Source organism: Mesoplodon densirostris, chromosome 18 (assembly GCF_025265405.1).
Source record: "Mesoplodon densirostris isolate mMesDen1 chromosome 18, mMesDen1 primary haplotype, whole genome shotgun sequence".
Classification (NCBI taxonomy): domain Eukaryota; kingdom Metazoa; phylum Chordata; class Mammalia; order Artiodactyla; family Ziphiidae; genus Mesoplodon; species Mesoplodon densirostris.
Window position 1 is genome coordinate 44,256,340 of NC_082678.1, and position 134,942 is coordinate 44,391,281.

At 46.9% G+C, this 134,942-nt stretch overlaps 6 protein-coding genes, 1 long non-coding RNA gene and 2 other non-coding genes across 21 annotated transcripts; 2 read left to right on the forward strand and 7 right to left on the reverse strand.

The window, feature by feature from the left end:
* The first annotated feature begins 13,946 nt into the window (after positions 1 to 13,946).
* Positions 13,947 to 16,654, forward strand: SLC16A11 (solute carrier family 16 member 11). Of its 2 annotated transcripts, none has more exons than XM_060082219.1 (5): positions 13,947 to 14,035; positions 14,607 to 14,814; positions 15,159 to 15,302; positions 15,468 to 16,235; positions 16,323 to 16,654. In XM_060082219.1, exons 2-5 carry the CDS (start codon positions 14,613 to 14,615, stop codon positions 16,550 to 16,552), a joined length of 1,344 nt encoding a protein of 447 aa, XP_059938202.1. In that variant the 5' UTR covers positions 13,947 to 14,035; positions 14,607 to 14,612; the 3' UTR covers positions 16,553 to 16,654. The 2 variants fall into 2 exon arrangements, with proteins under 2 accessions (XP_059938202.1, XP_059938201.1); XM_060082218.1 differs by lacking the exon at positions 13,947 to 14,035 and adding an exon at positions 14,223 to 14,364.
* On the reverse strand, positions 16,274 to 20,949 carry SLC16A13 (solute carrier family 16 member 13). 2 transcript variants are annotated; one of them, XM_060082220.1, is made up of 4 exons: positions 20,524 to 20,949; positions 20,230 to 20,373; positions 18,500 to 19,237; positions 16,274 to 17,798 (listed from the first exon to the last, which is right to left on the reverse strand). In XM_060082220.1, the coding sequence occupies exons 1-4, from the start codon at positions 20,720 to 20,722 to the stop codon at positions 17,599 to 17,601; spliced, it is 1,281 nt and encodes a 426-aa protein (XP_059938203.1). In that variant the 5' UTR covers positions 20,723 to 20,949; the 3' UTR covers positions 16,274 to 17,598. The 2 variants fall into 2 exon arrangements, with proteins under 2 accessions (XP_059938203.1, XP_059938204.1); XM_060082221.1 differs by lacking the exon at positions 20,230 to 20,373.
* Positions 20,950 to 24,426: 3,477 nt separating this feature from the next.
* Positions 24,427 to 28,505, reverse strand: BCL6B (BCL6B transcription repressor). The gene is made up of 8 exons (XM_060081928.1): positions 28,321 to 28,505; positions 27,878 to 28,099; positions 27,412 to 27,768; positions 26,967 to 27,091; positions 26,242 to 26,406; positions 26,021 to 26,151; positions 25,766 to 25,903; positions 24,427 to 25,373 (listed from the first exon to the last, which is right to left on the reverse strand). Exons 1-8 carry the CDS (start codon positions 28,497 to 28,499, stop codon positions 25,257 to 25,259), a joined length of 1,434 nt encoding a protein of 477 aa, XP_059937911.1. The 5' UTR covers positions 28,500 to 28,505; the 3' UTR covers positions 24,427 to 25,256.
* Positions 28,506 to 34,710: 6,205 nt separating this feature from the next.
* C18H17orf49 (chromosome 18 C17orf49 homolog) lies at positions 34,711 to 37,525 on the reverse strand. 3 transcript variants are annotated; one of them, XM_060081788.1, is made up of 6 exons: positions 37,400 to 37,525; positions 37,117 to 37,211; positions 36,377 to 36,478; positions 35,505 to 35,695; positions 35,175 to 35,279; positions 34,711 to 34,972 (listed from the first exon to the last, which is right to left on the reverse strand). In XM_060081788.1, exons 1-6 carry the CDS (start codon positions 37,418 to 37,420, stop codon positions 34,968 to 34,970), a joined length of 519 nt encoding a protein of 172 aa, XP_059937771.1. In that variant the 5' UTR covers positions 37,421 to 37,525; the 3' UTR covers positions 34,711 to 34,967. The 3 variants fall into 3 exon arrangements, with proteins under 3 accessions (XP_059937771.1, XP_059937770.1, XP_059937772.1); XM_060081787.1 differs by having other exon boundaries at positions 34,711 to 34,976; XM_060081789.1 differs by lacking the exon at positions 36,377 to 36,478 and having other exon boundaries at positions 34,711 to 34,976.
* A 200-nt stretch (positions 37,526 to 37,725) lies between these two features.
* RNASEK (ribonuclease K) lies at positions 37,726 to 39,482 on the reverse strand. The gene is made up of 3 exons (XM_060080637.1): positions 39,264 to 39,482; positions 38,492 to 38,568; positions 37,726 to 38,114 (listed from the first exon to the last, which is right to left on the reverse strand). The coding sequence occupies exons 1-3, from the start codon at positions 39,339 to 39,341 to the stop codon at positions 37,973 to 37,975; spliced, it is 297 nt and encodes a 98-aa protein (XP_059936620.1). The 5' UTR covers positions 39,342 to 39,482; the 3' UTR covers positions 37,726 to 37,972.
* A 162-nt stretch (positions 39,483 to 39,644) lies between these two features.
* LOC132477986 (uncharacterized) lies at positions 39,645 to 111,348 on the forward strand. 2 transcript variants are annotated; one of them, XR_009530355.1, is made up of 7 exons: positions 39,645 to 39,905; positions 41,770 to 41,850; positions 59,258 to 59,339; positions 93,300 to 93,412; positions 106,454 to 107,047; positions 109,518 to 109,551; positions 110,632 to 111,348. It is a non-coding gene; the product is annotated as an uncharacterized LOC132477986 (long non-coding RNA). The 2 variants fall into 2 exon arrangements; XR_009530356.1 differs by lacking the exon at positions 109,518 to 109,551.
* LOC132477983 (polyunsaturated fatty acid lipoxygenase ALOX12) lies at positions 41,179 to 53,299 on the reverse strand. 8 transcript variants are annotated; one of them, XM_060080629.1, is made up of 15 exons: positions 53,105 to 53,299; positions 52,320 to 52,478; positions 52,006 to 52,207; positions 50,408 to 50,489; positions 50,199 to 50,321; positions 49,979 to 50,082; positions 49,568 to 49,728; positions 48,558 to 48,701; positions 47,574 to 47,783; positions 45,045 to 45,131; positions 44,654 to 44,823; positions 44,039 to 44,160; positions 42,076 to 42,176; positions 41,783 to 41,953; positions 41,179 to 41,667 (listed from the first exon to the last, which is right to left on the reverse strand). In XM_060080629.1, the coding sequence occupies exons 1-15, from the start codon at positions 53,204 to 53,206 to the stop codon at positions 41,488 to 41,490; spliced, it is 2,118 nt and encodes a 705-aa protein (XP_059936612.1). In that variant the 5' UTR covers positions 53,207 to 53,299; the 3' UTR covers positions 41,179 to 41,487. The 8 variants fall into 8 exon arrangements, with proteins under 8 accessions (XP_059936612.1, XP_059936611.1, XP_059936615.1 ...); XM_060080628.1 differs by having other exon boundaries at positions 53,099 to 53,299; XM_060080632.1 differs by lacking the exon at positions 53,105 to 53,299 and adding an exon at positions 52,803 to 53,089 and having other exon boundaries at positions 41,783 to 41,836.
* TRNAG-ACC (transfer RNA glycine (anticodon ACC)) lies at positions 81,232 to 81,304 on the reverse strand. Its single transcript has one exon. It is a non-coding gene; the product is annotated as a tRNA-Gly (tRNA).
* On the reverse strand, positions 109,701 to 109,773 carry TRNAE-UUC (transfer RNA glutamic acid (anticodon UUC)). The gene has a single exon. It is a non-coding gene; the product is annotated as a tRNA-Glu (tRNA).
* Positions 111,349 to 134,942: the final 23,594 nt, after the last annotated feature.

Consider the following 134,942-nt stretch of genomic DNA (forward strand, 5'->3'; position numbering starts at 1 on the left):
TATACTTCTCAACATAGGGGACTGGAATTAACTCCCTCTTGCCTTTGCTGTCCTCATTCCACCCCTGCTCTTCAGGCTTTTCTTGGATTTTCAGGATGTCTCTTTTCTTAAAGTCAAAGAGAGGTTGGGTAATACATCCTCTGGCTCTTCCTGCCTGAAAATCACTCCACTTCCCTGCCTGGCCTTGGGAACTGGTTTTATCGATGTTGTAGTGTCTAAATAGTACATTTTGTAGAATTCCAGTAAAGTAGGCAATGAATCAAACTTCTGATCTTCTGTTTGGAATCTGAGGTGACTCAGCTCAGTTACTCGGCTCCTCCAAGTGGAAGTCGCCTACCTTGGCCATCTCTGCACGCACGTGCTGAGACTCAGTAGCCATGTGCATCCCCACCAGCCCCAGCATCGACACCACAGTGGACCAGCTGGTGTCTCAGCCTCACTGCTGTGCCTGAAATGGCAGTAGCAGCTGTGAGCACTCGCCACTGGAAGTCTCTCTAGTCATTTGATCATTTTTTTTCATAATTTTTTTCATATTCATATTTTCAAACTCTCTTCTATGTATTTAAACATATTAGATATATTCATTTTGTATTTTTTCAATATTCCAACATCTAAACATAAAGTTCTATTCTGCTATTTGCTATTTCCACTGACTCTCATTCCTGATGCCCTATTTTTTCTTTTGTGTTTTGTTTTGTTTTGTTTTTTACACTGTAAGCTCTTAGTTTTTGAGACTTTGTCTCTCAAGATTCTTTCGGGTCTGGTCTGGTGGTATATTCCTCCAGAGAGGATTTGTGTTTGCTTCTGCCAGGTGCCTAAAGTCCTTCCAAGCTGAGACTACTTTAAATAAATCACTCAGCTGGATGTTTCTTGAAACTCAAATGCCGTGTGTATTTGTGCCCTGATCCTGCTTGAGGACAGGCTTGTGGTTATGAATTTTTATGAGAATCTTCTTTCATTCTCTGGAAGACCAGCTTTCTTCTTGTCTTTGTCAACTGGGAACAAAAAAAAAAAAAAAAAAAAAAAAGCACAACCTGGGGAATTCCCTGGTGGTCCAGTGGTTAGGACTCTGCACTTTCACTGCTGAGGGTGCTGGTTCAATCCCTGGTTGGGGAACTAAGATCTCACCAGCGGGGTGGTGTGTCCAAAAAAAAAAGAAAAATCAGCACAACCTAAAAGTTGATAATTATGTTTTATTTGGCAGGCTTTCTGAGGACTTCATGCCTGGGAGACAGCCTCTCAGCTAGCTCTGAGGGGCTACTCTGAAGAGGTAAGGGAGGAGCCAGGATATACAGAAGTTTCATAACAAAACCCAGGTAGTCAGAATATCAAAAGATTACTGTTAATGAAAGAAAACCAGACATCTCAAGTTAATGAATTTAGCGCTCTTCTATGTATGAGAAGATGGAAAAGTCTGGGCTCATTGAAATCATTCCTTTGATATGTACCTCAGCTGTCTGGAGCCAGTATCCTGTGTTTTCCCATCCTGAGACTCCTCAGGGTGCACTGTTGGAGGGGAGCTGCAGTGGCCGATGGCTTGATGGCGGGCATCCTGCTACCATCCTGAGTGCCCTCAGGGCTCACTGCAGGGGGCAACTGTAAAATGATGGCTTGAGGGCTGCAACATCCTTTGTTTACTGATATGGCAGGTGATATTTTTCACTCACATCTTTTTTGTGGTCCTTCCTGCGGCTGCTATTATGATCTGACTCCCCAGTTCATGTGGGCCCAAGTCTTCGACACTTGCCACTCACACGGGTGTTCAGTTTGAAACTCCACATTACATTCAGCTTTAGGGTTGTTATCTGCTTAACCCTTGCTTACATCTCTGGATTTATTATGCTCAGCTGTAAGAATATCTCTTATTTTCTTTCTAGCTGAAACACTAATTTAAAAGGAATTAAAAGATTTTTTTATCTAGCACTTTTTGGTATTCTGTAGTAGGAGTTTAGCTGCCCTATTGCTAAAAAAGAGAACTTAAAGCTACTGTTTTACATTTATACATTTTGTGTCCAGCCACCTTGCCAAATTTTCTTATTAATTCTGAAAATGTTTTATGCTAGAGCCTGTTGTGTCTTCTAGGTACTCAGTCTTATCAGTATTTCCTTTCTTTTTTGTGCCTGCTAAAACCTTTGTACACCGTTGGGTAATAATGGTGATAATGCTTTTTAATGAAATAGATTTAACGATTTTATCTTTAGAATAACTGCTTTTTTTGGAGAAGTGGCCTTTATTAAATTTAAGAAGTTTCCTTATATTTCTATTTTACTTAGAGTTTAAAAAGAAAAGAAAATGGCTGCTGAAGCACATCCAATGTCTTCTTAGAATTTATTGCTGTGATGCTACATCCAATTTGTAACCATGCTGTGCCTATTCATGCTTCACTCATTCACCCCTCTAGCAGGCTGAAGCTGAGGATACAAAGAGAGAAAGAGAGAGAGAGAGAGAGAGCTCTGAAGATATGGTTTTCAGGCTGGATTCAAATGATAATGGCCCTTGTGCTCTTGGCTAAGGAGTCTTGAGAGAGAGAGAGAGAGAGAGAGCTCTGAAGATAAGATTTTCAGGCTGGATTCAAATGATAATGGCCCTTGTGCTCTTGGCTAAGGAGTCTTGAGTTTGTCCTGAGGGCAGTAGGAGCCTTTGTGGGTAGATCAGATTTGAATTTTGAAAAAAATCGCTGCTGCAGTGAAGAGAATGAATTGCTGGTGGCTGGAAGACCAGTTAGGATGTGGGTTCCATCATTGAGACTGGGGGAGGCGAGACATGCTTTTATCTGTTGCTGCTTTATCGATGCCCACTTCATGACAGACATTATGTCAGATCCTTTACACGGAGTATAGGTGTTTCTTCCTGCTCCTTGTGTATATGTGTGGTGGAGGGAGGAGTTTGTGGTAATCATCAGCGGGAACAAATCACATTAATAATAACAAACAAAAAATCCCCATTAGAGTCCCAGGAATAGTAATAGGAATTACTCCTCCAGAGGAATAGCCCCTCCAGAGTAATCTTTGGCTTTCCAACCTCCCCAGGTTCCTTCAGGCACCAACAGGGAGTTCATAGATGGTTTAGCCAACACTCTTGGTTTCCTATGCAACAATGATTCTTTTTTCTCCTTCCTAACTGACCCTAAATGGTGTTTAGGAATCCACCCTACAGCGTACAGTCATGTGCTTCAGGTGAATCCAGCTCCAGGATGAGAATAAGTCAGTTGTGGTGGTCCTATCCCCCTTGCCAATGGCTGGTTTAATCATGGGCATGGGATACAAATCTGGGCACAGATGAGGAGCTATCTGCTGGGGGCTGTAGGGAAAGATTTCTTTACTACTAAGGGGGACACACTGGAAGAGTTGTGCTCATTTTTCTCCGCAACATGCTTATGGCTGGATGCCATATCTAAAACTGGTGAAGCCATGTTGCAGCCTTAAGAGGAAAAAACTAAAACCCTGAGGGTGACAGACTGAAAACATAGGAAGAATCTGATTCCTCAAGGATGATTAGCTAGCTTTGGGTATTCCTACCTCTAGTTTTATTGATACATGAGATAATATACTTTGTTATTATTCAAGGCAAGTTGAGTTGAACTCTTGCTACTTGTGGCCAGAAACATAACTAACAGAGATGGTTTGTGCTGCCACTGAGCACACTGCATATGCTCTCCAGAAGGGCTTATGACTCGCAGCCAGCAATGATCTTCCCTTCCCTCTGGGGCTGGTATTGTTACCAAGCCCAAGCTCACTCTGCTCGCCACATGACAGGCCAATGAATCAGAGAGGAGGTGTTGAGGCAAGGAAGACGACTTTATTCGGAAAGCCTGCAGACCGAGAAGACGGCAGACTAGTGTCTCTGAAAAACCGTCTTACCGGGGTCTGGATGCCAGTTTCTTTTATAGAATCAGAGAGGGAGAGGCGGTGAAGAAGTAAAGTAAAAGGGCCATCGATCTTGCAAAACATCTCCTAGAATGACCAGCCTCGGTGAGGGTATGTGTTAGTTTCTTTTTTCTTGCAGCCATTCACAGGTGGGCAGGGTTCCCTGAGGCAGGTGGTTATGTATGATTATAATAACAAAAGCAACGAAAAGCAAAGGTTAAAGTCAAAGAAACAGATCCAACATGGAATCTGAATTAGCTCTTCTCCGTTACAGTACTACCAGGAACTGCTATCCACTGAGCTTTCTTGGCACTGCCACTTCTCATCAGCATCCCCAATATCAAATGGCATTATGGGAAGTTGGACCCCTAACTGGAGACAAAGCCTAAGGTGAAAGTGACAGAGACCATCAGAGACTGGAGGGGTAACAGGTAGAGTGTCAAGGAGGTGTATGTACTGTGTAGGGTAGGGATGGTCAGCGGAGGCACAGGCTGCTCAAGGGTCCAGCAAGTCAGTGCCAACATGGATAATTAGCTTTGGGAGGGACTAGGAAGACAGCTTCCTTAATAAAACCAAGTTCGAAACTCCATGGATTAGCCCAGATAGGAGAAGCACTAAAACTGGGCAGTAATTCTCTGGTCCAACTTTTCCCTTCTCCTTGGGGCTCTTTTAGCTAGGCCTCCATCCTGAAAGCCCAGGTGTACATGGTTCCTCTCATTGTTGTGGCCTAAGGCTGCACACAACACTCTCCTTTGGTTCACCAGCCCAGATGAACTGGCATGGAACTTTCCTAAAGACTTAAGCAAACCCTCAGGGATCAAAAGCTCTCCTTCAGGGCTTCCCTGGTGGTGCAGTGGTTAAGAATCCACCTGCCAGTGCAGGAGACACGGGTTCGAGCCCTGGTCCATGAAGATCCCACATGCCACGGAGCAACAAGCCCGTGCGCCACAACTACTGAGCCTGCGCTCTAGAGCCCGCGAGCCACACCTGCTGAAGCCCACGTGCCTAGATCCCATGCTCCGCAACAAGAGAAGCCCCCGCAATGAGAAGCCCGCGCACCGCAACAAAGAGTAGCCCCCGCTCGCCGCAACTAGAGAAAGCCCGCGCGCAGCAACAAAGACCCAATGCAACCAAAAATAAACTAATAAATAAAATAAATTTTTAAAAAAGACGCTCCTCCAAGGCAGCTGGTCAACCAGCTGCCCTCACCTTTCTTTAGGCCTACTCAGATGTGACTTCCCTCCAGGCCAGACCCTGCCACCACACTCTTCAAACTACACAGTAGGCATCAGACTCACAGACTTGCTTTAAACCAGGATCAGTCCCACTGTGAGAGACTCCTGGTTGTGAATCAAGAAAGAGATATGATCAGAGTTTGAGACAAAGGTGGGTAAAGCTGGGTAAAGCTATTTGTCTGAATGAGATAGAGGAAAGGAACCCTTAGGAAGAAAGGTTACCTAGCATGTAGCCTTTAAGCATGATTTAAAATGCTTTGAAAGTAGGGGAGAAGGCTTTGCAGAGGAAATGACATTGAAGTACAGGCAGGGGCAAAGGAGATTCAAGCAGACAAGCAGAACTCTGTTCAAAAGCAAGGGAACTGAAAGGCAAAAGACCCACCCTGTGCACAGACAAGAAGAGGTCTGTGGTAAGAGGAGCCAGTCACAGCCTCCTTAGTTCACAAACCCTCGAAGGAACAAAGATCATACAACAGAGAAAGGACAGGACAATAAATGGCATTAGGAAAACTGGATAGCCACATGCAAAAGAATGAAACTAGACCACTATCTTACACCATGCACAAAAATTAACCCAAAATGGATTAAAGACTTGAATGTAAAACATGAAACCGTAAAATTCCTAGAAGAACACATAGGCAGTAACCTATTGACATCGGTCTTAGCAATGTTTTTGGGGATCTGCCTCCAAAGGCAAGGGAAACAAAAGCAAAAATAAATGGGACTACATCAAACTAAAAAGTTCCTGCACAGCAAAGGAAACCATCATCAAAATGAAAAGGCAACCTACTGAATGGGAAAAAGTATTTGCAAATCATATATCCAATAAAGGGTTAATACCCCAAATATATAAATAATTCATACACTCAACAACAAAAAAAACAACCCCATTAAAAAATGGGCAGAGGATCTGAATAGACATGCAGATGGCCAACAGTCACATGAAAAGATGTTCAACATCACTAATTATTAGGGAAGTGCAAATCAAAACCACAATGAGACATCATCTCATACTGTTAGAATGGCTGTTATCAAAAAGACAAGAAATAATAAGTGTTGGCGAGGAAATGGAGAAAAGGGAACCTCCATACATTATTGGTGGGACTGTAAATTGGTGCAACCACTATAGAAAATAGTATGGAGATTCCTCAAAAAATTAAGTATAGGGGCTTCCCTGGTGGTGCAGTGGTTGAGAGTCTGCCTGCCAGTGCAGGGGACACGGGTTCGAGCCCTGGTCTGGGAAGATCCCACATGCCGCGAAGCAACTGGGCCCGTGAGCCACAATTACTGAGCCTGTGCGTCTGGAGCCTGTGCTCCACGACAAGAGAGGCCGCGACAGTGAGAGTCCCGCGCACTGCGATGAAGAGTGGCCCCCACTTGCCACAACTAGAGAAAGCCCTCGCACAGAAACGAAGACCCAACACAGCCATAAATTAATTAATTAATAAAAAAAAATGAAGTATAGGACTACCATATGATCCAGCTGTTCCACTTCTGGTATTATCTGAAGAATATGAAAACACTAATTCAAAAAGATATATGCACCCCTATGTTCACTGTAGCGTTATTTACAATAGCCAAGATATGGAAACAACCTATGTGTCCATCGATGGATGAATGCATAAAGAACATGTGGTATACACACAATAGAATATCACTCAGCCATAAAAAAAGAATGAAATCTTGCCATTTGGGACAACATGGAAGTGAAATAAGTCAGACTGAGAAAGACAAATACCATATGATATCATATGTGTAATCTAAAAAAGCAAAGCATGACTTCCCTGGTGGCAGTGCTTAAGAATCTGCCTGCTAATGCAGGGGACACGGGTTCCATCCCTGGTCGGGGAAGATCCCACATGCTGCAGAGCAACTAAGCCCATGTGCCACAACTACTGAGGCTGCACTCCAGAGCCTGCAAGCCACAACTACTGAAGCCCGCATGCCTAGAGCCCATGCTCCGCAACAACAGAAGCCACTGCAATGAGAAGCCTGTGCACCATAATGAAGAGTAGCCCCTGCTCTCCACAAGTAGAGAATGCCCACGTGCAGCAAGGAAGACCCAACGCAGCCATAAGTAAAAATAAAAATAAAGCAAAGCAAATGAATAAATTAAATGAAAAAACAGAAACAAATTCATAGATACAGAGAACAAGATTAGCAGTTATCAGAGGAAAAGGGGGTTAGGGGGTGAGTGCAGGAGGTCAACTGTATGGTGATACAGTTGGTAATTAGATGGTAATTAGACTTGTGGTGGGGATCACTTTGTAGTGTGTACAGATGTTGAATCATAATGCTGTACACCGGAAACATTTATATATATATATAGTATACCTGTAAACCTGAAACACACACACACATATATGTGTACAGGTGTACAGGTATATATATATATATATATATATATATATATAGTACCACAGAGGGGAAAAGACAGATGTCATCACTGGCCCCTTCTGGTGTGACTCCCCCTCTCAGATCAAGACATGGGAGCACAGGGAACTAGAATAGAGATTGGATGAGAGTAGAGATGAAGGGGTGGCTGTCTGTGGCCAGAAAATGGGAGGAAATGAAATGGACGGGAGCCTGCATTTGTAGAGTACCTATCATGTGCCTGCCTGCCGTTGTGCTGGTCCTTTCCAAGCTTTATTTCTTTGAAGTCTCACCAACAATGCTTTGAAGTATTACCACCTTTTAATAGATACCTAGATAATGTTGGATTTGGGAATCAAGAACCATGTTTTGAACAATTCACCGTGTCCAAGTTGTCTTTGCAGGATGCACACACCCTGCTGCCTCCATTTGAATCCCATTCCCATCCTGATGACCAGTTTTTAGTGGACATTTTGGGCTGTCTTGCATCTGAAACCCTTCCTTTGTTCGAGAAATTCCTGTGACGATGATGATGATTCCACTTTACTGAGGTATGATTGACATGTCCCACCTTATTATTTTGGATGGGAAGCAGAAGCCATGTACCTGTCAACACTGAAAACACCAGGTACTCACTCTCCTGGTGTCCCTTCCAGCTATGATGAGAGCACATGACCAAGGCTCAGGTGGTCAGAAGCACGACCCTGGACTTGAGTTTGGAGCTAGAGGTGAATGAGGCAGAGAAGATATTTTCAACTGTTGACAAAGAATGTCACCTGCCATATCAGTAAGGCCATCAAGCCATCAGCACTACAGCTGCCTGGACTGTGCACCCTCAGGGGATACAGGATGGAAGAAAACAGGATACCAGTCCTAGAAAGTTAAGGTGCAGATCAAAGGAATGATTTCAGTGAGCCCAGACTCTTGCATCTTCCCATACACAGAAAAGTGCTAAGTTCAGTAACTTGAGATGTCTGTTTTTTCTTTAGTTAGCAGTAATTTTTGATGTCCTGACCACCTGGTTTTTGTTGCAAAAACTCCTGTGTATCCTGGTTCCTCCCTTACCTCTTTGGAACAGTCCCTCAGAGCTATCTGAGGGGCTGTCTCCTGGACTTAAGTCCTCAGTTTATCCACCAAATAAAAGATAATTCTCAAACAAACAAACAAACAAACAAACAAACAAACAGAATGTTTCTGAGCAGCAGCAGCAGTTTCTAGGTCCAGTGGCCGCAGAAGACCGGCAGCGACATCTAGTGTCCGATGGCGACAGCAGTGGCCTTGACCCCTCGTTTAGACTTGTGGCCGGTCTGTGTTCCTGCCAAACCTAGTTCTGTAGTCTTCTTGGTAATTCTGAGTGTTACCCACTATCCTGTAATCAATCGTTTCTCTCCTTAGGTAAGTCAGAGTTGGTGCCTGTGGCTTACAACTAAGGACTTTGACACACATGTTGGGCAAAGTCCCAGAAGCAGAAAATGCTGGAATAAGACATATTTGGATATTTAAACACACAGACCAGGCTCAAAGACTTTAGCTAGGTGCTCCTCCACCATCCTGATATACTGTCCTGGAGGCTGGGCTGTCCAGAGAGATCCAAAAGCCAGAGACTCCAGATCTTCAGCAGGTAGTGGGGCTGGGGAGGTGGGGGGTGGGAGGGTGACAGAAGGAAGGGATTGGGGACTGGACTGAAGAAGCACCAGAGACAAAGTTGGTAGAGGGGCTAAGAGAGGAGTATTGTGAGGTTGGGACTCCCGTCCCATCCTAGGTCTTGGCCCCAACCTAGCTCCAGCCTCAGCTCTGTCCCATCTGTGCCAACGTCAAGCCCACCACCAGCCTCCCCTGGCCTCAGACTCAGCAACCACTTACCCAGTCCCAGCCCCAGCACAAGGTTCAGGGGACCTGGTTCAGTTCCCCATTCAGGTGTGGTCATCCAAGCAAATTTGTTCCCTGCACATCATAAGCCCCACTGTCCTGAGTGGGCACCTTCATCTTCCTGTTTCGTGACTCACCCCCATTACAGAGTGTCTCAGCAGATGTGCTCCCCTGGCCTGAACCACAATCCCTGACCTTTGTGTCCTTGGCCCCTTCCTGGGTCATGGTCTTCTTCCACTTTGAGGTCTGTGCTGACTTCCCATGGCTTGGTCTCGGGTGAGCTGGGATAGGAGAAGATTCTGGGAGGTGAGGGGTGAGAGGCAGCTGTATTAGGCACTTAGAAGCCCAAGATCAGCTGGGCCAAGCACGGGAAAGCCTCATATTTTTGTGTACCTCAAATAGAGCCATGTTTCCTATGGGTGATGCCCTCCATCCTTGTCCGCCCCTTCCCTCCCATCCATCTTCTGCAGAGGGAGCTGCCAGTGGGTGTCCTCAGGCAATGGCTGGGCTCTGCTCAGGGATACCCAGAGGTTGCAGGCCCCAGAGGACCTAAGCACCTCTCACAGGAGCTCCCAGGAGAAAGCCCCAGAGCAGTTTTAGAGTTCACAGACACAGACGCACTCCCTGATCTTGTGGTCCCCAAAGCAGATTATGGACAGACCTTGCCCCTCTTGTCTGATCTCCCTAGACCCGATCTGGATCAGCATCTGCTTCTGGAGCTTTCTCTACGTGGGCGGACATTGCTAGTTTGGTCCATCAGCAACCACTTGTGATCTCGCCACCTCTGATGGAGCACGAGGCCCCGGGTCCACACATTCAGTGAGTCCCGTGTTCAGTGTTTCTCTCATGCAGTGAGTTGTATTCACCTTTGGCACCTTTGGGTGTCAAAGATCCAGAGATCAGTGATGCAAGGTCCCACCTCCTGGGCCTCAGGGTGTAGGGGCAATGTAGGGGTGAGGGGTGGAGGGCAAAAAGGATGATGTCACTGCAGGCTGAAAAGCAGTCAAATGGGCTGAGTAGGCAGAGGGGGAGGCACCTAACGCAGATCAGTGGTTGGGCTGACTTCCCAGAGGTGGCTTCTGCCCAGAGGAGGACTTGGGAAGAAAAACTTAAATAATTTATCTAGTCATTTAAAGCATAACTTTCCTATGAAGATACGCATCAATGATTATGAAGCAGGATGCAAAATTTTCAATGTAAAACAAGATAGTTCAAAGAAATGTCCCCTACACAAAAGGTCTACACCCCAGACTCTCCCAACACTTCTGATTCTGGTATGAGTTCTCTCCCCTCTGTGATCAGCTTCCAGTATTAGTGAATATTAGTGACTGCTGCATCAGGGGAAATTTTGAGAAGAATCAGTCCCCGGGAAAACATCTGAATTCCTTGGCCTGGCCTTCCATGATGGGACCCTCTGCCCCAGCAGCTTCGTCCTACATTATTCTCCTACACACTCCCTGTTCTCCACACAGTGGCTATTTACAGCTCCCCAAACAATAAACAATGTGCCAAGCTGGTTCATGCCTTTGTGATTTTCCACAGGCAGTTCCCTTTGCCTGGAATGCCCCTGCCCACACAGCCATCTGGCAAACTCCTACTCATCCTTCAAGACCCAGCTCAAAGAGCCCCTCTTCTGTGAAGCCTTCCCAGCAGGCCCAAGCAGAATGAGTCAATTCCTCCCATGCACCACTCTATGGTGTCTGCGTCCCTTTCGTTGTGTTGAGATGTCTTTATTTCACTTTTTCTCTAATTTGATTGTGGGGGCTTGGAGGGGAGAGACTGTAGCATTCATAGTTGTATCCCTAGCCCTAAGCAGAGCATCTGGCATGGTAGGTGTCTATAAATATTTTGTATGAGGAAGCAAATGAACAAAACTTATTTTGACTCCTTTTCTTCTCATTTGTTTTTAGAGTTAAGATAGGGAGACCAGCATTTTCTCCTAAACTTTGGAAAATGCTAAGAAAACCACTCACCACTAAGAGAAAAAATCCATTTAACCTCTCTTTGTAGCCATTCACGTCTTATAAAGCTGTGTAGTTCTACTGAGAACTCACCAGACCAATGTGGTTCTTTAACCTTGAGGCATCAGTAGGTGTAGCCAGTGGGGAAGGGGCAGGGGTGCAAGAGGGGCTGACATATATCATGTTCCAGGCACTGTTCTAAGTCCCTTATTCATACATGTATACACAGTGTCTCATTTTATTCCCATAGCAATCCTATCAGGTAGGTACTATTATTATCCCCATTTTAGAGATGAAGAAATCGAGGCACAGAGAGGTTGAATAACTTGCTTACAGTAACACAGCTAATAAGTGGCAAAGATGGGCTTCAAACCCAGGAAGTCTAGCTTGGGAATTCATTCTCCCAACCTCACCGCTATATTTGCTTGTTGACTGAGAAAAATGCACAACCTAAAAGTTGAGAGTTATGTTTTATTCAGCAGACGAAACTGAGGACTTAAGCCCGGGACACAGTATGGCAGATAACTCAGAGATTGCTCCGAAGAGGCAAGGGGCGGAGCCAGGATATCCAGGAGTTTTTGAAACAAAGAACAGGTGGTCGGAACATCAAAAGATTACTGTTGGGCTTCCCTGGTGGCGCAGTGGTTGAGGGTCCGCCTGCCGACGCAGGGGACACGGGTTCGTGCCCCGCCCCGGGAGGATCCCACATGCCGCGGAGCGGCTGGGACCGTGAGCCATGGCCGCTGGGCCTGCGCGTCCGGAGCCTGTGCTCTGCAACAGGAGAGGCCACAACAGTGAGAGGCCCGTGTGCCGCAAAAAAAAAAAAAAAAGATTACTGTTAATTAAAGAAAACCAGATATCTTAAGGAATTTAGCACTTTTCCATGTATTGGAAGATGCAAGAGTCTGGGCTCACGGAAATCATTCCTTTGATACGCACCTCAGCCATCTGGGGCCAGTATCCTGGGCTTTCTTATCCTGAGTCTCCTCAGGGTGCACTGTTGGGGGTGGAGGGCTGCAGTGTCTGATGGTTTGATAGGGGGCATCCTGTTTCCATCATGAGTTCCCTCAGGGCTGTTGGGGTGGCTGTAATGTGATGTAATGTGATGGCTTGATGGCTGCAATATCCTTTGTTTACTCTATGTCAGGCAATATTTTTCATTCACAGTTCCATGAGCAAAAGATGTGTATAGTGATAGTAAGTTTAGCTAAGAATACAGGGAACATGAGGTAGAAGATGAATGTACCCTTTCGCAACCAATCACCCTAGCCCCAGGCTCTGGGATGCCCTCTTGGTTCATAAGTATCCTGTAAAGGTGCTCAGTGTCACTCCCAGACCCCGAGGACCCAGTCTCCTCTTTGACTGACCTGCATTTCTACTTCACCATGGAGAGGGAGTGATTTGTTTCACTTGGGCTCATTCAGCTTGAAGCAGAGTCCTCACCAGCCATGTCAGGAGGTGGGCTCCCTGCCTTCCCCTTGGCTGAGGATATGCTGCCTCTGTCTCCCAGGTGCCTTTCACAACAGCACACCCAGCTAGGGAAACCAGTGAGACCACCTTCCTAGGGTGTGTGTGTCAGGGCTCCTGTACCCCATCCAGGCCATTTCAAGCAAAGGGCATGACATATTCATTTAGGAGTGAGAAAAAGCTAGGAATGTCCATAGAGGCGGCTGATGGAAGGGTGTAGGAGAGAGGAGAGGGAGATGGGATGGAAAGGTAGTCTACCTTTGATTGTGAAAGGCCTTATGCCCAAAGTAGAGAATTTTGTTGTCGTTTTTTTCCTCCTATAGGCAGTGGAGAGCCCTCGAAGATCATGTTGTTAGGTTTACAGTTTCACTGATTAAGAAGCTGTTTTTCTTTTATTTGTAGAAACATTCTCAACCATTAGGAAACACTGCCACCATGTGGCTTTCGGATGTTGCGTATGCCAAACTGTAAACTGCCAATTTCTCTGATACTGTTGGAAAATTAAACCAAAGAACACATCCCTTGATCAAACAGCTGAAGTAAATTAATGGTAAACTTAATCCTAATGTAAAAAGGAAGGTTTTTTCAAGAAATCAATACCTGGGTTCAATTATCGGATTTCTTAACTTTGTTTTTAAAATTCTAATCTAAATCTTCAGCGATTCTGACCTCAAGAATCCTTTGTATTCCCAGTAACCCCTATCTCAGAATCATAAACTCTCTGGCTCTGCAAAGGCTCTACCATTTCCAGGTCAGTTTGGCATCAAACTGTCTCCAGGCCATTTCCCTCCATGGTGGAAGATTCTATTTCAGTCCTAGGTCTGTTCTTGTATGGTTCCACAGTTGGACAGACCCAAATTCAAATATTACCACCATTTTTTTTTTAAGCTGAGTGATTTGGGCAAGTCACCTAACCTTCCTAAGTTTCAGTTACTTCATCTGTAAAATGGGGAGAACACCTTTTTCACAGGGTGATTGTGAAGATGAAAGATGACATGTGTACATGTCCCTGGCCCATCATAAGGAAGTCCTCTTCCTTCTCCGTCCTTGAGGGCATATTATTGTTAAGCACGCAACATAACTCCGTGGAGGTGATTTAACATCCGAGGTTTTACCAGGTTCTCCAGCAACGTTCCCTGAGAACGAAACTACTCATCCACTCAGGCTTTGGGAGGACCACCCCTATTTCCGTGCGTTGCCTACCGACGTTGCGCAGGCTGGAGATTGCAATCCACGCGTCTCCCGGGTGCACAGCCGGCGGCAGGTGCGTGGGCGTGGGCGTGGCGGCATTCATTCCTCGCCCCTCCCTTCCCCGGGGTTGGGGGTGTAAGTGGATAATTCAATCCCCGTGGGACTCGGCGTCTGGCCTCACCCGCGGCTCGGCGGATTGGCTGTCTCAGCTCGCCCCCGCCCTCCGTACCCCCCGCGTCCCAGGTGGTTCAGCCCCCCTGTGGAGCTCTCTGTTTACCTTGAGAGCCCGTCCAAGTTGGGCTCCATCTCTACATTTGCTCCCTCTGGGGCCCCGCCCGCCCCGGAAGCAGGGAGAAAAGCGGGCCGAGCCCTTTCTCTCCCCGCACCGCCCGGAGAGGTCGGGTAAGGGAGACGGGTGTGTGGGAGGGGGAGTCTCAGGCCTGGGGGATCCGGCTGTCATCCCGTCCCGGGATCGCGCGAACCCGGGAGTTCTGTCCCTAGGCTCCTCCGCCTCCGTCCTGTCGTGCTCAGGGTGACGTGCCCACCCTGGGCAAAGAGCCAGAAGCTGGATCTCAGGGATGCCCAGGTCCCCAAAAGAGGCACAGACCTGGAGACTTCTCTCACAGGTGTTCCCCCTCCTCCAGGCGGTGATGACCCCCAAGCCAGCCGGACCCCCGGACGGGGGCTGGGGCTGGGTGGTGGCGGCCGCAGCCTTCGCGGTGAATGGGCTTTCCTACGGACTGTTACGCTCCCTGGGCCTCGCCCTCCCTGACCTCGCGGAGCATTTTGACCGAAGCGCTCAGGACACTGCGTGGGTCAGCGCCCTGGCCCTGGCCGTGCAGCAGGCAGCCAGTGAGGGGGGCCCCCGAGGTGGGAGGCGGGAACCGGGATGGAGGGGCCATGAGTTCAGTGGTGGGGGGCAGGCAGCCAGTGAGGGGGGCCCCCGAGGTGGGAGGCCGGAACCGGGATGGAGGGGCCATGAGTGCAGTGGTGGGGGACACCTGCTTGATTACCAGACAACCTAAGAAAGGTCGACCAGTGTACCTAAGTTCTAGAATATAGTGGGTCTTGAGGTCAAGGTGGAGGGGCTATTAGGCAGGGGGAGAAGTTTAAGCCAGGCAAACAGCCAATGAGAAGTGTTGGAGCGAGTTTGGGGGTCCAGGAGCGTGCCTTCCGTTGACTCCGCCTCCTTCCAGGCCCAGTGGGCAGCGCCCTGAGCACCCGCTGGGGGGCGCGCCCCGTGGTGATGGTTGGGGGCGTCCTCACCTCGCTCGGCTTCGTCTTCTCGGCTTTCGCCCGCAGTCTGCTGCACCTCTACCTTGGCCTGGGCGTCCTTGCTGGTGAGGAGAAAGGGATTCCCGTGTTCTTCGGGGGTGATGGTGGAGATAGGAGCGCGTCGGGAGCTGGAGGCCGAGGGCGCGAGGGCCTCCTGCGAGCAGCCGAGCTGGGATGGTGGGGGCAGGCATCCCCGGCTCCTGTCCTCACCCGGTCCTATCCATTCGCAGGCTCCGGCTGGGCCCTGGTATTCGCCCCTGCCCTCGGGACCCTCTCCCGTTACTTCTCCCGCCGTCGAGTCTTGGCCGTGGGGCTGGCACTCACGGGCAACGGGGCCTCCTCGCTGCTTCTGGCGCCCGCCTTGCAGCTCCTCCTCGATAATTTCGGCTGGAGGGGCGCCCTGCTCCTCCTTGGCGCCATTACCCTCCACCTCACCCCCTGTGGCGCCCTGCTGCGACCCCTGGCGCTCCCTGGAGACCCCCTGGGCCCACCCCGAAGCCCGCTAGCTGCCCTCGGCCTAGGTCTCTTCACACACCGGGCCTTCTTAGTTTTTGCTCTAGGCACGGCCTTAGTGGGGGGTGGGTACTTCGTCCCCTACGTGCACCTGGCCCCTCACGCTTTAGATCGGGGCCTGGGGGGGTATGGGGCGGTGCTGGTGGTGGCGGTGGCTGCCGTGGGGGACGCGGGCGCCCGGCTGCTCTGCGGGTGGCTGGCGGACCAGGGTTGGGTGCCCCTCCCGCGGTTGCTGGCGATGTTTGGGGCCCTGACAGGGCTAGGGCTGCTGGCGGTGGGTCTGGTGCCAGTGGCGGGGAACGAGGAGAGCTGGGGGGGCCCCCTGCTGGCCGCGGCTGGGGCCTACGGGCTGAGCGCCGGAAGTTACGCCCCGTTGGTTTTCGGCGTGCTCCCGGGGCTGGTGGGCGTCGGAGGTGTGGTACAGGCCACCGGGCTGGTGATGATGCTGATGAGCCTCGGGGGGCTTCTGGGCCCTCCCCTGTCAGGTAAGGGCCTGAGCCAGCAGATCCGCTCGCAACCCTCCTCTGCACCTGGGCACGGAGGCCTCTGAGTTCCTTTCCCCCTCCTCTCAGGCTTCCTAAGGGATGAGACAGGAGACTTCACCGCCTCCTTCCTCGTGTGCAGCTCTTTCATCCTCTCTGGCAGCTTCATCTACATGGGGCTGCCCAGTGCGCTGCCCTCCTGCCGTCCAGCCTCACGTCCAGGCACCCCACCCCCTGAGAGGGGGGAGCTGCTTCCCGACCCTCAGGTTGCCCTGCTCCCCCCAGTAGGCCCTCACTCCACTCTGGACACCACTTGTTGACCATTTTCTTGTTTGAGCCTCGCCACCAATAAAGACTTTCTATCTGCTTTTCCTGCAAGCTCCAATTGTTAGGCAATCTAGGATGCTGCAAACATTCTACTTAAAATATCCAAAAAGGCTGGTTGATAGGAACAGGATCCCCCTAAGCCATGCGAGGCAGGAAGGGTGTTTGTCCAGTCAGTCCATTTCTCTTTGCCCAAGTTCTTGCCATTATAACAGGAAATCTTTGAGAAACTGTCTGCCTATCAGCTTCAGTCTGTTGGAGGAGGGGGGTGCTCATGGGTGCTAGCTGCCCCATCCTCATTTCCCAGATAACTCTTTCCTGCATTTCAGTCTCCTTCTACTGGCCTGATGAAAACATAAGAATCCCAGACTGAGACTAAAGCTCTCTTAGCTTTATCTCCCCCTCCCCAGCTAGCACCCCCCACATGTCCCTCACCATTTTCTTAATTTCTTTCCTGAGTTACAGGGGATAGTGGGAAAGAGGGAGGTCAGTGGGCAAGTAGGAGGAACTGTGGTCCAGAGAGCAGGGTCCAGGGTTAAACGCTCTGGGTCACCAGAGCTCCTGGATACCTCCCCTCCAGTCCCCAGCCTGACCCCATTCAGCCAACCCAGGCATATGGGCCCCAATTCTTTTTGAGGTTCTGATTATTATCCGGTTTTCTTATTCAGTTTTATCTCAGCGGGGCATCCCTCTTTCCCAAAGATCTGTCTTCAGGGAAGAAATGCAGGAGGCAACACTAGAGATCACGTGTAAAACATGATAAGTCTCTTGGCCTTTGAGTTTCCACAGTCGATTCACAGCTCAGTGGAGCAGGCTGAACTCCTGGATCCTTCAGAAAAGGCTGTGCGAGCAAAGAAGAGATAAGGCAAAATACAAAGGGTTGGCACACACATCGCAGGAGCCCCAGGCCTGCTCTGGGCGGTTGCGGGGGAGGCAGATAACGATGCTTAAGGCACTGTGGTTCTGTGGGTGCCAAGATGGGGCAGAAGACCTGGAGCCAACAACCCCTGGGTTTCTGGGTCTGACTGCCCCTTCTTGGAGTTCAATCCTCTCCCAGCCCCTCCCCGGGCAGGGGGACTTTGGTATCCAGTGCCTCTGTTACAGGGTCCTGGGGCTTGGAGGTAGGAGCTGAGAAGCAGAAGAAGTGGGGCAGGGTGATGAGAACTCCACTCCCTGCAAGAAGGCAGGCCCCAGCCACCACAAAAGAAGCTGTGTAGGTGCCTGTCAGATCCCGGAGGTAGCCTAGATTCAAGAGAGAAAAAGAATACACATGGGTGATCTGTTTCCTGGTACTCAGACACATTTTGGGGTGGAGGGGAGAAAATAATCCTTAACCCATCATCCTGGAAGAGTTAGAACTCTCAAGGTAGGACTGGATGAGCTTGAGAACTCAGGCTTCCCTAGGGGCCTCAAAAGGCCATTTCAACCACCTTCCTGCTTTCAGAAAGGATCTCTGAACCAGCCAGTGGGGATTTGGGGATCCAGATGGAGTCAGGCACACTTGTGCCTTTCTTTCCAGTAGCTGTGGCCTTCCCTTCCATGCCTTCAGTTAATAGTTAAGAGGAAAATGTTAAGGGTCTGAAGGTTCTGGCATCAGGAGCCTGGAGAACTTTGACCAGATGGCTCAGACCCCTGGCCTGGGGCCCAGTGGGCCAAGGGAAAAGGCAGACGCTGGCATGTTATGTCTGGCCGGGTCTGACCAGGTCCTCTGAAAACCCCAACTGTAGGTACCCTGCCAAGGGTGCCACATAGGTCCTCTTAATCTTTCCACAGCCCCAATTTCTTTGCACTTTGGACCCATTTCAGGGCTGCTGTGATTGACCATGCAGGCTGTGTGTGTACCATACCAGAGGGCAGTATTCACATACACTATAATGTCAATTCCCTCCCTGAATGGTATGACGTGGCAGACCGCACCCACCTGGAAATCCCAGTCCCCTTACCTGATAGAGGAGCCCCCAGCAGCCCCCCGATGCTTTCTACCATCTGCACCAGTCCCAGGCCACAGTATATCTTTCCAGTTCCCACCAGTTCAGGCAGCACGGAGAAGGCCACTGGGGTCAGGGCCCCTGATGTGAAGCCATAGGCCACAGTCAGAGCCACCAGGGCTGTGGAAGCCTGAGCCACAGGGTACAGGGCCAGTATCACCCCAGTCAGGGTGGTCCAGAGCATCAGGAGTCTTGCCACAGGCCCTGGGACTGCATCCCCTAGCCACCCAGAAGCCACACGCCCCACAGGGTCAGAAATAGCCGCCACTGAGAGTAGGAAGGCAGCAGGCAGTGGGTCCCAATCTAGGTCCCGAAGATGGGCCACCAGGTGCACGTAGGGAATGAAGTAGCCAGTGTTGATCAGGGTGAGGGCAACGGTGTAACGGAGGAAGGGGCCATGATGGAGAAGGTTGGCAAGTTGGGCCCCAGGACCACCCACGACAGGGTCCTCGGCCAGAGAGAGTGGGCGGAGAAGAGCACCGCAGGCCACCAAGTGGAGGGAGAGGGCAGACACCAGCAGCAGGGCCCCCCGCCAGGCGTACTGGCTGAGCAGCCATTGGAAGAGTGGAGCAAAAGCAAAGGAGGAGAGGCCCACGCCCGTCAGCGCCAGCCCGGTGGCCAGGGATCGCCGACGAGAGAAGTAACGGGACAGGCAGGCCAGGGTGGGAGTGAAGGTCAAGGCCCAGCCAGATCCTGTCAAAAAGGAAGAAATTGGGGTTGAGGGACCCATAAGGAGCTCAGGGCACACAATCATCCCAACACTGCCCAGCAGCAGAATGTAGCACAGGCGTAAATTACAATCCTAGCTTGATACTTTCTAGCTGTGTGACCTTGTCTGTTTACTTAATCTCCTAGCCTCAATCTCATCTGCAAAATGAGGGTAATATACTTTATGGGACTCTGGAATGTTTGCAAAGTAGCTACCATAGAACTCTGGAGTTAGACCTGGGCTCTACCATTTCTGGCTGTGTGAACTTCACTTGCCAAGTTGCATAAGCTTAAAGCCTTTCCTCATCTGTAAATAGGATAATGATATCTATTTCACAGCTTTCACATCTGACACAATTTTACAGTAATTCTTCCTTTTACACTCCAGTCCCACTAGCCCTGGGCTTGCATCTTTGAATTTCCTGATTTCCCGCTAACCTGTTTATCACTTTAGTCACCTCTCTTAAGAATTCCCTTCTGGGGGACTTCGCTGGTGGTGCAGTGGTTAAGAAGCCGCCTGCCAGTGCAGTGGACACGGGTTGGAGCCCTGGTCTGGGAAGGAGCAAGGGCCACGGAGCAACTGAGCCCGTGCGCCCCAACTACTGAACCTGCGCTCTAGAGCCCGCGAGTCACAACTACAGATCCCACATGCCACAAATACTGAAGCCCGCGCGCCTAGAGCGTGCTCTGCAACAAGAGAAGTCACCGCCAAGAGAAGCCCATTGCACCGCAACGAAGAATAGCCCCCACTCGATGCAACTAGAGAAAGCCCACGCGCAGCAATGAAGACCCAACGCAGCCATAAATAAATGAACCTATGTAATTAAAAAAAAAATTGCCTTCTGGGCACAGGTGCCAGCCAAAACTTTCTCTCAGCGTCTCCCTAAGCCTTTTGGAAGGAGCAGGAAGAGGGTAAAAGTCCAGAGGGCCAAAAAGACTCAGGCTTTTGACTTGCCCGCCCTTGCCCAGGGTCTCACCTGAGAGCAGCCCAATACTCAGGTACAGGTGGGTCAAGGAGGTAGCAAAGGCGGCGAGCAGCATCCCCAACGCAGCCAAGATGCCCCCAGCCATCACCACAGGCCTGGGCCCGAACTTGGTGCTCAGCGCACTGCCCACTGGGCCTGGAGAAGAGGAAGGGTTCTGAGAGAAGATCTCAGGCGTCCTTCTCCAGCACTGACCCCACCCCCGCCATCTCCTTTACCGTCCCCGCACCTCCTCTCCCTTCCGAGGGTCGAGGGTCACAAGACTCTGCACCCGGGCGCAGCACTCACTCCCGAACTGCTGCACCGCGATTCCTATGGAGGCGATCCAGGAGACTCGCGCTGCCGGCTCCTCAAACGCAGCCACAAACTCCACAAAGAAGACGCCGAAGGAGCGAAGCACTCCGAACACCAGCGCCGACTGGAAGAACGCTGAGAGCACCACCATCCACCCCCAGCCCCCGTCGGGGGGCTCAGCCCTAAGTGCCATCTGGGAGGTAACAGGGCTGCCGCCTTAAGCCCCTTCCGGAGCAGGGCTCAGGACGTTCCACCTCTGCCCACCCACCCAGCCGGACCACTCGCAGCCGAGCGGGGAGGAGAGGATGGTAGAGAGGAAAGTACCAACGAGGGCTTGAAAGCTGCAGAGAGGCTGCGTGAGGCGCCTGCGCCTTTCCCCTAGCGGGGGCGATATAGGTAGGAAGACCAGGCGGGCGCTTGCCCCTGCGCTCAGCGCCGGGGGGCGTGGCTCCGCCGGCCGTGAGTCGAGAGTCGAGGCCTGGGCGGGACAGATGGAGGAGAGGGCTGACTTTCGGTCTAGGAGCCAGAGGGCAGCACTGAGTTTGGGCCCCATCCCTGAGGTCTCCGGGTGGATTATCTATCTTATCACTGGAAGTGTCTGCACCTGGCCAGCCCAGCCAACATCCCTGTCTGTAGCTCACCAATGAGAACGCGGGACTCCGCAGAAGGGGGCGGAGCCAGAAGGGCAGGGCGGGGTTTAGAACCTGTTCTGGGGCAGTGAGTGGGACGCAGGCGTGAGGAGGGGACTTTAGCAGGCTAAATAGACGGGCCCTAGGTGACCCAGGAACCAACCAGGAGGCAGCTTCGGTCTCCTGTCCAACTAGCGGGCCAATTCGACCAGATTTCAGCACGGAGACGCGCACGTAAGGAGTCCGTGGGCGTTAATAGTGGGTAAACTGATTCAGGAGAGGAAAACACATACTTACTTGATGAGGGGCCCAGGAGCTGAAAAGCGGGGCGGGGGTGGGGTGGGGTGGGGGGTGCGGAGGGATTATGAGATAAGGTAAAATACCTGGCCAAGCGCCTGAGGCCACTAGAATCTAGATGCCTGGATTCCTGAGTGGGTTCAAAGGCCAAGGAAAGAGAGAGGGGACTGGGCTGTTGGACTCCTGGCGTTGGTTTCTGTGTTGGGAACTCGTTCCTGTCCCTTCTGTTCCCACTAACAGGAAACCTACGGGTCACAGAGACCAAAAATAACTGGGGAGAGGAAGTGCAGCTCTGAGCTCACTCAGAGCCCCACCAGCCCTCGTCTTCAGTGGGGCTGGAACATTTTCCTCTGCCCTCTAGTAACAACCACTTCCTAATCACAGCTTTTGATCTCATGATGGGATAGACTAGAGACAAGCCATGACCGCTGGCGCAATCAGCCCCTCCTACCCAACCAGTACCCAGTTCCTCCAGCCTTATAGAGCACTAATGACTTGGCTTCAAGATCCTTAGGACACTGACCTTGAAATTTGAACTCAAGGGGTCATACCCAGACAAGTGGGGCTGGGGTGGGGAGGGAGGCTGTGTAATTTAAAAAAGCATATTGAGCCGTATACTTTTATACGTGGGAAATAAAAGTAATCATACCCAAGAAGCTTTTTTTTTTTTTTTTTTTTTAAGTGGAGTCAGAACTTTGGCTGGTGGGGACTATACCAAAGATGTAGGAATTGGTGTGGCTGTATAACAGAGTGGTTAAGAGTGCAGTCTTTAGAATCAAATCATAGTTCCAATCCTGGCTTCATCACTTCTTAACTTGGCCAAGACATTGAACCTCTCAGCTGGTTTCCCTACTTGTAAACTGGGGCTAATAATAGTACCTACTTTTAGGGTTGTCAGGGGAGTTGAATTAGAAAATCTATACACTAAAATGTTTAGTTTAGGGCCTGACATGTAGTAGGAGTTAAGTAATATTAGCTGGTCTTATTTTATTTTATTTTAAGCTGGTCTTATTTTAAACAGGGGATAAGCTGCAGTGGGAGGGGAAGGAAGGTTTTAGTTTAGTTTCTTTGTTTTGTGCTTAAAAAAAAATCTAACCCAGGTCATGGGTTTTAAAAGATTAAGAAGCACAACCACAAACTGTAAATGTTGGAAGGAACTTATTCCTTCCACGCTAATGGACTTATTTCATGGATGAGGAATTTAAGTCCAAAAGGAATTTAAGTCCAAAATTTAAGTCCACTTATCAGAATTAGTGACCCCTTGACCTCTGGGCAGAACAAGGCTGTGCACCCATGACACACACAGGACAGGGGAAAGGGTGGGAGAGAAGTGTGTACTAGACACTGGATGGATTCCAAGACACCATTGCTGGGGGAGGGGTAGAGCTGGCACACTGGCTCTAACCACACAGCCTTCTCACTGCCACCTCCAGCTCCTGTTGTCCTTATGGCACCCAAGTCCTATCCATTTTCTGTGGTGGTGGTGGTGGTAGAGGGTGTCCAGGCATTCAGTTCCCCTGCACAGATGCATCCCCCAACACGTTGGTATTATTAGTGGCTTCCTGGTTTCTCCCTGCTGCCTCCACACCTCAGGCAGGAAGTGATTTCAGAGCAGTAGGATGCAGGTGGCTCCGGAGAAACTTCATGAAGTCACTGGTTCCTACACAATGAGCCGGAAGGCAAGGGCAGGGAAGGGGAGAACAAGGGCCACTTAAAATGTCTGGTGGGATGGGACAGTGGGATGGGCACAGAATCCAAGATGGTATCCAGGAAGGATAGGATACCCTCTTCCCCCAGCTTCAGAACCCTCAGTCCCCAGAGCCCCACAGGCAAGAACCCAGGACACAACAGGCAGCACAGAGAGGCTTCTTTATTCCATGATTCTGATCTTGCAAGATCTAACATCTCCACCCCTTGGCACTCTCCACCTGCCCATCCAATCTGGTAAAAAAAAAAAAAAATCATGGTTCCTTCTCAGCTCTCTCCTCTGCTTTCCCTACCTCCTTCAATTCTGCAGTGGGGAGTAAGAGGCAAAGAGAGAGAAGAGTAGCTCTCTCACCAGTCCCCAAGTGACAGTCACTAGTACTGACCTGTCTTGAGGAACCTCCACCCTGCAAATTCAAAGTGCTTTTTACCTTCCACCCCATGTCCCTAATCCCCCAGGGCAACAGGGGCAGGACTGTAAATCAAGGCTTCAGAGTATCATCTAACATTCCAGACATTAAGAAGCAACCCATTCCTAACCTTCTACCTACTTGGCCTACACCAGAGACTTTGCCCTTCAACCAACCTCTTAATCCTACCTGGATACTTGGTCAACTAGAGGGTCCATCAGTCAGTCTTTTAAATCTTCTAAATCTCTAATCCCAACAGTAATCCTGATCATAATCCCAAACTACAGAAAATCCATAGTGGAACTCAACCCCTTTTCTCTCCCTATGGAAGGTTCTAGTGCTTTCACTGGTTCCAGACAGGAATGCAGTGACAAGAAGACCAGGTCACAGACCCAGCTTTTCTAAGGTAAGAAAGTTACCAAGCAGCTGTGACTTCTAGAGGCAAAGAAATTTCTGGAATCTGGACACTTGCCAGAAGATGTCCGAAAACCTACTAAAGGAAGAAGACGTTCATCTCAGGTAGAACCCCAAGGAACATTCGAACCCAGACACCTCTACAGTAAAGGGTGAGTCATATTCTTCACTGTTTAGTCAAGATAAAGGGTTTCATAATTCTCCCCTAGGTCATAACATTCTTAGAGACTGGGCAGAATCAGAAAAGATTGCATCATCTCTGGTGAGGAATTTCAGATCTCTCCTGCATGGAGGGATCAACTCAGTGCTAAGAACGGGCCCTAGTGGGAGGATTGTGGGCCCATCTCAAGCTCCTGGGTGAGTTCTATCAAACGGACACAGTGGGGCCAAACCTAGGGGACCAGACAAACGCGACAGTTAGGAACATAAGAGAACGCCTCTGTAATCATCCCCCCAGTTCCAAGACTGACAAAGGCCCCACACCCACTGCCTCTAGGAGGTACTTATCACCTCCACTTCAGGCTCACCATAGGTTCCTGTAACCCTTGAAGAACAGAAAAAGTCTATATCCAGTGCTGGCCTGCTAGAAAACCTACAACATCCAGAGAGGGTTCCTGACCCAATTCCATAAACCCACATGTTCCCAGAGCTGCCCTAGAACAAATAAAGTTTCCCGACCTAGAATTGGAGGGGTAGGACACAGAGAACCCCTTTCTCCATTTGAAACACACCAACAAGCAAATAGGAAAAGAACAACTCTAACGATAAAAGTCATGACAATAATAATGTACAACGCTCACGCCAAAGGAGGCGGCCGAGTGCTAATCTCTGCCAGCAGAGCTATGACCTCACATTCTGTGTTTCAGGTCACTTTTGATCACACTTGTGGAAGAGGGACATGGGAAATGCAATAGAATGAAGGCCCTGGTGCCACCCAAAGGCCTCAATAAATTATATTTACAGATAAACCGAATGAGATGGGGGCTGCAGGTGGAAACCAGGCCTCCAGTCGCTCCCCTCCTCCAGCTCCTAGCTTGTTCTCTCCTCAGAAACAATTTTGATCGTGGGGAAGAGGTTTTGACCAGCAAAACAAAGGCAGATCAAGCTGGGATCTGCCACCCCTGCTCTCCCCAGTGAGAAATTAAGGTGGTGGCAAGTCGCTGACATCGAGGGGCCTTGCACACCCCTATGCCCAAGCCTGACAGCGAACCCAGGCGTGAGCCGCAGCTTTCCTGTCTTCCAGGAAGGGAGTGGGGCATGGGTGGGCGCTCAGCTAGGGGCCCCCCAGAATGTGGTAGTGCACTTTGGTGTTGGTAGCAGCTCCGTGTTTCTGGCGCAGATGCAGCCGAAGTTGACTCTTGTGCCGGAAATGCAGACTGCAGGGGTCGCACTGTCGGAGGACAGCTGAGTCAGGTCCCTCCCCAACCACGACCACCTTTTAGGTGTTGAGCAAGGGAGAACCGCCCAGCACTCTACCTTAGAGAAGCTCTTTAGTCCCTACATGCTCCCAAATCCTCAGGGGAAGGCCTAGGAGCTACGCCCCGCCCTCTTCAGCAAAGCTTTCTCCATCCGTCAGCTCCTCTCCAGGAGGGTAGCGCCGCCGTCCGGGAGCCTAACTTCTATACCAGCCACCCCTACCCTCGGCCCCCGCCCCTTACTCACAAGGACACCGCCCACCTCGAAGAGGTCTAGAACCGCCGGGCCGGCTCCTTTCAGAGCTCCGCCCCTCGGTAAACGGAAGGTAATTCCAAGGCTTTGGGCCAAGCCAGGTCGGGTACTCACGTGGTAAGGCTTCTCTCCCGTGTGGATGCGAACGTGGCTCTTGAGGGTCTGTAGGTGGCGGAAGCGAGTCCCGCAGGTGGGGCAAGGATAGGGCTTCTCCCCGGTGTGGATCAGCACGTGCGCGCGCAGATGCGCTACCTGGGAAAGGAGGGGACCTCAGACCGCGCCAGTGGGAGGGACAGAACCCTCCCCATTCGGCCCACCTCGCCCTCTTGGAAATTTGCCTGCGAGCCGTCTCTGAAACTGGCGCCGTACCTGTACAAAGCGCGAGCCGCACGTCTCACACTTATAGGGCTTCTCTCCTGAATGGATGCGGCTATGCGTTTTCAGGTTAGCCGGCCGGTTAAAGCGGGCTCCGCAGACGGAGCAGTGGTAGGGCTTTTCCCCTGGAGGCAGGGAGGAAGGGAGGTCAGGGACTGTACCAGAGGACGGCTGTGGGCACCAAGGCCAGGGCCCTCTCCCTGCTCCTCCCCTACCTGTGTGCACCGTGCGGTGACTGGCCAGGTTGCCCTTATAGCGGAAGGCAGACCGGCAGAGCTGACACTTGTAGGGCTTATCCTCATCCCCAGGAGCCAAGGGGTCCAGCCCCGATGAGCACCCAGCCACAGCCTCACAGCTCTGGCAGCTGAAAAATTCACTTCCTGGGAAGGGTGGTGGGTAATGACAATACCAGTGAATCCTCAAACCACACGGTAGCGGGTTTTCTTTTTCCCAATTTACTGTTAAGGCTTCTGGGGCTCATTTGACTTGCTTGGGGTCACATGGTTATTGAGAGGACAAGCCAAGATCTGACTCCATGTCTGTCTGATTCCAGAGTACTTTGCTAATCACTCCAATAGCGGTGGTGGTAGGTGGAGGCCCCTACTCGTGGGTGGAAGTTTCTGTTTCTCTCTCCTCTCTTGCACCACTCTGGATGACAGCTTGCCAGAGAGGCCTTGCCAAGCCCTGGGCTGACCACTCAGGCCTGGATGGAAATAGGCCAGAAGTTCCCAAACAGTGCTGCTCACTGGAAGCTTTAAAAAGTACTGATGCCAGGCTCCCACTTGCAGACTTTCTAATCTATGGGGTGTGACCTGGGCAATGGGATTTTTAAAAGCTCCCTAGGTGATTCTAATTAGCAGGAAATGGACTGAGCCTTTAAACTGGCCTTGAGCAGCCATGGGAGAAAATCCAAGAAGGGGGTAGAAGGAGGGGCTCTTACCTGGTGGTGGATGAGCCCGCCCAGAGTGTGACCCAGTGGTCTCTGGAGCCCGGGGTGTGAGGAGATGGGGGGTATTGACTGGAGCCCCACATTTGAACTGTACAGTGGCAGCAGTTGGAGAGAGCCTAGGCAGATGTCAAGGCCCAGAGAAAAGGGTTAGGAGAGATTATATGGTGGCAGTGGTGGTGGGGTTCTCCCCTGGAAGACTTGTTGCCATAGGCCTACCCTCTGGAGGTGAGCCACTATGGACCAAAGTGCCATATCCAATTTCACTGCCCAAGTCCCACCCTACAGAGTAAGCCTGACCTCTGGCCAACTCCCTGAGGTGAGCTGGTGTCTCTGAAGCCCACTCCTTCACTCCCTGTTCCTGACCACCCAGGCCCAATGTCTGTGCCTCTGAGCTGAGGCTACCTCTACAAATTCTGGGGGGTTCCAGTGTCTGTACCTGCTCTGTGGACCGGAAATGGGTCCTTCTTCACTGCTGCTGCTGCTGCTGCTGCTGGAAGCCTCATCTCCACTGGGGAGCCGGGCCTGGGAGCAAAGTTGACCAGAACTCCTCTCCCCTGCCAGGCTCCCTGCTTGGGAGGCCTGAGAGTTTAGCACGATGAACTTGTACTTTTTCCAGTTGCAGGCCTTGGGGTCTGGGCTGCCTGGACTGGGGGGCCCTTGACTGCAGCTGCGAGACTCAGTAGGTGGGTCTGGGTGCCCTTCGGAGCGCCTGGGACTGCCTGGCGGAGGGGCCGTTGGGGGCGTGGGGGGTTCTGCCTCCAGGGGCCGCAGGGAGATGCCCAGAGGTTCATAGCTGAGAAAAGTGCGATGGACATTAGTGCTATTTCCTGATCTTGGCCTTTGCCCTTGACACCTGGGATGCCACTTCACCCATGAGGAACACCGAGTTGGGGCTCCCTCACCTGGCCTGGATGAAGCGGTGGCATGCCTGGACCACGTGTTCCATCTGCAAGTAGGTGGCGGCCGCAAGGACGGCTGGTGCAGTGGCCGGCGAGAGGCGTAGGCGTGAAGTGTACATGAAGTCCAGAAGAGGAGCGAAGCCTCCGGCTTCGGGGCCCCCGGGCAGGGAGAGCACGTCTACCCCCACTCCTGCACGGCCTCGGAAAATTGAATAGAAGAAGCCACTGGAGAGAGGGAAGATAGGTCATGTTAAGGGCTGGGGAACCAAGGGAGACACGCGCCCCTGTACAAAGCCCCGCCTCCCCCACTCTCACCCCGCCCCCAATTCGCGGACGCCCCGCCTCCTGCTTCTGGAAGACTTGGCTTCGGGTTCCCTCCCAAAGACCTTCGGGCTCCGCCCCTTTTCCATTTGGTCCCACCCCACCCCCTGAGCCACCCCTCGAACCTGCAGGCGATAAGAACTGCCTTGTGAGCTCGAAGGGGTTGCCCGCCAACCAGCAGCGTGACGTCAGTGAGGATCCCGCGCAGGCGCAGCTCATTCAGGTTGCCGAGCACGTCGGAGGAGTGGCGAGTGAACTCGCGGACGTAGCCCAGCGTTCCCTCCGGGGCAGCGGTGGAGCCCATGGCGACGCAGGCCTGCGGGTGCCAAGGAGAGGGCTCAGGGATCCAGGCCGTCCTAAGACGCCTGCCCTTACGCAGTTTGCCTCTTCCTGCTGAGGTGCAGCTAGAGCCAAGCCCCCGGCCCCGGCTCACGCAGCCTCACTTAATTCATCTTGTTCTTTCTACCCTCAACCACAGCATCGCTCGCTTTCCTCCTCTAGATTCCACAGCGCTTGGAGCGAGTTGAAGGTTCCCACACCGCGGCGTCGATGGCAAGTGTGAGGAATCCGGCCCGCAGTGCCCTTACTTAGACTCCCAGTGCCCTTCCAGCACCCCCATTTCCCTTCTGCCCCTCCGCGCGCCTGGTCTCAGGAGTCCGATCCTGCCTGGAGACCCCAGATGACCCGTGGTCCACACCCCTCCAAATCCCAATCGAAGCTCCCTTCCCCGAATCACGAAATTCCATTCTCTAGTCCCGGATCCCTAGTTTAGCTCAATTTCTGGGCCTCGGTCTTCTTACCATCAACAAGCCCCAACCCTCTTAGGGGGACCCAGGAGTCTGGCTCCCTCAGTCTCTGGTTCTTACCCCCGTCCTGCAGGGGCTTCAGCTTTCTTCTCAAGGGGGGCGGGGTCTCTCTCGCCTCTTGGCCTCGGCTCCTTTATCTGGCCGGGATGTCGGGGGCGGGGGTGGAGGTGGGGTGAACGCCTGGGTCTGTATCCTTCCTTCCTCCCTCGCTCTCCAGATGGCGAACCCGGGGCGGGGTCTCCGGCTCCAGGGCGGGACCTCAGAAACACTAGGTGGTCGTAACGTAAGGGGTCTTGGGCCACTGAAAGTGGAACTGAGGATGGGACATTGGAATTGGGGAGGAGGTTGGGGATATTGAGATTGGAAATATGGGTGACCTGGGTCGTCGGGGGGCCTGGGACAGCGACAATTGGTGTGTTGGCTTTAGGAAGGAACCTGTTACAGGAGAGTGAATACAGCAAAACTCCCCCTTCCCGTGTACGGTATTAAGGGAGATAAAGGGGAGCCCAAAGAGGAACTAGGTTTGGTGAGGTGATAGTGGGCTCCCGTGGGGTCTCAGACAGCGGGAGGGCGTGGTCATTCAACAGGCTCCTCTAGCGGGGCCTGCAAAAGAGGGGCTCTGACCGGGCGCGGTAGGGAGGGGGCGGATATGATTTCTAGTTCGTTTCCTTCCATTGTCCTGCGACCGGACGGCTCCGCCAGCTGCTTCCCCTCGAGGAGGTGGGGAAAGCCCCTGGTGGGGGCCGAGAGACGACGCTCAGGAGACCTAGGGTCCGGTCTTTCGCTCCCGACTCTCTTTTGAATCCTTTTAGGGATCCAGCGAGACAGACTCCCGCCCAAAGCCCTTTCGCCCTCCCCCAGTCCCAGATCTTTAGGGCCTCGGGCATCCGCCCGTCGGCTACGCTTGGAGGCTGGCGGGACGCCGGGGTCCAGCGCGGCAAGTAGGCAAAGCTCGGCAATGTTTGGCTCCTTCCACGAGGGGGCGGACGAGCACTAGCCTCGCCTCGCCCGTCTTCACTCGGCTGGGGGTCCACTCAAACTGGGGCGCAGGATCGATTAGGTCTGAGCGGCTGAAACCTTCGTTCTCCCCCTCTTTGCTCTGGTTTATTTTGTCCAGGGGACTAGGGTTGGGCGGAGGGAGGGAGAGTTAGGCGACAGAGAGGACTTTCCTCCGAGGATGGGTTTCCTATCTGGGGTGAGAAATCCGCGGGCTTTGGGAACAAGGGAAATGAGTGGGACAAGGAGCGGGATCTGAGTCCTGGGAGCCCAGGGTTTCTTTTCTTTTAAGCTAGATACTATTATCCGTCTTTAGAGGTGAATTTTTAGTGAACATTAATATGAAAGTTGGGTGCAGTGAACAGACAGAGGGGAAACAGGGAGGGTCTCAGGGTAAAAGAAGGGAGAGAGGGCAGGAGGGGCTGATAACCCCAATTTAAGTCCCTGATCTGGAAGATAAGCACGGGTCACACCCTCGTATTTTGTGTGGGGAGACGTTGGTGGGGCAAGGTTAATTTGGAGAAGGGGGGCAAGAGCTGAGTACAGCTGCAAAGCAGGACTTGCATTTGGGCTCAGGAGAGTCTACCGTTGCCCAGTAATGAGTGACCATTATCCGTGGAGCTGCATATTGAGGCCTGGGGCCCTCCCCTTCAGATGTGAGGGTGTCTTTATTTGGGTGCAGGAAAGAACTGCTGAGAAACTGAGAATGGGGAACCACTGGGGATTCACGGTGGTGAGGTGGCTTTTGCAAATGAGGGTTACTTTGGTCTCTGCCCAGTTGGAGGTGGGAGTTAGACTGGGGGCTCCCTTTGGTATCAGGATGGAGTTACTTTTGTGTTGTCTGGTCAATTTGTCAATTGTGGGGTGCATGTTTACTATGGGGTGTGGAGTTAGTTTGATTGTCCTGGGCCCTGAAGGCTGCATTCAGGGTTGAGGGCCAGTAGTAAGTCTGAGGTATGGAGCTGATTTTGAAGCTACATTAGTTCTAGGGATTCTGACACCCACAGTTTGGAGTTTGTCATCTTGGAATATCAGGGGAAACTGCTAGGTGTTTTTCAGAGGTGGATGAGGATTTTGTTTTGAGGATTCATAGTCATCGGTGTATGTGGACAATCTGATTTCAAGTGGAGTAATCATGCTGGTTTTGGGGTGCAGTCTGTTTTGGGGTGCCAGATAAGTTTTGAGGTTCCGATTATATTTGGGGGACATGAAATTCAATTTGGGGTTTTTATTAGCTTGAGGTGGAACGTAATAGGAACTTGGGAGCAAGTTTGAAGGCCTTCTGTGGTTGTGGTCCTTGCCAGGGAGCAAAGCTTTATATTTGAATGTTGTGCAAACTTACTTTGAGGAGGGGGATATTTCTGTGTATGCACTGAGAACCAGGAGGCTTTTTCCAGGGGGAGAAACAAGGTGAGGGCCCAGGGTAGGAGACTAAAGTTTTGGGGTGTCCTTATTTTGGGGGTGTTTTGCCACTCTTTGGGTGCATTTGGTGTAACTGAGTGATGGATCATGAGGTGAGATTGATTTTAGGGTCCACTTAATTTGGAGCATGATGCTGCTTTGGGATGTCCTGTGCTTATAGCTCCCGCTCACCCCAGATTCTAAAAGTCTCTTTCTTTAGTGAACCTCCAAATATTCCCAGGATTTGAAGGACGAAATTTGGAAAGGGACTGTATCTCCCCTTATTTCTATGTGGCCTGGATAGATCTGAGGGAGAAAAGGTGGTTTCAGACTCTGACCCCCAATTTCTTAAGGGCACATACCTCGGCTTGGGGGCACATGGGGGGGAAATCGGGTGTGTTGTGGTAAAGTGGACACCCCTGACTAGGGCAGTCTGTTGGAACTGTGCAAGGAGAGGTGGTAGTGAGGTACAAGGAGGGGAATCTTGTACCCTGATTTTCTAGGATAAGAGCCCCAAACAGAAAGCAGACAGAGGACTGGGAGTGTGGGTGAGATGGGGGGGGTTCCCCACGGCAGCAGGGGCTGGGGGGTAATCCAGGCCAGCTCTGCACACCCCGGTCCCTGCTCTCTTTGGCTCTCCTCCCCTCTCTCCCTCCCACCGCCCACCCCCCCAACCCAAGGAAAAAAACTGCCTGTGCAACAGCAATGGCAGATTCCAATCCTCCAGGCTTTCCTAAACCACCACGGAGACCAGCCAGGGGGGAGGGGAAGGGAGGATCGGGCTTTCCTGCTTCCCTAAGACTGGGGCTATGAGCTTGACCTCCTGGCCCCTAGCCCTTCGAGGAGTGCCCCCCTCCCCCGGCCTGGAAGCCAGGTGTCCTGGACCCTAGCCCCCGAGCGGGGGGGTGGGGGGGGGCCTGGAGAGACGGGGAGGAGGAAGGAGGGAGTGACTTCCAAAATTGGCATCGGGACAGAGCAGGGCTGGCGGGAGGCAGGTGAAAGACGGAATTTTCCTGAAAAAACGGGGGGATCTGAGGACCCCAAATTTGGGGAGCTAGTCCAGAACCGTCCAGCCAACATCCTAGATTTTTTTGGGATTTTTTGGGGCCCCCGGGACCCCTCTAGATGGGGTGAGGAATGTAGTGTTGGGGGAATCTGACTGGGGCATTGCAGCTGCCTCTCCCGCCGAGTTGGAGACGGATGGGCTGGGACGGGTTTGGGGGGGGTGTCCCCAATTCTGACTGGGAGTGGAGGAGCCCCCTCATGTGCTCTCTTGTGGGGGTCCCCCCTCCCTAGGGCACTCCCCACTCCCTGAGCCAGCCGAGAGGAAGGAGGCCAGCGATGCGACTGGGGCGGCTCCTTTCTCCTGCACCCCAAATGTGAGGGATGCACCCCAAATTTTGTTCCCTTCAAAATAGGGGACCAGGATCTCAGGGGAGAGTAGCTGAGGTAAGTGGGGAGGAAAGTGTCCCCTGTTTTCAGGAGAGACGTGGCGGTTGGGGGGGAGGTTTGGAGGTGCGTGCTGGGGTGGGGTTGGGCTTTGTCAGCCTTGAAACTGGGGGGATGATTGGAGAGGCTTTCTCTTACACCCCGAAACTGGAGTCCCCCAGATGGAAACCAAAGACAGGCCAGAGGGCCCCCCAACATCCCCAGCCGTTAGTATAGTGTTTGATTTCTGTTTCATCCCCACAAAGGCTCTGCCGAGGATGGGAGTTGGGGGCAGCTCTTCGGTTTGGGGGGTACAGGGGGTGGCATGAGGAGCAGGAGGCCTTGGCAGGATTTGATGCTGGACAGATAGGGGTCTCGACCGAGGGGCTCCGGCATCCCCCGGGGCCTGAAAACTCTGCTTACACCACCATCTTAGATCTTTTTGATTGCTAAGAGTTTTGGGGGGTGTGTCGGAAGGTGGGGGTAGTAAAGGGTGGGATGGGAGGTGGGAGGATAACTTTTGGGGTTTAGGGGATATTATTTTGATTTGCGGAAGGGATCTTGGCCCTTGGATTTTGCTTTCTGGTGGGTGTTTTTTAAAAATCAAGTCCTGGACAGGAGAAAAAGGCTGAGGGAAGGCCTAGGGTGGGGGTGGGGAGAGGCATGTTTGTCTCAGCTTAAACGTGGCTTTCTGGGGTGGGCCTGCCTTCCTGGGCCTGGTGAAGGGGCTGTGGGGGGTTGTTGCGGGGGGTGGGACTTGGGTCCTGGGGGTCCACGGGGAGCGGGGACAGTGCTGGGGGTTGACTACCTGGCCCCCAGGTCCAGATGGCCCTCTTCCTGTGCCCTGCTGCTCCCCTTTCCCCCTGGCCTCCATTTCCTGCCTTTGGCCTCCATCTTGTGGCAGGCCCAGGGCCCAGGGCGACTTCCGGCCCCCCTCTCCCGACCATGTTCCGGCCCCACCACCTCTGGACTGCCAACTCCCAACCCTGCTGTCCTTGGCCTTCTGTCTCTCCTTGCTTTCTCTTGGGTTCTGACCCAGGGAGGGGAGGAACGGACACAGGAAGCCTTGGGTCCCTGCCCTTGCTGAGTCGAGAGGCAGTCTGTTGGTCCCCTCCAGTCATTCCCTGCTTCCTCTGCCTCTGCCCCCACCCTAGGGATCCCCTGAGCACAGTTCCTACAAGGAAGATGGTTCCAGTCTTATTACACTGCGAGCTCACCCCTTAGGCCCCTCTCCCTCCAGTTGCCTGCTCAGTGTCCAGCTCTGGTTTCTTGCTTTCCCCAACGCTTCTTGGGGCCATGTTTGCCTTTTAAGCCTTCCCACCCTTGGTGGTAGGGGTCTTCACAGCACTGCCTCGTGCTCCCTTCTTCTCAACCCACCCCAGTCCTGCTCCCGCCCCAGCAGCACACTGTGGTTTGTACGGCACTGTGGCCACGTCCAAACCACACTGTGGTGTTAGAGCGAGGGTGGGGGAGGCACCGCTGAGGCTTGGCCGGGGAGGCCACCCTGGACAAGCGACACGAAAAACATCTGGGGCCTTCTGGTGAGGTGGCGGGGGTTGGGGGTGAGGGTGGAAATGGAGGTGTGACCTCACTGGAAGCTGCCCTTCTGATATCCCCACGGTAGTCTCAGGAGCACCGCCTGCCAGAGACCCCGGAGTAAGTGCTGCCCCCGGAGAGCAAAGTGGAGCCTTTGTTGCCCACGCCCAGCTCCCCTGGCTCTAGCAGCACAGAAATATTGGCACTGGGAAGAAAGCCTGCCAATATTGGCTGTGCTGCTCCAGGCAGGGTGGTGAGAGCCGCTGAGGAGGGGGCTGAGCCCCGGGGTCCAAGGAGAGAGGGAGGTGTCCCTTGCACTCCAGTAATGTCAGGCTGAAGGCACCAAGCTGAGAGGGAGATCTTTACTGTTTTCGGTATAAAAATGTCCATCAGTTGGGGGTCAAAGGGGTTGGAGCAAGATGCTCATACAGCAACAGCAAGGTGGGCCACCCGGCAGCCTTTCCACCCTCTCTCATGCAGGCCTTGCTCAGAGTCCCAACCGGTCCACAGGTCCAGGGTGAACAGTGAGAGGGGTGAGAGGTGGAAGGCTCAGCAAGAGAGCAGAGGAGGATCAGCGGAGGTCAAGAGAAGGCCAGAATCCAGGGTCAGGCTGTCTGGAACAGGAAGTAAAATGGGCCGAGATGGGGCGAGCCCCAAGTATGACTCCCACCTCCCTAGAGCACCAGCTCTTTGCAGAACCAGTCCCCTGCATGCACAGGAGGGAACCTTCTCTTCCACAGCCCCTGGGAGGGGAATCCTGCTGAGACCCTCCCCCACCCCTTCAGCCGTTGTGGGAGGAGGAGGACTCCTACCCTGGTCGAAGTTGAGTTTCTTGGCTGGAGGAGTTTCTCCTAGCCCTTCGATATCCACCAGGTCACTGTTGGCGTCCGAGTCGTTCAGAGCACTGAGTGTCACATCTGGGAGGGGGGCACAACCTAGGTTCTAGGTTCCCTGATGGTCCCCACCCCCACCCCGCCCACTTCCCCAAGTTTCAAGCTCTCCCTCCCTCCCCTACCCCAGCCACTCTCTGGGAACCTTCACTGGGAGAGGAAAGGAGATCTGTCCTTTGATCCAAGCCCAACTCTCTCCCTGAACCTCAGATGGGACCTTTAATCCCCAGGCAGCAACTCCACAGCCCTTACCAGCCTTCTGTTTCTTTATGGGGGGACCGCCGGCCTCAGGGGCACTGGAGCTGCTTGGTGGAGGGGCAGCTGGAGGAGGCGACAAGACACCAGATGCCACCTTCTTGGGCCCTTTCTTGGGTGAATCAGCTGGAAGGGGGATGCCGGAGTCTTCATATACCTTGCGTTTCACGGTGGCCTTTATCTGAGCCCTGAAGAGAAGAGAGAGCAAGCTAGGAAGGGAGTCATCAGAGAGGCTAAGGGAAGAAGGGAGGGGAGGGCAGGGGCAATGGGCCACTCTGAAAGAACACTGGGGAGCCCCTTCATAAGAATCCAGGCGAGGGCCCCGACTCTTTGCTAGGGTTCTCGTTTTCCTGAAGCGTTGCAGCCACTTAGGGCAAATGGAGGCTGAAGAGTGGGGTCCACCTGAGAGTGGGAAAGGCCCGTCTTCTACTTCTCTTCTGGGAGAGATGTATGAATGTGGAAGGCTACGAGGTAAGCCTGGGTGACCTACTGGGAGATTGAGACTTATTAATAGATCCTGATCCACTAGCTCAGAATCATAATATCCCTGGAAACACCACAGTAGAGTCTCAAAAGATCTGTATAAATAACCAGGGACTTCCTGTTACCAAATTCAATTATTGGGTGTCTTTGGCAACCTAAAATCAAATTCTTGTAAGGTCCTGATTACCACAGCAGTTTAGTAACTTCTGACCAATTGTGACAATTCTTTTATTCTTTCAGTTCTCCAGGGACTTTGTTGCTAACAAAACTAGCAACAAAGTAGGAAAGATGTTGAGCTGGAAGGGAGTTTGAGGAAGATGGAACAATAGGTATGGAGGAAGAAAGCTGCCCACCCGCCCTTTCTCTGCCAGCCAACCCTCCCTCACACTGTCCGTTCCTTGATGACACAGCTGATGTGATTAAGATCGTCCCCAAATCGCTTCACAGCAGCCCTCAGCATCTCTATCTCCGTCTCCGTCCACTTGGCACTGTCAGAAGGGGAGAAGGGAATAGCGAAAGTGGGAGGAAGAGGGGTGTGGAGCCAGCCCACAGGCTACGCATTCCACAGCAACCAGCCTCTTCCCCGCAATGCCTGGGGCCCCTTCCATAAAGAGGTCCTCCTTAAAAAAACAAAAACAAAAGCAAAAAACAAAATTCTTAAGGCGCCGTGGGAACCCTGAGGACCCCCAACCACACAATATTGTAACAACCGCCACCTTAGAAGAAAACTTCTCCCCCATCAACGTGAAACAGCTGCTGTAAACAGCCCACTGAAACCCATACAACAAGTGGGGGTCTTACAGACAGAGCCTCTAAACACAGTCTGCTGCAGTCTGACAGAATTCCACATGATTTGGGGGGTGGGGTGGTGTGGGTAGTGGTGGCGGTCTATGGTCTACCAGTTCGCAGCAGGGTAGAGCTGTGAAATGAGTCCGGATTATGAGCCTCGGTCTGTGGTTTATCTGTCATTCATTCATTCAACAATCATTTATTAACACCTACTCTGCGCTGTGCCAGGCACAAAGGGAAACTAACATCTGTCCCTGCCCTAGAGAGTGTGTCGGTGTCTGTGATCGAGACCCAGCGTCCGCTCTCAGCGTCCATCTCCCAGCCCGGGCTCACGTACCCCGCGGGGGAAGAGTCGGCCACGGGATGCAGCTGCATGGTCAGCTCCCCGAGCTTCGTGAAGGCGGCGCCCGCCGCGGAGAAGATCTCTCCGACCTGGGGGGGCGGGGCAGCATTACGGGGGGCCGGCGCACAGTGCCGCGCCGGACCGCCCGGAGCCCCTAGCCCCACCCCAGGCTGGACTCCCGCCCGCCCCTCGCCCGGGATGGAAGAGCCGGGAACCAACTTGGGGGGCCCGCCCTCCCGTGGCCGCCAGGGAGCGCTGTCCGCGAGGGAGGTCGAACCTTTGTAGACGCTGACGTCATGGCCCCGCACGCCTCCTCACGGAGACGTTGCCGCCGCCGCTACCCCGGAGCCGGGACCACGGAGAGCAGGGTGATCGAACGGCTCCGGCCCCCGCGCAGGAAGTCCCGCCCCTTCCCTCAGCTGATTGGCTCCAGCTCGGCCGCTCACCGCCTCACCGCCTCGGCGCGCGGGAAGGAGAGTGGAAGACACCGCCTCGCTTCCGGCCCGGCTTCACTCCACTTCCGTCGAGGGGTCAGGACTCCCTGTTTGGAGTCCGAGCTCCAGCCCGGATGCCAGCCCCGCAACCCATGCACACACACGAGGCTTAAGAGAGCAGTTTCTCTTTATTGTGGAACGGTACAAGGCGAGGGGGCCGGAGGGACAGGGAACGGCCAGCCTCGACCTCCCTCCACTGGAGCCGGGCGCCAGAGGTTGAAGAACAAGGGATTCAGTCTCTCGCCATCGAAACCCATTCCGCAGAGGGCGCCAGACTGGGGGTGGGGTGGGTGTGACTGGGTGGGGAGAGTCTTTAAATAGAGGAGGGGGCTGGAGAGGGGGAACGCGACGGTGCTCTAGCGCACCATGTATTCCTTGCGCTTATTGAGCCGAACTTGGCAGAACGAGAAGCCTCCGAGGAGGAGGTAAAGGCCCGCGGCGATGAAACAGTTGTAGCTGACTTGCTCGTAAAGGTTGTATATGTTCTGGGGGCCATTCCTAGGGGTGGGGATTAGGCAGAGAAATATCGGAAACATTATTAACAGCAGCCAACATTTACAGAGCACTTACTATGTGCCGGGTACCGTTCTAAACGCTTTTACATGTATTATCTTAATCTTCATAACCCTATGGGGTGAGTTCTGTTATAGCATCCACTTTGCATAGGTGGAGGAGGCACAGAGAAATCAAGGGAAATACCTAAAGAAGCCACACCTAAAGCGGTGGGTTTAGGATGGCCGCTGAGGTCTGACTCCCAAGACTGCTCCTGTGTGCTAAACAGAGCAGCCAGTTCCCTAGCCTCTGGGCCCCAAGCATCCAGCCTCCTGCAATTCCCCGCTCATGATTCTGACCACTTCCCCCGCCTCTCCACTTACTCAAAATCTTTCTCCGTTAAGGGAACGTCTTCAATTAGCACAGCGGAATGGACATTGAAAAAGATTCCGAGCATTATCTGCAAAAAGGGAAAAGATAGGTTGTTGAACTCAGGCACCTGACCTGGTCACACTGCCTGAACTCCTCCCACTTCGAATGTTGCCACAACATCTGGGTATGGGAGTTACCAGAATGAGCTGGGATTAGGGATGACTGTTGCCGGATTTGGACTCCAGTCACCCGGAACAGGGCATGAATGGTGACATAGAGAAGACTTGGCTGGGGCAAGGGTTAGGAATAATGAGCAACCGGGCACCAGATTATCATCCTCTCTGGAGGCGTCATTGTCACGGGACAGGGAGGAGGGGGTCAGAGGGAATCGGCACTTCTCCATATTACTTCCTCCTGAAGTGGGTCGGGTAGAGTCCTCGGGAGACAAGGCCCAGCTATCCATTTCGGGAACAAGCTCTCCCTTTCCCCACTGCCCTCCATTCAGCTCAAGGATCTTTCAAGAACGTAGCTCTTCTTCCTCTTACCTTGAGGGTACTCCAAATTGACCAGCCCCGGGGCCCATTCCAAGCTTCAGCTCCCCCTCTCCCTTCCAATTCCCCATTTCTCAATTCAGTTCTGTCTCGTTCTCCAGCGGCTAATCAACCACCCCCTCCGGCCTGTCTGCTGCTTTCAAACGCCTGGTGTCTCCTAGCCTTCTAGCCCTCCAACACCCGGGCCCCTCAGGCCCTCTCCTCTCCGGTTGTCGCCGGGCAGTCCCCTCACCAACATGATCACTCCCCAGGCGCTGAGGACGATGCCGCAGGCGGCCAGCTTGGGCCCACAGCACAGAAGCGACGCCATGAAGAAGGGAGTTGGGGATCGCCTAGATGTGGACCAGATAGGAAGGCGGTGAGAGGAAGCCCCGATGAGCTGGGGGTGGGGGGAGAAAGAGAGCTGGACTTGGGGGCTCGGCGGAGGACCGAGAGCAGGGAGAGCGACTGAGGGGGGCGTGGCTTCCGGGCCCAACCATCGGGCTGGGGGGCGCCAGGCGGAGAACGCTGGCGCCTCCGGGTCCTCTCGGACTTCGGCGGGAAAGGGCGGTGTTTCTGAAATCGTAGCAGCCCCTCGGGAATCCCTTATTGACCCATATATAGCTGGGGTGCGAGTATTGCAGGAGCAAAGTTCTCCGGTTTCTTGGATTTCCCCCCTCTCCAGTTTGGAATGGGAGGAACCAGTATATCATGTGACCAAGTCTGGCAAGTCACGTGACGAGGAAGAAACTGTAGCCGGGCCGCAGGAAAGCTTTTATCTCTGGCGGAGCTCCTCGTAACCTTGGCGATGCGCTCTCAGCAGCGGAGGGTTGAAATTATGTCATTTTTCTCTCAGATACCTTAGTCTCGGGTGGTATCCTGTGATGGAGATGTGGTAAGTGAGACATGGAGATTTACACTGAGAGAGAACGCCTGTATCTCCTCTCTACTCATCCCTACCCTTTAAAATAGACACTCTGACACAGTAAAAGAAGACATGGAGCCCCTTCCTGAGCCCAAGCGTGCTGTTCTGGCTAGAACGCTTTAAAATTGCTGAGGGTTCTTGGCATTGGAAATACTTAAGTAACGTTTTGTTACCAAACACGGAATATTGAAGAGTTGTGGTTGCCAAATCCAGGAAAAATATGAGTTTTAGGAAAAGTCCAGGGAAAGCAGATTCAGTGAACAAGCTGTTAAGGTGAGTGGCCCTGCCAAATGTGCTGGAGAAAGGAATAAGTACACACAAATGTCACTTTTCTTCCCTACTGTAAACCAAGGAAACTGATCTTAGGTCCTTTGAACAAGGTAGAGTACAAGATTTTAAAAATATGAATGGATCATACCCTCCAAAGAAAAAGTTTGTTTACCTCACTGGTGAAAAACAGATTTGTAGTAATTATTCAGGGAAATAGTGGTGTTTGAAGAACACAGTCTTTCACTGAGTATGTTGTACCCATTCTAGTGAGGACAGTGGTCACAGTATGCTATGACCACCAATTGAGAGGGGTCACTTTGATCCCAAGACCCCAGAACCAGACAAATACTGTCAGTGGTTAGCATAACTTTGTGGTATTTTTCCATTTATTTTGTGCAGATTGTTCTTAAAAGGGTCGTGAAAGAGAACTTGGAACCTGGGAAACACTTAGAGACTCCAGGGTACTGAAGAGCCTGGGATAGTGGCCTTGAGACATTATTTCGTGTCTCTTTTGTTTGAGACTGTCTGGAAGGAAGCCATTTGGGGGTGAAAGTTTTTATTTTGCCTTAGGAGCACCATTCTCATTCAGAGACTTTTAGGGTAGGTGTGTGAATAGGAGACACAGGGGTGGAGGGAAAGTTGCCAAAGAAGAGTCAGGAATTTTTAAGTTGGCCAAGCATGAAGTCAAGCTCCTGGGAAAGGAGAATTAGTTGAGGTAGTCGATTTCTCCAAGAAATCTTCCTCACCCTCTCCACCTACCCCACCGTTCTCTGGATGTTTTGCAAGTAAGGTCAGTGCCTCGGGGTACCGCAGGGTACCGTTGTACAGGTACTGCCCCCAGTCCAGGGCCAAATCCAGCCTGCAGCCTTTGCACATCCCTGTAGCGAAGCACAGGGTCTTTTTGTGTATTTTTGCATTTTAAAATGGTTGACTAAACCAAAAGGAGGATATTTTGTGACACAGGAAGTTCATATTTCACTCTCCGTAAATAAAGTTTTATTGGAACACAGCATTCACTTACACGTTGCCTGTGGCTGCTTCTGTGCTACAACAGGAGAGTTGAGTAGCTGTGACAGACTGTGTGGCCTACAAAGCCTAACATATTATCAGGCCCTTTACAGAAAAGTAAAGGCCCTTGGGCTCATGGGATGCAGATGTAGGGGGTTTAATTGGGGGAGGAAATAGAGCCTCTGCAGCAGAGACTAGGAAACCATGAAACTCAATATGGACCTGTCAGTCCCAGAGCTGATCTACAGTCTTCCCGGTGGGGGTGTCTCAGAGCTCAGATAGTGATGCTGTTCTCTATGAAGCTGGGCTTTAGGTATTCATAGGGCAGGTCAAGTTGTTCATTCCGGGCTGTAATCTCCCTTTCCAAGTTTTCCAGGTCTGTTTGGAATTGGTTTAGTACAGACTTGGCCTTGGGGTCTGAGAAATACTTTTCTTTGTGATGCCCCAGAGGCACCTAAGAAAGAACAAAGGATCAGTCAGTTTTGAGTCAGACACACCTAGAGCCTAGCCCTTCACTCTTATGTTTCCCTTCCAACTGTCACTTCCCTTTCCCCAGGGTCCTCTCTTACCATGTCTGGCTGGCGGCGCCCCAGATGCCATGTGATGACCATTTGAAGACCAGCCTGTTGGACATCAGGTAGTGAGCCCATCACCGTGGCCATTGTCACATCTTCCTTGGTGGTAGGTGGGGGCATCCGCATTGTGCATGGGGCATTAGGGACCCAGGCATACCAGTCCAGCTGGGGGAAGAAACTGCAACCCTAGGATCCTGGTACTTAGGGCTTGAACCCCCATCTCTCCCTTGGGCATCCCAAGGTCCAGACACTTGCCTTCAGGGACCTGGGCTTTCAGCTCTCCATACCTGGCCTTGGTTGATGGCCCCATGCTGAGCAGTGCACGTGAAGACACACATGGTAAGGAAATGGCAGAGTTGATTCTGGGACTGGAAGGAGATGGGGAAACCTGGGCAGGAAGGAAACAGGACTTAGAGGCTACAGTCTGAGAGGAGAGAAATAAAGGCCGAAGACTTGGGATGTCTACATTTTGGAATTGATGGTTGTTTGTTTAGTTCATTTATTCAAATATATTTGCATCAGACATGGATTTCAATTCAGATTCAAGTAATATAGTTGGGTTACCTTAGGCCAATTACTTAAACTCGCTGAACCTCAACCCCTTGACCTGTAAAGTGTAGATGATACCTATTTTATAAATGAGATAATCACCTGGTGTGGAACAAGTTCTCAATAAATAATAAGTATTGTTATTTTGGAAGGGTTGGGGACTGAAAAGTTCTGAGTGATCAAAAATCCTCTGCCTCAAAAAGTGGTTGAGAATTTAGGGATGCTTCCTCCTATTCCCAGGTAGGGAATTACAAGTGTCTGAATTATAATGTGAAGGATAAGAGAAGTCATAGATTTATAGGGTCATAGCCAAGAGAGGCTTTCCACAAAGATTATGTCAAGCCACTCAATTCACAGTGGAGGTGGGGGGTTCAGAGACCCAGCAATCCTGTCAGTTAAGTGGAACAAATATAATCACTTCCCTTTTGTAGATTAAAAAAAAAAAAACACCGAAGACCAGAGAGATTAAACTGCTTGTCAGGACTGCATAATTGGGAAAAGGCAGAGGCTGATCTTGAACTCGGGTTCCTGACTGCTAATCTCAGGCCGTTTTTTATTTTGGCACACTTTCTCCAAAGAGTCTGTTGGGAAAGTGAGGCAAAGGTGAGCTATGAGAACTGAAGGACAGTGGAGGAAGAGAGAATGAGAGGCACTTAGTGGAGGTTAAAGTTCACATGTGGATGTTTATTTTCGTTTTCCAAATGTAGATACTGGTTGGGGAAAAGATGGCCAGGGAGAGGAGGGGTCTCCTGGGAGCACGTGGAGCCCAAGGGACATACCGAGATGTACTAGAGAAAGTTTGGTCCTGAAAGGGGGGGTGCTGCAGCCACAGATTCCCTAGGGAGACGCTCCCTCCAGAGGGCGGGTGTTGTGTTACTGCTCACGGCACTCTCAGAGGCCGGCCATAGCGGCTCCCCAGTAAATGTTTGTAGTTGTCCCACAGAGGCAGAGATGTTGGTGCAAAGTATGAGGGGCGGGGACAGAAGGACAATTTGGAGCAGAGTCCAGGCTGGCCCATGTGTGAGAGAAAGAGGAGGAGCGGAATCTAGGAAGAGCTCAGGAAAGGCTATTTCTTCCCCAGAGGTTAGAATGTGGGTGGGGTGCTAAAGACGGTGGCTGGATCCTAGCGGCGGTGGGGAGAGGCTGGATTGGCCAAAGAAATGTGAGCCCCAAGGGGCAGGGCACCGAGTTCGGGGCTGAGCCAAAGCACGCAGAGCATTGTGTTTGCATCTAGAAATGACCTTGCACCGTGGTCAGTGTGCAGTAGACCTGGACTTTCTGTGCGTGTGCTGGACAGTAGCAGGCAGGAGGAGAAGAGGGAGAACAGAGGGGGTCATTACGGGCTTTGGTGGAAGAATCTTCCCATTTATATCCTCAAGTAGGAACAGACACCCATGAGGAGAGAACGTGAGCCCCAGCAGGGCCTGGGCAGATCCCTTGCTGGCTGGGGTTCTGGCCCTGTGGCGTCGCATGCTGTGGCAGGTTAGGGGATGGGGTGGAAGTAAAGGTTCATGGCCAGGGTCTCTGAGGAGGATGATCCTGGGGTATCTAGAATTGTCCTGAGTCTTAGGAGGTGGGAATGGGATTCAGATGTTTGATGTGTGGAGGGAGAGGGGGTGGGATGAGGGGTTGGGGTCCTGAACCCACACTCTGCTTGGGCAGAGTGTCCAAGGAGCTCCTGTCCCTGGGGAGGGCTCTCACCTCGGTTCTGGGCCTGGCACAGCCCCACCTCAGTGATCTCCCGACACCAGACCTGCAGCTCAGGGTCCCCTCTCACGACGTCATCCCCGCAGTAGAAAAGGTGGATGATCCCCTCCACGTACCTGCCCAGGGGAGAAGGGAGGTGAGCTCCTTGAGAGGAGAAAGCTTCAGCCTTTGACCCCTGTACTTTTCCATGGTCTCTGCCCAGCTGACTCTCAATGTATCTGAGTATAGATTCTTCAAGACCTGCCTTTTGGGTCATTCCCAACTCTTTTCTACAAACTAGTCTAGAGACGAAGAACACGGGGGTCATTAGTTCTAGGAATCCCCATACATGGCTGACAGCCATTCTCCCTGACAAAACCCCTGATTTTTCCAGATCCCTCAGCCTCCCAGTCCACAGCTTTCCCAGCGTAGGTTCTCTGTCCCCAGCCTTCTCCTTCTCAGGCCGTACGCACTGACTCACGCTTCCTCATCTCTCCCCAGGATCCAGTCCTTTGCTCCTCTTGTCTGGACCTTCTTGTTTTCAGGTTCCTTTTGCCCCATGCTGACCTCAGGCCAGAGCCCCACTCGCCCTCTCCCCTGCCGCATTTCTCGGCTCCCCATCTCACCCACCGGGCAGTGATCTCCCAGAGCCGTAAAGCATCGCAGGCATAGAGAGCCCCCGGGGTTCCCAGCAGGCCGCGGTCAGCCAGATCGTTGGGAGGACAGAGGGAGCAGTAGGTCAGCTGAGCCAGGGCCCGGCGGAGCAAGTGCACATGGCCCCCTCCACCGGTGCTTACTGCCTGGGACAAGAGAGATGCGAGGCCTTGAGGAGGAAGCCAGCACACAGCATATAAGGGGTTCAGATGTGGCATTTTCACATTTAGAGACATAGATATAAAGGGACAGGCTCATGGGTTTAAGGGTCAGGACATTCATCCAGGTTGGTCTGGGATCTTGAAAGTGGCAGGAAATCGTAGAGAGTCAGATGGTGAGGCAGCCCCATGCCCCATCCCCTCCTTACCTTATCAAATATACCTCCATCTGAGATGAGTTGGGTCCGTGCCCGGGTATTGATTTCCATTGTGTAGCGGATGTGTGGGATCAAGAGCTGGGATGGGGGAGATTAAGAGGGGTGGTTTATGGAGGACATGCTTGGGTCCTTCCTTGTAGGCAGCATGGTGCCTACTCTTGATGCTTTCCTCCCTTGACAGGCTGGTCTCTTCCTGCTTCTGTGATCACTCACTCTCGTGATCTTTTCGCCCCTGTGAGTCAGGCTCTGGAGCCAGACTGACCTGGGTTTCACTCTACACTTCAGCACTCACTTTGATACTCATCCAAGGTACCAGACCTTCTAAGTGTTGACCTGTCTATCTCCTGTCTAGCCCCTCCTCTGTCAACAGCGGGTGATAATAGGGTCTTTTGTCTCAGGAGGCTGCGGTGATGTTTATGTGAGTGATGTATGAAGAGTTTTTAGTCCACACAGAAGTCCGTGAATACTAGCTGTTATTGCTTATCTTTATGATTTCCACCTGGGGTGTAGGTGGCCTTTGAGAATCAGCCCCTTTTGATTTGCTTTTATACTCTGTCATTTACAACCTCACAGCTTAAATTAGCCTCTCTACTCATTACCAAAGCCACGCCTCCATCCCCTGGTCGCCTCACTGTTGGTTTTTTGGGGGGTGGGTTCCCTTAGGGAGATAGAGGAGCCATACTGAGCCACGTACGTAAGCAGCAGAGGGGCTGTCGTCAAATCTCCCCCCACCCCCAATTAGGCAGTTAGGTCCCCTCTATTTTTTATAGCTTTTCAAGAAATAGCTTTTCCTTAGCTATTAAAAATGGCCATCTCATCCTCACATGCATTTCTTTTTATCTCAGACTATTTTGTCTTCATTTCCACCCAGTTTATGTACAGGTTTCACGTAGCATTGGTATTTATCTGAGTTGTTGCTGGACACAGGGCGTGAGGCAGAGATAACTCTGGTGCCAGGAGGTCAAAGCAGCTCACATTGGGCTGAAACTTTTCACAAAGTTCATGAAAGGTGCTGAGTGTCATGGAAAGCCCAAAGTCCACATGAGGAGCAGAGATACCTTGGGACAAACAACTCTTAATGAATCATTGCAAGAACTAATTTTTTCTAGCTTTTAGCCTGTGTCGCACCATTAGGTCGTTTCAGCCTTCAGCAACCCCATGATGGGCCTCCCGTCATCCCCATTTAGACCTGAGGACACTGAGCTCACATCTGGGAAGTACAGAGGTTAGGATTCAGGATTCAGACCCCGGCAGTCCGAATCCATAGCCTGTGCAGGTCACCTCTGGGACATTGCTGGCCTAGCTCTCCTGCGTGTATGGATAACGATGCAGCTGTTTGCCGTGACGTCGCTGTGGGAATGGAGATAGCTGGGCAGAGGGCTGAACTCGTAAAGGGAGATTTTCAGTGTGCCTAGAGGCTTAGCCTCTTCAAGGTGAGCAGGAGACGGTGGTGCAGGAGCACCATGAGATCAGTAAAATCTAAGATTCTGCTCATCACACTGGTCTCCATCTTGTCTGTGTCACCCCAGACTCGGAGAGGCCACAGCTACTGTTGGCCAGGCTTGGGGGGCAGGCGGGGCCCCTGGCTGAAACACGGTTCAGTCGTTCTCCTTGCCGGGTGCTCACCTGCATGTCCTACCAACATTTACGACTCCCTGTACCTCAAACTGAACCTCATTTTTGCTTCCCAGCTGGCTTCTCTCCTGGCTTCCCTGTTTCTGACAATTGCTCTGGTTCATAAGCTTGTGTCAGTTTCATCCCTTCTCTGTCTTGTTCCCTATATCTAAAGTGTCATCAAGATTTTGAGGACATTTTTACTCAAGCACAAGCCTTATGTCGCTGCCTTCTGCCGAGCAATAGATGCTGAGCTCACTCATAAAATTACAGGATTTCTAGGTCAGTCTGCAATACCCACCCTTGGGCTTCTGGGTGTTGCAGGAGCTTAGACCTCTGACCTTTCTGTCTCCGGTCTGATATCCAGGCTTGCCGCAGCTACTGTTCCCTCCCTTCCCCAATTCTGATTCTGCTGTGCCACTCTCCTTGCCTCTTGACCTGCTCCTCCTTAGCAAACTCAGTTGGGGTGGAACATACTCCATCAATACTCTAGTGTTTATCGGCTGTCTCTTGTGGTTTCAGATTCTAGATCCAGCTGTTGTTCTCTGGGTAGTTCTTATGGGCACCACTTGTCATTCTGGCTAAATTGTAAATCTCCTAAGGCAGGAACAAAGCTTTTGTTTTACTAGCAATATTCCGGCTGTACTCTAGGCCCATTGCTAGATTGTCAGATCTCTGAGAATTTCAGAGGGTTTCTTTAGTAATATGTCCTGAAGAAATCTTAAGTGACTTGACTTAATTAAAACACAAGTCGCAAAATAATGATGCAGTCTTCCTTCTGTTCTCACCTCTTTCTTTCACAGAGTGATAAAAAATTTTTTTTGCTGCTGCAGTATCATTTGATACTGGGCTGTTTCCTTCCTCTAGGGTCTGAGTGAGGGGGGACATGGAGGGTAGAGGTTGTACCTTGAAGACCGGGTGCAGCCCCGGGAGGCACCTCATGGTGGCCACAGCAATGACCTCAGCCAGCAGGTGGGTGTTCAGCAGATGATATTGGAGCTGGTGCAGTTGGAAATCTGAATTTCGGACCCAGGACTTTGCCAGGAGCCAGGCAAGTGGAGGATCTGAGGGCAGGAACAGTGGTGGGGTCGGGGAGCTGGGGCTGGGAGGCTGGATCTGGGAAAAAGAGAAATTAAGCCTTCATTGAACTCCCACTTTATGTGTGACATTATGGCCAGCAATCTTGGGGAAACAGATGAGTAAGTACGATTATCGCGTCCAGGAGGTATAATCTAGGAGGAGGAATGAGGCCCCTCCCACCCTGTCTCTCACTAGCTGTGGCATGGTCCTCGGGTTGAATGCAGGGGAGTCTGAAGCAGGGAGTCCAGGGAGGAGATCCTGACAGTGTTCTGGGAGAAACGTGATGGGGGTCTGAGTTATGGTGGGGGGTGGAAGGGGAAGCTGGGTGTGTGAGATAATTGACAGTATTTGTTAACTATTGAGACCAGTGGGAGAAAAGAGAGGGGACTGAGAGATTAAATAGTGATTCTCAGAGTGTGTTCCCAAGCTAGCGGCATCCGCATCACTTTGGAACTTGTTAGAACTGCAAATTCTCAGTCGCCATCGCAGACCTACTGAATTGGAAAGTCTCATGCTGGGACGCAGCAAGCTGTGTTTTAACAAGCTGTCAAGGTGATTCTGATACACACTAAAGTTCGAGAACCATCGGGTGTAGGATGAGAACTCCAAAAGGCCATTATGACTCTTGAACAAGTCCTGCCAGTTGGGTGAGTCAGGAGAAACCAGGCTGTAAGCAGAGTGACACGAGAACAGGTCTCACTGTGTGAGGCTGGAGTTTGGGAGTCAAGAAACGGGGGGCTGGTTCCTCGGGAGCAGAGGTGGAGGTGAACAGAAAGCAGTGTTGGGAGGCGGATGCCGAGGGCACCCCACCTGGATGGCCATGGGTAGCAGCTTCCCACTGGTGTCCATCTTCAGCATGACGAGGGGGGCAGCCAGGTACTGCTTCTCTCCTTGGATCACATTGGCTGGAATTCCATCCAGGAGAATGAAATCAGCCTCAAACAGGGAACTGTTCTGGGGAAAGGAGGAATGTATCCATCGTTAGAGTTCGAAGTCTAACCCGAGAGGGCCAGGGCAAAGGGAGAAGACATTCAAGACCTTTATCTGAATTCTTGGCCATCATCCTATGTCGGTTGCAGAGTCCTATTGGCAGAACCAGAGCATCTGGCCTGGTTCCTCTCATTTTAAGTGAAGAAACAGCCTAGTGAGGGTAGACATCTTGCCCAGGGATGTGTGGTGGCAGATCCGATTTTAGAACCAGGCCTGCTCAGTCCAGTGTGCAAGCTGTCCCCTTGTCGAGATGGCCAGGCCCCTTCCCCACTATCCCTCGATGATCTGAACACCTTGTGTTTAGCTGTCACCAGCTCAGCAAACGCTCTTTCACTCCCTAAAACTCACCTTCTCTGCCAAGTAATCCACAGAGGTTCCCCTGCCCAGCCCTGCCACAGAGTCCAGCGCACACATGCACACGGCACGCTCACATCCTGCCTTGCTCGTCCTCCTCACATGCAGCTCACCTCTTCCAAACCCAAGTAACCCCCGCAGTTCTCCCCACCTGATGGCACACTTTCTACCCTTCTCCCTGCCCGTGAACACTGCTGTCCAGAGCACTGACATCAGCCAGGGAATGTCATTGTCCCTGCTGACGCCTCTGGCCCCATCTGCAGCCTGGGAATCCACCCTGTTTCCCCTCTACACCGGGAGCCTCTCATAGTTTTCCCTATGTAGTTTATCACCTCTGGGTTTTTCTAGCACTGGAGTCTGGACCAAGGGGCTGTAGGTTACCACAGCCTCCCTTCCTTGACTCACCTTTGGTCCCTGCCCTTCACTACTTCTGGCCACACCACCAAGGAGAGAACAACACGGGGTGGGAGGGGTACCTGGAGTTCTTTCTCCAGCTGGACCCGTAGCTCCTCCATCCCCGAGGGCAGCACTAGCCGGGAGGGCAGAGAGGTGCAGCGTCTCAGCAGCATGGGATTGGCACCATTGAGGAACTGGTAGCCAAACAATTCATCGTCCTGCCAGTGCTGGCAAACCTTCTCTGTGGGGTCGGGGTGGAGTGTAAGAGGATGTTTACACAGCCGGAATGTCCCTCCTCCAGGCCCTACCCCAGCAATCCAGGCACGTGACTATCCCATATCCAGCCCCTGCCTTTTCATCTGGGGCCCCTGAGAAATGACCCAGCACGATATATTCTCATCTGGGAAGTCTCGTGAGGGGCTGTGGAGTGTGAAGGTCAGGTCATCAAAAGGGGCCATCAAGGGGTTATGGAGACCTGGGGAACCACTGACCAGCCAGGGTACTCTTCTGACCCCAGAAGATGTGATCAAAATCCTCCAAGCAGTTCCAGGAGCTCAGGAGGGTGTAAACGCGTTTGAGGAGCGTCTCCAGCATCCTAGGACAGGAATCGAGCCATGAACCCATTTGCCAATCCCTCAGCCACTCACCATTGACCACCATTTTTGGATCTCCCAGCCCTTTCCCCACTCTGCACTCCAGGCCTGTTCTCACACTTCCTTCAGTGTCCACTCAAAGTCCAGCCTCTTTTCCTCGTGGAATCTCATATTTGCAGGTAGATCGTCCTCACAGCCCGCAGCTATTGTCAGGGGTAACCCTTCCTTCCATGTGGCCCAGCTAGGAGATGGGGACAAGGCTTCAGGGAGGGTGTCCAGGTCAGTGATGGGGGGTACCACTGAGAGGCCCTGTAGGTGGGTGGTCACCAGTATATCTGACGTCTTTCTTTCAGTTCCTTCTCTCGATGTTTCTGGAACACGTCCAATGCGTTGTTTCCTGCCAGGCAGGCTGGGGAGACAGTAAGACAATTGGCCACGGTTTGTGTGGTCCTGTGCTCTCCTCTGCTTGTCCTCATCTTCCTTTTTGCCATCATAGGCCATGTGTTCAGTCACGCTCTGTTGCTTTTACCTCTGGCCTTGCCTCACTCCATTGATTCCTGAGACACATTTATCTTATCATTGCCAACTTTGCACTCTGGGTTTTGCTAATCTCAACCCTCGTCTCTTGTCTTGAGACAACAATCTCATGTTTGACACCCTTTCTTGTCCCTTAACTTGTCTTTCCCCACCTGATCCTATTTCATCAGTATCTATGGTTGGAAAAAATCACCTTAAGTAAGGTGATAAAATCTTGGGAATTCCCTGGTGGTCCAGTGGTTAAGACTCTGTGCTTCCACTGTGCCGGGGGGCATGGGTTCAATCCCTGATCAGGGAACTAAGATCCCGTGAGCCATGTGGCGTGGCCAAAAAAAAAAAAAAAGGTGATAAAATCTCAGTCACTCATATGACCATACCTGTTTTCTACTATATATTGCTTTGGTTAATTTTACATCTCCTGAACCTCACCTACCACACCTCAACCGTCCTCGAAAGGCTTTAGGAACAGCTGTTTGCTTTCTTTCCCTGACTTCACTCTTCTGAGATTTACCATCAGAGTCTATATTATCAACTTGTTCCTGTTCTTATCCGCATTTGTACTCACCTGTCTCAAAGTGATATATTTCATGTTTCCATCCTTACTTGCCCTTGCCCTCATTTGCCTCTGTAATCATCTTTCTTACTTATTTCCCACGGTAACAAATTCTGTATTTGCTGTCCTCATTCATCCCCACCCACCTGTCAGTGTGCACCCTCTCCCTCGTGGTTTTCTTCCATGTTTTCCCAACCAAATCAGCTCTCCAAGTCATATTGCTTATTGTTTCCCTTAGCTGCCTCCTCTTAGGGGTCACCCCCATCCCCTACTCCATGTGCTACCCTCACCTGCCCTGCCCTAACTTGTTCCTCATCCCATACTTCTGTTTCCCATCATTGCTGCGGCTCCCATCCCGTGTCCTCATCTTCTTGGAGGGTGGGATCTGCACATCACTTATGTCCCTGTCCAGCCCCACTTGCAGCCTTTTTTTTTTTTTTTTTTTTTTTTTTTTTTTTGCGGTACGCGGGCCTCTCACTGTTGTGGCCTCTCCTGTTGCGGAGCACAGACTCCAGACGCGCAGGCCCAGTGGCCATGGCTCACGGGCCCAGCCGCTCCGCGGCATGTGGAATCCTCCCGGACCGGGGCACGAACCCGTGTCCCCTGCATCGGCAGGCGGACTCTCAACCACTGCGCCACCAGGGAAACCCGCCTTTTTTATTCTGTGTATAAATTTGGTACTTTATAACTTTTTTTCCCATGTCCTGTCTTCTCCACACTTAACCTGCTGAACACTCACTTTCATCAAGGCCCTCTGACCCTCCGCAGCCCTCCCCCGCCCCTTCCCCAGCAGTTCCTCAGGCCCTGCATCCCCTCTCCCGACACTGCCCCTCACCGGTGCCCTCGGGCAGGCACAGCACGCTGTCGGCCTGCACCCAGCGGTAGCACGGGAAGGTGGCCTCCTCGAAGGCTACAGGGCCCTGCACCGTGATGTGGTCGCAGAACCACGCGTTGTCCACCAGGGAGTGGTGTTTGCGCAGCTTCACGAACTGCAGTGGCCCCAAGTCCTCTGGAATGTCATGCTCAAACTCCTCCTCCTGTGGGACCAGAACCCGGAGACTTAGTAGCAGGGTCCCAGGAGAGGCCGTTTTGCCTGCGGGGGGTGAGGTTGGGGGTCAGAGGTGCGGTGGGGACAGGAGAGGAGGGGACCTTTGTGGAGCCTCCGTTGACAAGGCCTCCAAAGACAGCCTCCCTCGTTCCCTCCTCCGGACATCTGCGCGGTGTGTCTGACGCCCCATCGCACCGGGAAGAAGAGGGAGCGCGGCGCGTGGCCCTCAATGTCTTGAATTGATGTCTGAGTATCAGCACCTGCATCGGTCCTTTAACTGAGCTCTCCTCGCTCCCTCATTCCTAGGAGCGTCCCACTTGACTTCTGATTCTATGTTGACACTGCCCTGGGGTCATTTGGAGAAGGAGTTGGAGGCTGCAAGGACCAGGGCCGGCGGGAAGGGAGAAGGGGTATGCGCTCAGCCCGGGTCCTGGCCCCCAATCCTCTCCTGGCCCAGCCGCCCGGGCGACCCAACACCTGGAAGTCCCAGCACGCACGGTTCCGCAGTCGTTTCGCCCTCGCATCCCGCCCCTCGCCGGCCTCCCGCGTCCCGGCCGGGGTCTGTCCCCGCTCCGCCCGCTGACCTGGCCCCGCGCCGGAAACAGCTGCAGCTCCAGCTCCGTCTCCCCGCGCGCCCCGACTAGCCACAGCTGCACGCGGTCGTGCGACCCGGCGAAGAGTGCGGCCCCGGTGGCCACGCGGATGCGGTAGCGGCCCATGGCAGCCCCGGAGGCTTAGGCGAAGGGAGCCGGATGGGGCGCGCTTCTCGGGGTCGCCGGCAGGTATCGAGGCGCCTCAGGTCCCGGGCCTTTAAAGAAGGGCCCGCGTCCCCGCCCTCCTCACCACTTTCAGACGCTCCCAGTCCCCGCCCCAGACTAGCCTGAACCTGCGAGCCGCAGAGCCGGTAGTGGGGAAGGGCCGTCCCTCCCAGGCCGAGTGGAGCTGTGGGGCGATGAAGGGGCCCCCGCCTGGGTGAGGCCGAGAGCATGGAGGCGCCGGGGTTTCCCTGGACCTCCGGGGGAGGCCTGGGGCCAGGCGCCTCGGGGTTGAAGGCAGCAGGATGAGGACACTTCCTGTGGTCTCCCGGCCTTTTGGAGAGCTAGGAGGAAGAGGGCGTGAGTCAGTCTTCCAAACTCAGGAGAAAGCCTCCGCTTTTCTGGGCTGGGACCCGGGAAAGACCGTGGGCTGAGCCCTGGAAGGCCGGCCTGCTAGGCTGTGCTGGGCCCACGCGGAATGTCCTGCTCTGGACCCAGTGCAGCCCAGTAAGTCTTCAGTTCCTGATTTATACCTCATTTGAGCCCAGTCCTTCAATAAATGACCAGAGGTACCCCAGGCTGCCTAAAACCTGGAAAAGTAACAGCTGAAAGACTTGTCCCCTCACCTCCACCCCCAACCTCATAGCAAACATAGCTGGATTAGGACCCTGGGCACACCCAATACTGAGGGAGGCCTAACTGAGGCAGGGCAGTGAGAGCCTCCTTTTGTCCAACCTTCATAGTGGCTGCTGAGAATGTTAGGGACCAGGTGTTAGGCCGCAGTATGGAGTCACTTAGGGGACTCAGCATCTGTGGGCAATTCCCATGGACTTTGTCCCTTCCAAATGAATTCAGCCTCTTTCCCTTCTGTAGGTTCCAGGTAAATTTTTATTCTGGCCTCACTGACCGTGGTGCCTGCTTTCCCCACCAGAATTCAATTTCCTTCTAAAAAATTAGGTGTAAGGATTTTATTAGTCATGAAGTTCTACTTCTTTCATCTTCCCTTTTGTCTTTGTACTGCTCACTGCCCGCCCTCCCCTCCACTATTTCCTGGTCCTTTGTGGCACTCAGGGCAGGAAACCAGGGAGCAGCGGTGGGGCCAGTGCTGGTTAAGGACTTTGTAAATGTCAGAAGGATGATTCAGGGCTCAGGCTTCACCACCCACCCAGGAAGCCTCTTGCAGGTCCCTCTCCAGGTCTTCTTGACCCAAGTCATTCTAAGCATCGGGCTCACAGTGGATGTGTTTGGCAGTTGGGCTAGGCCGGGGCACTTCCAAACCTTACGGAAGTGTCTGATCCTTACTGAGTGCCCTTCCCCTTCTTATCTTCTGGGCCCACTCCTGCTTACTACATCCTCAGTGCTCAGGGCTGGTGTCTGCCATATGCTGGCCCCCAATTTCCTCCAGTTTGGGATATCCTGTAATATCCAAATAGAGTGGCTCACATTCCCATCTTATGTAGTAGCTGAATCTGGCCTTTCCACACACGCCCTTCAAGGGTCACTTTTAGCTAGAAAAGAGAGTTTGCATCATACCTACTTCCAAAACCAGTCCAAACTTCAGCCTGCTTCTCTGCTGATCCGTGATAACCTTTTCTGCCCACTGGAGAGTTCTCAGAGGCAGGGTGGGGGGTGAATAATTAAGAACAATAATCCAAACTACTACATAACTAATTAAGTTAATGTGTAAAACACTTAGAACGATGCCTGACTGTAGTCTCTGTATGTATTTGCTGCTATTATGCTATTATTTACATTTTGGAAACAAGTTTCAGTTGAATGTCAGCGTCACTCTGAGAAATTCCTCTATCTCTCCCCACTGTTTTTCCATGTCCATCCCATTTAGGGGTCTTACATCTCAAGACCTTCCCACTTTTTTTTTTTTCCTTTTTAAGCACATGCATTATGTTGGGGAATATAATTAAAAACAAAATTTCCCAACCCAGGAAAACCTCTCCACAAAGGTAGTGGAGGAAAGAAAACAGTTTTATATTTGAATAAGCATTACCAGAATGTGATGTGCGTCACAGGCTATCTGCTAAGAGATTGTAAAGATAAAGTATCCCACCCTGTTATAGAGCCAAACAGATACAGCCATTACACGCATGTTCTCAAGATAAACAGTAACTAGTTCTCAAGTAAGAGGCTTGAGAGCACTATTTTTCACACACCATTCATCCTAACTTTACGGTAATTGGTGATCCTTTGTGTTATTAATAGGCTTAATTGCAGGAAAAACAAAGCATCTTTATGACAGGAGGTAGTTTTGCAACTTGGAGCAAGGAGCCCACCTCAGTTAGGGTCCTGCCCTCCCGTAGGATTGGGAGATAGGGGTGCTCTCTCTCCTGATATTTCCATTTCGAAGAGATGGCTCCCAGGGCCTTGGGAGAGACATCCCTGGGTCCTAAAGCTACAAGAGGCTGGTTTGGCTTCTTAAAAGGCTTACACACATTTCAAAGAGGCAGAGAAAGAGCTTACAAGTTTTCTAAAGTTAGTGCTCTAAGAAAGGTGTGAGGGGAGAAGTCTCTTATTTTCAACAGGGAGAATTAAGCCTCTTATTTTAAAATGTTTATTGGTCTGTACAATTACCATTTTGTTCTTCTGTTTACCACAGGAAGGACCAGGGGCTGGGGTTTGCTGGGCCCTTTGCAGTAGGGAAGCCCATGTGTGCACCCCAAAGCTAGACTCTCCTCTTCTTCTAGACTTCCAGGGCCCTGTTTTTCATCCCACATTCCCATGACCTCTCTTTGCAGAACGATTTAATATCTTTTTTTTTTTTTTTTTTTTTTTGGCCGTGCCCTGCAGTAAGCAGGATCTTAGTTCCCCAACCAGGGATCGAACCCGTGTCCCCTACAGTGGAAGCATGGAGTCTTAACCACTGGACCACCAGGGAAGTCCCAGATTCAACTTCTTGATCAAAGCTTCTCTCACTAGGTTGGGCTTCCCTGGTGGCGCAGTGGTTGAGAGTCCGCCTGCCGATGCAGGGGACATGGGTTCGTGCCCCGGTCCGGGAAGATCCCACATGCCGCGGAGCGGCTGGGCCCGTGAGCCATGGCCACTGAGCCTGCGCGTCCGGAGCCCGTGCTCCGCAACGGGAGAGGCCACAACAGTGAGAGGCCCATGTACCGCAAAAAAAAAAAAAAAAAAAAAAAGCTTCTCTCACTAGGTTATACCCCAGGGGCTGTGGGTGAGGGGGATGGACCTTGCATTTCATAGCCGAAAAGTCTTGTTAAAGTGTTCTTCTAAACACAAGAATAATTTCACCCCCTTCCTTTCTCCTGTGTCAGTGCGGCTCAGACTTCCGTCGGCTCGAGGATAACTCCACTGTCCCCGCTATATGAGTGTTTGGAGCCCATATTTGGCACGGGGCTAGAGAAATTTGTGTTCGTTCCTTGAGGACAAATTGGACATACAAACACGGCATTATAAACTGTGTAACTTTAAACTAAACATAGGCTCTGATTTCAGGGTAGACATATCACATGTTTTTCCACTTAGTAATTTGAGTACCCCCTGCCCCTATGTGCAGGAAGCCCAGTACTCCCCACCCTGACCCCGCTCTGAGTGCTGTTACTTGCTTCTGTTCTTGTTCACTGGTGGAACTAGGGAAACATTGTTCCTACACAATCTGATGGGTCATTTTCTAGTGCCATGGGGACCACTGCCTAGGCCACAACAGTGATGCACACTCGGGCTTCCCAACTCTTAGTTCAGCGGTCCCCAACCTTTTTGGCACCAGGGACCGGTTTTGTGGAAGACAATTTTTCCATGGACCGGGGTGGCGGGGTGGGGAGATGGTTTCGGGATGATTCAAGCACGTTACATTTATTGTGCACTATATTTCTATTATTATTACATTGTAATATATAATGAAATAATTATACAACTCACCATAATGCAGAATCAGTGGGAGCCCTGAGCTTGTTTTCACTTGCTACTCACTGATAGGGGTTTTTTTGTTTTTTTTTAATTTATTTATTTTATTTATTTTTGGCTGCATTGGGTCTTCGTTGCTGCACACGGGCTTTCTCTAGTTGTGGCGGGGGGGGCTACCCTTCATTGCAGTGTGTGGGCTTCCGTAGTTGTGGCTTGCAGGCTCCAGAGCACAGGCTACAGTAGTTGTGGCATGCAGGCTTCAGTAGTTGTGGCTCACGAGCTCTAGAGCGCAGGCTCAGTAGTTGTGGCACACAGGCTTAGTTGCTCCGTGGCATGTGGGATCTTCCCAGACCAGGGCTCAAACACGTGTCCCCTGTATTGGCAGGCGGATTCTTAACCACTGCACCACCAGGGAAGCCCCTCCTCGTTTATTTCTTTAATGTTTTTGTCCCTTGCATCAGATGTTAGGGTCTTTAAGATTATGCCCTGAGGCAGTTTTAGAAGATACCCAGAAATTCTGTGAGACTATCCTTTGAAAGGTGCAGGTCTATGTCTTTCCCTCACCCCAAACCTGGGAGGGTTTGTAACTCCCTTGTAATCAATAGAGTGTGATGGAAATGATGGATGTGTGAATCCTGAGGCCAGAAATAAATGCTTGCAGCTTCTACCTTGTTTGCCAAACACTTTTTGGAGCCCTGAGCTGTAAGGTAAGAAGTCTGAGCCCAGGCCGTAGCGAGAGGTCACATGTAGGTGCTACGATCAATAGCTCCAAGCAGAGGTCTCAGCAGACAGTCAGCCTTAAACACCAGACATGGAAGTGAAGTCGCCTCCATGTGAATCCAGCCTCCAGCAGTCAGGCCTTCCAGCCCTGGAGCCTTCCCAGCTGAGGCCCCAGGGGTCATGCAGTGGAAACGGGCCTTTTCTGCTGGCCCTGTCTGGATCTCTGACCCACAGAATCTGGGAGCAAAAGAAAATGTTTGTTTTAAGCCTTTACGTTTTGGGTTAACTTGTTATGTATATACATACATACATATACACATCTTTATATTCATATTTATTAGATTTATTTATTTTTATTGAAGTATAGTAAATTTACAATTTTGGGTTAGTTTCAAGTATACAGCAAAGTGATTCAGTTATATATATATTCTTTTTCAGGTTCTTTTTCATTGTAATTTTTTTTTTTTTTTTTTTTTTTTTTTTTTTTTTGCTGTATGTGGGCCTCTCACTGTTGTGGCCTCTCCCATTGCGGAGCACAGGCTCCGGACGCGCAGGCCCAGCAGCCATGGCTCACAGGCCCAGCCGCTTCGCGGCACGTGGGATCCTCCCGGGCCGGGGAACGAACCCGTGTCCCCTGCCTCAGCAGGCGGACTCTCAACCACTGCGCCACCAGGGAAGCCCTCATTGTAAGTTTTTATAAGATACTGAGTATAGGGAACTCCCTGGTGGTCCAGTGTTTAGGACCCTGTGCTCTCACTGCCAAGGGCCCAGGTTCGATCCCTGGTCAAAGATCTCACAAGCCACATGGTGTGGCCAAAAAACAAAAAAACCCAAAACTGAGTATAGTTCCCTTGGGTTAACTTGTTATAAAGCAATAGTAATCAGAACACAGTCCTAAACTGAGTCTTCCACCCTTCTCTGTACAACTAAAAGTTTGGAGGGCAGTGATGGAGAACTCATGGTCCCTGTAGGCCCACTGGCTCCCAAGAAGAAAAAATTGGTGGAGCTGAGTTAAGGGTTCCCTTTTAATCTTCCCATAATTACCAATGAGATATGTTATTTTTGCATGGATTAAGCTTCTTCCGCAAAGAAATATCAGGAGAAGGGGACAAGTGTTCACCTCTGTCAAGAAGGGTGTTTTAGGGGCTTCCCTGGTGGCGCAGTGGTTGAGAATCTGCCTGCCAATGCAGGGGACACGGGTTCGAGCCCTGGTCCTGGAAGATCCCACATGCTGCGGAGCAGCTAAGCCCGTGCCCCACAACTGCTGAGCCTGCGCGTCTGGAGCCTGTGCTCCGCAACAAGAGAGGCCGCGATAGTGAGAGGCCCGCGCACCGCGATGAAGAGTGGCCCCCGCTTGCCGCAACTAGAGAAAGCCCGCACGCAGCAACAAAGACCCAACGCAGCTAAAAATTAATTAATTAAAAAAAAAGAAGGGTGTTTTAAAGGGTTTATTCTGCATCTTCTCTCCCCCTAAATTATTTCAGTTGACTCTTTATTTCTTTTTGTTATAGTGTCATAATATAAATTATAGTAAAGTTAAAAGAATGAGTTATAATACATTTATGTTATATAATTATATACAATATATATAATTAAGAAGTTATAATAAAAATGTTATAATAAAAAATAAAAATTCTCTTATTTGTTTTCTCTTCAAATGTCTTATGTTCCTTGGCTATCTCTTCACACAGGTGTGCAGCATTATAACTCTGACTGGAAGCTCTGAGTACCTGGGCAGGGTTGTGGACACACAGACCTCACACAGGGAAACTGGTAAGTGAAAGGGCTCTCTTATTGGGAATACCCTCAAGTGTTAGAGCAGGGAGGGCTTTCCCCTGGAGCAGTTTCATTCTGCAGAAAAGAACTGCCCCGTCTCCTGCTTTGTTATGAGCTGCTCACAATTCTAGGAGCTGGTTGGGGAAGGACTGGGGTCCCCACCGTTCAGTGTTAAGTTTCACTTAATCTCCCTGTGTTCAGTCCCATCCCTCACCCCACTTCCTCTACTCTACCTGGTCTCCCCAAGTCCGGAGCATCTCATTTCTTCATAAGATAAACTTCCGTCTCTTGTACAGAAGGTGCCAGCCTGCAAATATGGAACATGAGGGAAGGTAGTGGTCTGATCCCTCAGTAACACATGTCCAAGCACCTCCTCATTTTAGCCTCATGTCTCACCTGCGGTTTTTATGGTACCTAGAATCTCCAAGGGCTGAGCCTTTCCAGGTTCTGTGAGGTTTAATTGGCCCCTTTCCCAGTGGGCACCCCTATTCAGGGTTAGGAAGATTAAATTGCCCAAAGTTATACATCTAACCATGGAATTTAGACTCCACCTCAGGTTTGTCCGTCTTCACACCTCTGTATTTCTTACTTTATAAAGCTAGAAAAAAGCCTGATAATCCTGAGAAAATAGAATACCAGAAGAAACCAATTTCAGAATATAGATGCAGGATTCCTAAATGTTAACAAACTGAATCTAGCACAATACTGAAAAATCTATACAAGGCAGGCAACTCAGTAAAGAAATGCAGAGTAAAATGAGATATCACTTTTGTGTGTATGTGATTAACTTAGCAGAGATTTTAAGAAAGATCCTACCCATTGTAGGCAGTGGATGGAGAAAACAGGCATTCCCATATGTTTTTGGTGTGAGAATAAATTGGCATCACCTTTCAAGGGGTCACTTTTACTATATGTAACAAAGTCTTAATATCCTCCATAACTTTTGGCCCAGAAGTTCCAGTTCTAGGAATTTATTTTCAGGAAACAATCATGATAGGCACAAACATTTAGCTATGAGGATATTAATATCAATGTTACCTATAATATTGAAAAATTAATAACAATTTATCTGTTCACCACTATGGGCTTGATAAAAATAAACTATAATACCAAGCAAAATAATGTTGGAGAATAGTTTTAATAATATGAAAATATGATAACGATACATTAAGTGAAATACATAGGTTCAGAATGGTATGTTCTCATTGTATTGCAATTTGTCTGTGCAAGTGATGAAAACTGAACTAAAAGTGGCTTAAGAGAAAGAAAAGGAATGTACTGATTCATAGTACTAGAAAGTCAGGGCACGTAATACCTCAGGCAAGTTGGATCCAGGCACTCATGGATTATCATGAGAAATCTATTTCCATCTCTTAATTTGTATTTTGTGTTGGTTTTACTTTCACATAGACTCTCCATGAGAGCTGTTAAAGAGGGTGTATTAGTCAGTGTCTTCCAGAGAAACAGAGCCAAGGGGACCCGGAAAGCTGATGGTGTAGATTCTAGGCTGAGTCTGAAGGCCTGAGAACCAGGAGTGCTGAGAGTAAAAGATTGATGTCCCAACTCAAGTTGTCAGGTAGAGAGTGGACTCAGCCTTCCTCCACCTTTTTGTTCTATTCAGCTCTCAATGGATTTGATAGGCCCACCCACGCTGGGGAGGACTGTCTTCTTTACTCAGTCCACTAATTCAAATGCTAATCTCTTCTTGGAACACCTTCAGGCACACCCAGAAATAATTTTTAGCTAGTTATCTGGGCACCCTTGTGGCCCACATAAAATTAACCATCACAGGTCCACCCCCTGTCAAGTTGACACTCATACATATCTCCTTAAACCATAGTAATCTCCAAGTAAAGAATAACAAAGGCTTAATTCCACCTGACACAATACAATTGTCCATACAACTGAAAATGCACTAACCCCTTCCTCAGAAGAGGAGGTAAAGTCCTTGAGTGATGTTTACTCTCCTTGTTATCCTCTAACTTAAACAGTATGATGTAGAATTAACAATACTTAAATATTATGATTTAAAGTCAGTACATCTTATGTTGCATGATAAGGAAATAAGAGAGGAAAGAAAACAAAGATACTCCCACACAATCATAACAAAATGAGGAGGAAATCTTCTATGACAGTTACATTTCTCTAACTGGCCACGTGGCTGGTATTTATAACTACTTTCTCCTGCTACCCATTCTGTATTCCCTTTGCCTTCAACAAGAACCTGAGATGGTCATCATCATTCTTTACTTGTAGGATGACCAAACCTTCATTCCTGAAGGATCTGCACCATTAGTAGTCATGCCTGGGTTGGATTGTACTTTTCCATTGACCTTAATCATAGGACACAGTAATACTAAGAGATGTCTAAGGGATCTCCTGTATTCCACACATATTCTTCCTTACCTCCATCGTGGATAGTCCAATTTCCTCTTGGCAGCCAGGATCAGTCACCCCAGCCAGCATAGTAACTCCCTTCTTTGCCTGTTGATTCAGTCATGAGATGCCCAAAGTGGCCGGGTGGCTCTCTTAACTTCCAGCTAATTGGAATCATTGTTATATCTCTTAGTGGAAGCATTCCTCCTTCTGGAACTAAGACCTGTAGGCCAGCAGAGCATAAGGTCACAGGAACAGGAAGCTAAAACTTTGCTAGTGGGTCACTAGGGGTTAGAGTGAGTGGTACCACTCCCCTTTCCACCCCAATTCCTGGATCCGTGAATCCTGGCTATGGGAGAAACAGCACTGTATATTGGACACTGATTCAGAGCATATACAGCCTCCTGGAGAACCTGGCCGCAGCCCTGAGAGGTATTGCCACCTAGCTGGCACTGTAACTGAGTCTTCACAGGGCCATTCCACTGTTCTATCCAACCAGCTGCCTCAGGATGGTGGGGAGCATGTTAAGACTAGTACATTCCATGAGTGTGGGCTCATTGTTGCACTTCTTTTGCTGTGAAGTTCTTTTTTTTTTTTTTTTTAATGTGTGAAGTGAGTTCTTGGTCAAGCATTTCAGTGTGGAATACCATGGGAGTGGATAAGGCATTCTGCAAGTCCACGGATGGTAGTTCTTGGAGAAGCACTGTGTGCAGGGAAGGCAAATCTGTATCCAGAGTAAGCGTCTATTCTAGGAAGAACAAAATGGTACTCCTTCCGTGATGGAAGTTGTCCAGTATAGTCAACATTGCCACAAAGTAGCTAGCAGATCACCTCGGGGATGGTGCTGTATCGACGACTAGGTGTTGGTCTCTGCTGCTGGCAGGTTGGGCACTCAGCAGTGGCCACAGCCAGGTTGGCCTTGGGCAGTGGAAGTGCGTGTTGCTGAGCCTGTGCATTGCCTTCACCCCTGCCACCATGGCTGCTTCATTCATGAGCCAAGTGGGTGATGACTGGGCTGGCTGTGGAAAGAGACTGGCATCCACAGGATGGGTCATCCTTTCCGCTTCATTATTAAAATCTTCCTCTGCTGAGCTTACCCTTCGGTGAGCATTCACGTGGGCCACAAATACCTTCATGGTTTTTTGCCCATGTATCTCTTCACCACATTTCCTCATCACCAATTTTCCAATCATGTTCCTTCTGAGTCCCTAACCATCCAGCCAAACCATTGGACACATAAATCAGTATACAATCACGTGTCTGGCCATTTCTCCTTCCAAGCGAAGTGAACAACCAGGTGCACTGTCTGAAGTTCTGCCCACACCACTGTCCTTCAGGGATGTCCCCAAAGGGCCTGTGGTGCTACAGCTGTCCAGTTTTGGGTGGTGCCTGCATATTGTGCAGAACCATCTGTAAACCAGACCAGAGTCTTCTCTTTCTCTGTCAGCTGCCATGGAGAGCTCCCCATGAGGCCATAGGTGCAGGATGGGAGAGAGAAGGGGCAGCAGGAGTGGGGCCCATGGACCTTTGGGCCACGTCTTCATGTAATTTACTTGTGCTTTCAGGGCCTGCTCAGGCCTCATCATGTATATGTCACTTCCATTTGATGATGGAGCGCTGCCGTGCACTGTGTGCCTTGGTGGGTCAGGTAACGCCCAGTTCACGGTGGGCAGTTCAGGTCACATGGTAACTTGGGAGTCCATGGTCAAGCGTTCAGTCTCTGCTAAGGCCCAGTAGCAGGCCAAGAGCTGTTTCTCAAAAAGAGAGTAGTTATCTGGGGGGGATGGTAGGGCTTTGCTCCAAAATCCTAAGGGCCTGCGCTGCAGTTCACCTATAGGGGGCTGTCAAATGCTCCAAACAGCATCGCATGTCTAGAAGGAATATCTTGACGTGCCCCTTACCCCTGGACCCCTCGAAATTTCACTGAGGTGGAAGGTCCCTGAATTTTTGTTGGATTTATTTCCCACCTTCTGGCATGCAAATGTCTTACCAAATCTAGAGTAGTTGCTACTTCTTGCCCACTAGGTCTGATTAGATTAGTGTCATCAATGCAGTGGACCATAGTGATAGCTTTGTGGGAGAGAAAGGTGATCAAGATTCCTGAGAACTAAATTATGACATTGGGCTGAAGAGTTGGTGTATCCCTGAGGTAGCATCGTAAAGGTCTGTTGTTGGCTTTGACAGCTGAAAGTAGACTGCTTGACAGGGTGGAGAAAAAGGCATTTGCCAGATCAGTAGCTGCATGCGAGGTGCCAGGAGATGTGTTATTGGGTTGGCCAAAAGGTTCATTCGGTCTCTTCCGTAAGATGGCTCTAGTAGCACTTAGTTGTCTTTAACTTCATTGGAAACAATGTTGTTAGATTGTATTATGACAGCTATCATATCAGCATGCATTTTTTTAAAAAAACCTATTAAAATTGGTGAATTTTTGTGTAGCCATTTTAATATTGAAGATGGAAGAGAAAAAGCAACATTTTCGGCATATTATGCTTTATTATTTCAAGGAAGGTAAAAACACAACTGAAACGCAAAAAAAGATTTGTGCAGTGTATGGGGAGGGTGCTGGGACTGATCGAACTTGTCAAAAGTGGTTTGCTAAGTTTCGTGCTGGAGATTTCTCACTGGGCAGTGCTCCATGGTCGGGTAGACCAGTTGAAGTTGATAGCAATCAAATTGAGAATAATCAATGTTATACTGCACGAAAGATAGCCGACATACTCAAAATATCCAAATCAAGCACTGAAAATCACTCGCACCAGCTTGGTTATGTTTATTGCTTTGATGTTCGGGTTCCACATAAGTTAAGCCAAAAACACCTCCTTGACCGTATTTCTGCATGTGATTCTCTCCTTAGACATAGTGAAAACAAATTGTGATGGGTGATGAAAAGTGGATACTGTACAATAATGTGGAAAGGAAAGATTATGGGGCAAGAGAAATGAACCACCACTAACCACACCAAAGGCTGGTCTTCATCCAAAGAAGGTGATGTTGTGTATATGGTGGGATTGGAAGGGAGTCCTCTATCATGAGCTCCTTCCAGAAAGCGAAACGATTAATTCCAACAAGTACTGCTCCCAATTAGACTAACTGAAAGCAGCACTTGATGAAAAGCGTCCGGAATTATTCAACAGAAAACGTGTAATCTTCCATCAGGATGATGCAAGACCACATATTTCTTTGATAACCAGACAAAAGCTGTTACAGCTTGGCTGGTAAGTTCTGATTCATCCGCCATATTCACCAGACATTGCACCTTCGGATTTCCATTTATTTTGGTCTTTACAAAATTCTCGTCATAGAAGAAATTTCAATTCCCTGGAAGACTATAAAAGGCACCTGGACAGTTCTTTGCTCAAAGAAATAAAAAGTTTTAGGAAGATGGAATTATAAAGTTGCCTGAAAAATGGCAGAAGGTAGTGTAACAAAACGGTGAATACATTGTTCAATACAGTTCTTGGTGAAAATCAAAAATGTCTTTTATTCTTACTTTAAAACCGAAGGAACTTTTTGGCCAACACAGTACTTTGCTCAAGCAATGAAACCACAGCTGGTACAATAACTGCTGTTGGAAACACCACCTGGTTAAGCTTGTGATAATCCATTATTATTCTTTAAGACCCATCTATCTTCTGTACAGACGAGAAAGGCAAGTTGAATGGCAATATGGTGGGAATTAACACCCCTTTATCCTTTATGTCCCTGATGGTGGCACTAATCTCTGCGATACCTCCAGGAATGTTTACTATTTTCCTACGTAGAGGCAGCTCTAGTGCCTTCCACTTGGCCTTTCCCACCCTAATAGCTCTCACTCCACAAGTCAGGGAACTAATGGGGGGATTTTGCTAGCTGCTGAGTATATTTATTCCAATTACACATTCTGGAACTGAGGAAATAGCTACAAGGTGGGTTCAAGGACCCACTGGGCCCTCTACGAGACAGACCTGAGCTAAAACTCCATTGATCTCCTGACTTACATCAGGCTCTCCTCTGACTGGTGGATCACAGTGACATTTTAGGTCTCCTGGCATTAATTTCAGTTCAGAGCCAGTGTCCAGAAGTCCCTGAAAGGTCTGATTATTTCCTTTCCACCAATGCACAATTACTCTGGCAAAGGCTGAAGGTCCCTTTGGGGGAAGGCTGAGAGAAAGACCAACAGCATAAATTTTGGGTAGCATACGAGGGTCCTTCCTCAAGGGGACTGGCCTCCCCTTCATTCAACGGGTTCTGGGTCTGTAAACTGGCTCAAGTCTGGGAATTGACTGTGGGACCCTTATTCCAGTTAGACTTTTGTTCACCAGACCTGGAATTTTTTTGCTCATATAGATCAAGTAAGCATTTAGTAGGCTTCCTATCTATTTCACTTCTGGAACACCACCATCAACTAGCCAGCTAGGTCTATGAGAGTCAGACTTTTCTATTAATACTTTGACTCTGCTATCCATTATGGTAACCAAGCCCATCTCGCCTTTGAGTGGTTGAGTGCTACCACTTGGCCTCCACCATCCTGGGATCTGGTTACTCCCATCACATTTAGGGTTTCCAATTCAGTGGCCGCAGTTCCCACTGGGAGGTCTGGCCTACAGAGAAGAGCAATCTCAGAGCTCCTCCAGGCTGCTGGGGCTCCCCTCACAAATTTCCTTCTCACTGTCTTCCAGACCCTCCCAGAGTGGGTGAGGTGAGTAGGCCTTAAATGACAAATACCCTGTAACATTCCAATCTCCCTAATCCTTTGAATCCTTTCCTCGACATTAAACCAAGGCAGGTTCATCATTTCCAGTTCACTCACTGTGGGCCACCTTTTGGCCCATGTTTCAGCCAACCAAGCAACCAAACTGTTCTAACTTCCCAAGCTGCAAACTAAATATAGAATCTCTGCCTAGTGAGCCCATATCAGTAAATTTGGCCTGATCCAATTTTATGTTCCTTCCACCATTATCCCACACCCTTAGTGTCCATTCCTCCACGTTCCCCAGATCTCTGTCTGTGTAAATTAGGAAACCTTAAGTTATATATTGTTGTAAATTATATATGAATATAAATACTAAAAAGAGATTTGTTATGGGCCTCCCTGGTGGCGCAGTGGTTAAGAGTCCGCCTGCCGATGCAGGGGATACGGGTTCGTGCCCCGGTCTGGGAGGATCCCATATGCTGCGGAGCGGCTGGGCCCGTGAGCCATGGCCGCTGGGCCTGCGCATCCGGAGCCTGTGCTCCGCGACGGGAGAGGCCACAACAGTGAGAGGCCCGCATACCGCAAAAAAGAAAAAAAAAATAATAATAATAAATAAATAAATAAATAAAAGAGAGATTTGTTATAAGGTATTGGCTCCTATGATTATTGAGGCTGAGAAGTCCCATGATCTGCCATCTGTAAGCTGGAGACCAAAGAGAACTGATGGTGTATCAGAGGCCTGAGAGCTGGAGAGCAGATGGTGTAGATTCTAGTCTGAGTCTGAAGGCTTGAGAACTAGGAGTGCTTGAGGACAGGACTTTAAATAGGCAGAGAGCAAATTCAACCTCTTTGCACCTTTTTGTTCTATTCAGCCCTCAACGGATTGGATAAGGCCCACCCACAGTGGGGAGGGCCATCTGCTTTACTCAGCCCACTGATTCAAATGCTAGTCTCTTCTGGAAACACTTTCACAGACTACCCAGAAATAAGGGTCAACCAGCTATCTGGGCATCCTGTGGCCCAGTCAAGTTGACATGTAAAATTAACCATCACAGAGGGCTAGTAGCAACTCTGGGATGATGTTTTACCAATGTGAAAGTCTAACAAAAATAGAGTCTTTCCTTTCAAATCATTCCAGCGAAAATCCCAATGCTGAATCTCTTTGGCCAGGCTTTGGTCACGTACTCCTCTTCGTCAGCTGAGAGGTGGTGTGAGTGCCACCTTAATAGTAGTTTAGATAGCTAAAATTCATTGAGTACTAATTATGTGTAAATCATGAATCTGAGTCTAAATTTTCTGTGATTAGATGTGTAACCTTGGGCAATTTAGCCTCCCCAAGCCTGAAAAGGACTCAAAATCAGTGTCCTCTGTGTTATTTCACTTAATCCTCTTGACAATTCCAATAAAATAGATTCTATCATCATCCTCATTTAACTGATGATGAAACTAAAGCCCAGGCAGGTTAAGTGTATTATGCATGACAAAAGAATTAGCAAATGGTGAGTCCACTTGCATGGATTGAAAATATGGGTGGAGGCAGTTTCCTCCCAAAAGAATCAGATGCTGCTTCTGACATTGAAGATAGAGCCCAAAACAAAAGAAAAACAAAATGAAACAAAACAAACAACCACTCAGGATACAGGGATGTGAAGACTTTAAAAATCTATCACTGGGGCCTCCCTGGTGGCGCAAGTGGTTGAGAGTCCGCCTGCCGATGCAGGGGATACGGGTTCGTGCCCCGGTCTGGGAGGATCCCATATGCCGCGGAGCGGCTAGGCCCGTGAGCCATGGCCGCTGAGCCTGCGCGTCCGGAGCCTGCGCGTCCGGAGCCTGTGCTCCGCAACGGGGGAGGCCACAACAGTGAGAGGCCCGCATACCACAAAAAAAAAAAAAAAAAAAATCTATCACTAATATACTCATAAAGGTAAGAGAATATATTGCACTTGTGTTATAAGAACAGGCTGATATAATTACAAATATTAAGAGAAAAAAAAAGCCCTTAAAAGTTAAAGCAGGATAGCAGGCCCAAAAAATGTAATAGAAGAGTTGGAAGGTAAACTTGAGGAAATCCTGAAGAAGATGAAGAGATAGAAAATAGGAGAGAAAAGATGAGAAGATTAAAACAATAAGTCTGAGAGGTTCGATATCTAAATAATAGGAGTTACAGACAGAGAGAAGAGAGAAGATTTAGGGGAAGCAGTCATCAGTAAAACAATACAGAAAAATTTACCAAGCTCAAGGACATGAGTTTCCAGATTGAGGGGTCCTTCAAATGCCCAGAAAAAAGGATGAAAAGAGACCCACCAAGATACATCATCATGAAATTTCAGAACATGGGGGCAAAGATATTTAAAAAATCTTTGAGAGAGAAAAAGAGAGATGGAGATTAGGAATCAGGTTTGACTTTTCATTCTTCAGTGAATAACACTGGAAGCAAGAAGACAACAGAGCAATGCCCTCAAAATTCTGAAACAGAATGATTTCCAACCTAGAATTCTCCACCCAGCTAAATTATCAATCAACTATGAGGGTAAATAAAGACATTTTCAAGTATGCAACATTTCATAGCATTTCCCTCCTATGCATCCTTTCTGAAAAAGCTACTGAAGGCTGTGCTTTTTTTAAAAATTAATTAATTAATTATTTTTTGGCTACGTTGGGTCTTCGTTGCTGCCCGTGGGTTTCCTCTAGTTGTGGCGAGCAGGGGCTACTTTTCGTTGCGGTGCGTGGGCTTCTCATTGTGGTGGCTTTTCTTGTTGTGGAGCATGGTCTCTAGACGTACGGGCTTCAGTAGTTATGGCATGTGGGCTCAGTAGTTGTGGCTCATGGGCTCTAGAGCACAGGCTCAGTAGTTGTGGCTCACGGGCTTAGTTGCTCTGCAGCACGTGGGATCTTCCCGGACCAGGGATCAAACCTGTGTCCTCTGCATTGGCAGGCGGATTCTTAACCACCGCACCACCAGGGAAGTCCTTACTGTACCTTTTTTAAAAAAATTAATTAATTAATTAATTTTTGGCTGCATTGGGTCTTTGTTGCTGCGCACGGGCTTTCTCTAGTTGCGGCGAGCGGGGTCTACTCTTTGTTGCGGTGCATGGGCTTCTCATTGCGGTGGCTTCTCTTGTTGTGGAGCATGGGCTCTAGGTGCACTGGCTTCAGTAGTTGTGGCGCGTGGGCTCAGTAGTTGTGGCTCGCGGGCTCTAGAGTGCAGGCTCCATAGCTGTGGTGCACAGGCTTAGTTGCTCCGCGGCATGTGGGATCTTCCCGGACCAGGGCTCGAACCCGTGTCTCTTGCATTGGCAGGCGGATTCTTAACCACTGCGCCACAGTGGAAGCCCCTTACTGTGCTTTCTGAACAAGAGAATAAACCAAGAGGAAGGCATGACATACAATAAATAGGAATCTGACACAGGAGAAAGGTGAAGGGAATCCTCAGGGCGAGGGTAATGGGAGATTCCAGGATGACAGCCGTGCACTGGATGCAGAAGGAAACAAATTCAGATTGAAGCAATGCGACCTGAAAGAGAGATGAATTGAGGGCTGACACCACCATTCGCCCCACCACCATCAGGCAGACTTTTAAATCAAGGATAAAATGTCCAGAGAGTCTGACCCACATTTTCCTCTGAACTTCGTCAGTATGCTGATCACTCCTGCATGCCCTGCTGCCTGATCTGCTGTGGATAGTGTCTCGAAATGCTCTGCTTAGACCTCTTCTAGGAGCTGGAGGGCAAGTCCTGGTGAACAGAAAATACAGAACAGCCTCTCCCTCTGACTGTATCCTGGGCAAACACCTAAAACCTGGCCCATGCTGTGGTGCTGCCACATGTCTCAACTGTGCTGAGCCCGATGCCCAGTGTTACTCATCATGTTACTCAGTGATTTTCCCATAAAAGGCTCTTATAAATGCTCAGGGAAGCTGAAGCCAGGCAGTGACCCAGAGACAGTTCAGCTTATCTTCTCCTTCTGCAGTGCCAGGGTCACCCTTTCCTTACCCTCCTTGTTTGGTGCTTACTACACAGATTTTCAAAACTCAGTAATATTTAGGGAGGCATATCTAGGTGGAAAACTAAAAAGGAAAAGTGAGAATGATCAACACGAAAGTCATCACAGTGGTTAGCGCTGGGGGGTAGAGAATAGACTGCAAGTGAGGAGTAAACAGAGACCTTGGAAGGACTGGCTATGTTTTATATCTCAAAATTAGTGGATGATTGCTTTTTTTGTTTTTGAATTTTATTGTATTATTTTTTTATACAGCAGGTTCTTATTAGTTATCTATTTTGTACATATTAGTGTATGTATGTCAATCCCAATCTCCCAATTCATCCCACCCCCCCCTTCCCCCCTTGGTGTCCATACATTTGTTCTCTACATCTATGTCTTTTTCTGCCTTGCAAACCGGTTCATCTGTACAGAGTGAAGTTAAGTCAGAAAGAGAAAAACAAATATCGTATACTAACGCATATATGTGGAATCTAGAAAAATGGTACAGTGGATGATTGTTTACCCTATTATTACATTTAAGTTGCACGAATGATTTTATTCCCCTTTTTGTTTGTATGATGCATTTCACAGCAAACCATTGAAAAAAATCAGGTGCTGTTACTCAATAAATAAGGAAATGAATGAGGACAAGCAGAACTAAGAAATGTTCTTCCAGAATCTTTGAAAAATAAAAACACCTGCAAAGAGGAAAAACAGGAGGGGACACTTGTGTCTGGCTCTTTCTGTTACAGGGAACAGAGACCTGCTTAATTTATTCATTAAAAAAAAATCTATTGAAGTACAGTTGATTTCTATCGTTGTGTTAATTTCTGCTGTACAGCAAAATGATTCAGTTATATGTATATATGCCTTCTTTTTCATTATGGTTTATCACAGGATGTTGAATATAGTTCCCTGTGCTATACAGTGGGCCCATTCTCTGTATAACAGTTTGCATCTGCTAACCCCAAACTCCCAATCCATCTCTCCCCCACCCTGCTTAATTTAACTCAAGAAAGGAGTTGGGATTGTTTTGAGTCTAGTGTGGAATGAACTGGAATGACAAAACTCAGGTAGTTTGTCACTCTCTCTACAGGCATCTCTGGGTCCCTGTCTGTCTGCTCTGCTCCCTCTTGGCTATATAGTAAACCTCCCCCAAATTCTTGGGCTTAAAACCACAATCGCCATTTATTTATTGGCTCATGATGCTGTGATTTGGGAAGGGATTGGCAGGAACAGCTGTTCCTTGCTCCATCAAGTGTTGGCTGGGTCAGCTTGGCTGGGGCTGGAGGGTGCTGATGGCTTCACTCACATGTGTGGCTTCTCAGCTAAGGTGTCCAGAACAGCGAGGGGCTGGCTGGACCAATCTCTCCAGCAGGGCTTCTTTACATGGTGACTTAAGGCTCCAAGAGAAGTAAAGCAGAAGCTGTCAGGCCCCTTAAGCCCTAGGTCCAGAATTGGCACCATGTCATTACTGCTACATTTTGTTGGTCAAAGAAAGTTCATATCATGGGGAGGAGAAATAGGCTTCACCTCCTGATGGGGGAAGTGGCGTGCTTACAGAGGTGGGAAGAATACTTGGCAGCTATTTTTGCAAACAATAGCTTTCCTCCCACCACATAATTTTGATTTGCATATAATTTTAGTTTGTTGTTGCCTTAACTCCACCCATGTTTTTCTGTCACCTACAACTTTATTGACAACTAGCAGACTCGTTTTGTGTTTTTAAGTTCAAATTCATAAGAACTGTTTGGTTCAGTTCATCTTTTCACCTCATGCCAGTGGTCCAAGCCTATTTTTTTTCTCAAGTTTTTAGTTTGAAAAACATTAAGGTTTCAGAATAGTTGCATGACTAATACACTGAATGCCTATATACCCTTCACTTAGAGTCACCAATTTTAACATTTGCTGGATCACACTTTCTCTATGAATGAACGTATGCAGTTAGTTGAAGACATCATAGCATTTTGTCTTTAAATACTTTGGTATATATCTTCTGAGAACAAGGACATTCTCTTACATAACCACAATCAAATGAGCATACTCAAGAAATTGAACAATTATATACAGCTATAATCTAATGTACTGTCCATATTAATATTTCCACAATTGCCCCAGTATTGTCCTTTATATATGATTTTTTGGATCCAATATTCAAATTATGATCACACACAGAAATTAGTTGTCATGTCTCCCTAGTGCCCTTTAATTTAGACAAGTTCTCTGGCTGTTTTTCATATATTTTTCCAAAATATTTATTTATTTATTTTTGCTGCGCTGGCTCTTCGTTGCAGCACGCGGGATCTTTTAGTTGCAGTATGCAGACTCTTAGTTGTGGCATGTGAACTCTTAGTTGTGGCATGCGAGATCTAGTTCCCCAGCTAGGGATCGAACCCCGGCCTCCTGCATTGGGAGCATGAATTCTTACCCACTGGACCACCAGGGAAGTCCCTGTATTTCATCTTTATGACATTGACTTTTTGGAGAGCCTAGGCCAGTTGTTTTGCACAGTGTCTTTCAATTTGGATTTGCCTGATTATTTCCTCATGATCAGATTCAGCTTAAACCTTTTTGGTGAGAATACTACATAGGTGATGTAGTGTGGCTAGCCAGTTGATTGGTTGCTCTTAGACAATTGCTGGCCAGTTGCCTATTTGTGCTCGCTCCCATCCCCCTTCTCTTATCCTGTCCCCCATCATTCCCCAGTCTCCTTAGCCCAGAACCTTCTGTGTAAGTTTGGCCAAGGGGGGACAGTGACAGATGATTGGAGAATAGGAGAAGTGGAAAGGCTGGGATATTTCCCTCTCTTTCTCTTTTCCTTCTCTCCTGTGAAGTCTCCTATTCCCCCCCAACAAACAGACCCTGCCTCTGTGGTTCCAGCTCCCTGGAAATCCCCTTCCTTGGTTCTGGCTCCTTCTGACTGGCCCCAACCTCTGTGCTCTGATAAAACCTCCTTCTCCTGCCATCCCTTCAGCCCTAGGGCAGCACTTAACTTCTGGCTGTCGCTAACCTCCAGTTGCCTTACCATCCTGTGTTTGGCTTCTCAGCTTTTCCATTTCCTGTGGAACCAATTTCCTTTATTTGGTTTGAAAAACCCAGGCTGGCCTCTGCTTTCCTGACTAAACCCTGACTAATACAGGCAGGGTGTCTAATCCCAGTGACCTATGGGATGGGGTTACATGGTATAAACTAAGGCAGCATTAGCAACAGGGGCTATAAGAGGGGAAATTCCTTTAGAAGGAGGAGTATGCACTGTAGGTCTCCTCCCTGGTTACATGGAAAGGAAATGTACAAAAAGGTAACATCTCTGGGTGGTAGAATTTTGGGAGATTTTCATATTATTTTTTCTTCTTTTTTGTTTATCCACATTACATATGTTTTCTGCAACGGACATGGATTGTTTTGGCATGAAGAAAAAAATCTAGCATGCCGTATTTAGTAAACAAATGAGAGGATGTTGTGCTCAATAAGATATATCAGAGGATATGGAAGTGGCTAACCCCATAAGAGTACTTTGGCTCCAAAATATTTTTTTCAGCTTTATTGAAGTATAATTGATAAATAAAGTTGTAACAGATTTAAAGTGTACACTGTGATGATTTGACTATGCATGTACATTGTGAAATGATTCCCACAATTGAATTAACACTTCCATCATCTTACATATTTACCATTTATTTATTTATTTTGGTGCAAGCACTTAAGTTCTATTCTCTTAGTAAATTTCAATTATACAGTGCAGCATTATCAACTATAGTCACCGTGTTATACATTAGATCTTCAGACCTTATTCACCGTATAACTGAAAGTGTGCACCCTTTTACTAACCTCTCCCCTTTTGTTGCAACCCCCAGCCCCTAGCAAACACCATTCTATTCTTTGTTTCTGTGAGTTCAACTTTTTTTTAAAATTGAAGTATAGTTGATTTACAATATTGTGTTAGTTTTAGGTATACAGCAAAGTGACTCAGATATATATCTATATCTATTTTTAAGGGTTCTATTCCATTATAGAATATTACAAGATATTGAATATTATTCCCTATGCTATACAGTAAATCCCTGTTGCTTATCTATTTTATGTATAATAGTTTGTATCTGTTAATCCCATGCTCCTAATTTGTCCCTCCTTCCCTCCCTCTCCCCTTTGGTAACCATCAGTTTGTTTTCTGTATCCATAGGTCTGTTTCTGTTGTGTATAGGGATTCATTTGTATTATTTTTTTAGATTCCACATATGAGTGATATCATATAGTATTTGTCTTTCTCTTTCTGACTTATTTCACTAAGTAAAATATTCTCTAGGTCCATCCGTGTTCCTGCAAATGGCAATATTTCATTCCTTTTTATGGCTGAATAGTATTGCATTGTATGTGTATACTACATCTTCTTAAGCCCATCATCTGTCGTTGGGCACTTGGGTTGTTTCCATGTCTTGGCTATTGTAAATAGTGCTGCTATGAACATTGGGTTGCATCTATATTTTTGTTTGGTTTTTTTTAGAAGTTTTATATATTTATTTATGTATTTTTGGCTGTGTTGGGTCTTCGTTGCTGCATGCGGACTTTCTCTAGTTCCCTCGAGCGAGGGCTACTCCTCATTGCGGTGCACGGGCCTCTCATTGCGATGGCTTCTCTTGTTGTGGAGCACAGGCTCTAGGCGCACGGGCTTCAGCAGTTGTGGCTCGCGGGCTCAGTAGTTGTGGCTCGCAGGCTCCAGAGAGCAGGCTCAGTAGTTGTGGCACATGGGCTTAGTTTCTCCGCGGCATGTCGGATCTTCTCGGACCAGGGCTCAAACCCGTGTCCCCTGCACTGGCAGGCGGATTCTCAACCACTGTGCCACTAGAGAAGCCCACATCTATATTTTTGAATTAGAGATTTTGTTTTTTCTGGGTATATACCCAGGAGTAGGATTGCTGGATCATATTGTAGCTCTATTTTTAGTTTTTTAAGGAATTTCTATACCTTTTTCCATAGTGGCTACACCAATTTGCATTCCCACCAACAGTGTAGGAGGGTTCCTTTTGTCCACACCTTCTCCAGCATTTATAATTTGTAGACTTTCTGAAGATAGCCATTCTGACCTGTGTGAGGCGATACCTCATTGTGGTTTTGATTTGCATTTCTCTAATAATTAGCAATGTTGAGCATCTTTTCATGTGCCTGTTGGCCATCTGTAGTTCTTCCTTGGAAAAATGTCTGTTTAGGTCCTCTGCCCACTTTCTGATTGGGTTATTCGGTTTTTTGGTATTGAGTTGTATGAGCTGTTTGTATATTTTGGATATTAACCCCTTGCTGGTCACATGATTTGCAAATATTTTCTCCCATTCTGTAGGTTGTCTTTTCATTTTGTTGATGATTTCCTTTGCTGTGCAAAAGCTTTTAAGTTTGTTTCAATCCCATTTGTTCATTTTTGGTTTTACTTCTTCTGCCTTAGGAGACTGATCTAAGAAAATATTGCTATGAGTTATATCCAAGAATGTTTTGTCTGTGTTCTCTTTTAGAAGTTTTGTGGTGTCATGTCTTATATTTAGGTCAAAATAAACCATTTTGAGTTTATTTTTGTATATGGTGTGAGGAAGTATTCTAATTTCATTAATTTACACATGGCTCTCCAGCTTTCCCAACACCACCTGTTGAAGAAACTGTCTTTTCTCCATTGTATATTCTTAACTTCTTTGTCAGAGATTAATTGACCACAGGTGTTTGAGTTTATTTCTGGGTTCTCTGTTCTGTTCCATTGACCTATATGTCTGTGTTTGTGCCAATACCACACTGTTTTGATTAGTGTAGCTTTGTAGTTTTGTCTAAAGTCTGAAAGGGCTATGCTTCCAGCTTTGTTCTTTTCCCTCAGGATTTGCTTTGGCAATTCTGGGCCTTTTGTGGTTCCATATAAATGTTAGGATTATTTGTTCTAGTTCTGTGGAAAATGTTGTGGGTAGTTTGATAGGGATTGCATTAAATCTGTAGATTTCCACATTGAGTGGAAAGTAGGAATCTGTTTTTTGAACAGAAATTCTTAAGAGCTCACGAAGTTCCAGGGCTTCACGGTAGTTGGGCTCCTGTTCCAATGAACTTGTGGTAATAAGTTCAATATAACCAATAAGCCAGTAGCCTATAACCAAGTGTAAATTAGTATCCATCAGAAGTCCATGAGTGATATATTTTGCTTTAAATCATAAGGCTGTAAATTACAGGTTTTATATACCTGTATCTTTTACTCTGCCATTTCCACCCACAGTTGCTGTTGTTTTCAATACAGTATCTCTAAAAATGTCCGTATTACTTTTGGCATCCTTAAAGCATGACTTAGGAACTGTTCACACTGAGCTCACCATCACTTTTTCTCTTTAAAGACACTGCAAACCAAAGTGACACAATCAGTGCCCTTCGAAATCAGCAGGGCTTGACAGCCCCTTGGATTTCATTGATGAGCTAGGATGACCAAAGGATTTCATTCTTTCCAAATTCACAAGCAGGATTTCTTTACTACCAAGTTTCCCTAAAATGGTGTGTGAGCACCTGTCAGTCCATCACTTACAGGAAGGTTTCTGAGGTAGTCCCTAGTCTTTTCTATCCTATTTCTGGTTTCAGAAGACTGGTTTTGGGTGACTTTGTCCCTCACGAAGGTGGGCTGATCCAAATGACTTATTCTGTGGCCCAGGAGGCTACTATATTACCACTGTGGACCTGAGAGAAACTGTTGGTTTCCAGGTCCATGTTCTTGTGAAGTGTTCCCTTAGATGGGGACTTTAAACTTAGATTCTACAGCAAAGGTTTTTTTTTATTACTTATCTCCATGATATCATTTTATTTATTTATTTAATTTATTTTTAAAACATCTTTATTAGAGTATAATTGCTTTACAATGGTGTGTTAGTTTCTGCTTTATAACAAAGTGAATCAGTTATACATATACATATGTCCCCATATCTCTTCCCTCTTGCATCTCCCTCCCTCCCACCCTCCCTATCCCACCCCTCTAGGTAGTCACAAAGCACCGAGCTCATCTCCCTGTGCTATGTGGCTGCTTCCCACTAGCTCTCTATTTTACGTTTGGTAGTGAATATATGTCCGTGCCACTCTCTCACTTTGTCCCAGCTTACCCTTGCCCCTCCCCATGTCCTCAAGTCCATTCTCTAGTAGGTCTGTGTCTTTATTGCCTTCTTGCCCCTAGGTTCTTCATGACCTTTTTTTTTTTTAGATTCCAAATATATGTGTTAGCATACGGTATTTATTTTTCTCTTTCTGACTTACTTCACTCTGTATGACAGACTCTAGGTCCATCCACCTCACTACAAATAACTCAATTTCGTTTCTTTTTATGGCTGAGTAATATTCCATTGTATATATGTGCCACATCTTCTTTATCCATTCATCTGTTGATGGACACTTAGGTTGCTTCCATGTCCTGGCTGTTGTAAATAGAGCTGCAATGAACATTTTGGTAGACTCTTTTTGAATTATGGTTTTCTCGGGGTATATGCCCAGTAGTGGGATTCCTGGGTCGTATGATAGCTCTATTTTTAGTTTTTTAAGGAACCTCCATACTGTTCTCCATAGTGGCTGTACCAATTTACATTCCCACCAACAGTGCAAGAGGGTTCCCTTTTCTCCACACCCTTTCCAGCATTTATTGTTTGTAGATTTTTTGATGATGGCCATTCTGACCAGTGTGAGGTGATATCTCATTGTAGTTTTGATTTGCATTTCTCTAATGATTAATGATGCTGAGTATTCTTTCATGTGTTTGTTGGCAATCTGTTTATCTTCTTTCAAAAAATGTCTATTTAGGTCTTCTGCCCATTTTTGGATTGGTTTGTTTGTTTTTTGATATTGAGCTGCATGAGCTGCTTGTAAATTTTGGAGATTAATCCTTTACAGCAAAGGTTTTTAACGTGGGGTCCAAACACCCTCTTGTGTTCACGGTTGAGTTTTAGTGTGTCTGTGAATCCCTTGAAATTGCAAATAAATTTCCGTAAATGTGATTTTTCTGGAGAAAGAGTTCTTAACTTTCATCAGGTTCTTCAGAAATGGGTGTCCCTAAAAGGCTAAGAGCCACTGGTCTGTCCTGTCTCTGACCTTGATCTGACTTGATACACACAGTTCCTTGTTTGTATTTCTAACCAGTAGAGTATGAATTGATTTTGCCAAGTCCTTAACATTTCCTACCATTCTGTGTCTCTCTGTCTTACTTTTGTTCTTTTTGATTACACATTTTTCTGGTTGGACAACCAATTTCTGGGTATTCTTTTAAATCTTTCTTGTGAGCTTTAAGTTCCTCAATGATTTAACTTACGTTGGTGATCCTTAAATATGTCATGACTTTTTCTTTTCTTAAACTATTTTAGTATGGACTGTATAAACATCCAAAAGAGGGACTTCCCTGGTGGTCCAGTGGGTAAGACTCTATGCTCCCAATGCAGGGGGCCTGGTTTGATCCCTGGTCAGGGAACTAGGTCCCACATGCATGTTGCAACTAAGAAGCCCGCATGCCGCAACAAAGATCTTACGTGCTGCAACTAAGACCTGTGCAGCCAAAATAAATAAATAAATAAATAATTTTTAAAAAATCCAGAAGAGCACATGTGAAATTTAAAGAAGAAAATTAAAGCAATTAAAAAGCACCAGGGGGGGACTTCCCTGGTGGCGCAGTGGCTGGGAATCTGCCTGCCAATACAGGGGACACAGGTTTGAGCCCTGGTCCAGGAAGATCCCACATGCTGCAGAGCAACAAAGCCCGTGGGCCACAACTACTGAGCGTGCACTCTAGAGCCCGCAAGCCACAGCTACTGAAGCCCGCGCACCTAGAGCCCATGCCCCACAACAAGAGAAGCCACCACGATGAGAAGCCTGCGCACAGCAATGAAGAGTAGCCCCCGCTCACTGCAACTAGAGAAAGTCCGCGCACAGCAACAAAGACCCAATGCAGCCAAAAATAAATAAATAAAAATTTTAAAAAAGCACCAGGTCACCATAACCCAGTTCAAGAATTATAATATTGCCAGTATCCTATTATCTATACCACCCTCCCCCCAAAGAAAACCTCTCCCAGAAATAACCACTCTTCTAATCTTGTGATAACCATTTCCTTGCCTATCTTTATAGCTTTTCCATGTAGATACACATTATTTAGTTTTGACTGTTTTGGAACTTTATATAAATGGAATCATACTGAATTATTTTTATCTTGCTTTCTTAGCTCAGTATTTGTAATATTAATTCATGTTGCTGCATATAGCTGTAGTTCATTCATTTTTATTGCTTTGCAGTGTCTTTCGTATGAATATACCACAATTAATATATCTATTTCACTGTTGATGGACAGTGGATGGTTATCTATCAATAGCTGTTAAGAATAGGGCCTCCCTGGTGGCGCAGTGGTTAAGAGTCCGCCTGCCGATGCAGGGGATACGGGTTCGTGCCCCGGTCTGGGAGGATCCCATATGCCGCGGAGCGGCTGGGCCCGTGAGCCATGGCCGCTGGGCCTGCGCATCCGGAGCCTGTGCTCCGCAACGGGAGAGGCCACAACAGTGAGAGGCCCACATACCGCAAAAAGAAAAAAAAAAAAAAAAAAAGAATAACGTCATCTGGGACTTCCCTGGTGGCACAGTGGTTAAGAGTCTGCCTGCCAGTGCAGTGGACACAGGTTCGATCCCTGGTCCGGGAAGATCCCACATGCTGCGGAGCAGCTAAGCCCGTGTGCCACAACTGCTGAGCCTGCACTCTAGAGCCAGCATGCCACAACTACTGAAGCCTGCGCACCTAGAGCCCGTGCTCTGCAACAAGAGAAGCCACCGCGATGAGAAGCATGTGCATCGCAAAGAAGAGTAGCCCCTGCTTGCCACAACTAGAGAAAGCCCGCGCGCAGCAACAAAGACCCGAGGCAGCCAAAAATAAATAAATAAAAAATAAATTCATTTAAACGAAAAGAAAGAATAATGTCATCTTTTTCACGTATTTGGTGTGTATGGGCAAGAGTTTCTCATGGGTGTGTACCTAGAATTGGAATTGCTAGTTTGTAGGATATGAGCAAATTCAACTTTATTTAGAAAATGCCAATTATTTTCCAAAGTGGCTCTAGGAATTTAAGTTCTCACGAGCAGTGAATGGGAATTGTTCCACATCCTCAGTAATCGTTGGTGTTACGAGTGTTTTTATTTTAGCTATCCCAGAAGCATGTAGTGTATCTCATTGAAGTTTTAATTTGTATTTTTTCTGATTATTAATGAGGTTGGGAACTTAAAAGTATACTTATTACTATTTGGATCTCTTCTTTTTTTATTATTATTTATTTTTGGCTGCATTGGGTCTTCGTTGCTGCACGCGGGCTTTCTCTAGTTGTAGCGAGCAGGGGCTACTCTTCGTTGCAGTGTGCGGGCTTCTCTTTTCGGTGGATTCTCTTGTTGCAGCACACAGGCCCTAGAGCATGTGGGCTCAGTAGTTGTGGCGCGTGGGCTCTAGGATGCATGGGTTTCAGTAGTTGTGACACACAGGCTCAGTAGTTGTGGCTCGCAGTCTCTAGTGTGCAGGCTCAGTAGTTGTGGTGCACGGGCTTAGTTGCTCTGCAGCATGTGGGATCTTCCTGGACCAGGGATCAAACCTGTGTCCCCCGCATTGGTAGGCGGATTCTTAACCACTGTGCCACCAGGGAAGTCCCTGGATCTCTTCTTTTGTGAATTGCCTGTCCAAGTGTTTTGCCTAGTTATTATTAGGTTGTCTCATACTTTTTTTTTAAATATTTGCTTATTTATTTATTTAGGCTGTGCCAGGTCTTAGTTGTGGCACGCAGGAACTTTGTTGCGGCATGTAGACTTCTTATTTGCGGCATGTGATTTCTTAGTTGGAGCATGCAGGATCTAGTTCCCTGACCAGGGATCAAACCCGGGTCCCCTACATTGGTAGTGCAGAGTCTTACCCACTGGACCACCAGGGAAGTCCCATGCACTGCTAGTAATTTTTGACTGGATTCCAGATATTGTGAATTTTATGCTGTTGAATACTTGATTTTGTTGTGTTAAAAGATAAACTGACACATATTAAATTTTTTAAAGTTTGTTTGGGCAAAAATCTATTCAAATCAGGTAGCATCCAATCTAGCAGAAAGAAAGGCGCTCTGAGGAGCTGTACAAAATGAAGGACGTTTGTAGGCAGAAAGGAGTGGGAACAAGGAAACTAGACTAGGCAAAAAATCCGGTTGGTTATTGCAGTTACTTTCCTTTAAGGGATGGCAGGGGTCTATCAGGCAGGTTATCTAACTAATGCTGATCAAGTGATCTTAGATTGACTGCTTTAATTCCACTTCTGAGGAAGCCGAAACTATGATCAAGTCTCGGTTTGACATGGGACTTAGCATAAGCAACTCCATTTTGGGCCTGTCGTCTTATTTTTAACAGTTGTATCCCTTTAAAGAGTGTTGGACTTTATTTTGTCAGATGGTTGTCAGATGGTTAATTCACTTGAGAATCTAGAGTAGCCTGTACTCAAGGCTAATTTAGCCCCACTACTGTAGGAGACTCACCTGGGCCCCATGTATTTAATGTAATGAGGTCTCTCCATGCTGGCTGGTGGGTGGTTGAAGAATTTCCAGCCTGTGTGAGCCCACAGGAATTTTGACTTACAAATCTGCAAGTAATTGTTCTCTTTCTGGCAATTGTTTGCCTAGCCTCATGGAATTGCACCCTTGGTCAGATTGGTTTTGAGCCCAGCACTCAAGGAGACCCCCGTGCAGATTTCTGAAGCTCTTTCTCTGTGTATATTCCTCCTCTCTGGTGTTCTGCCCCCTAATTCTGCCTGGACCTCCCTGAACTCTGATCTCTGTTTCCTCAGTTCAGTGAAGCTCTTTTGAGATTCCCCTCCTATGTTGCAGTCCAAAAATTTCCTGCAGGCAGAAAGCCTGGGCAATTGTAGGTTCCATCTCATTAGTTTCCCTTCACAGTCCCAACTACCTGTTTTTCTACGTTTGAAAATGTTTGTTTTTGCATAAATTCCATTTTTTTTTAATGTCAGGAGGGCAAGTCCCATAGTAGTTACCAAGTTCTCAGCTTTTTACATATTATTTTCTTTGTGATTCTTTCTATTATACAAATCTGAGAAAATAATTATCCTCTTAGAAATATAATAAACCCACCTTTGAATAAACCCTCTTTCAAAGAAAGAAGAGGTGGGTTTAGTAGTGTGGATGGAAGAGTGAATTTAAGAGATACTGTAACAGGAAGTGTCAGAATCTGGTCATTACACAAGTGTTAGAATCTGGTCATTACACATGGGGGTGTGGTGTGTAAAAATAGCAAGACATTAAAGATGACCTAAAGTTATACTAAAAATGGTATTGCTTCAGTCTGAAAATAAAGCTTCAGTCAAATGAGAAGATGTCCTCATCCTGAGGTAATGTCACTTATTATTATTATTTTTTGCAACTTGAGTAAGAAGATGAAGGTACGTATCCAAAGAAGACATGACAATATTAAAGAAGTCACACTATATAAACAATGAGATGCTATATAAAAAGCACTAGGGCTTCCCTGGTGGCGCAGTGGTTGAGAGTCCGCCTGCCGATGCAGGGGACGCGGGTTCGTGCCCCGGTCTGGGAGGATCCCACATGCCGTGGAGCGGCTGGGCCCGTGAGCCATGGCCGCTGAGCCTGCACGTCCGGAGCCTGTGCTCCACAACGGGAGAGGCCGCAACAGTGAGAGGCCCGCGTACCGCAAAAAAAATAAATAAATAAAAAATAAAAAAGCACTAAGCTGTGAGTCAGAAATTCTGCATTTTAGTTCCCATTCTATCATTTACAGGCTCTGTAGCCTGTAGTCATCTGAGCCTTAGTTTCTTTGTTTGTTCCATGGGAAAAACATGTCATTCTTACCTCCCAGGTGAGGCTCAAATGAAATAATGCAAGTGAGAGTCCTTTTCAATCACTTACATCATCCACAGGTAAGATATCACTGTATGATTGTTACTGTTTTGCCTAGTAAGTATCAAGATGTGGAAGATCAGAGTAAAGCTTCAGTCAAAGCCAGATAGTTGTAATCCTGGAGTGCTTCCTGTAGAAGGTGTCATTAAAGATAGAAACAATAGCTAGGTGGGAAGGAACTGGCATGGGAACCACCATAAACAAAACTTCAGAGGCAGAAACAAGCTTATGTTACCACCTGGGACAGTTTACCCTCCCCCTGCAAAGAATAGGTGATCAACACTTTGAGGAAATTAGAGTGGAGAGTTTAAAGGCTGGAGTGGGGATTTTAGGGGTGTGCTGGGGGAGAGGCGAGGACACTGGCTGAGAGGAAGCTAAGAGGGATGGCTGGAAAGAGAGATAGAAAGATGTGGGAGAGAAAAGTGGTTTTCTCACTATTCTTTGGCTGGAGTGGGAGTGAGTGGTAATTATAAAAGTAATGTCAACTACTTGTAGAAATTCATGCATAACAGAAGGGAAAGCCCTCAACTCTTTTTCACTTTGGAGAGATGACTGATCCTAATAATTTGGTGTATGTCCTTTCACACTTTTCCCAATGCATACATAACACATATAATACAAACTTAAATTCACACCAAACAACAGTTACCTCCCCAAACCTAGAACCCTTCTCTGCCATTGCCTTCTTAGTCCCTGTGCTAATTCTCTTCCTAACCCCCACATCAGCTTTCTTGCTTTTTCTTCCTCACCCCTAACAGGAAATGAACCTCAAGGCTCAGTCCTTGGCTTCCCGCTCTTCCCTCTACATTCTTTGCTCTTGAAGATCACTTCCAAGCAGATGACTCCCCAGTTTCCTCTTCAATACCTGACTCATCTCAAGAGTTTTGAGTCTGTATCTCCTACAACCTGCTGGACATGTCTTCCTTGATCTCTTACCCACCCCTCTCACTTGGACCTTGTCTACAACCAAGGTCAGCCATTTGTCTCAAAAGGGCTCCTTCTTCCAGATTTCCTCTTTTTGTCATTTATATTTCCCTAAATTCATGTGCTCAGAACCCTGGCTTTGGTCCAATTGTTTCTTCTCTCAATATCTTTCTCCTCATATCATCTTTTTTTTTAATAGATTTTATTTATTTATTTATTTATTTATTTATTGGCTGTGTTGGGTTTTCCGTCGCTGTGCACGGGCTTTCTCTAGTTGCCGAGGGCTTCTCGTTGCGGTGGCTTCTCTTGTTGCGGAGCACAGGCTCTAGGCGCACAGGCTTCAGTAGTTGTGGTACACGGGCTTCAGTAGTTGTGACTCGCGGGCTCTGGAGAGAAGGCTCAGTAGTTGTGGCTCACGGGCTTAGTTGCTCTGCAGCATGTGGGATCTTCCCTGACCAGGGCTCGAACCCATGTCCCCTGCAATGGCAGGCAGATTCTTGTGCCACCAGGGAAGTCCCCATATCATCTTTTTATTCCCTCTTTTCACCACCTACACCATGACAATCATCCTGCCACAGATCTCTCCCTGCCCTTATCCATGTCCTCATAGCTGTCACACCAACCTATAAAACACTATTTACATCTTAATCTTCTATTCCTCCTCAACATAGAGTTCCTCACCTTCTTGCTTAGCTGCCACTGTCCCAATTCCTCAACCTGGCGATGATACCTCTCACAGTCTAGCACCAAATTATCTTTCCAATCTCATCACCATGACTTTTCTATACCTCCTTTCCATTCCAGCCCAAATAATTTAATAATTGTTCTCTGAAAACACCTTTTACCTGTTGACTCCTGCATCTTTGTTCAAACTGCTAACTCAGCTTAAATTCTGATTCCATTTTTCTGAACTTGTCCAAGAACCCTAGTTCAAAACCAAGTCAAGCCTTGTCTCCTCCAAGAAGAATTTTCTGACCATCTCCACTGTCAGTGGTACTGTCCCTTCCAGAACCTGAGGACACTGATTATTGATAGACTAGATTGGTCTTTCTATATTATCTCTTTAGATACCTGTTTGGCCTCTTTGAGTTTCCCATGTATAGCGACTATACTTCATTCCTCTGTTTACCTTCAGTGCCTGGCACAGGGCCTGGGCATCACAGATGTTCAATGGTTTTTATGAAATGATTATGCTTGGGGATAGAATGTCGATGGTGTAGAGACCAAGGAGATAAAGTTTGGGGGATAAAGAAGAGGGATATTATGGGAAGAGTTGAGGAATAAAATTGTGGCAGAGGACAAAGAGAAAAGGTCGAAGGAGGGGCGGAAATGGGTGTTTGGGAATGAAGGATATAAACATGAGATTAAGTGAAGATCATGCTCCAACCTGTCTTTGGTAGGGCCCAGGAATAGAGGCCCTATCAAGATGTGGTCATGAGGTGGTTGTGTGACGGGCTTCGGGCTAGGGAGAATTAGGTGGAGTTGGCTCTCTCAGCTCTACTGTGGCAGGCAGACAATGAATTATTTAATTTAACTCTTACAGAGACTCAAAGAAGCACCTGCTAGAAGGCCTGGTTGCTTGTTTCACAGAAAAGGAAGGGTAAAGATAGGAAAGTATTTTGTTTACTGGATTCATTCACAGAATGTCTGTTGAGCACCTATTATATACCAGGCACCAAGAATACAGAGATTTTTTTCCTCAAGGAGTTCCTAGTCTGGTGGGGGAAACAAAATGATTTTAAAAAAATGCAACCGTATGTTACTATAAGAATGAATTCTATATAGGGTGTGGAGCACAAAGCAGGGATGGGTCAGTTTACCTTGGGGAGACAGAAAAGACTTCTCAGGGGAGCAACTTGAACTGAGCCTTGAAATCTTAGTAGGCATCTGCCAGGTTGGTGGGAACAGAGGAGAGTTGGGGAGAGGGGAGGCATTCTGGGCAAATAGGCAGCAAGAGTTCCAGGGAGCTGGTGAAATTTCAGGGAAATTCATGAGGTTGGGGTCAGGAAGAGATAAGTGATGTGGTTGGAAAGGAAACAGGAGACTCATGAGAAGAGTTCTTTGGAGTGCTGGTGAGAGATGATAAGGGCCAGCAACAAGGTGGGGTTAGCAGGAGTAGAGGTGGGGGAGGGTGAAAGAGATGCTAAGGAAGTGGAATTGTCAAGACTTATTCCATTGGTGATGGTAGGGAGAGAATGGAGAGAAGAATGTGAGAGAGAGTGTGGAAAAGGGGGAGAGAAGGCAAGAGAGGTTGATCCAGTAAGACTTCCTGGTTCCTGGCTGAGGCAAGTAGGTATATGATGGTATCATTTACTGAGATGTGGGACACATAAGGAGTGGAAGGATTGGGAAATACAATAAACTTGGCTTTTGGCAAATCAAGTTTGAAGCACCTCTTGGAGTTGTAGGAGAGTACCCCATGGCCCACTTCACTGTCCACTGCTTTGTATATATAAAGCTTTGATGTCTGAGAAAGGTCAAAAGAATCCTTGGTAGAGTGACTATAAGCAAGTGCAATCCAATTCAAAATAAGTTCTTGAACATTTACTATGTACCACACTGTGCAACACACACTAATCTCCAAGGAGACTCTATCTGCCTTGTTCACATTTGCATCCCAGTGCCTGGTACAGTGACTGATACACAGTGGACATTTAATTAATATTTGTTGAATGAATAACTGAATGTATGAATGAACATGTTTGGTAATGAGAATACAGCAATGAATAGCTCCTGAATCCCTCCCTTCGGAACTTACTGTCTGGTTGGGGAGACAAATGCATGCACAAACAGTGTCAAACAGCATATTAATGCTTGAATAGAAGTTGGATGTAAGGGCAATAAGGACTCGGGAGAGAGGGAGTGACTTACTCAGTCCTTGTGCTGGGTTTTACAGTTTTCTAGTCAGAGAAGAGGAAAAGACATTCCAGGAGGAAGGAACAGACCATATAAAGGCCTAGAAGGGTGAAAGTGTCTGACATGGTTCTCAGACTAACAGTTTAGTGCAGCTGTACTCCACATGGCAATCATCATGCCTGCCATCCCCTTATAAGGAAATATTCCCCATCCACATCCCTTGCTGAGGGAAAGCTTTGAGTGTTCTTGCTTTACACAAAATGAAACTGCTGTTCAGCCACAGGTGGCCACTCACCCCAAAACAGACAAATCATAAGCTGTCTAGCAGCCTAAGAGGTATACTTGAGCGGAACCACTGTCAAAACCAGAAGGAGCAGGGCCATTCTGCTCCCTGTGATGTGAGTATGTCTCTGTGTGTGGTGGTGGTGATGGCGGTGGTATGGAAAACCAGAGAGAATCGGGAAGTTAGCCATAGTATCAAAGATGGAGAGGAGCCAGAGAGGCCAAGCTGGCCATAGGAAACAGAAGTTACAAAAAAAGTAGACGCCACATGGCAGAAAAAAGACATGCTGAGCAGAGGGAGAAGCAGCAGTTGTTTTCAGAGTGAGAAGCAGATGGAATCAGAGGTCATCCAGTTAGATCACTGTCTACATATATTAAAACCCATTAGTAATGTTAGTATACTTGCTGTCTACCATCAAACATTTAATAATTCATTAGGAGAGGATATTTGAAATTTCTGTTGTTCTTCCTTTATTCCCAGTGACCCAAGTTTCCTGCTTATATCATTTCTGTTTGAATAACTTCTTTTAGCAATTCTTTTGGAGCAGGTCTGCTGGCAATGGATTCTCTTAGTTTTTCTTCATCTGAGAATGTCTTTATTTCATCATCATTTCTCCAGGATATTTTTGCTGGATATAGAATTCTGAGTTAACAGTTTTTTTTCCTCTCAGCACTTAAAAAATATTATTCTACTTTATTCTGGCCTCCATTGTTTCTAATGAGAACTCCACACTCATTTGAATCATTGTTTCTCTATAGAAGTGTGTTTCTTTTCTCTGACTGCTTTCAAGATTTTTTCTTTGTTTTTAGTTTTCAGTGGTTTGATTGTGATATGCCTGGGTGACGATTTTTTGTTCGGTTGGTTTTTTGTCCTGTTGGTAATTTGGTGAGCTTTTTGAATCTATAGGTCTATGTCTTTTATAAAATTTGAGAAGCTTTGTTAAGCCATTATTTCTTTTTAAGAAGTTTTTTCCTATACCACACTCTCTTTCCTGTGCTTCTTTGACTCTGATGACATGAATGTTAGGCCTTTTGGTTTTGTCCTACATGTCCTTGAGGTACTGTTTACTTTTCTCAATCTCTTCTCTATGTTATTCAAATTGCATAGTTTCTATAAATATATGTATACTTTTTATTTTATTTATTTATTTTTGGCTGCATCGGGTCTTAGTTGCAGTGTGTGGGCTTCTCTCTAGTTGTGGCATGCAGGCTCAGTAGTTGTGTGAGCATGTGGGCTCAGTAGTTGTGGCACTCAAGCTCTTTAGTTGTGGTGCACAGGCTCAACCTAGTTGCCCTGCAGCATGTGGGATCTTAGTTCCCTGATCAGGGATCAAACCCAAGTACCCTGCATTGGAAGGCAGATTCTCAACCGCCGGATTACTAGGGAAGTCCCTATTATCTGTATTCAAGTTCACTGAATCTTTCTTTCATCAGTTCCTTTCTGTCATTGAGTTCATTCAATGAATTTTTAAAATAAATTTTACTTATTGTAATTTTCAGTTCTAGAATATTCATTTGATTCTTCTTTATATTTTCTATTTATTTCCTGAGATTTTCCATCTCTTCATTCATTTCAACAGTGTTTGCCCTTACTTGTTGGAGTATTTTATAATCATTCCTTCAAAGTCTTTGTTAAATAATCCCAACATCTGTCCCAATATCTTCACATTGATATCTGTTGTCTCTTCTCATGTGAGTTGAGATATTCCTGGTACGAGTAACTTTGAGTGTAATCTGGATTTTTTTTTTTTTTTTTTTTGCAGTATGCGGGCCTCTCACTGTTGTGGCCTCCCCCGTTGCGGAGCACAGGCTCCGGATGCGCAGGCTCCGGACGCGCAGGCTCAGCGGCCATGGCTCACGGGCCCAGCCGCTCCGCGGCATATGGGATCCTCCCAGACCGGGGCACGAACCCGTATCCCCTGCATCGGCAGGCGGACTCTCAACCACTTGCGCCACCAGGGAGGCCCAAATCTGGATATTTTGAATATTATGTTATGTGACTCATCTTGTTTAAGTCCTATAGAGCATGCTGGTATTTTTGTTTTCTCAGGCAATTGAGCTGGTTGGATTCAGGTCACAAATTCCAATCAGTGTTCTGTGGTTGTGGTTTCAATGCCAGTTCTATTTTCCAGGCCTTTGCAATGCTATTTGGATCTGTCCCACGTTTGTGCCACCCAGTGGCCAGTGGTAGCCTGTCATTTAATTCAGTTCTCAAAGTCTGTTGACTTTGTTCAGTTCTCCTGTCTGTTTGTGATCTGATGCTTACTTGTGCAGTTCAGGAGTGAGCCCAGGAGTTCATAGACAACATTTTGGGGTTCCTTTCCTAAGATCTTCCCTCTCTGTGTTAACCTCAGTGCTTTCAAGTTCCCTGGGATTTCCCTTTTCGGTCCTCTAGCCAGAAAATTAGGGCTTAATTTACCCCACTTTGCTGTACATTTATTACAATTGTGCCCTCGTCTGGGTTCAAGCAGCAAGAGGACAGAGAGGAAAAAAAATCCGTGGGTTTTTTCCCATCCTCTTAGGACCACACCTCTTCTAATTGGAGAGGAAAGTTCCACCTCTTCAGAGTTGTGAGTACCTATAGGTCCTTGCTGCTACCGTTGTCATTTCCAGGTGATCCCTTTCCCACGATCTAAGCCGGACCTGAGAACTTCCCCTGAAGCTCTCTCTGTCCATGCTGATTTACACTTCCAGTTTTTAGGCTGCCTTGAAGTCAGTTTAGGGGTTACTGGAGGGGGAAAAAATAGTAAACTCACTGCCAGTTTGCACTCTGGTCTTTCTCCTCAATCCACATGCTAGTACCACTTTTCAGAGTCTCTTTATTTCCTTCCATTATTTGTTCTTTTGTATATTTGCACTTTCTCACCTCCTCATTTTTGATTGGGCTAATGAGTTATTTACCTTTAAAAAAAAGTATTTTAGATTTATATAGTAGTTCTGTTTTTCTTGTTTTCTAATTTATTATAATTTGGTTTTCTTCGTTTGCTCCTTTCTGCAGCTTTCCTTTGGTTTATTTTGTTATTATTTTCTATCTTTTAAAAAAGATGTTTATTTCTCCATTTTGTTTTGAAATATGTATTTAAGGTGATTAAGTATTCCTCTGAGTACCACTTGAGCCACATTTCATAGATTCTTGTATATATTCTTTACATTATTATTATTATTTCCATTAATTCTTTTGTTTTGGGTTATGTTTCCATTTTGACCCAATTATATGAAAGAGAGCTTTATTTTTAACTTCCAGAACAGAGAGGACTCTTTGATTTTCTTATTAAATTCATTTGTTGCAATATGATTATAGGATATTTTCTGCATTATTTCTGTTTTGGGGGGGTTTGAAATATTTCTTAAAGACTTAAATATGATTAATTTTCATAAATATTATTGGACACTTGAAAGGATGAAGTAGCCTCTACTTTCAGGATGCAAAGTTTGATATATATCAGTAAGGTCTACTTTGTTAATTATATTGTTTAGGTCAATTCTATTTTTAGGGTTTTTATTTTAACTTTGTTTTTTTTTTTTTTTTGGCCTCACTGCACAGCTTGCAGGATCTTAGTTACCCAACCAGGCATTGAACCTGGGCCCCATCAGTGAAAGCGCTGAGTCCTAACCACTAGACCGCCAGGGAATTTCCCTATTTTTAGTTTTTTAAAAAATTATTATTTGTTTTTGATTGGATGAAACAAGTAAATTAAAGCCTCTTTTTTATTAGCATGTTTCTGTTTCCTTCTTCTTGCTTATTCTGTAATTTCTGCTTTGTGAAGGTTACTTTTATGTTGTTTGGTACATTGATAATCATAATTGTTACATTTTCATTGCCAATTGTACCCTTTTTTTTATAGATCTTTATTGGAGTATAATTGCTTCACAATACTGTGTTAGTTTCTGTTGTACTACAAAGTGACTCAGCCATATGCATACATATATCCCCATATCCCCTCCCTCTTGAGCCTCCCTCCCACCCTACTTATCCCACCCCTCTAGGTCGTCACAGAGCACCGAGCTGATCTCCCTGTGCTATGCTGCTGCTTCCCACTAGCTAACTATTTTATTTGGTAGTGTATATATGTCAATGCCACTCTCACTTTGCCCCAGCTTTCCCCTCCCTGCCGTGTCCTCAAGTCCATTCTCCATGTCTGCACCTTTATTCCTGCCCTGACACTAGGTTCATCAGTACCATTTTTATTCCATATATATGCGTTAGCATATGGTATTTGTTTTTCTCTTTCTGACTTACTTCACTCTGTATGACAGTCTCTAGGTCCATCCACGTCCCTACAAATAACCCAATTTCATTCCTTTTTATGGCTGAGTAATATTCCACTGTATATATGTGCCACATCTTCTTTATCCATTCGTCTGTTGCTGGGCATTTAGGTTGCTTCCATGACCTGGCTATTGTAAATAGTGCTGCAGTGAACATTGGGGTGCATGTGTCTTTTTGAATTATGGTTTTCTCAGGGTATATGCCCAGTAGTGGGATTGCTGGGTCATATGGTAATTCGATTTTTAGTTTTTTAAGGAACTTCCATACTGTTCTGCATAGTGGCTGTATCAATTTGCATTCCCACCAACAGTGCAAGAGGGTTCCCTTTTCTCCACACCCTCTCCAGCATTTGTTGTTTGTAGATTTTCTGATGATGCCCATTCTGACCAGTGTGCAGTGATACCTCACAGTAGTTTTGATTTGCATTTCTCTAATAATTAGTGATGTTGAGCACTTTTCATGTGCTTCTTGGCCATCTGTATGTCTTCTTTGGAGAAATGTCTATTTAGGTCTTCTGCCCATTTTTCATTGGGTTGGGTTTTTTTTAATATTGAGCTGCCTGAGCTATTTATATATTTTGGAGATTAGTCCTTTGTCCGTTGATTCATTTGCAAATATTTTCTCCCATTCTGAGGGTTGTCTTTTTGTCTTGTTTGTAGTTTCCTTTGCTTTGCAGAAGCTTTTAAGTTTCATTAGGTCCCATTTGTTTATTTTGTTTTTATTTCCATTACTCTAGGAGATGGATCAAAAAAGATCTTGCTGGGGCTTCCCTGGTGGTGCAGTGATTGAGAGTCCGCCTGCCGATTCAGGGGACACGGGTTCGTGCCCCGGTCCGGGGGGTGGTCCCGCATGCCGTGGAGCGGCTGGGCCCGTGAGCCATGGCTGCTGAGCCTGCGCGTCCGGAGCCTGTGCTCCGCAGTGGGAGAGGCCACAGCGGTGTAATGTAGGAAGTGGAGAAACAAGAATACACATAAAACATTTAAAAATAAACCAGTAAAATAAGCAAATCTCAAGCGAGCTTTATTTTTTTCACGAAGTGAGAGAGTAGGAATAAACCATGAGAAGGAATGAAAGAAACACTACTTATACAGTATAGGCTTAAAAAAAAAAAGTAGTAACTCTGCAGCAGGGATAGACAGGAGGGAGTGCTCTAGGATTCCCTGGTAATTTACAAAGCCTGTTGTTTGAACCTCATCATTACTTGACATATCTAGGCGTTTTTTTGTTTGTTTGTTTTGGTTTGGTTTTCTTGGCCATGCCGTGGCTTGTGGGACCTTAGTTCCGTGACCAGGGATCGAACCCAGGCCCCTGCAGTGAAAGTGCCAAGTCCTAAACACTGGACCACCAGGGAATTCTCCATGCTGTAACATTTTATTCAGAAAAGTGTCAACGGTCCTCTTTTTAAGTGGTTATTGTTGCTTTGATTTCAACTAGTCCACAAAGTAGAAAATATAACCCACCTGGTCTGAAGATGAGACACTAAAACCACACATTTTAATTCCTCAGTTTATTCCTCATGGTTTAAATAGAGAGCCCTCTAGGGGGCAGCAGTGGAATGACAGGAGCTGCTGTTTGGATATTGTGGAGAAGAGGGAGAGACAAAATGGTGACCTCTAGACCAGAGCTTCTAGGTAAAAGAGAAGACTTGGCATTAGAACTCTTGATCCTTTCTCTTACTGTTTACAGATGGCCACCATGTCACACACTGCAGTGGAAACCATTCACAGAGGATCCAATGTGAGTGCCCACCTGGAGTTGTGCAGCAGTGCAGCCCTACAGGAGTACAGATGGAGTGAGAGGTAAGAAGTGATCAAAGTCAGATCAAAGGAATGTGACTGAGATTCCCAAAGATGTTTTGAGCCTGGTGTAAAAAGAAGGGAGAGAGAGGATTGAGGGGGAAATTAGGGGTGTGTAGTCCAAATGGGAATCACCATTAACAAAGATTTAGAGACAATAGTAAGCCTCTTATATGCAGTGATTCCTGGGCAGATTGTCCCAGTAAAAGAAGACTCGTTGCACCAGACTCTCCTGGTAGATTAGGGTGGATTTTTTGTTTTATTGAAGTATAGTTGATTTATAATGTTGTGTTAATTTCCACTGTACAACAAAGTGCTTCAGTTATATATATTCTTTTTTTTAATACATTCTTTTTCATTATGGTTTATAATAGGATACTGAATATAGTTCTCTGTGGTATACAGTGGGACCTTGTTGTTTATTATGGTGGAATGATTTGAAGACTGGAGTGAGGCCTTGGCCCACCCACATTCAGTCTTTTTTTTTTTTTTTTTTTTTTTGCGGTACGTGGGCCTCTCACTGTTGTGGCCTCTCCCGTTGCGGAGCACAGGCTCTGGACGCGCAGGCTCAGCGGCCATGGCTCACGGGCCCAGCCGCCCCGCGGCATGTGGGATCTTCCCGGACCAGGGCACGAACCCACGTCCCCCTGCATCGGCAGGTGGACTCCCAACCACTGCGCCACCCGGGAGGCCCCAGTCTTTTTTTTTAAATTTATTATTTATTTATTATTTTTGGCTGCATTGGGTCTTCGTTGCTGTGCACGGGCTTTCTCTAGTTGCAGTGAGTGGGGGCTACTCTTCGTTGCGGCGCACAGGCTTCTCATCGTGGGGCCTTCGCTTATTGCTGAGCACGGTCTCTAGAGCACAGGCTCAGTCGTTGTGGTGCACGGGCTTAGTTGCTCCACGGCATGTGGGATCTTCCCGGACCAGGGCTGGAACCCATGTCCCCTGCATTGGCAGGCAGATTCTTAACCACTGCGCCACCAGGGAAGTCCCCCACATTCAGTCTTGATAGTTTAATTTGGATGTCAGTGACCCCTTTTCCAATTGTCTGCTTAATTGCTTCCCACAAGTGTTCCACTGTTACTCTAACTTAAACAATTTTTCTTCTCTCTAGCCCAATCATGCCAACACTCATAACCTCAGACTCAATCTTTTAATCTCCCTCATTCACTCCTCTTCTGAAACTCAGTCAGTCTTCAGGTTCTTTCAATCTGTACCTCACAAAGTTTCTCCAGAAAAACTTCGAAGTGGCCAATGCAAAAATTCCGAGAGTTTATGATTTCTTGAGACTGTCTTTTATTACCCATCTGAGAAAGCAAGTTCTAAGCTAAAACTCCACCTCTTGCTTGGTGAGGTAGGGGGTGGGTTGATGAAAGGTTGACGGCAGGAGGTGATTTTTAATGGATCATACGTGTCTGTTTCTGCCTTATTAACTGTATTATGTTAACCTTATTTAAATTCCCTCAAATATTTGTGGAAAGCTGTGGGGCATAGATAAACTGAATGTGTAAGATGTTTCAAGGATTCAGACTCTCTGTATCTGTCACGTCCTTGCCATCCCACAGCCCTTACCCCAGGCCAGGGTAGGCTCCTCATATTGAGATGACACCAGTAATTTCCAGATTGGGCCTTTGGTCTCTACATTTTAAGAGTTATCTTTTTTTGTGTGTGTGTGTGGTACGCGGGCCTCTCACTGTTGTGGCCTCTCCCATTGCGGAGCACAGGCTCCGGACGCGCGGGCTCAGCGGCCATGGCTCACGGGCCCAGCCGCTCCGCGGCATGTGGGATCTTCCCAGACCGGGGCACGAACCCGTGTCCCCTGCATCGGCAGGCAGACTCTCAACCACTGCGCCACCAGGGAAGCCCTTGCTCATACTCTTAATCCTAGCTTTGATTCTTCCTCTCAACTGGCCCTTGATCTTGTTAGATTTGATTATATGTCATGCTTTTTTTTTTTTTAACCCTTTTAAGCACATGGGCCTGGTGGAAACAACAGTGAATCTACAATATCCCTTTTTGTTGTGTTCTTGGAGAAAAATGGGAGCTTCCACATGGTACATGGGTTCCAGGAGTGCTAGTCCATCTGCACCCACTTAAGGATTCAGGCTGCTGACCTTTGCATGTGATCCTCCTATTCTGTGTTCCGAGGGATGCCCTATTACAGGTTACCTGGCCCAGGTTGGCAGAAACACACTGACTAGTGCATATCAAGATGTACATGGAGGCAACATGGCTGAGCTAGGGCCCTCTAAGGATATGGGGAAATCAGAAGACTTAGAGGCTGAGAGACCAGAGGTTAGACAGTAAAAGGGATAGAAAGACCAGAAATGTGTATATACACAGAGGGAATGGAGTCCTGGGGGTCCTGGCCTTTGGATTATGTGGCTCATTCATAGCGGGTATTTGAATGTTTGTCGACACGGAATGAATCTTGGAACTCTGAGGTACTATGGAACGTTTTGCAACCATGTAGGAGCTACGGAATTATGGCCCCAGAGGGGCCACTGCTCTTCATGGCCAGGTTCGGGAGTGGAGTTGGGGACCGGCAGAAGAAATACAACTCAGTTCTTCTGCCTGCCAAACACTAACTTGCACGTCCTACCAACACTTTAACCTCCTTGTATCTAAAACTGAACACCTCATCTTTGTTCCCAAACTGGCTTCTTCTCCTGACGTTACTGTTGCTGACAGTTGTTCCAGTTCATCAGCTTGTATCCTTCTTTCCCCCTTCTCTTCTATATCTAAAGTCTCAAGATTTTGAGAATATTTTCTAGGCAAGAGTAAGTTTTATTTTGCTACCTTCCACCTAGCAATACATACTGGACTCACTTTTATAAAATTTTAGTATTTCTATGTCAGTACAACAGTACCCATTCCTGTGTGCTCCTGTATGTTGCAGAAGCTTAGACCTCTGTTCTAGCTTTCTCATTCTTGCACTCAGGCATGCTGCAGTGATCTTCTTCCATCACCAGACTTTGGATTTCTTTCTTCCACTCCTGTCACCCTCATGCAGGACTTTAGCCACCTCTCTCCTTGGGCAGGCACGAATAATCTGGGCTGTTCTCTTTGCCCTTTGATCTACTTTATTAAAGATTTATCAGTTGTTGTGGAACATTCTCCAGTGATCCTATAGTGTTTATGGTGATCTCTCTTGATTTCAACTCTATTTCCAGATATTGTTCTCTGGTTGCTGTTGTTGGTTGTTTTCTTCCCCCCCCATATGTACCACATTTCTTCCCAGCAAAATGGTAACTCTCCAAAAGCAGAACCAACACTTTTGTTTAACAAATTATATTCCTACTCTACTTCATACTGATTGCTAGAGAATTCCAGAGAGCTGCCCTGCAATATGTACTGAATAAATGCTAAGTAACTTGACTTAATAGGACAGATGGGACCTCTCTGTCTTATTTCTTAAAGCTGCATGTGAATCTGTAATTAGCTCAACATAAAGAGTTTAACATTGAAAGTAAAAACGCAAGGCTCAAGATTTTGATACAATCATCCGTCACACTTCCTCTCCTCCATTCACAAATTGCTGTAAAGATTCTTTGCTACAGTAACGTACGAATGCTTGTTAAATTTGAAGCATCTTTGTTTACATCGTTCCAGCCAGATGGCTTAGGCTTTTAAAATCCTAAACAACTGTTGGGCTGTTTCCTTTCTCTGGGGTCTGAGTGAAGGTGGAAGTGGAGGGTAGAGGTTGTACCTTGAAGACAGGATGCAGCCCTGGGAAGCACCTCATGGTGGCCCCAGCGGTGACCTCAGCCAGCAGATGGGTGTTTGTCAGATGACATCGGAGCTGGTGCAGTTGGAAATCTGAATTTTGGACCCAGGACTTTGCCAGGAGCCAGGCAAGTGGAGGATCTGAGGGCAGGAACAGTCGTGGGGTCTGGGAGCTGGGGCTGGGAGGCTGGATCTGGGAAAAAGAGATATTAAGTATTCATGGACCTCTCATCATACGTAAGACACCATGTTCAGCCCATCTATAACCAGCAGAAGGAAAATACAGTCCCTTTTGGACACTCTCGTTTTATTCACAGGCAGACAAAGTGTTCCAGAGTTCTTCCGCCAGCTCTGAGGTTTCCACAGCTTGCCTGTTTCTCTTGGCTTTATGAGTACCGGGAGGCTCCTCCATCTAGTACTGCTTGGTAGCCAGCAGGTGGCGCTCAAAGCTCAAAGTAGGCTAAAGAGCCTTCCTGGATTTGCCAGTTATCTTATGAAGATACAGAACAAATAACCAAGAAGAGGTCGGTTCCATTCCTGCCCCTCTCCATTCCATCTCCCTCCCCTTCCCCAACCCCCATTGCTAGGTACAGAGGGTCAGTCTGTGTAAATATAACCAGGCCATTGAGTTGGAATCTTGGCGTACAAATACTTTTGAGCTGATGAAAAAATTGCTACTATGTAAATAGGTTAGGCTGAGGCAAGCCTTGCCCCAGTGTCAGGACTGCTGACCCCAGAGCCCATCCCAAGGCTGCAGGGAGATGAAGAGGGTGCCTTTAGGGTGGCCTCCAGTGTCCAAGGCCAGAATACACCCAGAGAGGGTGCTCTACTAAAGCCCCATCGAGCCCTAAATGCCTGTGCCCTTGTAGCCCGCACTCTCCTTCTGTCCATTCTAAGTGCTGCCAGCCACCCTGGGTGGGCAAGCAGGATAGAGGGTGGACTCAGAGGGGTGGGGGGAGAAGGGAAAGAGGAAAGGTGCAGCCAGGAGCAGGACTGTTTGGAGGGCAGGGCCAGCAGCTGGGTTATAAATGAACCCTGCTAGGGCAGCGACCACAGCCCAGGTAAGAAGCTCCCAGCGACACCTGGCATCCCTCCCTTCCTCTCACATTCTGCCCAGAGTTTGCCAGGCCCTTTGCTCCCTAGAGAGCCTAGACTCAGAGGGGCCTTTCCCTGTGTGTGGGCTGCAGCCTACAGATGCCTGCCCAGAGGCCTGGGGAGCAGAGTTAAGGGGCTGGCTGGAGGTCATCCAGATGCCCAGAGAAAAAGACATCTTTTCCTTCCTTACCTCACCCATTTAATATCTACTGAGTACCGGGACTTCCGTGGTGGTCCAGCGGTTAAGACTCCGCACTCCCAATGCAGGGGGCCTGGGTTTGATCCCTGGTCAGGGAACTAGATCCCACATGCATGCCGCAGCTAAAGATCCTGCACAGGGTATGACTGATTCACTTTGTTATAAAGCAGAAACTAATAAAAAAAAATGTGTATAGTAAAAAAAATAAAAAATAAAAATAAAAATAAAAAAAGAAGATCCTGCACAGGGCAATGAAGATCCCGCGTGCTGCAACTAAGGCTCGGCACAGCCAAATAAATAAATAAGTATTTTAAAAAAAATTTACTGAGTACCAATCACATGCCTGGCCCTTCTCTAAGCCTTACGTGATGGGGGTGGAGGAATGGGGAGGGAGCAAAAAAAGTGAATTAAGACATGCCTTCTGAACTGTCATGTGTGGGGAAAAGTCAACCTCAGGTACTGACATAGGAGGGCTCGAGCTATGGAATACTCAGGTTGCTTCTGTTTGTCACGTCCGGGGAGTGTTGCACATGGAGGAGACCCACAACCTGGTTTTGTTCCCAGGGACGGAGGGAACAGCAAGTACAAAGACAAAGAAGTGTGAGAATGTTTGCTGGAGGGTGGGAGGTGGGGATGGGATGATACAGGGCAAATAATTCCAGGATGGTTAAGTGCCCTACTCAAGCGATTCACTCCTTGATGAGGCACAATGTCCGTCGGTCTCAGAGGAATTGTTTCTTAACTGAGAAGAAAGCAGCTCGAGTCCAGGTAATGGTGGAAATTCAGGCATCAGGAGTGTGTGTGTCTATGGCCCAAGGTCAGGGTGAGCAGGATAGATTGGGTAGAGAGGTCTTTGCCCTTTTTCTTGCCTTTATTATTCCTCCCCAGTCACAAATGCCTCTCTTCAGCTCACTAGTTAAGGGTGGATCTGCCTCTGCAGAGACCAGCATTGTACACTTGGATGACGTGTCTTGATCAGCGATGTCCAATGGCTTCCTCTCTCCTTCTCAGATCCTGGCACTGGAGCAGCGCCGTATTTCTATGGCTCCCAGCCTCTGCTTCTTGGCTTTGCTCTGAGCATCGTCCCCAGAGAGCTGTGTTTCTACCACTGTTACCAGGAGGTCATGTCTACCAGAGCCAAGCTGGGTGCCCAGAGCACCAGCATCTTATTCTGGGGCCACAGCTGGAATTGGACCACCATGGCTAGTGTCATGAGTATCTTGGCTTGGTTCTTTGACATAGGTTCTAACAGTTTAGGTCAGGAGGTCAGATCCTGGATGGAAGAAGGAATGCCTGAATGCTTTCCACCAGCCTGGACTAATTCTCACCCTCATGGAAGCACTGGTGTTTCATAATGGTCCAGCTTTATCTCTAAGCACCCTGCTTCCCCAGTGAATGCTGCGAATTTTGAGTGACTCTCCGCCTCCTCCTCTGAATTGCCAAGAGGAAGTGGATTGAAGTATAGCCAGGGAACCCAAGTGTGCTGATCCAGGTGTGCTATAGCCATTGCTCCAATTCCCCCAGGCGTAGCCTTTAGCAGTCCCTGATGCTAACGGTAAGTGAAGCCTGCCCAGTGCCAGGGAAGCATTGAGAGGCTGAGCACTGCCCAGGGAGCCCCACTCCCAGCCTGAAGGGAAAACCCTAAGGATACACTGGGACTGGGAAAGGGAAAAGGGTGGAGGGATATCTCTGGCAGAGTTATCAACTAAGCAAACAAGCTTATGCACTGTATTTAATATTTTCAACACCATCAGAATCACTTTTTATTTCTACTGAAAGAGGAAGCTGAATCTTAAATTGTTCATCTTAAACCTTCAAGACAAACTGGGCTGTTTTGAGATTTGAAAACAAACAAGGCCCCGTTAAGAAAAACTGAATAAGCTTACTGTTGGGTGTTTTTCCATTAATTGATACACATCTTTAAATGTCATTAATCTGAAACAACTAACAGAGGCTCCTTAATGTCCATGAAGAAAAGAGTGAACTATTACTTTTTTAATATTATTCTGATATTACAAAAAGTATTCTCTTCCTAAAAGAAAAAAAAATGCTTTTTATTCCGAGGAACTAAGAAATATATTTGCTTTGAAATTAATTTTTTTTCTTTAATATGTAATCTTGCCAGGAAGCAAGATACAAGTTTTGCAACATTCTTAAAAGAAACACTTATAATTTTAGATCATATTCCTCCTTAGATTAAAAGGTAGGAGGCTTGGGTTTGTTTTTTGTTTTTGTTTTTTTTTAAACAAAGAATTGCTTTATTAACACAAACACACAAACTATAAAGCACTAAAATTTAAATAAGTCATAGCAAACAGGTGGCAATTCAACATCCAGGGTCGACCAAATGCTTGTCAGAGCAACAGATAAGACTCCCAGGGTGAGACCTCCCTGGTGGTGCAGTGGTTAAGAATCCGCCTGCCAATGCAAGGGGCACGGGTTCGATCCCTGGTCCGGGAAGATCCCACATGCCGTGGAGCAACTAAACCCGTGCGCCACAACTACTGAGCCCGCATGCCACAACTACTGAAGCCCGTGCACCTAGAGCCCATGCTCCACAACAAGGGAAGCCACCGCAATGAGAAGCCCGCATACCGCAACAAAAAGTAGACCCCACTCGCCGCAACTAGAGAAAGCCCGCGTGCAGCAACAAAGACCCAATGCAGCCAAAACTAAATAATTTTTCTTTAAAGTACTAGTCAAGCCAAGAGACGGGACTAGATTCAAAAGTACAAGAGGAAAAAAGTCAAAGAAAGAGAATCACAGATATTAGAGTTAGCAAAACAAAGACTAAAATAATGGATCCATGTGTTGAAGAAAATAGGTGAAATGATAAAAAATTTCACCAGAGAACTGTAATCAATAAAAATGAATCCAATGGCAACTCTAGAGCTGAATGATGCAACAGCTGAGATAACGATTTCAATTAGGTAGATTTATAGCAAATAAACCGAGCATAAAATTGGATTGATATGTAAAGCAATTATACTCCAGTAAAGATGTTAAAAAAATTGGATTAATAAACCAGAAAACAGGTCAATAGAAAATAACATAGTAGAGAAAGAAGGAAAAATAGAAAATAAAGAGCATAGGTATGTTGAACACAATTAGAACACATGTTCTAACGTGGAATTCTAGAAGAAAAGAGAATTAGGCAAAAGCAATTTGAAGAGATAATGGCCAAAAATTTCTCAAAACTGAGTAAAGATATCAACCCAGAGATTCAAGAATCTCTGTGAACCCCAGGCCCCCAAGCAGAATAAGTACAAAGAAAACTACTGCCAGGCTTATAATAGCAAAAGTGCTAAAACGAACAAACAACAACAACAAAAAATAGAAAACTATAAATGCAGCCAGAGGGGGGGAAAAAAGATAACTAAAGGAACATAGCTGAGGTGTCATCTCCATTTCCCAACAAAAATGAGGGAACCAGAAGACAACAGAATGATATTTTTAAAAAATTTATTTATTTATGTATTTATGGCTGTGTTGGGTCTTCGTTTCTGTGCGAGGGCTTTCTCCAGCTGTGGCAAGCTGGGGCCACTCTTCATCGCGGTGCACGGGCCTCTCACTATCGTGGCCTCTCTTGCTGCGGAGGACAGGCTCCAGACGCACAGGGTCAGTAATTGTGGCTCACGGGCCCAGACGCTCCGCGGCATGTGGGATCTTCCCAGACCAGGGCTCGGACCCGTGTCCCCTGCATTGGCAGGCAGACTCTCAACCACTGCGCCACCAGGGAAGCCCCCCAGAATGATATTTTTAAAGTGCTAGGAGAAAATAACTTCCACCTGTAAGTCTATACTCAGTGAAAATATCCTTCAAAAATACAAAGTAAAGATATTTTTAGACAAACAAAAAACAGAGAATTCATCACTATCATATCTGCTCAAAAGCAAATACTAAAAGGAGTTTTTTAGGCAGTAAGGAATGGTTCCAAATAGGAACACAAAAATATAAGAAGAGTACACACACACACACACACACACACACACACATACTGGAATATTATTCAGCCATGAGAAGGAATGAAATTCTGCCATTTGTGACAACATGGATGGTCCTAGAGGGTGTTATGCTAAGTGAAATAAGTCAGAGAAAGACAAATGCTGTATGATCTCACTTATATGTGAAATCTAAAAAAGCTGAACTTGTAGAAACAAAGAGTAGAATGGTGGTTACCAAGGGTGGTGGGGGATGGGGAGATGTTGGTCAAATGTACAAACTTCTAGTTAGAAGATGAATAGGTTCTGGGGGCGTAATGCACAGCACTGTGATTATAGATAATCATACTGTACTATATATACGTGAAAGCTGCTAAATGAGCAGGTCTTAAATGTTCTCACCACGTAAAAGAAATGATAACGACGTGACGTGGTGGTGTCAGCTAATACTACTGGTGTTATTTGTTACAGCAGCCTGAACAGACCAAGACATTTTCATTTCCAAAACCAACATCAGTTGTGTTCCTGAGGCAGATTGAATGAAGATGCTGAAAGAATTAAGTATTTTCATATGTAAAGGACATTTTTGTGATTAGAAGTCCCAGTGATCAGAAGCTTACAGTCCTAATAATAAGGGGGGAGGGGAACACATTTTAAATTATATAGAATAAACCTTAATCTTAGAAACAACAAAATAAGTTCTAGTAAAATGCAAAAAAATCCACTCATTTTATTAGAGGAATAAGAATGACTAAGAACTGAGGAAAAGGAAAATATTTGTTTCCCTCGCGAAAGACTAAGAAAGGTACCAACGACACGAGTTGGAGATACTGACAGCTGTACAGCTGAATTGCTTTCTCTCTTCCTCTCCCAATCTCTCTTTCCTTTCATGTCAATAAACAAGTGAGAAAATTGGAGCATGGTATACACAAAACTTATTGATGAAACATCATGTGTACTTAAAGAATCATACAACCTGTCAATACTGTGCATGTATAATGGGACTAGCAGAAGAAAGAAAGGAAGGGAGGGAGGAAGGGAGGGAGGGAGGAAGGGAGGGAGGATAAATATTTACCAAATGATAGAAATATAGAGATTTATTGTTTTGACAATGAAGTGACCAATGGAATGTTAGCAAAGGCATTCAGTAGTGAACTTACTGAGTAGACTCTACAGGTGGGTCTCACTGAACATCTCACTCAGTATCTTCACTTCTGATTATCTCCATTAGGTGAAATTCCAGTTAAGTGGGCATCCGAGAAAGGGAGCCATGCTCCTGGCATCCATCTCATTAGAGATAAACCTCCCTTGCCCCCCTTTTCCTGAAGAAGCTCCCTCTCCCTGGCTTAGACATGGTGTTACCCCCTCACTAGAGAAGACCCCAGGCAAAAAGATAATAATTCTCCCTCAGACCCACTCCCCATCACATGGTAGGCTAGGAATCAGGGAGTCTCACTGAATGTGGAGAGTCACTACTGTCATTCTGCTGTTTTAGAGTTAGAGTTGACTACTGCCTAATATTGCATTTAAAAAGCTGCTAAGCCAAGCTCCAAATGCTTTGCTTCAAAGACTCTTACGTAATAGAATGGTTATTTGCATCAAAAACAGTTATGTATCATTGCATGTATCTTAAGTTATTTAGACAGTTGGGTTGTTGCCTGGAAAGAGAGTTCAGAGGAACTTTATCTTCTGACTCTCTCCATTAGGTGAAATTCCGTAGTTGAGTGTAGTTGAGTGGATATCCAAGAAAGGGAGTCACGTGCCTGGTATCCATCCCAATAGAAATGAACCTCCCTTTCCCTCCTTTCCTGAAGAAGCTGCTCTTCCCTGGCTTAGACACGATGTAACTGCCTCACTAGAGGAAGACCCCATGCAAGAAAGCAAACAATAACTCCCCTCAGGACCTATACTCCTCAACAAGAGCCAGTAATCAGAATGGGATCCCAGCATTCAGCGACATGTAAATGTAAAACACATGTACATGTGATAGCAGATTGTGAGAGAGAAAGTTTGCATATTAAGAAGATTAGAGATATTTTGTTTGTTAATGTCAACACAAATCCAAGGACTTTTTTGGGAAGTGGATTTTGAGGACGACCAGCCAAGGGAAGAGGAGCATTATTATTATTATTTTTTTTTTTTCGGTATGCAGGCCTCTCACTGTTGTGGCCTCTACCGCTGCGGAGCACAGGCTCCGGACGTGCAGGCTCAGCGGCCATGGCTCACGGGCCCAGCTGCTCTGCAGCATGTGGGATCTTCCTGGACCGGGGCACGAACCCGTGTGCCCTGCATCGGCAGGTGGACTCTCAACCACTGCGCCACCAGGGAAGCCCGAGGAGCATTATTTTACATCAGGCTGGAACTGTTGATATAGATGGATTTAACAGAGATTCTGAGTTCGGTATGTTTTTTGGCACATCTGGGTATGATTCTAGCAGCTTGCTACATTGGGCAGTAAATTGCCAGATACAGTTCTGGATGATATAAAGGAAGCTTAGATGCCATAAAACCCTTGGCGTTTTGCACAGGAAGAAACTTAAGACCTGGAGACATAACAATGCTGAATTAGTTCCATTATATATATCCCATTCGTTCACACGCCATGTCCCTTTATAGGACCCAAAATTTTCTCCCCTCCCTGAAATTGAGAAACACATCAGTATGGGAAGCATTAGTTCTTTTAAATGAGTTTTACTGGCTCTCCAAAAAAAAAAAATATGTTACTCAATAAGACATCTGGAGGCTGTACAATGACCATGTGCTTTATTTACTCTGTGATTTTTAATTTCAATAGTAGCCTCCATATAAAGTAAAATTACTCAATTACCTCAACTTTGATTTAGATTAAGGTCTCATAAGCAATTAAGAATTTTAGAAAATACATTTAAACTGATACCATGAAACATAATCATCATTGAAAATAAGCATTTGTCAGAAAAATATGCCATCTTAAAACTTTCTACCCAGATAGTATGGTGGAATAACTCATAACTACACATATTTTTCAATTTTATCTGACTTGTAAGAACTAGTTTATAAAGATTTTTTATTTAAATCATACCAATTTAGGGCTTCCCTGGTGGTGCAGTGGTTGAGAGTCCGCCTGCCGATGCAGGGGACACGGGTTTGTGCCCTGGTCCGGGAAGATCCCACATGCCGCAGAGCGGCTGGGCCCATGAGCCATGGCCGCTGAGCCTGAGCGTCCAGAGCCTGTGCTCCACAATGGGAGAGGCCACAACAGTGAGAGGCCCACGTACAGCAAAAAAAAAAAAAAAAAAAAAAAAAAAAAAAAAATATATATATATATATATATATATATATATATATATATATATACTTGAGGGACTTCCCTGGTGACACAGTGGTTAAGAATCTGCCTGCCAGTGCAGGGGACACAGGTTCAATCCCTGGTCCAGGAAGATCCCAAACACCACGGAGCAACTAAGCCTGTGCACCACAACTACTGAGCCTGCGCTCTACAGCCTGTGTGCCACAACTGCTGAGCCTGTGTGTCACAACTACTGAAGCCCCCGCGCCTAAAGCCTGTGTTCTGCAACAAGAGCAGCCCCCGAAATGAGAAACCCATGCACCACAATGAAGAGTAGGCCCCCACTTGCCACAACTAGAGAAAGCCCATGAGCAGCAATGAAGACCTAACGGAGCCAAAAAAATATTAAAAAAATAAACACATAAATTTGTTTAAAATAAAAAAGAATATATACTTGAGAAGCCTCATCTATACCTGGACCTGATTTAGATGATGAAATTCTGGACTTCAGGCTGATGCTATAATGGGATTAGACTTTTGGGTGCCTTGACAGGGGATGAGTGTATTTGGCATGTGGAAGGAATATGAATTGTTGGGGGCCAGAGGGCATACAGTGGTAGCCAGTCTCCAGAGCTGTCCCCAGGGACCCACAGCTCATGGTATTCATGCCCTTGCATAGTCTCCCCCCAAACTGTATCAGTGTTGGTCTTTGTAACCAATAGACTATGGCAGAAGTGATGGTATATGACTTCTGAAGCTAAAAGACATCTCTCTCTCTCTCCCCTTCTCTCCTTCTCTCTGTGTCTCTTCAGCTGCTTTTCTGGGAGAAATCAGCTGTTATGTCATGAGGACAATTAAGAAACTCTATGGGACTTCCCTGGTGGCGCAGTGGTTAAGAATACGCCTGCCAATGCAGGGCACACAGGTTCGAGCCCTCTTCCGGGAAGATCCCACATGCCACAGAACAGCTAAGCCTGTATACCATAACTGCTGAGCCTGTGCTCTAGAGCCCGTGAGCCACAACTACTGAAGCCCGCACACCTAGAGCCCGTGCTCCGCAGCAAGAGAAGCCACTGCAATGAGAAGCCCACGCACCACAATGAAGAGTAGCTCCCACTCACCGCAACTAGAGAAAGCCTGAAGACCCAACGCAGCCATAAATAAATAAATAAATAAATAAATTTTTTTCAAAAAGAAAAGAAACTCTATGGAGCACTCCACATGGCAATAAACTGAGCTCTCCTGCCACAAGCCAGTGAAAAACAGACATCCAGACAAGAGCCATGTGAGTGAGTTCCTCCAGCCCCAGTTAAGCCTTCAGATGACTACAGCCCCAGCCAACACCTTGACTGAAACCTCATGAGAGACCTGAGCTAGAACCACCTGACTCTCAGAAATTGTATGAGGTAATAAGTATTTGTTGCCCCAAGCCACTGAGGTAATGATAATGTAGCAATAAATAACTCACATGGTCCACATACTTATTTTCTGAATCCCCAAACTCATAAGCTTATGTAAAGCCAGGAAGTATTCATGATGAACTGACCACTTACAGAATTAGTCCTTACTCATATACATTCCTCCCTTATTGGTACCAGCTACCAACCTTGCCCATCTAATTGGCTGCAGAGTGAAACTCCAAGGGTTGAAAAAGATAGAAGACTGAACCAAGTCCATGGAAGTGCTGTTAGAAAACTGATCAATCAGCAAAGCAATTAACAAATAACATTGATGTAGTAAGAAGGGCCACCCACCTGAGATATTTCAGACAGGGGCTAAGCAGGGTTTTAGGGCAAACAGTCAATAGGTGACCCGTTGGCTGCAATCAAAAGTACAGGCATGGCTTGTCTTTTCCCACAGCCATCATCTATGCACAGCAGTCATTCCCAATCCCTTTATGTCCAGGCTTTTGGAACTCAAAAATCCAAAACTGAGGCTCCAGCATAGTAGGGCCAGCTGAAATTGTGGAAGGAAGTATCAGGACCTTAACATATGTTAACATTGTATTTTACAAGTATTATTCCATCAAAGTGGGACCCAGCTGTGTAATTTTTAAAAAATATCCTCAAGGGCTTCCCTGGTGGCGCAGTGGTTGAGAGTCCGCCTGCCGATGCAGGGGACACGGATTCGTGCCCTGGTCCGGGAAGATCCCACATGCCACAGAGCGGCTGGGCCTGTGAGCCATGGCCGCTGAGCCTGCGCGTCCGGAGCCTGTGCTCCGCAACGGGAGAGGCCACAACAGTGAGAGGCCCACGTACTGCAAAAAAAAAAAAAAAAAATATATATATATATATATCCTCAAGGTTTTTGTTTATCTATTTATTTTATTATTTATTTATTTATTTTTGGCTGCATGGGGTCTTTGTTGCTGCATGCGGGCTTTTCTCTAGTTGCGACGAGCAGGGGCTACTCTTCCTTGTGGCACGCGGGCTTCTCATTTTGGGGGATTCTATTGTTGCTGAGCATGGGCTATCGGTGCACGGGCTTCAGTAGTTGTGGCACGTGGGCTTCAGTAGTTGTGGCTTGCGAGCTCTAGAGCGCAGGCTCAGTAGTTGTGGTGCACGGGTTTTAGTTGCTCTGCGGCATGTGCGATCTTCCCAGACCAGGGCTCGAACCTGTGCCGCTGCATTGGCAGGCAGATTCTTAACCACTGAGCCACCAGGGAAGTCCCCCAGCTGTGTAACTTAATTCATTATAAATATTTCTCCTAACTGTCGTGGGAGAAAGGTAGCAGGATATGGGAGGGCAAAGAGATTGCTGAATGCTCTGTGCTGCATGATGTGTTTCCTCCATTAAACCTTCTGGACCTTTCATAAATGTTATGAAATACTTGATGTGACGTGATCTGATGTGAACCGAATTTTGCATCTAAGTTTATTCAATGACCATTCAGAGACCCCATGTTGGGAGCTGGGATTAGAGGCCAGAGTTATAGTGAGACTGCTAGTCTGAAGACTTCCACAGAAATTTGTGGAACCTGTGGATTTCTCTAGGCCATGAAAATTTGCATTCCCACCAGTGGGGAAATAAACAAAGATCGCCCAAATGAGAGCAGATAGAGGCTGTTTACTCAGAGCTTACTATATGGCAAGGGAGTCAGCCACTATCACTTGTGTTTGGCAGGCAGGGTAATTCAAAAGCTTTACAATGGAAAAAAGGGATGGCTTCAGGTATTTCCTGATTGGAGGCTGTTGGCCTTGCAAAGGCTGTAGGCCCGAGCTAACTAGAAGTGGGGCATCCTATGTGATTGGTTAGGGGAGCCTGTATGTCTTTCTCTGATTGGTCCTAAATTGGAAGCAGGGGCAAAAATTAGGGAAGCTGGTGGTTATTGACCAAGTCCTGACCATTTGGGGCCAATTACTGCAGAGGTTGTGGGTTGGCTTTCTAGACTGGTTGCTTCAGAGGTGTGGTTTAACGTCTCTGGCTGGTTGCTCCAGTGGTCATGGCTCTGTTTCTTTATATGATTCTGGCCATTGTCCTTTTGTAGATTCAGTCTCCCACTAGCAGTGTATGAGAGTTCCAGCTGCTGTGCATCTTCACCAGTACAGCTTAGGGGAGACGGGGTGACTTGTGGTGGGGGAGTGTTGGCCATTCTAGTAGGTGTATAGAAGTATGCCATTGTGCTTGTAATTTACATTTTGCTGATGACTAATTATAATGAGCATCTGTTCATGTCCTTATTTGACACTTGTATATCTTTTTTGGGGAAGTATCTTTTCAAACTTTTACCCATTTTTTATTGAGTTTCTTGTGTTCTCATTGTTGTTCTGGGAGTAATTTATATATTCTAGATATAAGACCCTCATAAGGTATGTGATTTGCAAATACTTTCTCCCAAGAAGCAAGGTCTCAGGAAGTCTTTTCATCTCTTAACAGTGTTTTCAGCAGAGAAGTTTTTAACTATGAGGAGGTAAAGTATATTTTTCTCTTTTACAGATTGTGTTTGCCTGTGCCTAACAAAAGATCATAAAGATTCTCTCCTATGTTTTCTTCTAGAAGTTTTACTTTTTCCCTTTTTTTTTTTTTTTTTGCCACACCACGTGGCTTGCAGGATCTTAGTTCCCTGACCAGGGATTGAACCTGGGCGCATGGCAGTGAAAGTGCCAAGTCCTAACCACTGGACCACCAGGGAATTCCCATTTTTTCACATTTTATATTTAGGTCTGTGATCTATTCCAGGTTAATTTTTGTATGAAGTGTGAGGAATGGGCCAAGGTTGATTTTTTTTTTTTTGCCTGTGGATTGCATATGGAAATGGTGTTCCAGCACCTCTTCTTGAAAAGTACTTTTTTCTCAATTGAATTCCCTTTGCATCTTTGCCAAAACTCAGCTAACCATATTTGTGTCTATTTTTGGACAACTTATTTTATTCTATGATCTTATCTTTCAGCCAATACCACACTGACTTGATTACTGCAGCTTAATAGAAAATCTTGAAATCAAGTAGCATGAGTCTTAAAACTTTGTTCTTCATTCCCAAAACTGTTTTAGCTATTCTATTTCCTTTTGCCTTTTGCTGTACATTTTAGAATCTGCTTATTGATACTGACAGAAATTACTAACAAAAATTTCTGCTGTTTTTTTAAATTGGGATTACATGAATCTATAGATATATTGAGGAGAATTGATATTTAACATTATTGAGTCTTCCATTTATTTGGTCTGCTTTGATTTCTTTCATTAGTATTCTATAGATTCCAGCATAGAGATCATGTACATGTTTTGTTAGATTTATACCTACTAAGTATTTCTTTTTTCTGGTGTTCTTTCTTATTTCACATTCCAATTGTTCATTGCTACTATATAGAAATACAATTAACTTTTGTATATTGATCATGCATCATGCAGTCTTGAAAATCATACTTATTAGTTGCAGGAGCTTTTTTGTAGATTCTTTGAATTTTCTATGTAGATAATCATATCAAATGGAAATGAGGACAATTTTATTTCTTCCTTTCCAATCAGTGTATCTTTTTTTTTTTTTTTTCAGTACGCGGGCCTCTCACTGCTATGGCCTCTCCCATTGCAGAGCACAGGCTCCGGATGCGCAGGCTCAGCGGCCATGGCTCACGGGCCCAGCCACTCTGCGGCATGTTGGATCTTCCCAGACCGGGGCACAAACCCGTGTCCCCTGCATCGGCAGGCGGACTCTCAACCACTGCGCCACCAGGGAAGCCCCAGTGTATCTTTTATTTATTTTCTTGCATTACTGCACTGGCTAAAACTTCCAATGATGTTGAATAGGAGCTGTGAGAATGGACAACTTTCCCTTGTGCCTGATGTTGGGGAAAAGCATTCAGTATTTCATGATTAAATATGATGTTAGTTGTAGGTTTTCAACTTCATCAGGTTGAGGAAGTTCCCTTCTATTCATATTTTGCTGATAGTTATCATGAATGGATATCATCACATGCCTTTTCTTCATGTATTGAGATGATCACATGAATTTTTTTCTTTACTCTGTTAAGATGGTAAATTTCATTGATTGATTTTCAACCCGTATATGCTAGCCTTGCATTCACAGGATGAACTCCTCTTGGATGTGATTATTACATTTTTTACATGCTGCTTAATTCGATTTGATAATGTATTGTTATAGATTTTCCCCTCTGTGTTCATGGGGGACATTGGTTTGCAGTTTTTCTTTCTCGTTGTGCCTTTGAAACTGAGGGCAATCATCAGTTAGATCCATTAAACTTGTAAACTGACTTCACTGATCAGTCTCACTTTGTTTTTGCAAAAATTTGCATGTCCTCCAAGCATCACGTAGCCTAAACAGTAAGGTGTTTGTCCAAGTAGTTTTTTCAGAAACTTGGACTCAGCTGTATCCGTTTCCAGCTTGAGCTAGTTAAGACTGATTGGAACTACGGATCCCCTAGCTGGGCATGTGCGAGTGTCCGGTAACCTTTTGAAGTCAGAGGGCCAGGAGCTCCACTCTGAGAACATGCTGTCGCTGCCACTTTCTGGATATGCGTCCCATGAAGAAGCATATAGTTTCATTGCACCTGTGCAGAACAACAATTGTTTCACCTTTTTCTGACCTCCAATCACCTTTCTCCATACTCCCCATGCTCCCCACCCACCAGCTTTATCCTATAAATACCCTGAGCCTCTTGCATTCAGGGAGGTAGGTTTGAGATTTGTGCTCTCCGTTTGGCTGCCCTGTGAATAAGTCCTTCCTCTGGTGCAAACCTCGGCATCTCAGTGTTTGGCTTGCTGTGCATCGGAGAATGAACCTGGTTCAACATCTTTACCTGGCTTCAGTAATACGGTAAGGCTGGCCTCATCAAATGAAATGGGAAGGGTTCTCCCCTCTTCTGTTTTCCAAAGATATTGTGTAGAACTGGTATTATTTCTCCCCCAAAATGTTTGGTAGCAAAACTGTCTGTACCTGGAGTTTTTGTTGTTGGAAGGTTTTTAACTATAAATTCAATTTCTTTGATATATGTAATATTGTGATTTTTAATAAGAAATATATATTTGGTCTTCATCCCCATTTCTGGCACAGAGCTTCTAAACGCTTGGAATTTCCTAAGTGATGAGAGCAATAAGGTGTTTTTTGTTATGTTAATAAGGTGACTTTTTTGGAAAGCTCCTAAGGATGGGAGCTGGTCGCTGGGGAAGCTGACTATGTAATTAGAGTGTTGGAATTTCCATCCAACCCACCTGACCTCTGGGGAGGGGAGAGGAGCTGGAGGTTGGATCAATCACCAAAGGCTAATGATTTAATTGACTGTGGCTGTTACCAAGCCAGACTTTGCTCACCTGTGTGCAGTAAAGCCAGTCCACTGACACCAGGTTGTGGTGAAGGAAAGTGCAGCATTTATTGTTAAGGCCAAACAAAGAGTCCGGGCCACTAATGCTCAAAAGACCCAAACTCCCTGTTGGATTTCAGGGAAGGTTTTTTAAAGATAGGGTAAAGGAGAGGGTTGTGAGATGCATGATCAACTCGTGGACACACTTCTGACTGGTTGGTGGTGAGGTAATTGGGAGTTAACATCATTAAGCTTCTGGTTCCAACCTGTCTGAGGTCTGTGTGCTTGTGGTCAGTGTGCAGTTAACTTCTTCCACCTGGTGGGGGTTTCACTATCTGCAAAATGGCTCAAGGATATGGCTCAGAATACTATCTAGCCCTTGAGGAGGTACTAAAGGTCCTTGACTTTGTTTGATGGGTAAACTATTATTATTTTGTCTTGCTTAAGTGTTTTCCTCTGTCTCTGCATTTTCTCACTTCTGATTAAATTTGTTCTTTGGAACTCAGGGAAGGCCTAGGCAGCTAAAGATTTTCTACAAACAAGAGGCAGGTGGAGGACATGGGGGTTGGGGTGGACCTTTCCTGGGGAGGCCCCATAGGGTCCTACTCAGTCACAGTCCCCCCTTTTCTTTGATCCTCCTCAATCTTGAGGGAGAACATGTGTGGGACAAGAAAAGGAATAAAGTTTTGGATAGAGAGGTTAATCGTAAACTTGGCAGGGGAACTTGGTTTTAGGGGGACTCAGTTTCATGACTATGTAATGAAGCCTCCATAAAAACCCAAAAGGATGGAGAGAGCTTCCGGGTTAGTGAACACATAGAGATTTGGGGAGAGTGGTACCTTCAGAGAGAGCCTGGAAGCTCTGAGCCCTTTCCCCATACCTTCCCCTACGCATCTCTTCTAGCTGGCTGTTCCTGAGTAATGTCCTTTTACAATAAACTAGTGGTCTAGTAAGTAAAATGTTTCTCTGAGTTCTATGAGCCTCTCTAGCAAGTTAATTGAATCCAAGGAGGGGGGTCGTTGGAACCTCCCACCTATAGCCAGTTGGTTAGGAGCACAATTGATAACCTGGACTTGCAACTGGCATCTGAAGTGTGTGTGGGGGGGTAGGTGGGTAGGTGTGTGCACACATGTGTGCATGGGGGCGGGGGTGGGGGTGCGTGGGGGCAGGGGGGTACGTGGGGAGAGGCAGTCTTGTAAGACTGAACTTTCGGTACTTCCCTAGTGGTCCAGTGGTTTGGACTCCACACTTTCACTGCCATAGGCCTGGGTTTGATCCCTGGTCAGGGAACTAAGATCCCACAGATGTGGCCAAAAAAAAAAAAAAAAAAGACTGAACTCTTAACATGTGGGATCTGATGCTATCTCCAGGTAGATAGTGTCAGAATTGTATTGAATTTTAGGATACCCAGCTAGTGTCGGAGAACTGTTGATATGGAAAAACCCTCCCACCCCTATGCTGGAATTGGGTCCAGAACCCTCTTTAATATAGAACTATTCAAGTTATCTATTTCTTCTTGAGTTTTGGTAGTTCAAGTCTTTCAAGCAGGTAGTCCATTTCATCTGAGTTGTCAAATACATGGTATAATTGTTCATAATATTCCTTTATTATCCTTTTAATGTGAGTAGAGTCTATAGTGATCTCTCCATTTCCATTTCTGATATTGGCAGTTTGTCACTTGTCTCTTTTTCTTGGTCATGACTAGAGGTTTGTTGATTTATTGATCTTTGAAAAGAACCAGCTCTTGGTTTCACCGATTTTTTTTTTTCTATTTTTGATTTCACTGATTTCTGCTCTTTATTATTTCTTTCCTTTTGCTTGGTTTGGGTTTAATTTGCTCTTTTTCATTTTCTAAATGCAAAGCTAGATTTTTTTTTTTAATTTGAGAGCTTTCATCTTTTCTAATATAAGTATTTAATGCTACAATTTCCCTTCAGGCACTTGTGACCTGGAGCCATGAGAATCAATTGTTCCCACCTCTTCCCAACCTTTTGTTCAGTAATGTCACCTTGAAATCAGCTGGAGTGGGAGTATTTACACCACAGCAGTCAGAAATACTATGCACTAGGGCCAGTCTTCCCCCTTCCAGAGAACCTATTATTAAACAATTACTAGCAACCAATGCCACTAAGCACTGCTCTAATGCCTCACAGAGGTTTTGATATGTTGTATTTTTGTTTCTTTTATTTTCTAATTTCCATTGAGATAGTTTTCCCGACTCATGAACAATTTACAAGTGTGTTTTAATTTCCAAATATTTGGGGGATTTTTTCAGATATCTTTCTGTTGCAGATTTCTAGCTTAATTCCATTATGGTCAGAGACATGCTTTGTATGATTTTCAATTATTTTAAATTTGTTAAGGTTTCTTGCATGGCCCAAAATACAATCCGTCTTGGTGAATTTTCAGTGTGTACATGGAAAGTGTTGTTCTGATGCTGTTTTGGTGGCATGTTCTATAAACGTCAATTAGGTCAAGTTGGTTAATGGTGTTGTTCAGGTCTTCTGTATCCTTGCTGACTTTCTGTGTTCTACTGATTTACGTATTCTGTTGATTATGGAGAGGGGAGTAGGTGAAATTTCCAAGTATAATGTCGATTTGTCCATTTTTCCTTTCAGTTGTATCAGTTTTCTCTTCACTGTATTTTGCATCCTTGTTCTTAGGTGCATATACATTTAAGATTGTTACGAATTCTTGTCGGGATGACCTTTTTTTTTCATTCTGTAATGTCTCTCTTTTATTCCTGATAACACTGCTTGATGTGAAGTCTAGCTTGTCTAATGTTAATATACCCATTCCATTCTTTTTTCAATTGAAGTATAGTTGATTTACGGTATTGTGTTAGTTTCAGGTGTACAACAACATTGAGGTGCATGTATCTTTTTGAATTAAGAGTTTTTGTCTTTTCTGGATATATACCCAGGAATGGGATTGCTGGATCATATGGTGGCTCTATTTTTAGTTTAAGGAACCTCCATAGTGTTCTCCATAGTGGGTGCACCAATTTAAATTACCACCAACAGTGTAGGAGGGTTCCCTTTTCTCCACATCCTCTCCAGCATTTAGTATTTGTAGACTTTTTGATGATGGCCATTCTGACCAGTATGAGGTGATACCTCATTGTGGTTTTTATTTGCATTTCTCTAATCATTAGTGATATTGAGCATCTTTTCATGTGCCTGTTGGCCATCTGTATCTCTTCTTTGGAGAAATGTCTGCTTAGGTCTTCAGCCCATTTTTTGTTTGAGTTTTTTTGGGGTGTGTGTGTGTGTTTTGGTTTCTTTTCTTTTGCTATTCTTTCTTCTACTAGTATTTTCATTGCATATGTTTTTCAACTCTTATCTTTAACCTATTTATATCATTACATTTAAAATGGATTTGTTATAAGCAGAATATACTTGGACCTTTATTCATCCAATCTGATCATCCGTCTTCAATTGGAGTGTTTAACCATTTACTTTTTTTTCCCACCACACAGCTTGTGGGATCTTAGCTCCCCAACCAGGGATCGAACCCAGGTCCTCCACAGTGAGAGCATGAAGTCTCAACCACTGGACTGCCAGGGAATTCCCTAACCATTTACATCTGATATAATTATTAATATGGTTGAATTCAAGTCTACCATTTTATTTTCTGTGTTTTATGTTTTCTTCCCCCTTTTCTGTTTACTTTTGGGTTATTTGAGTATTTATTATTGCATCTTAATTTACCTATTGGCTTTGGGGCTATATGACTTTGTTTTTCAGGAGTTGCTCTGGGAATTATGATATACATACTTAACCTCTCACAGTAGACTCAGAGTTAATATTGTTACCACCCGAAGTAAAATATAGAAGCCTTACAACCATATAGGTTAGGTCCCTTCATCCACTTTTATGTTATACTTTTCATACACATTACATCTACATACATGGAACACCCCACTAGACAATGTGCTAATTTTTGCTTTACACAGTTAATACAGGGTCTTCCCTGTTGGTCCAGTGGGTAAGACTCAATGCTCCCAATGCAGGGGGGCCCGGGTTCAATCCCTAGTCAGGGAACTAGATCCCACATGCATGCCGCAACTAAGAAGTCCATGCACCACAACTAAAAGATCCCACATGCTGCAACAAAAAGATCCCGTGTGCTGCAACTAAGACCTGGCACAGCCAAAATAAATAAAATAAATAAATGAAAATTTAAAAATAAACAGTTAATACGTATTTTAAGTAACTTAAGAGGAGAAAAATAGAAAAATATATTACCCAGAAATATACAATTTCTGTTGCTTTTCCTTTATTCTTGAAGTTACAGGTTTCCCTCTGGTATCATTTTCCTTCAGCCTAAAACTTCCTTTACCATTTCTTATAGAACAGGTCTGATGACAACAAATTCTCATAGTTTTCCTCTATCTAAATGTCTTCACTTTGTCATCATTCCTGATGTATGTTTTCACTGAAAATAGAATTCTGGGTAGACAGTTCTTTTCTTTAAACACTTTAAAGATGTCATTCAGCTGTCTTCTAGCTTCTTTGCTTCTAGTGAGAAATTCACAATCATGCATATTGTTCCTCTTCTATATGTAATGAGCCCTTGTTCTCTGGTTACTTTAAAGAAGGTTTGGTTTTTAATCTTTGATTTTCAGTAATTTGACTGTTGCCTGGGCATGGTTTTATTGAGTTCATTCTGTTTGGGGTTTGCCGAACTCTTTGAATCTGTAAATTTATGTCTTTCACTAAATTTGGAGAGTTTTCATCCATTATTTCTTGAAATATATTTTATGCATCAAATGTTTTCTCCTCTCTCTCTGGGACTTCAATGATATGAATGTTAGAACTGCTGATATTGTCCCACAGTTCACTAAGGCTCTATTCATTGGGTTTTTTAAAAATCTTTTTTTCTTTACGTTCATCAGATTGGAAAATGTGTGACTGTTCATTGACTCTTTTCTGCCACCTCCATTCCACTGTTGAGCTCCTCCAGTGAATTTTTTATTTCAGATATTGTATCTTTCCATTCTAAAATTTCCATTTGGGGACTTCCCTGGCAGTCCAGTGATTAAGACTCTGTGCTTCCACTGCAGGAAGCATGGGTTCGATCCCTGGTCGGGGAACTAAGACCCTACATGCCATGCAGTGCAGCAATCAATCAATCAATAAACAAACTAAATGGAAATATTTATTTATTTATATCTCTATTCTTCTGAGAACCTCTCCATTCAGCACCTTTACCTCATAAAGCATGGTTATAACAGCTGCTCTCAAGTCTTTGTCTGATAATTCTAATATCTGAGTCATCTTAGAGCTGGCTTCTGTTGATTGTCTTTCACTTGAGAATTGGTCCTATTTGCCAGATTCTTTTTTTTTTTTTTTTTTTTTTTTTTGCGGTATGTGGGCCTCTCATTGTTGTGGCCTCTCCCGTTGCGAAGCACAGGCTCCGGACGCGCAGGCTCAGCAGCCATGGCTCACGGGCCCAGCCGCTCCGCGGCATGTGGGATCTTCCCAGACCGGGGCACGAACCCGTGTCCCCTGCATCGGCAGGCGGACTCTCAACCACTGCACCACCAGGGAAGCCCCAGATTCTTTTTTATGTCAAGCAAGTTTGGATTGAATCCTGGACATTTTTAATTTTATGTTGTGAGACTCTAAGTCCTGTCAAAATCCTTTGGAAAATGTTGATGTTTGTTTGTTCTGATTTATCAGATAATTGGCCTGGTTAGATTCAGACATCATCTCTGTCTCACCTTCTGTGAGCTGTGGTTTCAGTGTTGAGTGTTTTCCAAACCTTTGCTGTGGTACTTTGGGTCTGTCCCACACATGAATGTCTCTTAGTCTGGGACTGGGTGGTAGTTTATATCATAACTCAGTTCTCAGCCTTGGCTATGCTCCTTTAGGTCTGTTCCATGCATGTACAGCTCCGAGATTAACCCAGAATTTGTGTAAATTCATACACAGAATTAGGATTTCCTTTCTATAGCCTCTCCAGTACTTTCCCTACTCTCTCCGACCTCCAGGGACCTATTTTTTCCAGTCCTCCTGCTTGAAAGAAGGGGTTTCTCTTCAAGTTTTTGTCACCAGCGCTGCCACACAATTCCTCATGGCTGGAGCTACCCCCAGTGCAAAGTGGTGAGAGGAAAAGAGGAAAAAATAATGGAGATTCACCCCTACAGTCTTGGACCACAGGGTCTCCTTTTTCTGGTTCCTCTGGCCATAAAGGCGAGTTTTCTCTCAGTTTTATATGCTGCCCCCACTGCTGTACACTCTGTGACTTGGGCTACCCTTGAGCCAGAAAAAGAGGGAATCACCACCAGACTACCAAGCTGTAGGAGCCCCTTCTCTTAGTTCTCTGGCCAGAAAGATAGGGTTTCTCTCTGTGTTTTCACTGCTGTTCCCTGCTGTACAATCCCCCACTGAGGTCACTCTCAGGTCAAAGTCAGGAGATAAAAGAATAAAAGAAACAGGGTAACTCACCCCAGTTACATGTGATTCTTCAAGTTTTTGCTCTCCTCCCAATCTGCATGCCAGCCTTAACTTTACAGACTCAGGTAGTTAGTTGCACCTTATATTTTATTCAGAGTTCTTAGTTGTAATCAGTGGGAAAGATAGGCTGTTTTGTTATTACCAGAAGTCACTGTTGAATTTTAATATGTATGTGCAGTAGATGAATGCTGAAGACGTTGCCATGGAGTGCAGTGATGGGGCCAGCAACACGGGTGGTAAAAGAAGCGAGGGTTGGACTTCCCTGGTCACACAGTGGTTAAGAATCCGCCTGGCAATGCAGGGGACATAGGTTCGATCCCTGGTCCAGGAAGATCCCACATGCCGCGGAGCAACTAAGCCCATGCACCACAACTACTGAGGCTGCGCTCTAGAGCCCTTGAGCTACAATTACTGAGCCCACGCCGCAACTACTGAAGCTCACGCGCCTAGAGCTCATGTTCTGCAACAAGAGAAGCCACTGCAATGAGAAGCCTCTGCACCACAACGAAGAGTAGCCCCCCACTCGCCGCAACTGGAGAAAGCCCATGCACAGCAACGAAGACCCAACACAGCCAAAAATTAATTAATTAATTAAATTTTTAAAAAAAGGATAAGAAGCAAGATTTATTGGATACACTGCAAGGGAGCAGCAGGCAAGATCAAGAGAGGGTCTGCATGGGGAGGAGAGAAACTGGGCTGCTTTTATGGTCCCTTCTGGTCAACCTTGGGTTAATGTTCCACCCATATGGTGATTAGGGCTGGGTGTGTTGTAACTCAGTCATCCTGGAATGCCCACTCCTTGTGGCTGCTGGTAATTTTCCACTGGGGGAGGATGCAATTGCCTTATCTTGAAATGACCTCCCCTGCCTAAGATGACTGTTCTATTGTTAGGCTCCACATTTCCCCCTGACAGATCAGCAAAGTCAAATCATTGATATCTGGGCCACTTCATGCTGAGAAGGGGCGACTTGGGATCCCGGTTGGCTTTGCTGATCAGCCATGGGGCTATGGGATTGTGTGTGAGTAGAAATTTTGGGAGGCCTGTTCAAGAGTAGTCAACTGTATTGATTGTAAAGGTTGGAATCCTTGTCTTATCACCATTTGTAGCTTGATGGAATGAAGTCTATTGGAGACAAAATGAACAAGTAAATTAAACAAAGGTGGCCCTGCCAGGAGAAGGATAAGGTGGGATTTATGTGGGAAGAGGAATCTGGTGTGAAGAGTGCCATGAGGGCTGGTGGGTCTCAAGAAAACGCAAATGAGCCTGTAGTTTAGACATAATGTCTTGGCCCAGAAGGGGGATAGGGCAGGGAGGCAAAACCAGAAAGGAATGAGTAAAAAGATGTGTGTCTATCGTGCGAGTCAAGGGAGGTGTAGAATGGGCCGCTTGTGGTTTGCCGTCAGTGCTGGTGAGGAGGATCAAGGACGGAGAGGTTGGACCAGAAAAAGTGGTCAGGGTGGAATATGTGGCCCCTGTATCAATGAGGAAAGTAATTTTGGTCCCTGCCACATCAAGGGTCATCCAGGGCTCTTCCATAGAGATGGAAAACATGGGAGCCTATATAACCCCTGGACCCTGTCAGTTCTGCAAGAGGAGAGGTTCCTCATATGGCTCTTTGTAGTCCAGGAAAAGCATCAAGGGCATTTGTCCCTGGGGAGGGGCTCTTGGAGCTCGGGGGCCTCCCAGTGGTGCATGGGGCCTTTGGGTGGAGGATGGCCCTCCCCCTTGAGGGAGAGGGGGACAGTCCATTTCCAGTGGCCACGTTGCTTGCAGTTAGGGCTTGTAGGCCTGAGGCTTAGAACATTCCCGACTGAAGTGCTCTGGTTGGCCACAGCAGGAGTAGGAACGGGCCGGGGCGGCTGTCCCCTTTGATTGGCTGGGACGAGCCACGGGAGTGCCCGAAATGGACAGGGAACTAACAATTGCGGCTGCATATATTGGGCCTGCCATTTATCTTTCATCTTCCTGTTTAACCCTCTGGGCTCTCAAGGCCTCTTCTTGGTTATTAAAGACCTTAAAGGCTGTATCCAATAAGACAGCAAAGGGAGAACTGGTCCCTGTTTAAGGTTTTGGAGTTTTTGTCTGATATCAGGTGAGGCTTGGCTGATAAAGTGATGGCCAGAATAGCTAGTCCCTCTGGGCTTTCATGGTCCTGAATGGGTGTGGGGAAGCGAGAGGATGTAGGGACGAGGAGTGGTGGGAGGGGAACAAGTGAAGAGGAGGGGTTGAAGGAGGGGTCGTGGACAATATCGGTGTCAGGCCTAAGAGAGCAGAATTTGGAGACACATGCGACCACTGTCGTATTTTGGGGTTTTGTGACAGGGCCATGAAGGCCTGAATGTAGGGGACCTCAGAGTCCTTCCCAAGTTTACGACAAAAGAGATAGAGCTGCAGGATGGTGGTATAGTTTAGGGATCAATTGAGGGGCCAGACCTCCTGATCCAGCAATGAATACTAGCTGTTTCTTTTTGAGAGTTTGGGGATCAAATTTAGTCCAGTTTTTAAGAATACGTCCCAAAGGTGACTCCGCAGGAATAGAAGGTGTGAGACCCATATTGGATCTTAACCAGGCACAGCGTCTGCCCAAAAGGTGTCCCTAGAGGGAGATGGGCCTCTGTAGTGTCCGCAGGGGACCTGAGGTTGTGCTCTAGACTGGGGCGCCACCCCCCCACACACACACACAGAATAGAGGACCTCTGGAGGCGTGCTCTGTCTGACAGAGGCCTCCTGACACCCAGCCAACATGTGTCGGGCCTTGGGTGAACAGCCCAAGAATGAGGGAGTGGAAAGTGGTCTCGGGCCAGCCGAGAAGGGAAACTCACTGGTTTTGTGGTGACTCGACTCGTTTGAAGTACCTGGAGATGTTGGTGGATCAGGATGGGTGGTCCTCAAGGGAGAATGGAAAGGAAAAGGGGATCTCACAGCGTGCCTGGATTTACCCCAGACGAGCTGCCACTGCCGACTGCACCAGGCATCGGAAGTGAGGAGTCCCAAGGCTGGGGCCAAAGGACACTGCCACCTGATCGGACAGGGACTATCGATCTGTATGGGGCCAGGTTTTATGTCTGAACAGTCTCCTTGGCCAGGGTGCGCCATCCCGGGTCTCCAGGGACCTCAGGCCATCCGCGGTGTTGAAGAGAAGAAGAGACCGTACCCCTTAGGGTGACAGCGAGTCAGAGTCCCGACCGGAGGGCTTCCGGTCTCACTGGTCGGGAGGGCTTCTGGTCTCACTGAGAGGAGTAGCCGCTGCCGGGGACCTTCAATTGCCCCACGTCAGTAGGCCCAGTAGGCCGATCACTGCGTGTTGGAAGACGATCAGAAAAGGCACAGAGAGGAGAGAGAGGCACTCCCCGTAGGGGCCACCAAGATGCCACAGTGTGCAGTGAAGGGGCGGGCAACGAGGGTGGTAAAAGAATTTATTGAGTCAGAAGCGAGGGTAGAAAGCGAGATTTATTGGATACACTGCAAGGGAGCAGCAGGTGAGACCAAGAGAGGGTCTGTACCAGGGGGAAAGAAACTGGGCTTCTTTTATGGTCCCTTCTGGTCACCCTTGGGTTAATGTCCCATCCATATGGTGGTTAGGGCTGGGCATGTTTAGCAGTGTAGACAATCTGGGCAGTCTTCTTGGAATGCCCACTGCCTTCTTTCTTTGTTGTTTTGGTTTGGTTTTGGCATTTATTTATTTATTTATTTAATGGCTGCATTGAGTCTTCGTTGCTGCACGCAGGCTTTCTCTAGTTGCAGCAAGCGGGAGCTACTCTTTGTTGTGGTGCACGTGCTTCTCATTGCAGTGGCTTCTCTTGCTGCGGAGCATGGGCTCTAGGCGCGGGGGCTTTGGTAGTTATGGCTTGTGGGCTCTAGAGCACAGGCTCTGTAGTTGTGGCGCACTGGGCTTAGTTGCTCTGTGGCAAGTGAGATCCTCCTGGGCCAGGGCTCGAACCCGTGTCCCCTGCACTGGCAGGCAGATTCTTAACCAGTGTGCCACGAGGGAAGTCCCAATATCTATGTAATATCTTTGTATGGTGAGATACCATAACTAGTCTTATCATGGTGATCATTTTGAAATGTATAGAAATATCAAATAAGTATGTTGTTGTGTAACAGGAATTAGCATAATGTTGTGGGTCAACTGTACTTCAAAAAGAAACTCACTTATAGAAAAATAGATAAGATGTGTGGTTACTGGGGCAGGTGGGAATTGGATGAAGGCAGTCAAAGGGTACAAACTTCCAGTTATAAGATAAATAAGTACTAGGGATGTAATGTACAACATGAGAAGTAACACTGCTGTAAGTTATATATGAAAGTTAAGAAAGTAAATCCTGAGTTCTCGTCACAAGGAAAAATACTTTTTATTTCTTTAATTTTGTAACTATACAAGATGATGGATGTTCACTAAACTTATTGTGATAATCATTTCATGATGTATGTAAGTCAAATCATTATGCTATCCACCTTAAATTTATCCAGTCCTATATGTCAGTTTTATCTCAATAAAACTGGAAGAAAAAAAATAATGGAATAGGGCCTCCCTGGTGGCGCAAGTGGTTGAGAGTCCGCCTGCCGATGCAGGGGATGCGGGTTCGTGCCCCGGTCTGGGAGGATCCCGTGTGCCGCGGAGCGGCTGGGCCCGTGAGCCATGGCCGCTGAGCCTGCGCGTCCGGAGCCTGCGCGTCCGGAGCCTGTGCTCCGCGACGGGGGAGGCCACAACAGTGAGAGGCCCGCATACCGCTAAAAAAAAAAATAAAAAAATAAAAATAATGGAATAGCTCAAACCAATCCCAAACTTCCTTTTCCCACTGCCTGCTGTCGGTCAGTTCCTGGCTTCTCCAACCATTCCTTTATATGTTTCATTCATTCCACAAAAATATGAATGCCTACTGTGTTGTTACAAGAGCAGTTGTATCACCTAATCAGCCTGACACGTAAGTTCAGAGGTCTTTTTGAGTGCCAACCTCAGTGTTCTGGGAAAACTGAAGAAGTGATGCAAGTGATGAACCTAGGTTAGGTGTTTGTGTGTGTGTCTCATTCCAGTGGTCAAGGGCCCCACCCTTCATGACTGTGGGACAGATGAGAAGAGAGAGATGCTTGGTGGAAGCTTGATAGTCTATTAGCCCTCCCTACAACCTGGACCTTATCTTTGTCTGAAATATATGGCATTGTTGTTTGACAGGCATCTTTTTAGTAAAAAGTTATGAACCTCTTGTTAGTTGGGATTATTTTTGCTTTTGATCGAAGAGAAAGGAAGAAGTAAATACTGATTCTAGAATCTAATGCTTTAACAACAAAGCAGGAATTAGCAGAGGTGGCCCATGCTGCAGAGATCCAACTAAGGGCCGTGAATGGATATAGGTGACCTATATGTATATGGATATAGGTCAGGGAAGGGAGGAAACTCAGGAATGGGACAAGGGATAGAGTTCAGGTCACAGATGGGTCTAAGGTACCATGACTTAGTGACATAAAGAGGTGAAATTTGCAAACAGCTGTAATGGAAACTAGTGGGACAATTGAGGAATTGCAAATATGGGCAACATATTAGGTAATAGTAGCCTGTCAATTGTTAAATTTCTTGACTGATAATCATATCATGACTGTGTAAGAGAATGTCCTTAATCTTCGGAAATACTGTGTAAATATTTAGGCATGTGGGAGTATTGAAGTGTAAAGTATGATGATACAACTTACTCCCAAATGGTTCAAGGTAAAGAAAAAACATATGTGACAAAATATCAATATTTGATTAAGTGAAAGGTATGTGGGTGTCTGTTGTACTGCTATTCTGTTAACTTTTCTATGGCTATGAAAAAAGATTTTAATGTGAAATGTCCTTCTTCTTGGCCCCAGTCACTTGGGGTTGGTGGAGTTTCCCAACCTTCTATCCAGAATGTCTGTCCCCCAGACAACAGATACAGCTCTTGAAAGCCCTTATGCCCTTATATCTCCCCACTATCCCTACCCCCTCATGGACCCAACAGCTCTCTTCCAGGGCTCCCACTGTGCTCTATAATTACAGAACAAATTCATTTCATGGCATTCTTCTATTTAGCTTCCTCTTCTCCAGGAGCCTGAGATGTCCTTGGAGACAGTGACTGGGTAGTTCTCCTTTGTGTTCCTTCTAGCATTCGGCATCATGTGTGGCCTACAGGAGGTACATTACAGGTGTAGTGCGTGTTGTGGAAGCAGTGAGTGAGTGAATGGCTCGCTGGAAGCAGAGAGAAACAGAGATGGTTCGTGGAGTGTGACAAATGAAAGCAAGTAACCTCCAGGCTGGTTGACAGGGACTGAAATGATCAACATGTAAATGGGTGCAGATTCTTGGTGTTTAAGACTCAAAAGTGTGGCCTAAGGGACTTCCCTGGTGGTCCAGTGGTTAAGACTCTGTGCTTCTACTGCAGGGAGCACAGGTTCGATCCCTGGTCGGGGAGCTAAGATCCTGCATACCGCGGGGTGCAGCCAAAAAAAAAAAAAAAAATAGTGTGGCTTAAGCGATGTGCCACCACATGGGAGCCGGAGAAACAAAGAAGAGGGTAGACTGAGAGGGGTCAGAGAGGTGACCCAATCTGGGGCAAAACTGAGTTATCAAATTGGGAAACATCAGAGCAGCATGAGATTAGGGAGACCAGTATAATCACAAAGGACTGAAAGCGGGCAGCTTCCTCTTGAACTCTGGATCACACACAGGATCCGTTTACTTACCGTTTACTAATGACTCCTCCAGACCCAGTTTGCCAGGAATCACAGAGAGAAAAGAATACATAGCACCCGAGCCCTATGCAGGAGGTGCTACAGATGAGAGAGTGTTTAGGGAAGTCCCCTGGGCAGGTGGCAGCATCCTGGGCATCTGAAAGCAGCTCTCCACCTGGGCCCGGGGCAGGTAGAGACCCGAAACGGGGAGAGTGAACCAGGCACGTGGACTGGAGATCAGTGTGACCCTGGGAGACAGAGGCCCGGGAGGTGGCCCCCGTGGGCGCCCCAGGATCTGTGCCCTGAGAGCCGCCCCTGGAAGGGTCTCCTTGGCTTGCAGGGGGCAGGGGCAGCGCAGCCCCAGGGGCCCTACAGCCCCAGCCCGTGCTTTGTTGTTGCCTTCAGCCTTTTCAGAGGGAGAGGGCTGGGACAGGCGCTGTGTGAGAAGAACGCTGGGTGACCTCAGCCTGGCAGGATAAACGCTGCTGAACCTTCTACAAACACGCCCCTCAGCTGGAGAGCTGGCTCTTGCGGAGCGTATCAGGTTGTGGGTGAGTCTTGCTTGTTTCACACTTTCAGCTCGGGAAGGGACTGAGGGGAACCTCGGTTATCTGTGCTTGTGACACCTCCCAGGTCCCTGCAGGGATTCCTCCTCAGTGACTCATTCACTTGTTCATTCATCTGGTGGTGACTGAGCCCCCGCCTCAAACCAGGAATTTGGGACTCGGCAATACTGCAGTGGACAGACCACAACAAAAGAGTCTCTGCTCTGGGCCTCCCTGGTGGCGCAGTGGTTGAGAGTCCGCCTGCCGATGCAGGGGATACGGGTTCGTGCCCCGGTCTGGGAGGATCCCATATGCCGCGGAGCGGCTGGGCCCGTGAGCCATGGCCGCTGAGCCTGCGCGTCCGGAGCCTGTGCTCCGCAACGGGAGAGGCCACAACAGTGAGAGGCCCGCATACCGCAAAAAGAAAAAAAAAAAAAAAAAGAGTCTCTGCTCTGATGGTGCTTTACATTCTGCTGGGAGGTGACAGCTCCAAATAAACTCACACTAAATCGCATGTGTCAGGTGGTGCTAAGTGCTACAAAGCGGAGCGTGGGGGGAAGCAGGGGAAGGGCTTGATGATGGCAGGTGGGGACAGGAGGGGGTGATTTTACTTTCTTTAATTTTTTGGCCGTGCCACGCGGCATGTGGGATCTTAGTTCCCCAACCACAGATCGAACCCTTGCCCCCTACAGTGGAAGTGCATAGTCGTACCCACCGGACCGCCAGAGAAGTCCCAGGAGAGGTGATTGTATTTTATTTTATTTTATTTTATTTATTTATTTACTTTTGGCTGTGTTGGGTCTTCGTTTCTGTGCGAGGGCTTTCTCTAGTTGTGGCAAGCGGGGGCCACTCTTCATCGTGGTGCGCGGGCCTCTTTTGTTGCGGAGCACAGGCTCCAGACGCGCAGGCTCAGTAGTTGTAGCTCACGGGCCTAGTTGCTCCGCGGCATGTGGGATCTTCCCAGACCAGGGCTCGAACCCGTGTCCCCTGCATTGGCAGGCAGACTCTCAACCACTGCGCCACCAGGGAAGCCCCAGGAGAGGTGATTTTAGATGGGATGTCCAAAGCCCCTGTGAAAACGTCAGCTCTCTGCCTCTGTTAGGGGTGACCAGAGGCTGAGACCTGCCTGGGGAGCTCTGCCTGTCCCTGGAGGCTGTGACAGGAACCATATGTGAGGCTGAGCAGCTGGCCCTCTGCAGCAGACAGAAAGCGTGCAGAGAACGCGCCAGGAGCAGAGCCTGCCTGTGGCCAACGCCCTCACTACCCATCTTCTCCCCTCTCCTTCCTGTGCAGAATCTTGCTCTCCCCCTTTTCTCGCCTTCCAACTCCCCCACTGAGTTTTGCACCCCCCCCACACACCCTCTGAGACTGCTCTGCCCAAACCCACTGATCACTGACAAATCCCATGGACATTTCTCAGCAGCACTGATGCTTTCCCCCTCCCGTTTGAAGCTCTTCTCTCATTTTCTGGGACATCACCCTCTCCAAGTTCCCTTCCCTCTTCTGTAAAGGCTCCTCTTGCCCTTAAAATGTTAGTGTTTTCTGAGTTCCATACACAGCCTACTTTTTTCACTCAAATCGTATTCCTGGGTGACTTACCCCCTCCCAAATCTCTCTGCAGCCCCGATCCCTCTCCTGAGCTCCAAACCCCACATATGCAGCTGCTTGCTATCCTAGAGGAGCTGCTCCAAGTGTTCTAATTATTGCCAGGTTGTGAATCCCTTTAGAGAAGGATCTCAAATAATGTATTCTTTATTTCCGCAATGCCTGCTACCCTGCTTGTACCCCATAAGCACTCAAGAAACCCAAAATTACTTCAGTCTTGGCCATAGGCCCTGCCATTTGGGGGATTATCTATAGTTTCTAGCTAGCTATCCTCTCAAAGCCCCATCTCTGGGGGATTGTAAGCAATGACACTGACACATGGTACTGAGAGATGGCAGGAGACTAATCTGCTTCCTGGGAAAAAGTGGAAAGACTTTGAGACTGTCCCCAGGCAAGGCCCAGCCAGCCTTTGGCAAGAGTCCCCCAAACTGAAGCATTCACGGATACCAGAGAGCAGGCCAAAGGGCACTCTTAGACAGCCAGAGAGCCCGACCTGCGCATCCCTGCCTACGACCACTACCCAAAATCACGCTTCAACGTCCTCCACCTACACCAGTGTTCATTTCCTCTCTGACCCCTCAGGCTCCTGCTCTCCTCCACGGGCTGCCAAAGCTGATGGAAAATAGAACTTGTCGCTTCCCTCCTCCAGGTTAAATGTTAAAGGAATCCCTGCCACCTAGAGAAAAGCCCAAACTCCTGGGCAGAGCTTTCAAGGCCCCCCACTAACCCATCCACCCACATCCCCACGCCCCCTTTTATCACCTGCTCCAGGCTCTCCTAAGCCCCCAACCATCTCCGAATCCCCCTCTTTCTGCTAAGCCACAACTTCCTATACTAGGCAATTGCTTGAGAAGCCCAAAGACAGAACGATATTCTGACCCCTATGAAATCCTACCATGCAACTTTTAAAAAAATCCTTGTCAGACAATTCCAAATACATGCTAACCTTCCGACTTTGTGTCCCACGAAAATTTAGTACACAGCTCTCCATCCACGTTACTTAGAGGAATTTTGAGCAAGGTCTGGAACACAGCCCAAGAAATCTCCAGGATGACCCTGATCTATTGTCCTTTGGGTATGATTATTAACTGCTTGAATAATTTAACTCTCCTAATATGTGGCCACCATTCTCTACACTGGCCACAAGCATATTGGGAGACTGATGAAGAGCTTGCTGAAGTCAAGCACTCTCCCCGTTTCCTGGGCTATCGATCCAGAAACCCAGAAGGGCGAGTCTGATAGGCCCTGTTCTGAATTGTGAACCCATTCTGGTTCCTACCAGTTATTTTGGTCAAGCTCAAACACACTTTAGTAACCTACTCTTCCTACCAGATATTGGAACATATCATAAAGCCACAATCAATAAGTGTGCACAGATCAGTGGAGTAGAACACAAGGTCAAGAAATAGACCCAAATACACACGTACAGGAATTTAGAATGTAGCAAAGGTGGCATTTCAAATCAGGGAAAGGTGGGTTGTTTAATAAATGACATTTGGACAAAACAGTAAAGCCAGATCTGTACCTCATGCCTTACACTATGATAAATTCCAAATGGATGAAAGATTTAAATATAAAAACTAAAATCATAAAAGAATTAATATTATAAAAGGATGGGATCTTAAAAATACTAGAAAAAGAAGTGAGAATCTTCTAACAACCTCAGAATGGTGAGGGCTTTTTAAAAGTATGACTCAAAACCTAGGAGCTTTAAAAGACTTATTGATAAATGCAATTAATAAAAATAAAAATGTTCAACCTGGCAAAAACCACTATAAGCAGTCAAAAGCCACCTTATTACCTCTGACCTCATCTCCTGTTTTTCAAGCTCCCTGGCCTCCCTGCTTTCCTCCAACACCCCAAGAATGCTCCCACTTAAGGGCCTTCTAATTGCTGTGCCCTCGGCCTGGAAGACTCTTCCCCCAGAACCCCATGGTCTTTCTCCCCCAACCAACTCCTTTGGGTCTTTTCTTTTCTTTTTTTGGCCACAAGACTTGAGGGATCTTAGGTCCCCAACCAGGGATCAAACCCATGCCCTCAGCAGTGAAAGCGCCAAGTCCTAACCACTGGACTCCTTTGGGTCTTTATTTCACTATCACATCTCAGCAAGACCTTCCTTGACCACCGTACTTAAAATTCGCATGCGCCTGCACACACACACTCACACATGCAGTAACGTGTAGATATATGGGTATTCTCAGTATAATTCTTTCAACTTTTCTTAATGTCTGAAAATTTTCATAATAAAATGTTGAAAAACACCCACACCTATTCCTCTTTCCTTGTTTTCCCACTGGACATGTCACCACCACCTAACATACATTTTACATATTTATCTACCCCACCCCACTTAAGGGCTGTTCACTGCTCCATCTCCAGTTTGTAAAACAGGTGCCTATTGCTATACCAACATTAAATTCCTGGTTTTAATATTGTACTATAAACATGTAAGGCTGGGAAAAGTGGGGAAGGGGGCTTCATGACTCCTCTCCCCTCTAGACTTTGCAACCTCCTGTGAATCTATAATTATTTCAAAATATATGTATTAACAAGAGAGCAGTTACCTAGTTCATAATTGGTATTCAGTATTTGTCAAACGAATCAACCCCATGACTTAGTGAAATTATATGATTTATATTAAGTGATAAAACACTACTACTTGTGTGAAAAAGGAAGGATTTTCATATTTGCTTGTGTATGCATACATTATCTCTGGAAGAAAATATAAAACTGCTAATACTTGCTGCTCAGGTAAAAAAAGAAAGTCTGAGTGACTAGAGAACGGGCAAGAAGACTTTTCAACAAACCTTTTGTACCTCTTGAGTTTTGAACCAGGTGAATATATTATCCACTCAGAATACAATTTAAATTAGAAATTTTCTGTTCTGGCATCTTCCTCAGGGTCAATGTCAACTTTACCTATCTACAGCTTCCAGGATTCAGGTTCTTTGCATTTTTGAAAAATCACTATTGCAGGAGTTTTCACACCTATGCACCTTTGTCCTTGTGGTGATCCTTAAGCCCCCTCCACCTAAAAAACAAACAGCTATAAAAGACTTTTTATTTTAAATAAGGAAATTTGAATACCACACTGCAGCTGACCCTTGAACAATGAGGATTTCAACTGCATGGGTCCACTTATACACCTTTTTTTTTCCAGTTGTAAATACGACAGTAATACGTGATCTGAGGTTGGTTGAATCCTCAGATGCAGGACCTCGGATGCAGAGGGCCAACTCTGTTTTGACTGCTCAGAGGGTTGGCACCCCTAACCCCCCACGTTGTTCAAGGGTCAACTGTATATAGTTGGTACTACTGAATTACTGTTACTTTTCTTAGGTTTGTTAGTGGTATTGTGATTATGTAGAAAAATGTCCTTCATCTTAGGAGATAATGCTGAAGAGTTTAGAGGTGAGGGGCCATGCTGTCTGCAACTTTTATGTGATCCAACAACAAAAAAATGTGTATAGATATAAATGTACTGATTATAGAGACATACGTGCATGTGTAAATACACGTCTACACGTAGATACAGACGTAGTTACAGAGATAAAAACTCACATGGCAAAGGTTAATTGGTCAATCCATGGAAGGGTTATATACTGTACTGTTCTTTCAACTTTTCTGCAGGTTTAAAATTTTTCAAAATAAGTTGAGGGAAAAAATTTTTTGACAATTTAAATTTGTACTTTATCTTTGCATAAATGGTATAACCATCCATAATAATTATCTTTTTAAATTAAATTTTTATTTTATATTGAGGTGTATTTGATTTAAAATGTTGTGTTAGTTTCAGGTGTACAGCAGAGTGGTTTAGTTATACATATATCCATTCTTTTTCAGATTCTTTTCCCATATAGGTTATTACAGAATATTGAGTAGAGTTCCCTGTGCTATACAGTAGGTCCTTGTTGGTTATCTATTTTATATATAATAGTGTGTGTATGTTAATCCCAATGTCCTAATTTATTCTTCCCACCCCCGCCACCACCTTTCCCCTTTGGTAACCAAAGTCTTGGTTTTGAAGTCTGTGCGTCTGTTTCTCTTTTGTAAATAAGTTCATTTGTATCATCTTCCTAAATTCCACATGTAAGTGATATATGATATTTGTCTTTCTCTGTTGACTTCACTTAGAATGATAATCTCTAGGTCCATCCATGTTGCTGCAAATGGCATTATTTCATTTCTTTTTATGGCTGAGTAATATTCCATTGTGTATATGTACCACATCTTCTTTATCCATTCCTCTGTCAATGGACATTTAGGTTGCTTCCACGTCTGGCTATTGTAAATAGTGCTATTATTGTAAATAGTGTAAATAGTGAACATTGGAGTGCATGTATCTTTTTTTTTTTTTCAATTTTTTGGCAGCATTGGGTCTTCGTTGTTGTGCATGGGCTTTCTCTAGGTGTAGCAAGCTGGGGCTACTCTTCGTTGCGGTGCGTGGGCTTCTCATTGTGGTGGCTTCTCTTGTTGTGGAGCGCGGGCTCCAGTAGTTGCAGCACGCGGGCTCAGTAATTGTGGCTTGAGGGCTCTAGAGCGCAGGCTCAGTGGTGGTGCATGGGTTTAGTTGTTCCACGGCATGTGGGACCTTCCCAGACCAGGGATTGAACCCGTGTCTCCTGAATTGGCAGGCAGATTCTTAGCCACTGCACCACCAGGGAAGTCCCACATGTATCTTTTTGAATTATGGTTTTCTCCAGATACATGCCCAAGAGTGGGGTTGCTGGATAATACTGTAGTTCTATTTTTAGTTTTTTAAGGAACCTCCATACTGTTCTCCATAGTAGTTGTACCAATTTACATTCCCACCAACAGTGTAGGAGGGTTCCCTTTTCTCTGCACCATCTCCAGCATTTATTGTTTGTAGATTTTTAAAAATTTATTTATTTATTCAGTTGCACCAGGTCTTAGTTGCAGCACACAGGATCTTCATTGCAGCATGTGGGATCTTTTTAGTTGTGACATGTGAGATCTTTAGTTGTGGCATGCGGGATCTCTTAGTTGCGGCATACGGGCTCTTAGTTGCATCATGTGGGATCTAGTTCCCCATACCCGGGCCCCCTGCATTGGGAGCATGGACTCTTAACCACTGGACCACCAGGGAAGTCCCTGTTTGTAGATTTTTTGATGATGGCCATTCTGACCAGCGTGAGGTGATACCTCATTGTAGTTTTGGTTTGCATTTCTCTAATAATTCGTGATGTTGAGCATCTTTTCATGTACCTCTTGGCCATCTGTATGTCTTCTTTGGAAAAATGTCTATTTAGATCCTCTGCTCACTATCTGATTGGGTTGTTTGTTTTGTTGTTGTTGTTTTTATTTTTTCTGATATTGAGCTGCATGAGCTGTTTGAATATTGTGGAGATTAATCCTTTGTTGGTTGCTTTGTTTGCAAATATTTTCTCCCATTCTGTAGGTTGTCTTTTCATTTTGTTTATGGTTTCCTTTGCTGAGCAAAAGCTTTTAAGTTTCATTAGGTCCCGTTTGTTTCTTTTTGTTTTTATTTTCATTACTCTATGAGATAGATCCAAAAAGATCTTGCTGTGATTCATGTCAAAGAGTGTTCTGCCTGTTTTCCTCTAAGGGTTTTACAGTATCTCATGTTACATTTAGGTCTTTAATCCGTTTTGAGTTTATTTTTGTGTGTAGTGTTAGAGAATGTTCTAATTTCATTCTTTTACATGTACCTGTCCAGTTTTCCCAGCACCACTTACTGAAGAGACCATCTTTTCTCCATTGTATATTCTTTCCTCCTTTGTCATATCATAGATTAATTGACCATAGGTGTGTGGGTTTATTTCTGGGCTCTGTATCCTGTTCCATTGATCTGTATTTCTGTTTTTGTGCCAGCGTCATAATATCTTGATTACTGTAGTTTTGTAGTATAGTTTGAAGTCAGGGACCCTGATTTCTCCAGCTCCGTTTTTCTTTCTCAGAATTGCTTTGGCTATTCAGGGTCTTTTGTGTTTCCATACAAATTTAAAATTTTTTGTTCTAGTTCTGTGGAAGATGCCATTGGTAATCTGATAGGGATTGCATTGAATCTGTAGATTGCCTTGGGTGGTATAGTCATTTTGATAATATTGAATCTTCCAATCCAAGAACATAGTATATCCTTCCATCTGTGTCATCTTCGATTTCTTTCATCAGCATCTTACAGTTTTCAGAGTACAAGTATTTTGCCTCCTTAGGTAGGTTTATTCCTAGGTATTTTATTCTTTTGGGTGTGATAGTAAATGGGATTGTTTCCTTAATTTCTCTTTCTGATCTTTCATTGTTAGTATATAGAAATGCAACAGATTTCTGTGTATTAATTTTGTATCCTGTAACCTTACCAAATTCATTGATGAGCTCTAGTAGTTTTCTGGTAGCATCTTTAGGATTTTCTATGGATAGTATCATGTTATCTGCAAACAGTGACAGTTTTACTTCTTTTTTTTCCAATTTGGATTCCTTTTATCTCTTTATTTCTCCCTGATTGCCATGGCTAGGACTTCTAAAACTATGCTGAATAAAAGTGGCAAGAGTGGTCATCCTTGTCTTGTTCCTGATCTTAGAGGAAATGCTTTCAGCTTTTCACCATCGAGTATGATGTTAGCTGTGAGTTTGTCATATATGGTCTTTATGTTGAGGTAGGTTCCCTCTATGTCCACTTTCTGGAGAGTGTTTTTTTTTTTTTTTTAATCATAAATGTGTGCTGAATTTTGTCAAAAGCTCTTTCTGCATCTACTGAGATGATCGTATGGTTTTTATTCTTCAGTTTGTTAATGTGGTGTATCACACTGATTGATTTGTGGATACTGAAAAATCATTGCATCCCTGGAATAAATGCCACTTGATTGTGGTGTATGATCCTTTTAATGTATTGTTGGATTCGGTTTGCCAGTATTTTGTTGAGAATTTTTGCGTCTATGTTCATCAGTGTTATTGGCCTGTAATTTTCTTTTTTTGTGGTATCTTTGGTGGCCTCAGAGAATGTTTGGGAGTGTTCCTCTGAAGTTTTTTGGAATAGTTTCAGAAGGATAGCTTTTAACTCTTCTCTAAACGTCTGATAGAATTCGCCTGTGAAGTCATCTGGTCCTGGACTTTTGCTTGTTGGAAGTTTTTAAATCACAGTTTCAATTTCAGTACGTGTGATACATATTTTCCATTTCTTCTTGGTTCAGTTTCGGAAGATTGTACCTTTCTAAGAATTTGTCCATTTCTTCTAGGTTGTCCATTTTAGTGGCGTATAGTTGCTTGTA

What these genes read in the sequence shown, in the direction of transcription:
- RNASEK (XM_060080637.1), bottom strand. Translation starts at nt 39,341, where the DNA reads ATGGCGTCGCTTCTGTGCTGTGGGCCCAAGCTGGCCGCCTGCGGCATC. An exon ending in CCTGGGGAGTGATCATGTTG is followed by an intron (nt 38,569 to 39,263) that starts GTGAGGGGACTG and finishes CCCTTTTTGCAG; the next exon opens with ATAATGCTCGGAATCTTTTT. An exon ending in TTAACGGAGAAAGATTTTGA is followed by an intron (nt 38,115 to 38,491) that starts GTAAGTGGAGAG and finishes CCCCACCCCTAG; the next exon opens with GAATGGCCCCCAGAACATAT.
- C18H17orf49 (XM_060081787.1), bottom strand. Translation starts at nt 37,420, where the DNA reads ATGACGTCAGCGTCTACAAAG. An exon ending in GTCATCAAGGAACGGACAGT is followed by an intron (nt 35,696 to 36,376) that starts GTGAGGGAGGGT and finishes TCTTCTCTTCAG; the next exon opens with GGCTCAGATAAAGGCCACCG. An exon ending in GAAACTCAACTTCGACCAGG is followed by an intron (nt 34,977 to 35,174) that starts GTAGGAGTCCTC and finishes TTCCTGTTCCAG; the next exon opens with ACAGCCTGACCCTGGATTCT.
- SLC16A13 (XM_060082220.1), bottom strand. Translation starts at nt 20,722, where the DNA reads ATGGCACTTAGGGCTGAGCCCCCCGACGGGGGCTGGGGGTGGATGGTG. An exon ending in GAGTATTGGGCTGCTCTCAG is followed by an intron (nt 19,238 to 20,229) that starts GTGAGACCCTGG and finishes CCTTTTTGACAG; the next exon opens with GATCTGGCTGGGCCTTGACC. An exon ending in GCTGGGGGCTCCTCTATCAG is followed by an intron (nt 17,799 to 18,499) that starts GTAAGGGGACTG and finishes TCTTGAATCTAG; the next exon opens with GCTACCTCCGGGATCTGACA.
- BCL6B (XM_060081928.1), bottom strand. Translation starts at nt 28,499, where the DNA reads ATGGGCTCCACCGCTGCCCCGGAGGGAACGCTGGGCTACGTCCGCGAG. An exon ending in CACCGCTTCATCCAGGCCAG is followed by an intron (nt 27,769 to 27,877) that starts GTGAGGGAGCCC and finishes CACTTTTCTCAG; the next exon opens with CTATGAACCTCTGGGCATCT. An exon ending in CGGGAGAGAAGCCTTACCAC is followed by an intron (nt 25,374 to 25,765) that starts GTGAGTACCCGA and finishes GTCCTCCGACAG; the next exon opens with TGCGACCCCTGCAGTCTGCA.
- SLC16A11 (XM_060082219.1), top strand. Translation starts at nt 14,613, where the DNA reads ATGACCCCCAAGCCAGCCGGACCCCCGGACGGGGGCTGGGGCTGGGTG. An exon ending in GGCCGTGCAGCAGGCAGCCA is followed by an intron (nt 14,815 to 15,158) that starts GTGAGGGGGGCC and finishes GCCTCCTTCCAG; the next exon opens with GCCCAGTGGGCAGCGCCCTG. An exon ending in TGGCCTGGGCGTCCTTGCTG is followed by an intron (nt 15,303 to 15,467) that starts GTGAGGAGAAAG and finishes ATCCATTCGCAG; the next exon opens with GCTCCGGCTGGGCCCTGGTA.
- LOC132477983 (XM_060080627.1), bottom strand. Translation starts at nt 52,937, where the DNA reads ATGGGCCGCTACCGCATCCGCGTGGCCACCGGGGCCGCACTCTTCGCC. An exon ending in TCAACGGAGGCTCCACAAAG is followed by an intron (nt 52,208 to 52,319) that starts GTCCCCTCCTCT and finishes CTGGTCCCACAG; the next exon opens with GAGGAGGAGTTTGAGCATGA. An exon ending in GAGTGGACACTGAAGGAAGT is followed by an intron (nt 50,083 to 50,198) that starts GTGAGAACAGGC and finishes TTCCTGTCCTAG; the next exon opens with GATGCTGGAGACGCTCCTCA.